General features: G+C 39.3%; 1 protein-coding gene across 7 annotated transcripts; it reads right to left on the minus strand.

Moving 5' to 3' along the window:
• Positions 1–10,623: 10,623 nt before the first annotated feature.
• On the minus strand, positions 10,624–76,073 carry Amot (angiomotin). 7 transcript variants are annotated; one of them, XM_071606393.1, is made up of 14 exons: positions 75,674–76,073; positions 67,884–67,952; positions 60,534–60,682; positions 57,520–58,453; positions 50,371–50,866; positions 45,724–45,868; positions 44,710–44,802; positions 38,101–38,246; positions 25,650–25,799; positions 24,353–24,543; positions 15,756–15,878; positions 14,302–14,534; positions 12,413–13,123; positions 10,624–12,094 (listed from the first exon to the last, which is right to left on the minus strand). In XM_071606393.1, exons 4-14 carry the CDS (start codon positions 58,389–58,391, stop codon positions 11,997–11,999), a joined length of 3,258 nt encoding a protein of 1,085 aa, XP_071462494.1. In that variant the 5' UTR covers positions 58,392–58,453; positions 60,534–60,682; positions 67,884–67,952; positions 75,674–76,073; the 3' UTR covers positions 10,624–11,996. The 7 variants fall into 7 exon arrangements, with proteins under 7 accessions (XP_071462494.1, XP_071462496.1, XP_071462495.1 ...); XM_071606395.1 differs by lacking the exons at positions 57,520–58,453; positions 60,534–60,682; positions 67,884–67,952; positions 75,674–76,073 and adding exons at positions 50,968–51,048; positions 54,549–54,573; XM_071606394.1 differs by lacking the exons at positions 57,520–58,453; positions 60,534–60,682; positions 67,884–67,952; positions 75,674–76,073 and adding exons at positions 50,968–51,048; positions 54,494–54,539.
• Positions 76,074–144,179: the final 68,106 nt, after the last annotated feature.

The following is a 144,179-nucleotide window of genomic DNA, read 5'->3' on the forward strand; positions in this document are numbered from 1 at the left end:
ATAGCATTTTTATTCATGTTAGATAAAATTTATAAAAGAACATTGGTTTGGATTGAGCTCCTGAACTGGGCCTCAACAGACCAAAAGAAAATGGAATCACTCATGTTAAAGTTCTACACCAACAAACCAAATGAGAAACCAGGAATCAGAGGGAGAACGGCTAAATTCCCAAACAGGCTAGTTTTAGTAAACATGATAAGGACGTCTCCTGTGCTTTAACCTTTACAAAGAAAGTAACTTTTGGAATACTAGTCCACTTTCTGTTCCCTGTTCTTGCCTTCTTTGGTCTTTATCAATCTGTAGATACCTACTGCCCATGTTGCACAGTGGTGTTCTCCGAACCTCTTCTGGTTCCAATTGCTGCTCAATTTATGGGTTGTTTTTGCTACATTAAGTTGTTGAATTTATTTTGTCTAAAGTTTTTAATCAGGTTGTGAAGCATGGAAGTCTATCCTCGCCCATTTTCCATCACTGACACTTCCTACAAATAGCTGTGCCAGGACAAAACCAAATCATTCAAAGATGGATACTTAAAAAGGAACTGGCACAGTACTGATAAAAAGTGTACTATTTTTGAATAGATGGAAAAACACAACAAAAACCAAACACTAAAATCATTTTGTCCCTGAGTAGATGAAAAATGTGTCCAAACATTCCTCTATAAAATTAAAAATAATGAAGTATTCAACACTTCAAGTAAAGAACACAAAGCAAAGATTAATGGATCGTGGGGAATATGGTGATGCAACAGAAGAAAGTAAAATTTGAGCTGGTAGAACTGAGTAAAAATGGACGGACTCTTGGGGCTGGGGTTGTGGCTCAGTGGGCCTCTCATGTGCAATGCCCTGGGTTTGATCCTCAACACCGCATTAAAAATAAATAAATAAAAAATAAAGGTATTGTGTCCAACTACAACTAAAAAATCAATTTAAAAAAATGGACGGACTCTTGTTATATTTTGAAGGTGGAATGGATGAAATTTGCTGGTAGATTGGATGTGTGATGTGAATTTCATAGGACCATCTTGATGTTTGGGAGGCTCCGTAAGAATAAGTTCAGATCGTTGTATGTTATTGTAAAATTGGAAAAAACAGGAGAACTCAATTTATTGGTTATAATTGGTTAAGATGACTGATTATTAACTTTATGTGCCAAATTTGCTAAACCATGATACTCAGTCGTTTGATCTGATAGCAGTCCATATGTTTTTATGAAGTTATTTTAGATGTGATTAACATTTAAATCAGTAAACTTTGTATAAAGAAGATCCTCCTTCATAATCTAGGTGGGGTCTGTGTGATTAGTTAAAGGCCCTAAGAGCAAAGACTAAGGTTTTCAAAAGGAAACTCCATTCTGTCTCAAGGTTGCAAGACCAACTTGCCTAAATTTCTAGCCTGTCAGCCTACTCTGGACTTACCAGCCACACCATCATGAGAGCCAGTTCCTTAAAATAAGTCAATCTCCCTCTCTCCCCCTGTCAACCCTGACATTCATTTTGATTTCCCTCCATAACATTTTCTCTCATGTTAGAGACCCAGCAAAGGACAACTCTAATTGGAGATGTATTTAGTTTGTATTTAATGAAATATATTTATGTGATTTTCTGTCAGCCCTGTGTATAGATAAATCATTACTGAATCATGCTGGTAAAGGAATGGATTCCAGAAATACCCCCACTGCTTAACTCTGCTGACTTATCCGGCATGGCAATACAAAGGTGTAAAGCCAGAGGTCTTAACACTATATGAATGTGTCTTATGGCACTTGGCACTGAAAGCATGTGGTACTGGAGGACAAACAAAATTTGAAATATACTGATTAAGATGCTAGTTTGTAGAAAATTCCTTCACTCACCTAATGTGCAAAATGGTATGAAAAGTGTCAGTTATTAATGCTTAGTCACAGAAGAAGCTTTCATCTGTTTGAAATATACTTGATAATACAATATACACAAATGTGCACTGTACTTTTATATATTCTGGGTAAGAATTATATAAAACATAATTTATCAGAATTCTTATGCTGTTAGACAATAAACCTAAATCAGTTCTACAAGCATTAAGAACATCAATACGTGAATTTGCAAATTTATTGTTCCAACTATCAACAATAATAATAAATTTGATCAATCACACAAAGTTTTCTTTCTGTTCTCTTAGTAGAAAATGATATTGTAAAATCACTATGACATGAAGCATCAAATCATACAAAGCTGAAACTTTAGGGGAAAAGTGCTAAGGATATGTGTTTGGTAGTTCACTAAAATACTGTTAGTTGTTATTGTGATGTTAGAGGGATTTTAAAAATTTTGTCAACTTTTAAAAATTTGTGCTTAGTTGTGATTTCTCATTCTAAAGAAATATTTTAGTGTTTGGCTGTATGTTCATGATTTTTAAAAATTATTTTTCCAGAGAGGCTTTCCAAATCATATAAACTTCAGGATTCAAAAAATGTGCATCTATCCCAGGGGTGTGAAAGAAAAAAATAGTATTGAAAGATGTGTACCCTTCTTTTCTTTTTCTTTTGGATCTTATAACTGTTGGGAAGAATACATAAGTTATGTTTATCACACAACTACTTTCTAATATCTGAGAGATCACAAAAGAGTTATTTCCCTTTCCTCTTTCCCCCTCTTGCTAGTATCATGGGTATCATGGTGGCTCAGCATCTGCCATACTTCTCTTGGTCATCTACTGCAACATATCACATGCCTTGCATACTTTTCTTTTATTCTCCTTTGTTTGTTCCACTTTTCTCCTATAACTAGACAAATGCGAATTACATTACATTCACGTGTTCAAAGAAGTGTTAACTATCCTGTCTTCCCTCTGGTTTGAAGTCTCAGTTGCTTCTAGAAAATTTATTCTTGTGGATTTTTCTTCTTTGAAGAAATGACATGCATAGTGGGAGAATGGAGTAGGTATAGCCAAGATGGGAGAAGTGTGGACAGAACCTGAAGGAAGAAATTGAGATTTGGTAGATAGATGTGAAGGTCTGTAGAATTTTTCAGCATATGCACATTTAAAATGTCTTTTATCTGTGCCTCACAGTCAATTTTGGATCCATGTGAAAGAATGTATGATCTCAGAAGCAGTATTTAGTCTCATGGAATCATGGAGTATAAGAGCCAGAAGGGGCATTAGAGATCATAATCCAGTGACCTCATATTACAGAATGGTCATTGGAGCTAAGTGAACTGGCCAAAATCACAAATGTGGTGGTGTTGTTTCAAGGACTATAAACCAAAAACAAAAGTAACTAACAACATTCTGTGTTTGATCATAGCAGTAAATCCAAACACTTAGAGTCTTATCTGGTGAGAACAGGCAACCATTTCACCATAGGTACTAAAAGTGAAAGAAAATAAAATGGCTGACCACTGAAGTAAGGTATGTTAATACTCACAGTGGATTTATTCATTTGACCATATGCAACTGGGAGTCTATTATGTTACAGGGGAACTATTGAAGGGAAGCGAAGTAAGACAAATGTCAGGAAATCTTTGACCAGTGTTTCTCCAACTATGTAGTCTCAGGAGGAGCTAAAATGCAAATTAACGGGCCTGATTTTACTCTAGAACTACAGGATAAGCATCTTTAGGGACAAGGACAGGGACTGTGCATTGAATAAACACCTGAGGTGATTTTGAGACAGATGCTTAGAGAGGACTTCAAAATGCTGCTCTTGATCTCACTCATGTGGAATCATAAAATGATATCACAGAAGTTGAGAGTAGAATGGTAGCTTTCAGAGGCTATGGAGAGTAGCAGAGATGGAGGGATAGGGAAAGTTTGATCAATGGGTACCAAGTTACAGTTAGGAGTAAGAAGCTCTAGTGTATTATTGCACAAGAGGGTGACTACAGAAAACAACAATGTACTGTGTAACTAAAAAATCTGGTAGAAAAAATATAGAATGTTTTCACTGTGAAATATAATTGATGATAGAGGAGATAGATATGTTTATACTGTATCAAAATATCACATTCATATGTACCCCATTAATCTGTATAAGTAATATGTTGGTTTTTATATTTTTGTGTACCAGTTTTAAAACATTTGAATTTTATTAAAAAAATAAAAAAAAAAATTGTGGTACTTGGGATTTAATCCAAGGGCACTTTAGCACTGAGATACATCCCTAGCCATTTTATAAAAATTTATTTTATGATAGAGTATTGCCAAGTTGCTGAGGCTGGTCTTGAACTTGGGGTCCTCCTGCCTCAACCTCCCAAGTTGCTGGGATAACAGGTGTTTACTACTGTGTATGCTTTAAATAAATAAAATTTTAAAAACACTTCTCTAGGATATTTTCAGGAAAAAAAAATCATGATGCCATGTTAATTGTGTCCTTCAAGCATGAAAAAAAGAAGATAACTTAGAACAAAGCATAAGAATAGTTCTAATGGCTGGGTGCAGTGGTGCACATCTGTAATCCCAGGGGCTTGGGAGGCTGAGGCAGGAGGGTTGCAAGTTCAAAGACTTAGCAAGACCCTGTCTCCAAAAAGAAAAAGAGCTGGGAATGTGGCTGGATGGTAAAGCACCCCTAGGTTCAATCCCCAGTACAAAAAAAAAAAAAAAAAAAATGATACTAATGGAACAGAGTCCAAGATACCAGTGTCCTAGTTCCAAATCTATCAGCTATAAAACCTTGGCTCAGTTGTTTTGCCTTTTGTAGTCCCATTTTATTTACATTGCAATGGGAAAAAGCAGGGGAATTATATGAAATACATTTTTTTTTTTTTTTTGCTGAATAGACACTAGAATAAAAGAGTGGGTATAGCAGATCAATGGTTACGCTACTGAAATAGTCCAGACTGGTGGCTTTGAACAGGTTGTTGGCAGTAGAGTAGCAAAAAAGTAAATGGATTGGTTTTGATATTTATTTTGATAGAATCAGTAATAGATTAGATATAAGCTATGAGGGAGAGTTTCTGACTTGTAATGAATAGTTGAGGCTTTAGGGGGTATAAATGAATTGAAGGTTTGGGTGATTAAGCATGAGGCCCACATCAGGTAGGTAAGGGCTGAAAGCCTGAAGAGAAACAGAGGTATCAAGGGACTTAATGGACAGATGGAGTAGAAGAACTGGGAGGATGGGACACTGGCCAGAGAGCAGGGCACTGGAGGACATGATGTGCACAGTGGAGCAGCGCTGAGTGATGACCAGCTCTGGGTTGGCTACGAACACAGAGGACTGAAGTGCAGTGGACGTGGAGGTCAGAAGAGATGGAGAGGCCAAGGAACTGGCAGAAAGGCCAGCATGCTGGCTGGGTCGTTTGGGGGTGGAGATATAACTGTGATCCATAGGCCAAAATCATCAGTGCACTTGGGACAGTGACCAAATCAGCAGATGAGTGTAAACAAGGAACAGCTGGATGACAGGAACATTAAAGGAGCCAGAGCTTTTTATATGAGTGGAGGAAGAATAATGACTTAGAAATTACATTGGGGAGCCTTTAAAGAAAATATACTGCCTTTTTGATATATGGATTAAGGGAGAATGAATCCTTGTTTTTGAGACCACTGGTTTTGGTTTAAGGCCTTAAGTTGAGGAATCAAACGAAGCTTTCTAAGTGGCAAACATAAACATGCTGTCAGTTTTGTTTGTTTAGTGAGTTGTTATTTTGATTCCAGGTGTAGTTCTTAACATTTTTTTTTCATTAAAAATGTCACCTTACAAAGAATCCCACTTATGAATTACTATAATGCACCACTAAAATATGGGAAAAATTTCTTCTTTATACATACTAAAATATTTATGGATAAAATGTTTTGATGGGGGCTGGGGTTGTGGCTCAGCAGTAGAACACTTGCCTAGCATGTGTGAGGCCCTGGGTTCGATCCTCAGAACCACATAAAAATAAATAAATAAAATAAATGTATTGTGCCCAACTACAACTAAAAAATAAATATTAAAAAACATGCCTTGATGTCTGGGATGTGCTTCAAAATCATATAAGGTGAGGGGGTAGGGGAAATATATGAAGCAAGATTGGTAATTGTTGAAGCCCAGTAACAGGTTTATGGAGGTGCCCTAGCTATTCTGCTTTTTTATGTTTGTATTTTTCTTAACAAAATATCAAACCACATCTTCTTTATGGATTCAGCCCATTGTTTTGACTGCAATTTTTATATATATTATATACTGTCTCAAAAAGTGAGAGTCTCCTGCCCCCCTCTCCCTGAGGTCCACAGAAATACGTATTTATACCCATTGTACTGATAAACCTCTCTGATTCTGTTAGGGAACTTGTCCACAGGTAAATGTCTGTTAAGTGACTGATACAGGACTAGAACTCCATGCTCTGTTGATTTCTACACTAATACATTCCATAATCTGAATTTATAAGTGTTCATGAGGAGGTTGTTAAAATAAAGACCCTAGGGTGTTTCATCTTAGAACTGACAAAGTAAGATTGCCATTGCACATGCTGTCCCTCCTACATGTAATCTTCATCTCTGGTCCCTAGTTCATTAGATTAACATCTACACATCCTTTAAAGTTCAGGTTTGTTTCTCTTCATTCCCCCATGTGATCACAAAAACCATCCATTTTTCTCTCATGTGCACTGATTCTGTATCTTGTTCAAACTTTTGCCATTTGACAGATTGTAATGAACTCTGTGTGTGTGCGCACATGTGTGTGCAAGCATGCATGCATGTGTGTTTTCTTTAATAAACCAGAATTATGGGCTGTATTTTTAAAGTTTTGTATTCTAGGGATTATTTTCTACAATGGCAACATCTAGTAAGTAGTTATTCAGCAATTCTTGCACATGCTCTAATCCAATGGTAGAAGTGACTAGTAAATGACAAAACATGGGGAGCAAAATCGATATGCTGGGCTTCATTCAGTTGGTTCACCTAAGGAATGAGTACTTTGTGAGATGGTTTGACATTCTGGTATTGTGCATGATATTTTTCTTCTTGGAAAGGAAGTCCTGTCAGTGAAAACTCTTCATTCAAATACCAGTTGATGTAGAAAGTATTCTAAGACCAAACCATTTACATTCTTTTCCTCCAATAAATAGCTTCTTGTAGGGTAAGATGGAGGTGGAGGAGGTGGAAAGCAGGAGGTGATTTTCTGCAATAGTGCATCTCATAGAGGCTATGAACATCATTTTATTTCAATAAGAAAGCCTGCAGAGGGCTGGGGATGTGACTCAAGCGGTAGTGCGCCCGTCTGGCATGCGTGCGGCCCGGGTTCGATCATCAGCACCACATACAAAGATGTTGTGTCTGCCAAAAACTAAAAAATAAAATATTAAAATTCTCTCTCTCTCTCTCCTTACTCTCTCTTAAAAAAAAAAAAAGAAAGCCTGCAGAAAGGGAGGTATAATAGCAGGCATGTACCAGATCAAATTTTCCTACTGAAAAATATTTAGAAATGCTCCTACAGTGTGATGTTGCAATTTTGAAGAAACACTTATTTTTTCTTTTCGCAAGTGACTACTTGTTAATGACTGGACACAAGATGGTTCTGGAAGAAATGCCTTGCAAAGTTTTGTAAGGTGTGGTTCACTTAATACCATTTTCTATGTCCTGAAAAAAGAGGGGTGGGCTTTCATCCATAGTTTCCAAATACCTCACCATAAGTATGGAGGGGATGAAGCCCAACTTAGAAGAAATCAAATTTATAGTTGAATGAATTCTCTAGACCTGCTCCATCACCATCAGACCAACTTCACTATGAAAACATACCATTTCAAAGTCCTTAGAGGTTTTTTTTTTTCCCCCATATAGGGTATTGAACCTATGGCCTTGCACATGCTAGGCAAGTGCTCTATCACTGAGGTATAACCCCAACCTTGTCTTTTGAGATCTTTTCCTCACCAGTCAGGTTTGGAACTCACTGGCAAACAGGAGGCCCAGAAATGGCAGTGTAAAGGCAGCTTCAACATTTTCAGTAAAGAGCCAACTTGTTTGTGGTTTTGATGTGCTTTTAATAACAAGTTCCCTCAACCAAAACTGATGAATTGGCATAAGAACAAGGGTAAAAAAGGGCTATCAGGGGGCCTTCCAAAATGCTAACCAAAAATTGATTCTCTACATTGGGTGGCTATCATTTTATCCTTTGGAACTAGGAGATGAAAAGATGCAAAGCTTTTAATATATACTGCCTGATTATATAAAGAGACCAATTAAAGCATGTGGCCTGTGGTGTTGTCTTAATACTTTATAATCTATAATCATATCCCATCCTTCAAGAAAGTACAAATTCTACTGCATGCTGTCCTTGAAAGGCAATTTCTCTGCAAACTGAATTGAAATTAATCACTTAATATAGCACAAAGAAATTTTCTGTCGGTAAACACCAAAGCATTTTCCACACGGTACTGCATGTTAAAACAGCTAACTTTATTGTCAGTGAAAAGATAGGCACAAAGTGGATTTAAACCTGCTTCACTTTATTGGAACTAGCTCCATTGATTACAGAATGGGATTACAATCATTATGGGATCACATACATTTAAAATCAAAAGCGATTCTTCTCTAGCCATCTGCCAACCCCAGCTATCCATTTTACAAACACATGCCATTAATCACAAGGGAGGCCAGAAGGAGGTTTGAGAGCTCCATGTAACCCATCGTTGCTACTGGAAGAAAATAAACAAACTCCCGACACTTGTCCTACTGATGATAGATGGCACTTGGAAGATATATTCCAAGGATCATGGAGGACTGAAATTGTTGGCAATTAGCCCACAGCTGATGCCTTCCCTTGAAAACACTTTCAGTAAGAAGGCACACATCTTAAGTAACATTCCATATATGAATGAGCATTTGAGATAACAGGAGATTGTATGGCTTATGGATGTGAGAATTAAATTTATCCAAGTTAGTATATATGCATAATATACTTCAAGCAGTCGCATGATTTAGGCTCTTCAGAAAAAGTAGTTTGCACAATCAATTTGTTCATTTCCTAATTGTTATACCCACCCAACAGTGTAACAACAAAAGGAAATCAGGATGGGTCTCTTGGTATATTTCCTATGCCAGATATTTCATGTTCCTGCTCTCCTGTCACCCTGAAGCTCAAAAGCAGCACTGGGATTAAATCCTTCATTAAGACAATAATCAAGATACATGAATTTAAAAGAAAGTTCAAGCTACTTTTCATTCCAGAACATTGTTAATAGGAATTTTAGATCAAGTAAGACTTGTTCTAATGAAGTTTTCCTGGACATGGGACATTGATGTACAATTGAAATCAAAGGTCCCTATAGACCACCAGGCAGTACAAGTTAAGACAACAAGGTCACCCTCTTGTTCTATGAGGTGCCAGTAAAATACATAGATCGGTGGATTCCAGAAAGATCCTTCAAATGTTATATCCACACAAGGGTGAAAAGATGGCTAACTTGAGATCTCTCCCATAAACCTGAATTTTTGAAATGACACTTTCAGTAAAGACATTCTGAAAGGGTAGGGTCTATCTTTTGCATAAACAGGATACATCAACATGGTCTTACTTCATCTCTTAGATGTAAAATGTTATTTTAGCAAATTACCTAGGGCTGAAAACTGAGCAAAGAGGGACTGCCTCTATTGTGAAAGGGCAGAAAAGTTCTGGAAAGTTCAAAATAGTACTTAGGCAAGAACTTCCTCCTTTCCCCCAAACACACAAATCTAAAGAGATAGCTGCCACACAGTGTGATATGACATCTGTCACCTTACAGAATGTGACTATAATCATGGCTCCCAGAGCCCCCAAAATTCAAGCAATGTGTTATCACCATGAAAGATTTATTATTTTTTAAATTTATTTGCTTGGATATAAAGTAGCTCTCCTGAAGTTTGTTATCTGCTGCTTCTACTATTTGAGGTTTGGGGCTCTCTTAAATGGGTAGTATGAATGAGAATGGGCACAACTGCTCTTTTAATTTCTATTTGTCATTCACTTTATAATTGAGGACTAATGTGTAGGATGATTACTTTGTTACTGAAAATGTGAAAAGACTGGCTGAAAATCAAAATACCTTCCCTCTTGTCCATCCCTATCACACACACACACAGTAATTCCTTTGGAAGATAATTATGAACTACGAAAGAATACTGGTAAATACACCATTCCTATACTCACAGAGGAACCCTGTAAGATCACCCAAGATACCCAATGTCATAGAGAGAAAAAAAGTGGAGTTGATTTCTTAAGGAGACATTTCACACAACTCAATATTGAAATGGGGATCAGGAAAGGGAAAATCTTATAGAAGGCACTGCAGGAGAGGCAAAAGAAAAATTCAGAACCCTGGACAAACTACTCAAACCAGGGATGCTTTAAAAATACATATATTCTGGACCATGAAGATGCCTTTTCTTAAAATAGGTTCTTCTTTTTTGAATAGGAGTTCCCAAAATAAGCATGGCAATTGGGAGAATGGACAGATGTGCTATCTGATCCTGAAAGAGTCACTGAACCTCTCCAAGTCTCATATTCCTCACCACTAAAATCAGGGGGTAGAGCTACATTGCTACAGTTCCTTCCCACCACTGTGGCTCATGACATAATACATCAGGCTACCCTTCTATTAGTCTGGATTTTAACTAATACATCCCCAAACATCTACCCACCCCTACCCTTACCTAGCACCCTCCCACACCCCCTCACCCTCCCTATACCCTTGAAAACTGATCTTAATGACACTATCTGCAGATCTGTCACCTTAATGAAAGGCAGAAAGGTGACACAGGGCAGGGACCTGTGGAAATTGGCATCCCTCTGTGTCCCTGGAGGCAGCACTATGGCAAGGCCTCCTTTGGTTCCTGCCCACATGCACATTTCCCACTGCTTCCCAAAGGGATTCCAAGATGGAGTCACTGGCACTGAGAAGAGGTAGTTGAAGAGACTGCTGCAATCAGCCTCTCCCCTGACTGCAGCATGGTACTTTGGACTTCTGATGCTATTCCCTTGGAGGTGACAGTCACATATGCCTATGCAGACATATGCTAACAATTTAGGAAAACAAAATGAACTATTCTAAAGTAGTCACCAGAAATTCAAAGCATTCAACCTGTCAACAAAAATGCTCCTAACTTTGCCCATGACTGGCAATTTGGAGACTGGTGACCCAACCAGTGAATCTGTGCTGTAGAAGAAATAAACACTAAGCCAATTGATTGTATGAAAGGTCAGTAAGCACTGTTCATGGCTACACCCAGACCACAGAAGTCTGTGTGCAAAATCTCATGAAACTCTCCATCAAGGCACCTGATATAACTCCCTACAAGACAGGAAGTTGTGCATCACTCAGTTAATTTACTCTCCTAGCATCTGAAAGCAATATATTAATTATCCAAATGCATAAATAACTCCAGAGTACATATATGAATGCATGAACCTCCAGGAGGGAACCAAAAAAATCCACTTCCAAAGCACCACTGAAATGAAGATCAATACAATCTGCTGGGGCAGGGTAGCTGGGCAACTCGGAGAGAGAATTAGCTCTAGCACCCTTTCATACCCCAATACTCCCTACCTTTTCTCCAGCTTACACAGCTACTAAAATTATTCCATTTCATGAGCCTGAAGCGAGAGTTTTCTGTGGCTGCTGTTTAGAGAAGACAGCACACACTCAAGTTCTCTCTGGCTTCCCACTTACAAACTACATGTTCCACACTGTCTTCTACACATACTGTGCTCATCAATAAAAACTGATCTCAAATAGGGACATTTTAAGCAACTTTAAGCACATTGAAAACATGGATGTGTATCTACCTATTAACAGTCCCAATATTTCTATAACTCCAAACAATAAACTTTAGAGCACATTCTGATCAATTTATCTTTTAGAAGTACTTCCTAGAGAATCAAGAATAGACTGGAGTTCATATGGTATGACTAAAGTACTACATTGTTCCAATAAAAAGTCCCTTTAAAAAACATCCCCTCCCCCCAACCCTTGTATTCACCCTCAAAATAAGAACAAACAAAAGAAGAAAATGATTAATTCATTCTTGCTGAGAAACTGCAGCTCTTGATTGGGCTATTTAGATGAGATATTCCACCATCTCTGTATCAGGCTCCTGGGTCAGGATCTGAATGGGAGCTTTTCTTTCCAGAGTATTGGAGTGGAAAGCAGGGCCATCTGTGTGGAAACAAGGGATCAGAGAACATTAGGGACAAGGTAAAAAAAAATTTCTACAAACAGATAGCATTAGAACCTTCATGAAGCGATAGCAAGGAAATTTGTTTGGCAAGTTTCTCATTTACATTACTAGAACACTAGCACCTACTCATGCCTGCTCCCATCTCAAACATTCTTCTTTTCCCTCTTCTGATAAATTCCCTTTGGAACATGAAAAGCTCAATCCAAATGGCTACCTCTACCTACACAGCAGACACCAGCAAATAAATCTGTACTTGGGGACAGAACTCGAAACTATGTGGTATGCAGAATTATTACCTGTCTTGTCTGGATTGCAGGTCAAACTTGTTATAGACAAACGACGTGTTCCAGAACCGGTAGCTGGGCTTGCAGGAGCCTCAGCCTGAGCCAAAGCTGGAGTTGGAGCTGGAGCTGGAGCAGGAGCCGCAGACGGAGCTGGAGTTGGTGCCTGAGCCTGAGCCGGAGCAGAAGCCTGAGCCGCTGATGGAGCTGGAACCGGAGCTGGAGCTGGAACCGGAGCCGAAGCAGCTGGAGCAACCTGAGCAGCAGCAGCAGCAGCAGCAGCAGCAGCAGCAGCAGCAGGAGCAACAGCAGCAGCAGCAGATACAGCAGCTGGAAACTGAGCAGCAGCAGCTGGAGAAACAGCAGCAGAAATAGCAGCAGCAGTTGCTGGAGACTGGGCAGCAGCAACAGCAGCAGCAGATGGAGCAGCAGCAACAGCAACTGGAGCAGCAGCTACCATGGTGGTGGTGTTGGTGGCAGCAGTGGCGGTGTTGGTGGCAGCGGTGGCAGTGATGGCGGCAGCAGCGGTGGCAGCAGCAACTGGAGCAGGAACAGAGATGGGAGCAACAGCTGCAGTTTTGTTCGGTTCGGTTCCACGTTCAGTTTGGGTGCTGCAGTCTCGGCTGCCTGTCTTGGAGTGAGCCGAGAGCAGGGGAGTGGAGGGGGGCACAGGCGAAGGCGTGGATGGGACAGACTCGGCACGGTAGTCTCCACCCAGAAGAATGCCTACAAATGAAAAACAATACAAAAAATATAAACAAATAAGAAACAATTGGTGATTCCAACCCAGATGTTTGATTAGCTATTCTCTCTTGCATGAGTTCAGGAGAAATTCGAATGAGTCTAAATCCTTTATTTTTTTGCCTCCAGTAAAGTCCCAAATTGAGCCACCTCCCACCTTGGTGAAAACTTGTCTTCTGCCTTGGAAGATCCTTTCTGGTCCTCATTATTCAACTCTCAGCACACTATATTAAGTGTCCTGTGAATCTGTTTTGGTTTATTTTTCAATGGTGATTAAGTTCCACCGATTTATCAAAATTTTACTTGGTTCCAGTTTTAACCAACACCACACACTACCAGAGAGCTGAAAAGGATGAGGGAGGGGAGAAGCCTGTAGACACACATGGGAGTGCTAACACTGTGATCTATGGTTCAGACCATGACCATGGTTCCTCAAATGTTTACTCTAGCCAAAGGACACTTCAAGGGTCAGAGGACCAAGGAAGATATTAAAAACAACAAGGAAAGATCAAATAAAATATATATATATTAAGCATATATATAAAGTATATATATAAAATATATATTTACTATATTGTGTATAATACATATTATATGTATTATTTATAATATTATAGATCACAATATATTGCATATATATCAGCAGTTGCTGCTGCTCCAGATGCTGCTACTATTGCCCAGGAATCTAATGAAAAAGTACATTCTGTTCTCATATCAGAACATTCTGCTAACAAAAATCCTGTCACCCAGCTCCATTTAGCTTAATAAGGAGTCTGGATCTTCCAAGAAACACAGAAATGCTAAAATTTTTTGAAATTTTAAATGACACAAAGGCCACATGGGCTTTGGTTAAAGACAAAGGTCCCATGCAGCAAAGGCCAAATCTGAGAAACTTTAAGATGAACTCCAAATTATCTTCCTTCCTATCCAGATGAACTCAGGATTCATGTTTGCTAGGCTTTGGTCTCAATGTTTTCACTGTGAGAATTCAGAGTGTGGAGGAACTCCTGATACAGCTAGCCCCTCGGGAGGAGAAAACCCCAACCTACATCATCTTCCCCTCTAGAATGTGGATAGTGGCCCCTTTTCCTTGCTATGTGGGTCACTTAGTCAGGACTCTCTTGAAATGTGTCACTATTATCTTCCTTATTTGCTGTCTTTACCTAGGCTCCCCTTCCAGCTCTTATCATCCCGCTTTTCTTCCATGATGGGTGTACCAGTCAGGGTGGATGAGTGGGAGAGCAAGCCTGACCCAGCATTGGAAATAGACATCAGAGACTTTGCTGGCCGCATGGATGACAGCTGTTCTGTCTTACTCGGCTCCTTCCGGGAGCGCTGCTGGAGTACCTTGATCATGGCATCCTTCTCAATAATCTGGGCATGGAGGGTTTTGATCCTAGAAGTCCAAGATAAAGAATGTATAAAATACATTGGAATGAATCTGACATAGGTTTCCATGACATAGTTTTTCCATGTACATATATGAAAACAACACAGTGAATACCTACCATGTGCATCCATAAGAATGGGACTCTAACTAGAATAAAATATATTTCATGCTTCTATAATTATATCAAAACAGATTCTGCTGTCATATGGAACTAAAAGGAACAAATAAAAAAAAACAACCTTGTTGCTACCTCTGGGCTCTGATCTTGCTACCTATGTGTATTTGAGTTCCCATTATCTTTCTGACTAAGGGATAGCCTAGTCTGAGTTCTAAGTTAGAAGACAAGGAATGGTGTGCCATAGGGTTTTCTAAAAAAGTCCTTCTGCACATCCAACTGGATACAACAGAATATTCAGGAACTATCTCTTACACCTTATAATCAAAGTAGAGTCTTGGCAAAAAAAAAGCGGGATATGAGAAAAGCCATGTATTTGATGCTGTCTCAAAGAAGTTGAGTCAATGGAAACGTGTTCAGTGAGAAGTTGAAGACCTCTATGAATGAGCCACCATCTCAGGTAATAAGTAAATAACCCTGAAACAAGGCGTGGTGGTGTATGCCTGTAATCCCAGTGGCTTGGGAGGCTCAGGCAGGGGTATCATGAATTCAAGGCCAGCCACTACAACTTAGCGAGGCTCTAATAAAATTAGGGAGACCCTGTCTAAAAATAAAATATAAAAAAGGGCTGGGTATGTGGCTCAGTGGTTAAACACCTGTGGGTTCAATCCCTGGTACCAAAAAAAAAAAAAAAAGTAAATGGAAGTGCTGGAAGTTTTTCAAGCCAAAAAATAGAGGATTTAAGAGGCATCAGGTGGCCTACATGACAGTTTGAATGGATATTCTTTTGCTGAGTAGTCTGCTATGTAACAGGGTTGGGTTGTGGTGCTAGAAGAATAGCTCAGAGTGAAAATGTCAATAATTCAACTCTGGCAGAAGGCAGATGGCAAGCAATTAGGAAGGCCAGGGGCCAGTTAGTGGGAATGGTCAGGGTCATCACATCTCAAACTCTAAGTAACAAGCTGTCAGGGAAGATAGCAGTATAGCAGGGTGGGTAAGGCTGCATAATCATCTTCTCCAGCCATGAATAAAGATGCTTACCATTCCCTACTGACCTATCTGGTCTCTACACCAACTTCTCAGATGCATTAGGGTCCAGATCAATATTTTACCTGCCCTCCATGTCCAGGCAACGCTTGTTGGCCATCAAGATTTCTTCCTCTTCCTTCTGGATACGAGCTTCTAGAGCTGTGTCATAGCTAGTGTTAGGAGAGTGGTTGATGACTGTTGTATCCCTAGGGAGGAAAATGGCAATAATTAAGACAAGCAGGCAACAAAACCAACAGATGTTATTTCCCTCCTAAGTTGAAGGAGGCTTTCCTAGAAAGCCTGAGTTGGAAATCAATCACATTAGGAACGGTTGGGTTCCCTGAGTGAGTTATTGTGTTAAGAGTCTCCAAAATAGGAAGCTTCAGCTTCAGAGTAGAAGAAGAGGTTGTTATTATGGACATGGCTGCAAGAGTTAGTGAGGAACTCTATGAAATGTGCACATGCTTGCTTCCAGAACCGGAAAAGATGTCCTCCCCAAACCTAGCAGATAGCCCATTCAAGTTTTTAGATCATGACCAAGTAACAGGAATTTGTACATATTCTACTTTAGTCTCATGACAGCCAAGAAAAGGGAAGAGTTAGAGTATAAAGGAAATCGGAGGGTTACTAAGTGGCTTATTTTTGCTGATGAATATCAGTAAATACACCTGAATGAGTGCTAGAAACAAATAATAGGCACGTCAACAGCTAAGATCAGGTAGGACGTGTGAGTGGACTAAGAGGGCCTTTGACTCACTGCCACCCAGTTCCTTATCTAATCTACATCTGGAACATGCTAGCACCAAATCAATGACTCTACCCCATCAATGTGACTGTTCTCTTGCCAGAATTCCAACTGCATAAGGGACCATCATGTTCCATCTGAAAGTGTCTCAGCCATTTACTCAAAACCAATTAATGATGAAAAATGGATGCATTTGAGAGGGAAATAGAGAGGGACAGAGACCCAGAGACAGGGAAAAGGGAATGGGAGAGAGTGGGGAGAGGAAGAGAGGGGGAGAGAGAGAGAGTCCTGCATCACTACATTTCCCACAACAATGAACAGTGGTTGGGAGAACTCTGGGCACATTTTCTGCTGGCAGCTAGCTATGTTCTCTTAACTTCCAGATTGTGACCAGTGCAGATGGGGGTGAAGTGGCAAGAGAATGAACAAGCAGAAAATTGACAAAAAGGTTGGGGAATTTTGACAAGCCTCTGCAAAGCAACTGCTTGCATCTTATATATGAGACTGAAACCACTTATTGGAATGGAGAGCAAAAAATAGGAGGAATGCAATGGCTCTCTCAACATTTGCTAAATTCAAAATATTTTAGCACCTCAGAATTCTATGCTTCCTCTGGTGCGATTCACCTGCTTGTAGCCCTACTGGATAGATAGAGGAAACAATGTTGGGTAGTGTTTGAGAACAGGATTCTGACTACAGATGACACTGGGATCAAGTCCCAGCTTCCCCAAGTACCCGACCACTGACAAGCCTAATGAGTTCAGAAAGTCAGTTACCAGTTCCATGTCCCAATCTCCTCATAGGCAAAATGGAAACCATAATTGTATCTTCATGTCACAGGGGATAAAATAAAACTATGCATGTAAAATCATAAAGCATCATTCACTGTAAAGGCACTCAACAAAGCAATTTATTATTAAGTGAGAAGTGCAAAGGTAAAAAAATAACATACAGGAGAGTATGGCTTGAAAAACTTCCAGCACTTGGTAAAATCCCAGAGGCTATTCCTGCACTGCAGAGTGCCAATGTGAACTGATGGCTGAGGCTTTAGAGCCAGGCCTCTCGAAAAGAGCATGGTGTCTACGGACACTGGGGACTTGAACGTATGGTTTGTCACTGCGGGAACTAGTGCTGGCCTACTGCCACTTTCATTGCATAAAAGACCATTTTGGGTACACAGAGCCCTGCCAGCTAATTGACATGGACACTGTGAACTCCTCAGGAATGGAGACTGAAAATGTGGGGCACTTAAATGAATTCCTACAGGGCTGCCAGGACAGCCCTCAGCATCAATCTTCCTTCTAGAAGACTAGGACTAGTAAGCCAATGGCCCAGGAAAAAGCAGGCAAGCATAGTGTTTGAAGTAGCTACTTACAATACTTTGAGAACATCCTTAAAAACATCAGGACAGAGATGCTGACTACTTTCTCAAAACACAACCTGCAAACACATATCCCTGAACTTTATATAACCCATCTCAAATTCTTAAGTAAACAGTTCTTGTGAATACCCCATCCTAGTCATCTTCTCTCTCTTTCCTTTCTTCAAAGAAGTAATCCCAATCACATTACTCAAATTCCTCTCTAGAATGACACCTATGACCTCATGATTAAAATACTTAGTGATCGTTTAAACTTCAAGTCCATCTTGCCCTATGGGCAGGATCCTTTTATTTACTTAATACATGGACTCTACCATAAGCAGATCAGTGTTTGAAGTTACTGGGAGGCTGCTGAGGGGAGAAATGTGGAAAAGACTAGGCTCTGACTTCAGGAAATTTTCAAGGCAAGACAAAGTAAATAATTAACCGCTCTAGGAATGAACTTGGACTTTATTCCAAGAAGCATTGAAAATTATTACAGCTTTTCTAAGGGAATGAACTGATGTGTGCCAAGCTTTAGGACACTAACATTATCTCTTGCTGAAGTGTGATGGAGGGATTAGAGGAGAGAGACACTGGAATCAGACAGACAATTTGTGAAGGTGATTGCAATAATCCCATTGAGAGATAAGGAAAACATGAACTGGTGAAGTGGGAAGGGAAATGGAAATGGGCTATAGGAGGTAGAATTGGAAGAACTGTGAGACCATTTGGATGTGGGTGTTAGGGAGAGGGAAGAATGAATGAAAATTTTATTTCTAATTACAATATCTAGGAAAGATGACATACCATTTGCTGTCATAGGAAACTGAGAAGATGATGTCTGGAAAGTGCTGTGACAGCTTGCAATTTTAGGGACATTGGAGTGTAAATGTCTTGAGACTCTAACTTGAATCCTGGAGATGCCAGGGTTAGTCTTACAGAGTTAATACCACTGTTATTATTAGAGAGAAGCCACAGTTAAAAACAGGGATGACTAAGATAGAAGGTAGAATGAGAAGAAAGCAGAGGATGGTATCTGAGAGATGCTGACAAGAAGGAATAGGTCGCCATGTGGGACGTGTATGAGGAGCTTCTACCTCTGCTCTTCCTGCCCTTATTTCTTCCTTTCCTGAATTTACTTTACCCAAAATACAAATGAAACACTGTAAGTTTAGAGAAAGGTAATGACCAGATTCAGTAAATGCATACTAAAATATTATATGGTCAATCAGGTATGTTATCTTGTTGCCATTTTTGCTGCTCTTTAGAAATAAATTCACTGCCTAGTGCAGTGGCACATGCCTGTAATCCCAGTGGCTCTGGAGGCTGAGGCAGGAGGATAGAGAGTTCAAAGCCTCGGCCTCAGCTAAAGCAACATGCTAAGCAACTCAGTGAGACCCTGTCTCTAAGTAAACTACAAAATAGGGCTGGGATGTGGCTCAATGGTCGACTGCCCTTGAGTTCAATCACCAAAAGGAAAGAAATTCGCCATTTGTGAGCTGAAACTCAAAATCTGCATAATTGGGCTGGGGTTGTAGCTCAGTGGCAGAGCACTTGCCTAGCACATGTGAGCCACTGGATTGGATCCTCAGCACCGCATATAAAAATTAAGCAAATAAAATAAAGGCATGCTGTCCATCGACAACTACAAAAAACATTTTAAAAATTTGCATAGTCAAATAGGTCTTCTGGGGATGAAGAGAGAATTTTACTCGATCATAATTTCCCTTATCTATGTTAAGCATCTAGAGAGGAGCCTTGATATAGGCATTATTTTGATTGTTTATAATATTTCCAAGGGAAATAATAAATCTCAAGCCAGGCATGAGAGCAAACACCTGTAATGCCAGTGACTCAAGAGGCTGAGGAAGGAGGATTCCAACTTCAAGACCAACCTCAGCAACTTAGTGAGACCCTGCCTCAAAATAAGAAAATAAAAAGGACTTGGAATTTACCTACGTAGTAAAGCACCTTGGAGTTCAGTCCCTAGTACCAAATAATAAGTCTCAAACTGTATTACTGAAGAGCTAATGATCCCAATTTCACCATCTTTGAGCTATACCCATATCTAGGAGGCAGTAGAGTACAGCAGCTAAGATAACAAAAATATAAATTTAAATTCTGGTTCTTGCACCTGTTAGTAGCTGTGTGTGATCTTGGGTAAGTTATTTAACCCCTTACTCTGTGCCTCAGTTTCCTCCTTTTGTACAATGGACAATAGCACTTTCCCTAAAAGTATTCTGAGGATAAGAAATAAGAGTAAAATGCTCAGAAGAGCACCTTGTATAATAAGCATTAGACATTTTTATAAATAATATAAATCACCATTACTCATTTGAAGAAAAAAAATATTTAAGTATCAAATACTAATTTTAAATAAGCAAAAAATCATTGATTTACTCTTTTCTCCCCCCTCACTAGCCATCTTAACTTTTCATCAAGTAAAATTCACCTACTCATATGACTGTCCAATATCACAGAGTTGGTAAATCTGGTATCTAGATACATCTCAGGATAAAGGGCAATACCAACACTCTCCATATGGGTTAAATGCCTTCTCCTGGACCCTTTAAGGCTAAACTTAGCTTTCATACCCTGGTCCTGCCTGAAATCATTTCATTGACAGCTTTCCCTTTGACAAAAGGTATTCTACAGAATCAAAGTGCTGGGAAGGATATAAAAAGACTACCTAATATATGTCTTCTCATTTGAGAAAAGATCAATTTGTCTTTTCTTTATGTTAAAATGTCTTTTATTGGGACTGAGGCTGGGGCTGGGGCTGGGGCTCAGTGGTAGATGCTCGCGTAGCATGGGCAAGGCGCTGGGTTTGATGATCCCCAGCACCATATAAAAATAAATAAATAAAATAAAGATATTTTTTAAATGTCTTTTATTATTCACAATATCTCCAAACTGGAAACAATCCAAATGTCCATCATCAAGTGAATAAATAAATAAGCTCTGGTACCATGACACGCTATTCAACAATAAAAAAGAATGAACTATTAATACATGCATCAACCTGGAAGGGCCTCAAAATAATTAATGCTGATCACAAAAATTCAAAAAGAAAGGGTAAACACAATGTAACTCCTTTTATATGACACTCTAGGAAAGAAAATTGCAAATTTATGACAAAAAGAAGATCAGTCATTGTCTGGAGAAAAGGGGATCAAATTCAAGGGGCACAAGGTCATTTCAGAATGTGTCCTGGTGGCAGCTACACTGTTGTATTCAATTACCAACATGAACCAAAATGTACAACTAAATGAGATTTTTTTTAATGTGTAACTAATAATCTATTGAAAAAATATTCTATCTTCTACCACTACCACTGACACCATCTAAGTAAGATTTCCTAATTGTGAAACTCTTCATTTACCTATGAGTTATTAGGTTTGGAATATATTAAGTTTGAGACATTAGTAGCAAAAACAGAAACTAAGCAGTACACTAAAACAAGGACTTAAATTTATGGATATAAATTATACATTTAGAAATCATTTCCTTCACTTCCTTTCTCTTATTTTCTGTTTGTCTTTCTTTCCCTCCTTAAACAAATTTGGAGCACTTTCCATCTGCAACCAATATCATAGGCACTTAAAAATTATTTTGAAAGAAAGCAAATACAAGCTTTTACCACAGAAAGGGGCAGAAAGCAGAACCTTGCTGAGTACCTACATTTAGGTTGGGAGGAAGAAAAGGGAAACGAATGGAAAAGGAATGGGAAGAGATCTTGGCAAGACAGGCAGAGGAGCCCACAGGTTCAGAAATAAAGTTTTTGAATGTTCCTCCCAAATTTTTTTTTAGATATGAAAAATTGTGCTGTATATGTAAAATATGAATTATAATGCATTCTGCTGTCATACATAACAAATTAGAATTAAAGTAATAAAAAATTAGTTTATCTTTATTACAGTCTCAGTTAATTTTTCTTCTTTACAATATCTTTATTTTTTTATTTTTGTTTCATTATTAGTTGTTCAAAACATTAAAAAGCTCTTGACATATCATATTTCATACATTTGATTCAAGCAGATTATGAACTCCCATTTTTACCCTGTATACATATTGCAGATTCACATCGGTTACACATCTACTTTTTACATACTGCCATACTAGTGTCTGTTGTATTCTGCTGCCTTTCCTATCATGAAAAACAAAAGAGGAAAAGGAGACCAATTTCCACAGCAAAGCAGAAGAGGTACTACCTTTAGAAAAACAGTTTTTGGGCTGGGGCTATAGCTCAGTGGTAAAGCACTTGCCTCACACATGTGAGGTACTAGGTTCCATCCTAAGCACCACATAAAAATAAATACATAAAATGGCATTGTGTCCATTTACAACTAAAAAAAAGAAATATAGTTTAGTCCTAGAAATAGAAGGGTCTGGAGGAATCACCTCGTTCAATTCTCTCATTTCATAGGAATCTGAATACAATCTCAATCTTTCAGTCTCTCCCATGGCATGAAGGCCTGGTGTGGTGGTGCATGTTTTCGAGTCCAGAGACTCGGAAAGTTGAAGCAGGAGAACCTTAAGTTTGAGGCCAGCCTCAGAAACTTAGTGAGACTGATTCAAAAGTTTTTAAAAAGGGTTGAGGGTACAGCTCAGTGGTAGGGCACTTGCTTTCACAAAGCCCTGGGTTCATGGGTTCAATCTTCAGCACCACTGGGAAAAGAAGAAAGAAAAAAAAAGAAAAGAAAAAGAAAGCACCGTTCAAATCTGGAATGTTTGCCTGTGCAACTATCAGAAAATGTTCCTATTAAATGGGAACTGGCTGTGTTTTCTCATGCTAAATGATAAGCACATATTTTTCCAAAAACATTGATTACATGAAAACTTTCTACCTGATAATTTAAAGGAATTCAATTTTAATTAATTCTACCTTTTATGGGAGCCAACAAATCCTGGTCATCCATCTGAAAGGCAGTTCCCTTAATAATCAATGCTTTAAAAGGAGAAAGGAGGGTAGTGTTTATATATATATATATATATATATATATATATATATACCCCACCCCCCTGTGATAAGCCCCATCCAGCTTTCCTGTTTTTTTTGACCTGGAATCAGCACCCTGCTTTCTAGTATTTTCTCACACTACACACACTTAGGAGTTGAATCTTTCTAAGATTCTGTCCAACCATGACAAAATTACCCTATGTTTCCCTACCTCCCAATAATAACTGTTTTCAGTGTCATGGTTTCATGAATAACCTCTGAACAAGTGCTGGGCACCGGTTTCATTGGTTTCATTGGAAGCTAGAGGTAAAATGATACTTAATTGTTCTTTGAATCTGCCTACAAACCTTACGACCATCTTCTGGCACAGCTGGGGTACCTGGAATGTACTGAGCATGTCTTTCTCAAGAAACAAAGCCAGGGAATGTTAAAATCAAGCCTTTGGTAGCTTCTATCTATTAAAGGTCTATATAGGGACTATCTGAAAGCAAGCTGGTTACATTAGAGAGACATAAGGTATTTTCCTAGAGAATAAGGAGTGAGTTTGACAAAGCACCAGTACAATTCCTTAAGCACTGATGCCCTATCCCATCTGATCAGGCATGAGAAGTACTCAAAAATAAATGTATTCATTTTCCCATTCCACACATATATTGCAGCCCAAAGTCTGGTGGGCATTTTTCTAGGCTCTATTGGCTTACCACATACTGAAGTGTTAAGAACACTGTGGCTTTTAAAAACTTTCTGGATAGAAATCTATCTAGGAGCAATATGCCATAGCACACCTTTGATACCCAACTCCAAATCAGGAGCTATTATCAACATGACCAAAATCATCACCTGAACTGAACCTGAACTGAGTTTTTGTTGTTCTTTCCTTCTTTTTCAACTGATGATAATGAAGAACAGCAAGACAAACTATAAGTTGTTTATAAGAACAACTGTTTCCTCCAAAGGCCAATAATTTAGTTTTTATAATATATAAGAAGGACAAATAAAAAATTGAAACCAAAATACTCCCGCCACTTTCTCCCTGGTACCAGATGGAATGGGACTGCTCACATGTGATGATCTTAAGCACACAGAGAATGTGGCCTTCAAATATAGACCTTCTCAAAGGGCAGGGATGGATTCATGTTCAGCACAGCCTTTAACATACCCAGGACGAACCAGAGCTATCAAATGGCAGCAGCCACTACTGAGTGACATTTAGCTTCTGAGTGGCATTTCTCTGAAGGGGGATTTCATTCCAGCCCTAGGGCTAAACAGTGTGCACATGTGGCTGAGAGAAAGTGGCTCTGGGGAGGGAGGTGTACAAATATTTAGCCGATCCCATCTGTAATTTTCCTGGCTTCTGAGGCAAGTGCTACTATTATTCTAGTAAGTCCATAAAACTTTGATTTTCAAATTCCTGACCCTCTGTCCCCGAAGCCATTCAGTCCCTGCATAACCCCAGATGAAAAAAAAAAAAAAATCACACACTTCAGAAGAAAACTGGAGGAAAGACTAGAGTATCAGAGAAATCATATACTGGAAAATGTATGAATTAATTATCTGTCAGTTCTTAGCAATCACCCACTTCAAGCAGTGGCCCTCTCAACCACCTCCTCACCTCTGAGCAGCCACGGTTGCTGCTGCATCCAGAGCAAAATGTCTCATCACATTCTCCTCCAAATACTTCTGTTCCCACTTTGTCATATCAGCTTCCAGGGCCAGAATTCTCTCCTCCTTTTCCCGAAGGAGCTCCATCAGGGCAGTGGCATTGTATTCTGAAACGTTGGTAGGCTGAGAGTTGCCCTGGCGCTGTTGAGGGAGATACCAAGACCCCTCAGATTAACAAGAGAAAGAAACACAGTGTCCAAGTTCCACTTGAAGAAAGGCTACTTCAAGCAACTTCAGCTTGAATTTCTTTTTCCTTTGGTTGTACAGGGGATTGAACCCAGGGCCTCGTGCATGCCAAGGAAGTGTTCTTACCCTGAGCTACATTCTCAGTTTCTAGTTTGGATTCTGATTCAGAAAGAAGAAAGGGGAATTCAGATCTTCTCTTCAGACCGTGGGATTTGGACTTGAATGTGAGACTCCTTTGGTCAGAAAAAGAGCCTGCCATGTATAAATGTCACGATACTCAAAAAGTGGATCAATAGGGTGAAAACTGCCATCCCAGCCAGTTAGTTGGCAGGAATAGGGATTTCAAAAATCTAGGATTTAGTTGCTAACTTGCCCCTAACTTCTGTGATCTTTTGTGAGTCATACAATCTTTTCTGGATATTGATTTTTCTCTCCTCTAAAGTTGAGGCCAGGTGATTTCTGAAGACCATTTCTAATTCTAAAATGTCTCAGAGTCTATTTGTATAGTAGTTTCACTTCTTACAGGGCCTACTGTTTTGGTTCCTATGAAAAATAAAAGGTGCAAGATCATAAGAAGCATTAAGAATTTTGCTGGAGCCAGGCACGGTGGCTCATCCATGCAATCCCAGAGACTTGGGAGGCTGAGACAGAAGGATCACAAGCCTGAGGCCAACTTCAGCAACTTAGTGAGGACCTCAACAATTTAGCAAGTCCCTGCCCCAAAATTAAAAAAAAAAAAAAATGAGAAGGTCTGAGGATGAAGCCCAGTGGAAAAGCACTTAAGTAGCATGCATGGGGTCCTGGATTCAATCCCTACTACTGGAGATGGTGGGGGATTGCTGGAATAGGAATAGGAAGCTAAGGAAGCAGGCATTCTATTTATAATGGGGAGGTAGCCTTCAGCGAGGTATGTGGGGCAAAAAACGTAAAGATGAGCAAATATTTGCTTTTTTGTTCATGCCAAATGCCAACTGAAAAATAACCACAAATCATCTATTTCCTTCTCCCTTTCTCCCTTTTCCCTCTCCCCCTGCACCCCATCTTTATTAGATTCTTCATACCTGCTGAATTCGGAGGGATTCCAGTTCCCTTTCCAGTCGTGTCCGGAGTCGGTGCTCCAGCTGCTCACGTTTCTCACATGCTGCCTGGAGCTGTACAAGGGCCTGCTGCATCTTCTCCACTTTATCTACATACACTTGCTTCTTTTTCAGCTGGAAATCCCAGATGGGGAGATTTGCAAGATGGAAGTAAAGAAGGCAACAAAGTCAGTTATGCAGATCCCTGCAGTGTTTAGCTCCCTTCCTGTCCTAGAATCCAGCTCTAAAAAGAAATGAATGACAAAGTCCTTTGTGATGTGCAGCAGGCTGATTTATATTTCTCATACAGAGAATACAAAAAGGGAATGGAATCAGGGGCCCCTCTTTAATCTCCTTCTCCTTCCCCATCTCTATGTCTTCCCTAAGTCTACTCCCTTAAGCACAGCATGTCTTGGCAAGTTTTTCAGGTACCCACTTAATGGATGTTCTTGCCTCTGCTCTTCTTCTTCACTCTCAACCAGAATGTTCTTGAGGAAGGTATAGCTTATTTTAGTTGTTAGTGTAAAGAAGTGCTAAAAAGGGAGTAGGGGGACTCTTTGGGAAGAAAGGTTTAATTTGGTATGAAAAGGAAACCCATCTCATTTTATACTGCTGTTCCATTTCTAGGTAAGAAAGTCTGCAACTATAAGGAGGCCAGAATTATCTTTTTGAAGTCTGTCTCTGATAAGTTCTCAATGTAAGTTCTCATCACCACTTTCCTAGAAAGTTTCTTCTGCTTCTCAAAAGGAAGCTACGAACCAATGGTTCAAGTTTTTAGTATCCCCATTGACCAGGACTACTCATTCTTTATTAAAGACCAAGATTATTTGAGATTTCTATCTCATGAGCCTGAATTGATGACTCTGTACTATAGCCTCTCAACTTTTTATTCTGGGACCTTCAAAGATTCCTAAAGATTCAAATCAATCAATCAAACTATGCCCAAGTCAAACACAGTTCTTCATTTTTGCAAGCCTATATTTCATATACAAAAGTAAAAGTAGAAACAAACTGGGAATAATAAAGTGAATTATTTGTACCCATGTAACTCATAAGTCAAATCATGGCTCCACAGGAATGAAGGAATGAGGAGGGCCTCACAGTTCTTTAAAAAGAACTCGACACCCAAGAAGATAGAGGAAAGAACAGCTTTGCCACCTTGTTTGCATAAGAACAGATTATACTTCTCAGAATACCTTTGTGATACCCCTCAATGCTAATAAATCAACTAGTAGATTCTTTCTAAAGAGGAAATTCTTCCAAGTGGGGCATCTCTGTCACCACTCTCATGGAAGCTAAAGTTAGGGAGATAGACCGTCACTGTTAAGACTTCAGTTGAAAATGTTATCAATAACCTGAATTAAATTCAGGAATTTAATTCTGACTTTTCAACAAGTTCCCCCAAGCCCTTGAGCTACCTAGGTAGATAATTGCAATGTAAGAAATTACCCACCCAACCAGCATTACCCGTGTCCATTTAGCTGGGGCCAAGGCAAAGGACCAATCTGAATCCCCCACTGCAGAGACCAGACAACTCCTTTGTGGTCATGATTCCAAACTGCCACTCCCTAGAATTTCCATTCAGACAATATTGATGTGGACTGGTGAGGACATGCTCCTTGTGTTATACCTGTCCCTTCCCCAAATTAGAATTGCTGAACTTTCTGCAGGTGAAAAGAAACTTATCTTATATTTTCCTACCAGACCTGTGCTATGCTTTGCCCAGGTAACTGGAAAACAAAATTAATTTATTTTCCAGACTTTCTTGACATTCCCTTTGATTCTAGGCCTTGTTAAATCTAATCTTATATACCAGTTGAAACAAATTCTAAGCCTAGATATTTTTTTATCCATTAGATTTTTTCCTAGGAAATAAAATAAACAAAATCATCATGCTCTTTCTCTCAATAAGTTTAAACTTTTCTTTCTTGGGATACGTGACTACTTGTAACAACACTGACCAGGGCAACCAAAATTTTAAGGTCATGGATGCCTCTGCCTTCCTATTTGCTAAGCTTTGAATAATTGGACAGCAGGAAACATTCTCTATCCTTCACCTTTGGGGTTCTATAATCCTCGCGAGCTATTTAAAGTTGAATGCATTTATTTGTGAATCACTCTGAAAACCCTAAGGGAGCAGTGCAACATTAATGTGGAGAATGTTAACCATAATTATGAAGGCTTACAGCAGTTATACTTAAAGGCAATTAAACTTAGATAGCATGCAGTTCTTGCCTTGATGGCAAAGTACTGCAATGTAAGCTAAGAAAACTGAAAAACAAGCAATCTAGAGCCATGTGGATTTCTCATGTTCTTCCTTTCTTGAAAAAGGAAACCTAAATATTGTAACAAAAAAAAAAAAAAAACAACCTTAATAAGAGAAGTCACTGAGCCAACCACATGGAAGGGTAAATCAATTAAGGCCCAGGGAGTTCTCTGAGTGCCCTGAAGATGGTCATGCAGGTCAGACAAATTCCATAGAACAGGCTAAGAAAAATCCCATTACAGTTTACCACTGGGATTATTCTTCACAAGGTACCAGGACCATTGTTACCAGCATAATTCTTACACCTCCTCTTTAGAAAAAGAAAAAATATAGCTCACCCAAAAACTCCATGATCACCTCAGAAATACTTAATGCCTAGATATGTCAGGATAGAAAAGGACAATTCTATCTGGGTGTAATGGTGCATGCCTGTAATCCCAGCAGCTCAGGAGGCTGAGGCAGGAGAATTACAGGTTTGATACCAGCCTCAGCAACTTAGTGAGACTATAAGCATCTTAGTAAGATTCTACCTCAAAAATAAATTAAAAGGGCTGGGGATGTGGCTCACTGGTTAGGCACCCTTGGGTTCAATCTGTGGAACCAAAAAAACAAAACAAAAAAGGACAACTCTTAGATTTACCAATGCAAGACCTTATAGATATATCCAACAAAGATCTATACTGTTTAACTCCGCTGCTATCCTCAACAACTTAGTGAGGCCCTAAGCAACTTAGCAAGACCCTGTCTAAATAAAATATAAAAAAGGCCTGGGGATGTGGCTCAGTGGTTAAGTGTCCCTGAGTTCAATCCCCGGTACCAAAAAGTAAATAAAATAACACACACACACACACACACACACACACACACACACACCATATTCTTTCCAAAATAGCATTATGTGGGAGAAATACTTCCACTTCATGACAAAGAAAGTATTTAACTGTGGTCCATATAGACATACATAACAAAAATTTCTATTTGACAGCACAATGAAAGGAAAAGGTAACAAGATGGCTCTCAGGTGACTTGGATTCTAGTCTTAGTTCTGCAATTAACAAAACTTGCTTCCCTGTTCTCAGCTTCAGAGTATCCACTTGTTAAAAGGAATGTAGGGGGTTTCAGGAGTCAGCAAACCAAAACAGCAAGCCAATTGAAGCTCTGGAGAATTGTAGGTTCGATACCAGCAAAATGAGTTACATTTTGTTGATGGCTGTCTTCCAGAAACAATGGCTGAACTGAGCAGTTGCAATTGAACAGAAACTGCATGGTCCATTAAATTGAAACTATTTACTATCTAGTTCTTTACAGAAAAATTTGCCACTTCGTAGAAAGGTTTTCAAACTGTATTTCAGAGTTTTAGTGTTTTGCTGAGGTGCTTAAGGGGCTACCATGGCAGATGGGTTGCATTCACTGGCTCCTCTATTATGCGTTGTATGTATTAGGTATTAGGGTTCTACCAACTTCATTTGAAAAGGACTGCCACAGCTGTGTGTGTATTCATGTTGATTCTTCTTGTGTGTTATCTGTCTTCCCTAGCGAATGGTCTTCCTACCTTACCTCGCTTCATCATCTTTTCATAATTGATACATCAGTGTGGTTCCCAAATAACTTTTGCTGTTTCACCCCTCACTGCTTTGGGACATAATATTCTCTCCTTCAACCCCATGAGGTTTCAAGAAGTTAAAAAAATAAAAATAAAACATAGCTTGATGAAGCATTATGAGGAATGGTGATGATCTCTGTTCAAACTATTGTCATCATACTTTCCCCGTAAGCATTTCTCAATAACACTTTCTCTCTCTCTCTCTCTCTCTCTCTCTCTCTCTCTCTCTCTCTCTCTCTCAAACACACACACACACACACACACACACACACAGGGTTACACAGATAATTCAACCCTCTAAAGGTCTTTGAACTCCTAAATGTTTTGTGTATCTAGGAGTCCCTTTGACACCCTCAACACTTACCACTATCCAAGAGGACAAGGCAAACAGCATCCTAGAATTCTGTATAAGAACATTCTTGGAGGTAAAAACATAAGTTGTGCTTTAGTTTGTGTGTGTGTGTGTGTGTGTGTGTGTGTGTACACACACAAGACTCAGACCGTGTAATATGTATACTCTCCATAGAATCTTAGATGATTGATTTTTCTGTCTTCAGTGTTCAAGGAAGTAAAGGTTCATGTGAAAATTCCCAAAGCCATGGTAATGTCTCAGGCCTTCATGTGGAAAATGAGTTTTCAAAACCACAGATCAGTCACTCTGGGTTTCTAATCAAGACTTGTAACCATGAGCCCCTAGGAAAATTCCAAGTAAATCCATCATTTCAACCAAATTCCCCCATGGATATTCAGTGAGTGGTGGAAATCATTTATCCATTCAATTTTTTTTAACCAAATGCCAATTTTCAAAAACTTGTTAAAAAGACTCCCTTCCCTTCCTTTCCCTAAATCTATGTTCTCTAAATATGATTCCTCAAACTATTCTTACTCTTTGTCTTGATTTTTAGATCCACCTTCTCCCCCAACCCACTGGCCCTACTCTTACTGTACTTCAAAGATCCAATCTAAGATAGTTTACTTTTTGTGTCTCTATACCAATGATTCTCAACTAGGGGTTGAGAATTTGTATAGTAGACATGGTAGAATTTTAAGGCAGTATGAACCTAGAGCATCAACAAAGGCATTTTAAATGGCCATACCAAAGCTGGAAATGGGATAGTGTGACAGTAGACTGGGTAATGAATGTCCCCATTTGCAGGGGACATTAAGCAATGTATGGAGACATTTATGGTGGCCATAGCCATTTATGGTTGCTACTCATGGATAAAAACCGGGAGTGTTGATAAATATATTATAATACTAAATAGTCCCTGCCTCTCGCTATCATCAAAGATTTATCCAGTCCCAAATGACGTTAATGCCAAGGTTGAGAAAATTTGCTCAACACTTTAGCACTACAGGACAGCTCCTTTATACCACACTTTTAACAAGAGATTATATTCATACTTTAATGTTCTCATAGTGTCTTTAGTCACAGATCCCTACCTGACTGCAAGAAGTCTCACTGTGAAAATTTAACATGCCCTAGGACTGCTTTCAACTTTCCCCCAAATATTATCCTTTTGATGGTTCAGTCAACATCATCACTTTACCCATTTTCCAGTTTCAGAATCTTAGAATTATTATTCTTCCCACTTTCTTTGACCACCATATCCAACTATCACTATGTCTTAATTCTAATCAACATCTCTTTTATTCTCATTTCCATAGCCAATATGAATAATTTAAATCTTTATTTCACAACTAAATTATTACAATACCAACTTAACAGTTCTTTCAGTTGCTCTCCCCATCTATACACTCATGTTTTGCACATTCAGTCAATGCATCTTATATATAGGTGCTATAAAAGACTTCCAGAAGTAGGATATCATGGTACTATCTTATTTAAGAATAAAAGCAATTACTGTTAGCACTTCCATTCCATTAGTATTAGGTATTTCCAATATCCAAAGTAACTTTACACCACGTCCTATACTTTTTAGACCAAAGCTGCTCTTTCTCTTTTATTTCTCAAATTGCTTAATGCATTTTGATTCATTACCCAGTCTACTGTCACACTATCCCATTTCAAGCTTTGGTATGGCCATTTAAAATGCTTTTGTTGATGCTCTAGGTTCTTACTGCCTTAAAATTGTACCGTGTCTACTATACAAATTATCAAACCTTATATTAGTCTGATCATTTCCTTATTCTTCCTCACAAAATCACTAAACTCTCCAAGAGTTCTTTGAAATAATCTTTCCTGACCTTGATTGCTGCTTTTCATGAAAGCTTTTCATCATGAATATACTTTCAGTCATTTTAAAATTTTTTATTCATGTGTGGATTCATTTATTCACCAGAAATTTACCTGATGTTTATTATGTATCAGTCCCTATTCTACCTTTGAGAGCAAAAGTAATGTAGTGGGAAGTAAGACAAAGTCCCTGCTACATTGGAGATCAGTATCCCTTCAATCATATAAGGGCAGGTCCCTACCATTTCCTTTGATAGCTCTCTTCTAGTTCTAGTTCACTGGTCTACATTCTTGGTGACCAGATAATATTAAATAACTGTTATAGACAAGAACAAAAATGAGCATAGTCTAGATTAGCCACAACACTGCAAATATACAAATAATAAACACACACCTTCACAAATGTATTTACTTTGCTTGGCCAAGTCAAGATAAGTGTTTTAAATCTTTCCTATTCAGAGATAAGTTTTCAAAAGGAAATCGTAAAAAAGGAGAAAGAGCAGCTGGAAGGCAACCTATTAAAGAATAAGGCAAATAGTCTTGAGCTCAATCAATCATATTTTTCCATCACACTTCTGTAATAATTTGAACCTGTTCCCAAGCATTTGGCAGATTCCTTAACCTGCTTCTGACTCAGGAAAATCTGATCCCTGCAACGAATACCACGTGATGACATCCCTTTCCTCCTTCCAACAACTGTGGGTGTCTTTCAAACTTATTTTTTAAAGGATAGCTATATACAAAATCATGTCTAGGGCTCCTAAAGAGAACCATTTGTCTCAGCCATTTCCAAAGAAGTGACTTAATCATTAACTCTATCATTTATTCACTGGTGGACAAAGAACAGGATTAAGTATCTTGAGTTTTCCCCTAGGTTTATCGCTAACTGTATGGTCTAATCTGTTTGTACTTTAATTTCCTAATCTGCTGAAAGATAACACTTGCAAGGTTCCTAGAGATATAAAGTAAAATATCTGTAAATATTTTTAAAGATTAAAAAATACAGATGGGCAAGTAGAGGGGACAAACTATTAATACTAGTTGGATAAACACCCACATAAACAAACACTCCATCTGAAGGGCAGTGAGGCTAATAACACAGAACTAAATCCAGTGCCTTCATTATGGCTGATTTGCCTCTTCCCTTCTACTGCCTAATATTTACAGTTTCACCAGCATAACTGTACTTTCTATGTTACTCCACGACAGCCTTTGGTGATTTTAGTTTGATCTGATTTAGTCTTACCCTGGAGCCTTTGGCTCCAAGTAAGTTTTTACACTTAAGCAATTTGGTAACACTACCCTGTTGTTAGTATGCTGCCTCTGTTCATTGCCAAGAGGCTGTGGTCCTCGGGTGGATATTAAAAGAATTGAAGAGCAAAATGCCACCTCTAAAAACTTGTTCTATGAGGAACAGAACTCATGTTATAAAGAAGACTAAAGAAAATTCCATAAGATTTCCAACTTGGGAATTTAAAAAGCCAGAATCATAAGACTGAAAGAATTGATCTCAGAGAGGTCACTCCATCTCTATTGAAGATGGGGACATGATTTCTTGCTTGCTTATTTGCTAGCATATTAGATGAAGTCATACCTACTACAAAACAAATACACTGTCATAAATATGAGACGTGACATCCTTCGATGAAGTGCCCATCAAATAAATCCACGATTCATCAGCAGAACACCCTGGAAGATGCCAGGGTGAATACAAACTTCATCTGAATCCTATCAATACTCTAAATGCACATAGAATTCACACCGGCAGAACTTCCATCCAAATCTATAAGCCATTATGACCACTTGTAAATTTTACCTTCACCAACAATATCCTATTGTTTGAAAATTATTTTTTAGCATTAGACGTATAAATGTCTATGCTTAAGACATGTTTCCCTATTGGGAAGAAGACTAGGTATGGTACTAATAGGTAAGTCCAGTAGCAGAAACTTATGCATCTTTAATACTCCCACTCCCCAAAAGGAGAGGAAAAACACATAAAGTAGAATGGGACCTAGAAATAAGGAAGAAATATCAGCCTTAAGAATGGTGGAAATGGAGTAAAACAAGATTAGGAAGTTTGGGAGAACAGGGTGGAATGGCAAAGGGCTCTGGAAAATGTTCTCAGTACTCCAGCAAGAGCTACTGATGGGATGATCAAATCATCCAGCAGCTACTGGATGAAAAGGTTAACACTTGGGCCCCTTCTTCCTGAATCTCTATGGCTTTCATTCTAGTGTAAATCCAAAGAACAAGGCTCACTAGATTTTTCTGCCAGCCCTCCCACATTCTGCTGTATCCTTTCCTGTGCACTCTCTGCTCAGTAACCACCCTCCCCCAGCATCTTCCCTCTTTGATCTTGCCAAGGCCTTTTTCCCACCATCCCCAAAACAATTACCCAAGCGATGGCTTCAATTCTGGATTCTCATAAGACAGCAGCCAGCCAGAAGCCTGGGCTGCCTTTAGCCTTGTGAGAGTATATGCCAGGCATCCGTTGAAACTCTCCAGTGAGGTTAAATTGGTAGGGGGTGGGGAGACTCTCTTTGAATGAGAGAATACCGTGGTTGCTGTAGGACACAGAGCTCTTTTGACTTGGAGTTTAATGAGCCTCCACTTCAATAGGACCTACGTGTTCCGAAAGATAAGGGTGAAGACGGAAAGGCACCATTTACCTCGTTTGGCAGCCTGCTGTACAGACTGTAGAATGGTGTCAAGGCCTGGTCACAGTGATGCACCAAAAAACAGGTATATCCCCTCCCCAGCAAAATACCTCCCTGGGTATCAGCAGAGCTGCATCCATGAAAGAATCTACACTGAACTCTGAAGAGAATGGAAGTTGTGTTTCCAAGAGAAAGGTTCTCTGTGAGCCTGAGACCACATTTCTGTATAGGGCTCGGTGATTGCAGAGAACCCCAGGCAAGTGACTTAATGGGATTAGAAGGATGGAATGAATTTCAGGGAAGGCATCTAAATGTGGTCTTTCTAGAGAGGAAAACATATATGAACACAAGGACCCTTGAACCACTGAAGTAGCTATAATCTTTCCCTGACCATCTTGATGCAATGAGAACTAGTTATCTGAGTGACCCTGAGCTTGGAAAGCTGAGAAAACATCCCTCACACAAAAGGCCTATTTTGAGAAATTTTCAATAATTATGATTTACTAAGTGGACTGAAGACATTCTCACTGGAAGAACTTTGAAGGCCTAAGAATAAAGGAGAATTTGTGGTTGCCATTTGTGAGCCATAACTAAGTTGTGTGTTTACACTGGATATAGGCAGATCATCTAGCATATCTTTCTGCCTCCAAACATGGTTTTTCTTGAGCCATCTCCATCAGACAGAGAGATAAGTCTTGTACTCATGAATACCTTTCTTGTTTTAGAAATGTTCACTGATATTTTGTACAGGAACCACAATGAAGAACCCTTACCAGTTCTGTTCCAGAATACATACCTTAAATACCTCCCTAATATTCCATAGCTGGAAATTTTAACTCATAATGACTGAGACCTAAAGGTGATTGAGTCACAGAACAAAAGCAATACTTTGCTTAGCAGTTCGTACATTTGAGGATGATAGAAAGGAAAATTTTCCTTTGAATATATGGGAAACACAGGACAAACACCACCCAGGAGCAAATTCAGCTCTGATAGGCTGCTAGAACAAAGCAAAAACACAAGAACTAGTCTAATTTTCTGAAACATGATTTTGAAAGCTTAGAGATATGATCTGGCTTTGTTTTGGAAGATGTTATGTGGCCTCTGAGATTCCACTGGATAGAAACAGGGCTGTGAGCCTACTCTTCCAGTCAAAAGTTCCACCTCCTTTAGCAACAGCAACTCAGAATTCCCCAACAATTAGACTCTATAGGAAAGTACAAGTTGGATGAAGACTAAAAAATTAACAATAATTAATGGGCTCATTTGAGGTATCTAGCCATTAGACAACATTCATTCAATCCCAGCCAATATTTAGAACTTAATTAAATTGTAAAACTACATATTTTGGGGCAAGTCCCTGAAAAACTACTAGAAATCTTTGGAACAAATGCCCAGAAAAGCCTCAGAAGTCTGAAGCCAGATATATATTTCAGGCAACTGTTTCCGCGAGGGCTGCTCAGTGAGAACTACAGATGAACATCTTCTTCCTACACACATATTATTTCCATGATTAACAACCAGTTCCCACTGTATCCTCAAACAATGAAAACCAAGAAGGTTGCAGTATTTTGTTCATTTATCTCCAACTGGATAAGTACCCTTCCCAGAAGGGTAGCAATGCTATATATATATATATATATATATATATATATATATATATATATATATATATATATATATATACCATAATGTCAAAGCAGTTTGGACAAATTCTGATGGTAAAATGGTAGAGGCCAGGGAGGGTACTGGAGAGGCAGGGATAGGGTTAATGGGTACAAGGCCATAATCAGGAAAAATAAATTCTGATGGTCCTTCACACAGAGGGTGAGTACAGTTAACAATAATGTATTGTATTGGTCTTATAACAAGGAAATGCTATGGGATCGAGATGATGGATAAGCTAAGCATCCTGAGCCAGTCAATACACAATGCATAAAATGGTTCAAAACATCACACTTTACCTCCATAAAGATATACTATTATCTGTCAATAAAAAGGTAATTTTAAAAAGATGCAGAGGTTACTAAATCTGAACAAGTACCCACATTTTCTTTTTGGGAGTTGAACCAAAAGATGATTCAGACAGGGAGAGAGGCAGCAGGGTCTATGGAAGGAAGAGTCATGAGATACCAGTTTTATTCCTGGCTCTACCCAAGACCTGCCATGTGATCATTAGCAAGCTACTTCTCAGCAGGTCTCTTAGTTTGTCCTTCTCTAAAAGAATACAGTCTTACTCTGGCCTGTAACTTTCTCTGGAAATCCCTTGCAAAAAAAAAAAAAAAGAGGAAAGGGAATATATGAGGTGTACTGAGGGCCAAAGGGTGTGTTAAGCTCCTTACACACAGACATTTGGCAAATGCAAGACTTCCTCACTTTTCATGAAGCAACTTAGCATATTTCTGAGCATATATTATATACTGATGGAGAAAGAATTCAACTTTATTTTATTTTATTTTATCCTGAAGTTAACACTTAATCAATCAAATTAAAGGATATAATGGATTAGATGGCATTACCTTCTGGTAAAGTATGAGCCCATATCCCAATTGCAGCAAGCATTTTAATACCCAAAAAGGAAAGCAGAGGAAATCTGTAAGTCAGGAGATCTCCAGTAACTAGAACCATTCTTACTGGGGGACAGGAAGCAAACAATGAATGAAGGCAGGAAAGATACCTCACATACAATAGCCAGAATGGTATTTGGTCCCTAACACTTTAATTTTGTATCAAGTTTATAAAGCTTCCAGCTTATTATAATGAAGGCATTTTCCACTTAAAACAACATAAATTTTAGAATAGAATTGAGATATAAAATTTGTTTAACTAAGTTACTCTTTAGCATCAATGTTCACTGAAATATATCCATTCCCATAAGCGCAAAGCATCTGGGAGTTAGTAGTACTTTAGTGCAATGTCAACTGACATTTAAGATTAATCAATGGACAATCCAGCAGCAAAGTTCCCTCTATTTGACATGAACAGTTTAATGTCGCAGGCAAGTAACATTTCCATCAAGACTGATCAGATACATGAATTGTATGCGTTATAGTTTTGGGGATCCATCCTGATAGCTGACAGATTCACCCCCATCACATAACTATGTGCTAAAAACTAATCATTAAGCCACAGCAAAGATCATGGTCAGTACTCCTGACATAAATTTAGTCTTATCCTATCCCAGATTTCCCAAGGCGGCTACTTTTGCCAAACCAATGTGCTAAGTCCAAAAGGTACAGCCACAAAGATATATTTTTGACCTAAGAGGGGGACTTAGGACTAAGAGGGGACTTATTTCCCATTAAATGTGAATAGATGAGGACCATTCTAATTTCAAGATCCATGGAATGCTTTAAAATATCTGGAATCAATTTCTGGTTCTTCCAAAATAAAGCTTTAAAGCACTCTAATATATATCTCACAAGCAGGGTTGAGTATATAGAACTTGGAGTAGGAGGGCAGTTTGGTTATTATATAAATGAGTAAATAGAAATTGCCCCCTGACTCTAGTGATTTCCTATTCTGTAGAAAAAGGGGAACTTGCAATAAAGAAAAGAATTCAAAGTCCACTTACATCAGCACAACTATAACTAGAAGCAGCACATTCCTGTTGGAAGACTGCTCAAGCTACCACTAAGATGGAAGCCCAGTGTTCTTGTTTTGCCATTTCTCCCACCCTCAGGCTCACATGCTACCTGAGCAAAACATACCTCTTCTTCCAGCTTCACCACCTTGGCCTGGGCATTGCTCAGAGCCTGGTCTCGGATTTCAATATGTCGCCTTTGGTCTTCATTGGTAGAACGGGCAGTGGCCAGCTCTGCTTCCAGCTTCTCCTTCTCCCGCTGGCTTTCTTTATCTGTCAGGACATGAAATATCATGACTTCCATCCCAGAGTTGGCTCAAAGCCTTATGTAAGCAAAATTGACAAACTGGGCACATTACTTGACATGCTACTATTCTAGCACAGAGCTTCAAGAACCAGGATACCCAAGATGTAGACTATAACACTGGCTCTATCAGAAACTTTCTGTGTAAATTTAGAAAAGTCACCTAATGGTCTTTGTGCAGAAACAGTGAGAAAGTAGATATAAAATGTCATGAAAAATATGAAGCATTATATAAAGAAGGATAAATACATACACACATATATCAGAAGAGAAAATTAGTCATCTTTTCAATTTTATTTCTTCAAAATTTTTTTTGAGAGAGAGAGAGAATTTTAATATTTATTTTTTTAGTTTTCGGCAGACACAACATCTTTATTTGTATGTAGTGCTGAGGATCAAACCCAGGCCACACGCATGCCAGGCGAGCACACTACCGCTTGAGCCACATCCCCAGCCCTATTTCTTCAAAATTTTCTTGCACTGAAAAATGATCAATTGAGCCCAACAAAATTGTTCCCATTGTTTCCTCATCACAGTGTATCAAGTAGATCTTAAAATGATATTCCATAGCCAGGTATGGTGGTACATGCGTGTAATCCCAGCAGCTTGGGAGACTGAGGCAGGAGGATTGCAAGTTCAAAACCAGCTTCAGCAATTTAGCAAGGCCCTAAGCTACTCAGCAAGATCCTGTCTCTAAATAAAATACAAAAAAGGTCTGGGGATGTGGCTCAGTGGTTGAGTGTCCCTGGGTTAAGTCCCCAGTAGCAAAAAAAAAAAAAAACTGATATTTCATAACACGGATAAAATCTCAATCCTACCCTTTACACACTAACATTTTTTCTAACTGAGATGAAGTTTATTTGACAACATGTCCTCTCCAGGGAACTCCTAATCCAAAATCATCCCTAACATAGCTCACTTTATCTCAGAATCTGCTTCTCTTGGGAAGTCAATGTCTTTAAACAGTAAGATAAAACTAGAAGCCATGCTATGCTCTTTCCCATTCTTTCTCCTGCAGCATAGACTGGGTGTGGAGGGACTGTCAGAACCAACAGGGAAAAGTTAGAGGGAAAACATTGGGATCAGAAACGTGAGGATCAGAGGAATACAGGCAGACATTTCACCCCCTAAAAATCCTCTACTTGAGACTCTCCCTTTCTGATAAATTAGCAGAATTAAGTCTACCTATCAGAGTTTGAAAGTTTAGATTTCTTTAAAAATAAGATGATATACCTGTGTATTTATAATATATAGACACACACCATGTATATATATGTATATACATATATATGTGTGTGTATGGTATGTGTATGTATGTGTAGACACGATCTTTGACTTTAGAATGAAAGACTTTAAGATTATGGCTACTTTCATATAAATGGATGGAAATAGGGACTACCATGCTAAGTGAAATAAACCAAACTCAGAAATTCATAGGTTGAATGTTTTCTCTCATATATAGAAGCCAGAGTAAAATAAAGAAAATGGGGCAGGAAAGATAGGATAACTAAAGAACCAATCAAATACAAATTAATAGATGAGTAAAAGGAGAGGCAGGAGAATGGGAGAGGGGAGGGAGGATAGGAGGGAAAAGCAGGAACGAAAGGGGGGGATCAGGAACTGAAATTGGTTTCCAAGCATGTATGTGTTTGTCAGGGTGAGCCCACTACTATGTATAACTATAAAGCTCTAACAAAAATAACATTGAAAAAAAGAATGAAAGAGTTTAGTGGACCCATCATGATCCTTTTGGCTTGGAGGATGAATACAAGTTAGCATTCTAATAAATTTATATAGGTTTATATGTAGTCTCTAAACAAAATTCATACTTTGGTCCATATATTATTCTTATCTCAATCTGCCTTCTTATATTGGATGTTCCTTGTTCTAGTATCCATAGCTGATCAGAACTACTTCAATATTCCCCTGGAATTTACTCTCACTGAATCTCAATGAGGTAATTCTTTTTTAAAAATTAATTTATTCAATGAAGTAATTCTTTTTTTAAAGAGAGAGAAAGAATTTTTAATATTTATTTTTTAGTTTTCGGCGGACACATCTTTGTTTGTATGTGGTGCTGAGGATCAAACCCGGGCCGCACGCATGCCAGGCGAGCGCGCTACCGCTTGAGCCACATCCCCAGCCCAATGAAGTAATTCTTATTCCTCCCAATAATCAGTTAAAGATTCCATTGTTTGGTCCTAATTTTAGATGTCTTATTCAGACGGGCTCCTGAAAATGTCAATGCTATTTGTTCAATTGTTAGTCACATTCAGGAGCAGATTAGTATACATAATATGCAACAGGTAAACCACTAAAGAGTCTCATCAAGAAGGATAAGTGAAAGATATGAGAATTGAATGGGATAAAGAGTCACAGAAGTAGAGAAAATTAAAAAAAACCCTAAGAATATTCTTTGCAAAACTGCCCAAATAAAATTGAATATCTGGCTGAAGTGGTATGCTTTTTTACTGAGAATAAATAATCTGCCAAAATTTGTACCAGGGAATGATGTAACAAAATGAAATGGTGTTTATCTTGGTCATGCAAGGATGGTTCAATAAATATCTCAGTCCTGAAAGTGTTCTGAGAAGTTTAAACAGGACCAAGATTCTAGCCCTTACCATTCCTTAACTTTATTGACTTGAACATGTCAGTTAATCGAACTGTCAACCATGTCCTGATTTCCCTTCTTTTAAAACAGAATAACAAGACCTCAGGTCTCTGTTGTGGTATAAAAGGAACTTAGAAGTCACCACTCCATCCTAACAATAATCAAAAAGCTCAACAAACTGAAATATCAATAACTTTACTTAGATCCTTCAGAGAAGTGAATTCACAGGGCAAACTCTTGTCAAAATTGGAGACACAGACAGGTAGACACAGAGAATCACAAGTTGCCAGATTAGAATCACAGGATTAGAAACCTCTGGAGGAACCAGTAGAGATTTAGGAAAATCTGAACTATAATTGATGAATTGCTGGAGGCTCAGTGTGAACAAACCTGAGAGACAACTCCAGGGATGCAGTCATAATAGAACTTCTGTGCTTTTGTGAGCTCTTACCTCCAGGAGATTGACCAGGTCACAGTGAAGATCAGAGAAAAATCCTCTTGTTTTATCAGCAGAGTGAGGGGAAGCAACCATTATGAAATATGGCACAGTATTCTGTTTTTCTTAACCAGGCTTACCCTTGAGAGAAACAATTTAGCCTTGCCTAACCTACTGGATTTTTTTTTCCAGATTCAAATCAACCTAGGATAAGATAATACCCAACTCCAGCCTGTTCAAGCCTTCTGCATGAGAGAAGGAAATACCCAACTCTAACCTCTCTGGCCATCCTGCAACCTTCTTAGGGAGGGAACAACTAAGAAGCACTCATGAGGTTCACATTTCAGAGGTATAGGCCTACTAAAAGACTGATACCTAATCATAGGACTAGAGAACATTTACCTTCCCCCTCCAACTTACCACCACATCAGAGAGGTGTACTGCCCTCAGAACAATCTTATAAGGCAGGTGTTATTCAAGCATCTATTTACCACAGTTCCTCTTATACCATACAGCCTCTTATACCATGCAGCATGTCTGCCATTCAATAATGACAACAAAAATGACAAGACGTGTTAAAAGGGAAAAGAGTTTGAAAGCATCAAAACCAGAGCCAGATAGGCAAGAATACTAGAATTATCAGATCCTGAATTTAAAACAACTACGATTCATATGCTAAGGGTTCTAATGGAAAAGTAGACAGAATGTAAGTAGACAGAATGTAAGAATAGATGAGTAATGTAAGTAGAAAAATGAAAATTCTAAGAAAGAATAAAAATTCTAGAGATTAAAACAGAGATAACAATGCCATCTTATTTAACCTCATGATATTTGTTAAGGATCAAAAGAGATAAGTTTATTTAAATGAAACAAGCATCCAAAGGCAAAAAAGAAACACCAGAGGAACTTCTTCTTCTATAAAGATAATCATCATGATCTCACAATGCTTCATAATGAAAGGAAATCTGCAGTTTCAAAATATACCCTTTGCCAGGAACAATGGCACATGCCTGCAATCCCAGCAACTGAGGATGCTGAGGCAGGAAGAGTGCAGGTTCAAAGCCAGCCCCAGCAACTTAGCAAGGCCCTAAGTAACTTAGCAAGACTCTGTCTCAAAATAAAAAATAAAAAGAGCTAGGGATGTGTCACCGTGATTAAGTGCCACTCGGTTCAAGTCCCAGTATATATCTTTCTATATATATATATATATATATATATATATATATATATATATATATATATATATATATATATATAAATAAATAAAATGAAAGGCATATATATGTATATATGTTTTTCATTGAGATGTGACAGATGCATTATACTAGTTTTCAGGTTGAGAAGGTTGACATTTGTCTGATCTACATTTCTGAATCTAGGATTATATTATAGTTACATAATGACATATACATAAACTACTTATGATATAAGTAGTTATGCATTTCTAGGTCCCTCTCCTCGTAACTAGAACAGACCTCTCACCAAAAACTCAAATAAGTAGTTGGATTTGGATTTGGAGGTTGAATATTCTCTTCTCAAGACTTTGAACCTTAAAAGAAACTTCCACAGGACAGCCTCACTCTACCTTCCCACTGTGACTTTACATACATCTGTGTGAGCAGATGTACCTTGGAAAGAAATGTACATTGGTTGCTTACCAGGTATTGTACTGACTTAATCCTCAGAACAACCATACAAGACAGGTATTATTCTCTTCTCTATTTTGCATATAAGGAAACAGAGATTTGGAGAGCATGACTAACTAGCACAAGGACCCACAATTGGTAAACAAGGAGTGGAGCTCTTATTTAAGCCCAAGTTATTCTATTCTTTCTACTATGCCGGACTGCCTTCTGGATTGAGTTGGTTTGAACTCTGGGATTGCTGGAGTGCACACCCCAGGGAGGCTTTTCAAAAGGCCTTTCTTTCTTTCTGCCATAGTTCCAACCATGCAGGGCCCTCTTGGTATCCAAAGGCAAAAGAAATAAAGGAGGCCAAGAGTCATGCTCTCTTCCCTGTCTAGTTCTAGAGCTATCTGACAGTTTTTCACCCTGCTGTTAAGGTAGTTTGATCTAGTAAATTGTCACATTTTATAAAACTGTAGCAGAGCTCCTAGGACACCTGAAATACCATCTCTACACAGAGAGGAGTACGAACTATCAGATCCAGGGCAAGAATCTATACGTTTTGTTTTGTTTTGCTTTGTTCTGGGAGGCTGCCACCCTCTCTCTGTCACTGAACTAGCTTCCAGGGCAACTGTGACACCACAAAAGCAACTTCACAACAATTCACACTGGGCATCAATGACACCAGAAAAACGATATTCCTTGATCTAAGACTACTTACAAAGGAACAGGGGGCAGAAAGAAAAAGAGGAAGAAATACTCTGTTCTGAAGCCAGAGCACAACAGAGCAACCCAGGCAGGGAGGGGAACTTTGTAAGTGAAGATCAAACAAACTTGTAAAAGCTGACTGGAAGCTGCATAGAATGACTTGAAAGGGTCATTGGGAGGCCCAGCAAAGATGGAAGATTGACAAGTCCCTACCAAGCACAAGTACAGCAGGGGCTGCACTGAGGGGGGCTGGGGAGGGGGGAAACCAAGTTTGGGCATCTGCAGAAATGAGGGCAGTTCATCTGTTTCCTCCCAGTTTACTCTCCCTGTGGACTCAATCTATTATGAAGTTTTTATTGCTGCCTTTATTATAGCAATTGGAAAGAATTAGGCATTGTGTAGCTGGGTGGAGTTCATTAGAGAACGATAAAGAAGAGGATTAATTCATCGTTAGGGTCCTAGGAGTATTTTCAGACAAAGGAAACACTATTCTAAGGAAGATGGAGTTCTGCCTGCCCTACACCCTTCAATTCTGCAACCGGAGTCACTAGTTCAGGCCATGGCCTCTAGCTACCCTTGCAAACTGTCAAAGTGTGATAGGATATGATACTAAGTGTTTAACTAAGGGAGTCCCAGCAGCAGGTTAGCTATTTCAGACACTAATCATCAATCTTTCATGTTAATACCATCCCTACCAGAGACAGCATATAGAACTTTCTAAGAACATCCCTTCAACATTAAGGGACCCCATGCTCATTGAGGTCCTCTCTTCAGCTAGCCATAACAATGGCAGGGATTCCAAGAAGTTCCTATGGTTTAATACAGAGGAAGCCATTTGATATGATTAGATGTTGTGTCAAGCTGACTTCTTGGCCTAGAAGGAATAGAATAGAATCTTCCAATTTCATGCTTCACCAGGAAAAAGAATCCCTAGATGACATTCGCTGTATCCTGGCTGTTCTTGAAAGCTAAGGAGAACCAGGCAACCATTTCACACACCTTGCTCCCATCCACCCACTCACACCGGCTTCTGAAGCTTTCAGACTTACTTTTTGCGAAGAGCTGAGAGATGGTTTTCCTGGTATCCTCGGATCCCTCATACTCCTTTTCCGCAAGTTGCTTGTTGGCTGTCTCTAGACGCTCTGTGGAATTTGGAGATAATCAACAGGGCCCCAAATATAAATTACCAAGCACATGTTGTTTGCCCTCTTAACTACTGACCTTCGGCAAAACAAGTTTGCATCTTCTCATCACGTAGTAGGAATGGATGACACGCACAGAGATTAACAAACAGGAATTCCAAAACAATAGCAGGGAAGAAGGGAATAAGGACTTAACTCTTTCACTCCTCATGACCTTTTGGTATAGATGCAGAATTGTACATTTCAATGAAATACTCCATCCTCAAATTTATAAAGATGACTTTCATTAACCAGAAAAAAAGAACATCACAGTTCTTGTGAAGTTCTCAAAATCATATAATGTTAAAGCTAGAAATGGCCCATGACAACATCTAGTTGAGTCCCTTGATTTTACAGATAACTGAAATCCAAAGACAGAAAACAACATCCCCAAGGGCAGCAGTTTTAAAGGTGTTGATGGTGATTTAAAGTAGAAACATTTGCCAGCATCTTCAATATCATCAGGTGAAGATAAAAATAAAAGAAAGGAGTGAGCCCCTAGCAAACAGCAAAGGGAATCACTATTTCAAGCTTGTACAGCCCAAAGACATACCTGTGCAAGACCTACAAAGGAAGAGAGGCTGTACCAATCGTAGGGGTGAGCTAGGTGGGTCTAGAATATCAGGAAGAATTGTTGCCCGATTAATTGACCGGAAGGCCAGTCAGATATTATCTCCCCACTAAGCAAGCTTGAGACCAAATACTTTTCCAGATACACACACACACACACCTTTAGCCTGGCAGAGTCTCTGCAACTTACCATTGACCACACCAAGAGGTTGGATGATCCTGAAGAGCTTGATCAGATCCTTGTCAGCCCTTCCCAGCATCACCTTGCAGCTGCCCCCACAAACACAAAAGTAGGCCCACCGGTTTGCTCACCTCTCAGATCCCTGTTGAAGTCATGCATCCTCCGAATCTCGCCCTCCAACTTGTTCCTCATGGCTTTCTCCAGAGCCTCTCTTTTGGAGGATGACTTCACTAGGTTCTCATATGCCTCTGAGACCCGCTGGATTTCTGTCTCCACCTTAACATAAAAAGCAAGAAAGGTGGTAATGATAAGAGGTTGATGGGGAAGATGGTCTGAAAACACATATGCAAAACCTCAGTGACAGTTTCTCCCAGATGGCCATGAGGCAATAAGAACACAGCCACAAGAGAAAATTTTCAAGGAAAACATTCCAAGTTCAATGGTAAGTTTGGTAAGTATATATTTCAAAAGACTTCCTGAGGTTATAAACAATATATGTATATATGACTTCTACCTTCATAAAAGGTGATAGGATAGAATGAACTTCATAAAAAGGGTTATAAATTTCAATTTCTGAATAAATATTTCCTTGATTTTGAAAATATTAATAATAAAGTATATAATATGAGGATATCTTAATTTCATAGCATATAAAGGGCTTTCACATGTTTACTTCAATTTATCCTGTTATCTACCTAGTGGAATAAACAGGCCCTAAAAATCTGAAACTTCAGTATTATTTTTAACAAACATTTAAGCAAGGGTCAAACAGTAATCAGAACTGGTTAAAGCACTGTGGTGTGTGAATATGAATGAGAACATTCTCTTTGTCCTCAAGGAGCTTCCAATCTAATCAAGTCAAAGAATATAGGGCAACATCCACTTTTAGGAAAAAGGTGGCACACTCTTTAATCCCAGAGACTCAGGAGGCTGGAGCAGGAGGATTACATATTTGAGGTCAGCTTGAGCAACTTTGGTGAGACCCTGTACCAAAATAAAAAGGGCTAGGGATGTGGCCCAGTGGTAGATTGCTTGTCTGGCATGCACAAGGCCCTAGCACCAGAGAGAGAGGAGAAAAAGAGAAGTGCTATAAAATACAGAGAAGGAAGAAATAAATTATTCCTGGTGGGGGGAGAACAATTTCAGGGAGTAGGTGGCATTTAGAGTCAGATCCTCAAAGCTGGGTCAGATTTCAATGGGCAGAGGTGAGGGGAAGGGTATTCTATTCTGAGTGAGCAAATGCATTCCCAGAATGACCAGTAGCCTCATTTGGCTGGACACTGTGGGGTACACAGAGGGAAGCTGGCAAGATATGGCTGTGAAGATAGATTGTTGTCAGATCATAAAAGGCTTTTAATGCCAGGCATTTGGACTTTATCCCATAGTCAGTGGGAAACCAGTACAGATTTTTGAACAGAAATTCATGATTAGAGTTGTATTTTATGACACCCCTGCAAATCTCGTAAAATGAAAGAAAAAAAGGGAAAAAAAAAAAGCCCACAAAGACAAAAGGTCTTGTCCTGAATCCACCAGAATCAGGAAGAAAACAAGAAATTAGACTCCAGAGTCTTTCTTTAACCAGGATAGCTCCACTGCACATGTAATAACCACAGAAATTATTTGCATATGATTTGTATAAGACAAATAAACCCCACGGCCTATTAGTCAATTTTCAAATTAAGTCTAATTCCTGAAACCATTCTGTGTTCCTTCTCAGTTTTCCACTAAACTCCTTAACAAAGCTCAGGGTGCTTTATGGGGAGAAATATCAGGGCCCCAGTGGGAGAGTGGGGAGAAAGGTAGGGCTACCAAACAACTCAATTCAACCTGCCCCCATCTCCAAAATCCTGCCTGAGACAGGACTGCCTACAAACAAATGAGGCTTATACCACTGAAAAGAGCAGACTTGAAAGTGCTTTTCTCCTTGCAGATGGCACCGAGATAGCAGCACAGAAGGTGAAAGCTGGTGAATGGCATTTAGAGACAAGATCTGTAAGGCCTGTGTATGATGAAGCTTTTGCATGAAATTCAAGTGCTGGGTACAGAAAATAAACATTTCCATTTGAAAGACCAGGCTTGGTACTGGCCTGCTCTGGACAGTCTGGAGGGAGGGAGGGAGGCTTCCAGGTTCTCACAGTATGCAACACTTGGAAGGCATTGGTAACTTCACTCAAGGTGTTTAGACTGCTGTTGCTGGTTCTGGTACTAATCCCTCCCCCAAGCCCTGTGGAGATATTGTACTCTTCATGCATTAATCATCTTTTCATTCCTGTGACCAAAATACCCCCAAAAGGCAACTTAGAAAACGAAAAGTTTATTTGGGGCTCAGTTTCATAGATTTATTCCATGGTGGGCCAACTCCATTGCTCTGGGCCTAAGGGAGGCAGCAGATCATGAGAGAAGGGCCCAGGAAAGGAAAGTTCCTCAGCTCCTGGCAGGGTCAGGAAGCAGAAAGAGAGCTCTGCTCACCAAGGAGATATACACCCCAATGTCACACCCCCAGTAACCCATCTCCTCTAGCCTTAACCCACCTGCCTACAGTTACCACTCCTCAGTCCATTCAAACTAGAATGGACTGATTAGGCTATAGCTCTCAGAGTCCATTAATTTCACCTCTGAATATTCCTACACCAACACACGAACTTACGGGGGTTTTCTCATATCCAAATCATAACACTTCACAAGGGCAAGGCAAGTTTCCCATCAGTCAATAGGGTCTTCCATGACACAATTCACAGAAGGGCACATCCACTGACATGGTCAGGGGGATAGTGGGGACAGGGGGAAGTGAGGGTGATAGTGAGTTTCCAGACTTTGTCTACTTATTACCCTCATAAGCTTCTGCTTTCTTATTTTTTCCAGCACCATCTGGTATCTACCTTATTTCCCCCACTTTCCTTTTCCTCTTCTCCCCCCTCTTGTCCCTGTCCTTCACCTTAGTACTAGTTTGGCCTCCATTTCTCCTGATACTCAGGCTATGCCAATTACACTTATTTGAAATATATTTTCATATCCAGAGAAGCAAACAATAAAAACCAACAAAAATTCTTCTTTCTTGTCATCCAACCCAACCCCCCCCCCAAATTACCATAAATCCTGTGGCAAGAGGGCTTATAGAAGATATGGGTTCATCTTTTAGTGATGGGGCTGGGGTCACCTTGAATGGAGAGTGTGGGGAGGGGTGTCAACTATTAACCTAATCATCCAAACTGTGTATCTAGTGTATGATAGAATTAATTTATTGCATCAAAGTGATGGAGGAAGAGACACAGTTAAAATGAGAAGAGGGAAAAAGTACAAAACCAGGGACAAGTCAGAGAGAAAGAGGTCTCACTCCACTTTTCAGCAGGCCCCATTCAGGTTTAAGGAAACTGGAGGAGGGAGAGCTTTTTTAGCTGCATAAAAATGCTTAGCTGAAGATAAGCCTTCCTCTACTTTAGGACCCAGACCTGTTTGCAAATTCTCAGCCTCATCCAGGCCCCTGAAATTTCCACCTGGTGTCTCCTAAGGACAGAGTTGCTCAACAATACAAGACAATGTCCCCTCCCTCCCTCCCTCCCTCACCTTTAGTTTCACCTCCCTCAAAAGTGCAGAAGATAGGGAAATCAAGCCACAAAGAGCTCCACAATGACAAAACTGCAAGTGGCTGCCAAGGACATAAAACTCTATTCACCAACAGCCACTGGAAGCCAAGAACTAAGATTCCTAGCTTGGAGCACTCAAGAGCTAAAGTCCTGGCTGCAGGAGATAGGAGGAGCCCAGGGAAGAATGTGAACTGGGGACACACACTCCTTTTTCTAGTTCCTCAGCCTAGAGCTGTCACCTGTCACCCAGCTGTGGTGCTAAGCCCCTCCTGCCCCCCCCCCCCACACACACACCAGACAAAGAGAGCAGATGTTGAATCTGAGTTCAGGGAAGAACCAAAGCAAAACAGGGGAGGGGGGTCAGTGTTGAAAAAAAATGATTAGGAGAACTCCCACTAGGAAGAATACTCTCAACCTTTTCCAGAACAAGGCAGGGCAGGCTTTAATTTCAGCTGGTGAGAATTTTTTGAGGAACTGTGAACTATGGTTTTATATTTAAGATTCAAATCCATATTGGCAAAAATAATCAAGACCAAAAGCCTTCAAGTGCTGGCAAGTTCTCTACTGACACAGGGATCCTGGCCTTATGAAGAGGTATCCCTGTTCACTTTGGAATTCTAGAGCAATTAAGTTTTCTTTAGGGCCATGACATCTGGAAAAATTATATACTTTTTTTCCTCCTAGTATAAATGTAAACTGTTACTTCTCTGACATAGAGAGGCAAAAGGCTTATGCCAAAGTTTGACCCATATCTGACCTTCAGACACAAAAATTCTGAACACTTGCCTGTCTTCAGACACCCACAAGTAGAAACTTTTAAGATTTTTGGGGGGGATACAAGGGACTGAACGCTGGGGTGCTTTACCACCCCTACATTCCCATTTATTTATTTGTTGTAGATGTACACATACCTTTATTTTATTTATTTATTTTTATGCAGTGATGTGGATCGAAACCAGCACCTCACACATGCTAGGCAAGTGCTCTACCACTGAGCTACAACCCCAGCCCCCTTTTTATTTCTTTTTTTATATTGACACAGGGTCTCACTAAGTTGCCAAAGCTGGCCTCAAACTTGAGATCCTCCTGCCTCAGCCTCCTGAGTTGCTGGGAATACAAGTATGTACCATCACAATGGCTTCCTACTAGTAAGATTAAAATGGAGACCCTAATATCCCCCAATGGGAACCTTACCTTCTGCAACCTGGCCACCTTTTCATAGCACCCTTCCAACTCCTGCCGCAAGTTCCGGTTCTCATCCGAGAGGATCTCAACCATCTGCTGGGCTCTGGAAACAATGGCAAAAGGATCGGCTGGCATAGGCTGATAAGAAGCTGACTGCTGAGCACGAGGCATAGCTGAATAGGCTTCTCCTGACTGCTGCTGCTGCTGCTGTTGCTGCTGCTGATGGTGATGCTGCTGCTGCTGTTGCTGCTGACTCAGCCCAGGTTGGGAGAGACGGTAATGATCGCCCTGGTGAACCTGATTAGGAAGGAAATGCTGCTGTGGCCTAGGAAGGTGAGTTGAGTGGTCACCTTGGTTTGGAACCAAGGGATGTTGGGCTGGAGACAATCTGGTAGATGGTGGAGACTGCAGCAAGGGCAAGGAACCTCCAGATGTCAGGGAAGAAGTAGGGCTGTGAGGCTGAGAGTTCCTGGCCGACAATGGCAAGGAGATGTCCTGCGTTGGCCTGGAAAACACAAAAGGGAGCCTGTGGTTAAGTTCTCTCCGGAAGCACTGAAGAAAAAGGGAACAAGAAAGTAACATGAGGTGGGGTGCAGTGGCACACACCTGTAATCCCAGCAACCCAGGAGGCTGAAGCAAGACGATCTCAAATTCAAGGCCAGCCTGGGAAACTTAGCAAGACCTTGTCTTAAAATAAAACAATAAAAAGGGTTGGGGATATAACTCAGTAGTAGAGCACCCCTGAGTTAAATCCCCAGTAGGGCAAAAAAAAAGTGATAGGAGGAGGCTTCTGGAGCCCCCAAGACACCTGCAAAATGAGAAGCAGGCAGAGTCAGACTATAGGATCCCTGCAGAAACCTCTACAGTTCTTTCGTGGCTCAACCTGTGAGCCAGACAGATACAGGTAAGATCACATGGATAATAGAACCAGATGACCTCCAAAGTCATTTTGTGAAAATCTAAGGAATGTACAAGTCTGATAAGTATTTTAAATGATCTTCTACAAGGTGATTTTTAAGTTATTATTTTAAACTAAACCTAATGTTAGAAATAACATTATGTATGTGGTCTAGCACACATAAAGATTCAAATTTAGAAAACATGTCTCACTTGTTTTGGAGACAACAGCCACCAAAACTTCCCTTCATCTTCCTACCTGGACCTGGCTTAGAGAATTCATACTTATCAAAAAAAAAAAAAAAACACTCAAAAATATGTAGAATTTTACACTAAAAACACCAAATAATTCTTATTTATTCATTTCAGTTGTTGATAACTTAATGATGTCCATTAGTAGTAACAGTACCAAGACTTGGAGGAGGTTTCAGGCAACATCATCATACTATTTTTGATGTACTGAATCACAAAATATAAGAGCCAGAAATGTCTTAAAGCAATTATTTCATGCAGCTCCATCCCTGGACACATGAAAAACAAGAGACGTGCTAAGTTGAGAGTGAGTTAGTGGTAGTGTCAAGGCAGAGCACTTCTTTCCTTATTCATATTTCCTGGCTATTTCTACTGCCATAATGCATTGATATGTATGTACTGATGTTCAGATCTACAGCTTATTGCTTATAGAGTTTCAGAAAGACAATTTTGGTACATTGTTTAATGTGGCTTTCCCAACTTTTGCATCTAATTACTAGGTACAGAATACTAATACCCAGGTACAAATAATTTGTACCTAATGACTATTAGCACTAAGAAAAACAATCAAGAGTTTGTAGATGGAACACTTCCAACCAAACACCACTACCAGAAATATCTGTTGGTGTGCACCAAAGACAAAAAGCTTGTTCACCCTCCTTGCAGCACATGCCCAACTAACCTCATATGCTCCCACGTCCTGGGGACGCTTGTCCTACAGTTGATACTTGTCAATCCAAGGAAGACAGATGGCTAAGAGCATGGAATTTGGATCCCAACAGGAAGAGTTTAGAGACCTTGCCTACTCCTTGTTTAAATTACTTTTTTTTCAAATTACTTAATCTGTCTGAGTCCATTTCTTTCCTGAGATTCCAAATGAACTGCAAAAATACTGAGGAATTCATATTTTTTAGCTCAATAGAAATGACAGTCTCTTATCCAGCTCCCAATTTTGATGGGGTGACCTTGTTAACATAGCACTTATAAGCTACCCATTTAATCTTTGCATTACTATGCATAAAATTTATGATGGAACTGAGCCATTAACTTTTATTTCTTTTTTTCTTTCCAGTACTGAGGATCTAACCCAGGGCCTAATGCATGCTAGGCAAGTGCTCTACCACTGAGCCACATCCCAGCCCAGCAATTAACTTTTAACTGGCATTCCAGATGCTAAAGCACATGCCTCCCACACACACTCCAGTTACCACTATTGTTCATTTATCTATCCCTACAAGAGCTCCTCACTATAAGAGTTTTTTACAGCTACCAAATCATTCCAAACACTTGCTTGTGGATGTCAAATAATCTTGATGTTCACAAAAGCCCTCAAAACTGCTCAAACCCTGGTTCTTTCCCTTAGCTCCATATGCATCTGGTACATCCATATTCTTCCAATTTCATGTGTGTGTGCGCGTGTGTGTGTGTGTGTGTGTGTGTGTGTCACTATACTTGCTGAATATTAAAGAGGGCACACAATATACTTGGGCACAAACAACTGATATGATTGGTACTCAAGATCACAACTAGAAAGTTGATGCCAAACAGAATCTTTCTCTCCAAGAGCTGAAGATACTCTTTTCAACAAAAGCCTGGGCACCATTTATAAACTTATTTGGCAAAGAGTTTCCATTTTCTATTCTATGGACTTTCAGTTTCAACATAGGTAAAATGAACAATGTCCTCTCTTTCTTCTTTGAGTAAGTGATGTTATAATGTGTATGTGTTCCTAGAGTTAAGATATAATGTCCTAGGATTTGCTGGGGGCCTTTGCATCTCTTGGGCAGAAGAGAGGGACTAAAATTTTACAATTTTAATTTCATAATTTTTGAAATTTAAGGGAAAAATCACTACATTAACTTTTGTCCTGGTTTCCAGGATTTGAAAGCCTGACGCCTGGGAGGTGTTCTCTTTTAAAGACTTACTGCCTAGTTCTGAACTGGGTTTACTCCCCACAGCTCCCCTGGGCACCATCAAGCAAATCAGGCCTTTATTTCAAATAGACTCAGCCATCGGCCTCCCTTCTGCCTGGAGGCTAGAAGGCTCTTCCAGGCCCTAGACAGTACACAGCCACCACCGGGAGCTCGGAAAGGAGGAGGCCACAAGGTTTCCTGGAAGGAGGTCTCCAGGGTCAGATAAGCCCAGGATGAAGATAAACAGAGAAAGGTAGCTGCCCCTCAGTTCCCCCTGGCTGGGAAAGGAAACAGATCTCAGCACACTGTGATGGTGGGAAAACTAAGGTAGTCCGTCATTGGCAAACAAGCAAAGTCTTGGACAGTCTCAAAGGATCTGAGAAAGCCCTCCAGCAAAAAAATTCCATCTGGGCACCAGCAGTCCACCCACCACCAAAAAGCATGACAGTATTAATATGGGGATGAGAAGAGGAAAAGTCGGGGGTGGAGGAGAAATATGGGCAATGTCATAGGAAGCAAAATACACTGAAGATTAAATAATAATAAGAGCAATAATGATAATAATAATAATAATAAAAGTGGCAACCACATGAGAGACACACTCTCCAGGTCCTTCCACCCCACAGCAGCTGGAATTGCTCCCTGCTGACACATTAACCAGGAACAACAAGCCACCCAGCAGACAATAGAATCACATGACCCCGTGGAAGACCTGGCCTGCCTCCCTGCCACTTCCCTCCTCCTTCATCCTGCTCCTTCCTAAAACTATCTGGGACTCTGGGCTCTACAGAAAAGGGGACACAGCCATTCAAGCAGGACAGAGGCCACCAACTAAAACTAGAATCCTCCCCAAAGCCAGGAGCTGGGAGTGGTTCACCCGCTCCCCCCACCCCAAGAAACAGCTTGTGAGGACACAAAGGAAAAGTAAAAGACATTCCACCCATCTGACATAGTACCTTCCACCCTGCCACCTCCATGACTGAAGAGTCCCCACCCTTCCCAGACACACAAGTATGCATGTCCACACACACCTGCCCACACATCAAGCCCATCCCCCCCCACACACACACCCAGTTATCAGAGCAGGTGCCACCAACAGCCTGCAGTACAACTTATCCTCACCACCTGAATGATGCCTCTCCTGGGCTCTGTAATGGTGAATCTGTGAATCCTGGAGCAGGCTGAGAATTCCGGATGGTTCTGCTTGCACAACCAGCTCTACTCTGAACTACAGTGTTAGGTCACCCTGAGATTCCACTCAACAAAGATTTCAAGAAACATCAGATCTGGGCATGATTTCAACAATTGAAAGGAGGTGGCTACTTTTGTAAACAGAAATGATTTAATTTTTAAAAGCAGTTGATAAATATAGAAACCCAGGATGTAGAAAAGGCTCAGAGCACTTAGAAACAAAAAGATTCAAAAATTGTAAAATGCTTCAGATGGCTTGGCCTTGTTTCCCATCTGGAGATTTGGGCATTCAAGATATTTATTTTCTAAGTAGGGAGGAGGGCATAGGGAAGATGAAGTAATCAAAAGATTGTTTATAACATTTTGTTCATTTTTACAGCAAATCTTCAGCATTTCATTGCACCTCTAAAGGCAAACAAAAAAGTTTTGGGTTTTTTTAACAGCAATTTGTTCAAAAAGCTTTGCATACTGATCTCTAATTTGTGGATTAAGAACTAAGAATTTAGTCCTCTAAGGTTTGGTGCTAGCAGCAATTACTTGGAAAGGTACTCACAAACAATAAAGCTAGCTGGTTAAAGGAAATAAAGGAGGAAAAATATGTCACCACCTAACAGCAGTGTGCTTCTGGAAAGCCATTCAACTACCTCCTCTTGCCAGGAATCTGTCAATAAGTGCCACTCCCTCACACAGGGTCAGTATAGAGCTTGCAGCCAGAACTTGCCTGATGCCCAACCAAATATCACACAGGGGATCCTCTGACTTGGGTTGTTTTAGGTTTGATTATTCACCAAGCATATTAATCACTCTGCCCCTGTGCCATTGAGAAATGAATGTTAGAAAAACACTGCTCACGATGGGCTGTATATTGGGGATGTGACTAAATGATAGCATGCTTAGTGTGAAGGCTTTGAGTTTCATCCCCAGGCCATAAGAAAGAGGAAAAGAAAGGGAAGAAAAGAAAAGAGAGGACATGTCAGCGTGGTATTTTTTGCTTGGGGGATAGTGAGAGTCACAGTCAATTTAGGAGGTAGGAGAAAAGATAGGCATCATTCTATAAGATCCATGGAGCTAAATTTCTCTGGTGGTTTAATCAGTATGGAAAGGAAAAAAAAAAACTTCTTTGTCTCATTATTTATTTAGGCAGATCAAAGGGCTTTTCCATCTAGCTTCAAACACTGTGGGAGTCATTTCAGATCACAAACAATACTGGTGAATGAGTTCTGAAAATAGCTTTCCTGGGAAGGCGGGCCATGTGCTGAGTGGGGCTTTGGCTTCTGCTCCACACCTACAACGCAGCGTCAGCCCATCCACAGACTGGAGGGAGTCCCACAGACTCTTCCATACTGATGGGAACAGCAAAACAAAAACTGCCAGCTTCATTGACATTTTTCTGGCTTGAATGGGTTTCCACCAAGCTCTGCAGTCCAACAGAACAGTCCCTCCCTGGGTCTTATGTTTCACTGGGCAGGTGAGAATTGGGTTCTTGCTTTGGTTTCAAGATGAATGGACTTGTCCTTACCCCATTTCCTGTTCTAAGACACTTATCAGAACTTAGGCCTCTACCCTTTGAAAGCTACAAAGGCTTTAGGAAATCAACCAGGGTTAATGGGGGGAATATCCTAAACTGGAAAAGTTAGGGGTGGAGCTCAAAGTAAATTGCCTCTGGTTAAAAAAAAAAAAAAAAAAAAAAAACAGGATGCAGAGGGGGAGAAAAGGAAATATCAAGAAATGCCAGGTACCTTCTTCTTTCTTCTACTCTATTCTACCCCCTGAGTGAGTGTCTTCTCTCCTGAGTCACCCAGTGAACTTCAAGCCAAGAGGGTTTTAGGAGGGAAAGAGGTAGACATGAGAGAAATCACAGATCTAGTCTGTGGGTCACCTATGGAAGAGGGTCAACCTAGGGTCAGGACTTTTAACTTATGGCCACCCATCATTACCCATGTTCCTGCCCTGTGCAGGAATAGCACACAGAACTGCCAATATTGTTGCCCACCACTTAAACTTTTGCCTGCTGCATATACTGAAATATGGATATCAATATCAGCAACATGGCCCAAAGAGTAACAATAAGAACAATGAAGAAAACCACGAAATCATAAAATCTGGTGGATAAAGACATGGGGCAACTGGCTGGATATATAAGGAGAACATTTAGGGAGAACCAAATTTATAAAACAGAAATCATAGGAACATTTCTCTTTGTGCATTTTAGCATCTGGCAAACTTCTACAAGATATGATGTGAATTTAACTTAGATGTTTAAAAACACAACAAGCAACTAACAAACACTCTACAGAAAAAAAAATACAAAGCAGACAAAACTTCATGAGCTACAAATTATATTCTGAACCTGAACATGTATATAGCTCCCCTCGCCATAATATCTGACTGTTTATTCAATGTCCAAAAGAATCATAGCAATTCTATGGAAAATGTACAACTAATGGAAAACAGATTTGTTCACAAAAATAAATGATGAGAGTTTTACGGATGGGAATGTGTGAAAGTGATAGGATGTTGCAAAGTAAAGTCCAAGACCATTTGCTTCTGCTTCTCAAAGAAGAGCTTAATAATGCACAAGAAGAGAAACATTGACCCTTCCTTCAGGATCCTAGGAGATAGGGCAGCAAAGAGCTACTGAAATCAAGACTTGTGCTCCTCTTCATCCACTATGCGGTCAAGTCCATGCCCAACCTATAAGTCAAGGAAATGTCAATACAGTGCTAATTATGGTTCAAGAGACTAAAATTCTGGTTGACAGGCAATTTACTGAGCCACAGGTAAGCCATGCATTGCTATTGGAGTTCCTTACACCTGCCCATTCCTTCCCTTAATATTCCCAACACTCAGCAGAAGGGCTGGCTAGGGATGAGGTCAGGAAATGACAGAAAGGGAACTCTCTTACCTGGCTGCTCCATACTCAGGGGGATGCTGATACCTCATCAGTTGCCCCTCTGTTCTCCCTGGCTGGTTCAGGCGATGCTCACTATAGAAGTGCCCTGGCTCTTGGGGCTTGCACACTACAGACTGGGGTGGCATGCCCTTGAAAGGATATTCTGGTGGGGGGCCTCGGTGTTCCATGCCCTTCAGACTATGCTGGTTGGGAGGTGGCCCTTGGGCCTTGTAGAATTCACTGGAAGTTGTGGGATTCTTGTAGAGTTCATTGGGTTGTGGTGGGGAGAGGGGAGCACTGGTAACAGGTGGATGTGCCTTAACCCCACTGGTGGCTAGTGACATCTGCATTAGTCGTTCACTCAAGGAGCGGACATGTCCTTGCTTGAGGTCTCTTAGTCCTTCATCTTGGTGCATCTTCCCAGGATTGAGCCGCTGGACTGATGGACGTCCCTCGGTTCTCATCTTCTGGTTAGTGACTCCAGTGACATAGAAGGCAGCTCCAACACTGGCATGCTGTTGGCCTCGAAAGTATTGGGACTGGACCTTGGCCTCTTCATAGGTCGGGAGTTCTTCATTATTCTGCATTCGAGGAGATAACTGCTTCTCCATGATAATATTTTCTGATTGGATTTCCTGGCCCTGGGGCTCCTGCCGAGCGGCATGTGCCACAAGCTGTTGGTGGTGGTCTTGGGGACTCAACACATCATTCTGAGGGCCTGGGTTCCCACTGCCAGTGGGGAAAGGAGGGCCATTCCCTGTGGCTTGCTGATGTATGGCAAGCAGATTGCGATTCTCATTAGGATTGCCATAGCGAAGCTGCTCTTGTAGCAGACGCTGCAATACTGTGGTTCCTCCGCTTGGCTGTTCCTCAGAATTTCTCATCTCTATCGCTGGTGGTGCCTTGTGAAGAGAGAGAGAAATTGGGCACCTGGGCTGCCCTTGACCTGGGAAGGGGAAACAGGAAGCTTAACACCCAGTTGTTGGATAAATCAGTCCGCTAAAGGGGAAGAACATGGATATTTGGGGGTGAGGATTCCATTGCAGAAATAAAGTAGAAAAATTGAATTTAGAAATAACAACGTAATTGCTGGGTTTCCTGGCTCTAGCACTGATATGATGAGGGACGTGGAGGCAAAAGAGCTCTGTTTCCACTTTCACATCTAGCATGATTTAAGTATTCAATCTTGTCTTAATTCCTGAAAGACGGGGGTGACCTGGAGTAGTCAAGCAGGGTGATGAGAGGGGGCAATTTTCCAAGGCCCTCATTCACAGGCTTCATCTCTCTGTGCTCTATTTAAATTAAAAATCCAAGTCTTATGGCTGTGGAGGTGGAGACAGAAGAATGGGAAGAGCTATCCCATAGCTGGGATTTGTAAAGCAGTTCAATGTGTGACAGGAGCTATAATATGCTAAATAAGAACTAAAATAAATTAAAGGTTAAGAGATCTTGGCTCGCAGACAGGTATGATCTCTGCCTTGATGCAAATCTTTTTTTCTCAATCTCTAAGACTTTGCAATGTATCTTTTTAAAAAAATACTTTTTTATAGTAAGCTGTATTTGTTTTGCATATTTCTTTTTTTAAAGATGATCATTCGGATTTTTATTTTTTAATTGATGTATTATACATAAAAGTGGAGTTCATTGTGATATGTTAATGCACGGACATGACATAGTTTAGTTAACTTCATTCTGCTGTTCTGCCCCTTTCCCATCTCTCCCCTCCACCTCCCATTCATTCCCATTTCTCTACTCCAAAAAAAATATCTTTTCCTGTATTGTCCACTTTGGATGCTCCATGGTGTAAAGAATGACTTGGTAAAATCATTACTGACAAAGTTTGTCTTTTACCCATCCAGGAATTGTCACTGAGATTTTTGTTGTTGAGCTGGAGTGTAAAAGAGAAGCACCTCTTTGATTTAAGTGAGCCTCTGTCAACATTAAAGACTTAAAAAATGAAAAGGTCATCCTTCTGGAAAGGATAAGATTACCGTCTCCCTCTCTACCACCACCAGTTCTTCTAAGGAATTATTATGGGTTGAGTAAAATGGGTAACCATAATAACACAACTTGAGATTCAAATTCTAATCATATTATTGGTCTAGAGGGGAACCTAAGTAAGTGATTTCTTATTTCTTTTGCCATTCGTTTCCTCATCTGAAAAACGAGTGGCAGGTGACACACAGCCCTTCTTTTCTTTTTCTCAGCACTATATAGTGTATACAAATGCATTACTTCAAAATTCTTTGGAGAAAATTAGTCTGTCATATTAAATATTGTAGTTAAATACTGATGCTAAGTAATGAAACTTTCATTCTAAAGATCTGAAATAATTTGTAACAATGGACACAATGTCACATGGAAAGTCATAATAAAGGTCAGCCTCAGGTTTCTGGATAAAAATTCTGAAATCCTGATTCCTAGGCCTTTTATTATAGCAGATTAAGCAACTTCCAGTATCTCTGGAAACATCAACCCCTTCCCTTAGTTGGTGGAGGGAATGATCCAGAATATATGTCTGGCAATGGACATGGCATCTCTCCCTTACTTCCTAATGATTATCATTACTTGATTTCTAATTTTTCTACACAGCAATTTGCTCCAACCCCCCCCTTTAAGTCCCATTTATCATTTTCTTTTGGGAAGTGCACACCAATCACCAACAGGCTTAGAACCTTGCTCTCTAGTCCTTTCCTTACCTCCCAGTGACCGTCTAGGACTCTCATGTTTGAATTATCAAATTGGGATTTTTCTAATAGGCTGGCAAGCATAACATAAAATAAATTTCTTTTGGTGCCTGAAACTGGAGAGATGACTACTGAACTATTTTTCTTCTTGCAAGGAAAAAGAAAAAAGGAATCAAGGCTGGGGTGTAGCTCTGCACAGTAGAGAAATGTAGACATTGCATTGTCCCAGACCCAGAAGAGTATGCCACCCCCTCCCATGCAACACCCACCCCAACCTGCACAAACACGTAGGCACATGCCTGCACATATACACACATATACACACACCAATGTCCATACCTATTTCTGCTTTCTTTTAGGCTTAAAGCCTTGATCAGGATAGGGAATTCTTGCTTATGAGCAGCTCCAGAAACCGCACCGGCAGATTCCCTCTCCCCTAAAACTCAGGTTCAGGGTAAGCGCCGCCAAGAGTCCAACCACTGGTCACTCTGAAATGTTCAGGAGGGGAAGGGAGGGAGAAATAAAAATGTCGTTTCTATATTGCCACCAACAGCCAGCAGTTAACTAAACCACTCCTTCCAAGGGAATGACTTGTCTTCCCATGGTGCTTGGCTTTTAAATGAGTGGCCAAAATCCATCTCCACTAGGAAAAGCAACCTCACTGTCCAGCAGCTGTTATCGAGGTCATGCTTGTCTCCAAGTGACAGAAATGTTCAGGTCTGACATTGAAAAGTATTGCCCCATCCTAACCTCATGGCCTAGGAAAGTCATCCCAGTTGGGATGCTGGATGACGACAAAAACCATAACCACTTTCACCCTAAGGTACAAGGTGAAATTGCTGTCAGTACAGCGGGGCAGGTTCATGAAGTTCATGGCCCCATATCCCAGAAAGGAAGATGGTCATCATAAGGCAGATTTGGGATCAAAAGAAAGAACATTTGTCATGTTCCCAATTTGACTTTCTCAGCCTCAGATGGGCAGAAGGAAAATGAAAACTTCTTTTCAGCCAAGTCATTTAGTATTTATTGCATATTGACCATTCCAGATATTTGTCAGCCTGCCCTCGTGGAGCTTACAATCTTTTTTTGTCTGGTTGGTACTGGAGATCTAACTCAGGTCCTTGCACATACTAGGCAGTGCTGAGCTATACCCGCAGATGCTCATGAAGTTCATAATCAGATCACCTGATCAATGGCTCATCCCTTCTTCTTCTTGTTCTTCTTCTTCTCTTTTGATGTTGTGGTGGTGGTGCTGGTTCTAGGAATTGAACCCAGGGGTGCTGTACCACTGAGTTATACCCCAGCCCTTTTTTTAATTTTTATTTTGAGACAGGGTCTCACTAAGTTGTGGAGGTTGGCCTCAAACTTATGATCCTCCTGCCTCAGCCTCCCCAGTAGCTGGGATTACAGGCACACACCAACATGCCTGGAGGCCCATTCATTCTTGTTCCAGTAGGAGAGATGATGGCCCTTCTAAACCTAGTACAGCAACTCTTCTCCAAGCAGAATGTTTTTTCAACACTTTCTCTGCCCCAGTGTCTCAGCAAATGGAGTCTACCAGACTCGTCTTATAGAGATGAGATGCAAACATCCCGCAGATGTGGATTTGAGACAATCCTCATTTATAATTTCTGCTTTGACCTTCTGAAGATACCACCAGGTCCACTCAAAATGGTTATAAGCCTTAGGAGTTTGTGTTTAGGTGAGAGGCACATAAACCACATGCTGATCTAGCCATGATTCATTCATATCACTTAAAGGAAAAGCTTTAATTCATACCACAGGTTCTGTTTGCAAAGCAAAGCAATTCAAGGAAAGCACAAGAGCATCTCTGTATTTTGGGAACATGTCCAAAATGTAAATTTTCTTTCTAAAAATCCACAAAAACCACACAGTGATTAATTTAACATTATTTCCTTGCAATATTGCCAAAAATAAAGTAAGCAGATATAGAGTGAACAAACATGGAAATTTGTCTTTCCATCTTGTTTTGGCCCAATGTATAATCACAGTTGAAAGAAAAATCATCTCCAATCTTCAAAATAATTATTTTAGGGTATCTCCCCAAATTTCAAAGCAGAGAAACAACCTTTAATTGGAATCAAAGCTGGACTGTTAACAGAGCTATGGTAAATAACCACCGAGATTCTATTGTCAGATTTTGAACAAAACATTTGTCTTTTTTTCAACGGAAACATCAGAAAACAGCCCAAGGCTTTTAAACTTGAGCCCCTGGAGAGAAACCAGCATACAATTCTTTTCCAGAACTACTTAGGTTCCTCATGCCCATTGTGACTGGCTTTCTTCTGACTCTCAGCTCCTCAGTGGGAAAACTACACTTGTCCAAAATCTCACTTTCTTCCCTTAATTTTGTCCTCTCTCCTCCACACCCTTTTCAAAACCCAAATCACTTTCTGTGAACTGGACACAGATTTTTCCCCCACCCACATCCCAGGCCTTTTTGGTTTGTGTTTAACAGAAAAAGAAATCAGCCTGACAGCAAAACTTTGCAGAGTCCTCTCCAGTTTATCAATTTTTTTAAAAAAGAATTTATGTTCATCTATATTTCAAGAGTCACATAGTCTCACAAGAAGAAAAACACTACACCATTTATTTATTAGAGAAAAGAAAAAGCAAGATTTCTTGTCCCGTGCACAAAACTAAAATAGTATGAACTCTGCAACTTTTAATTTGCCCACAGCTTTCATCATGCCACTGCCAGGGTCTGACATCATCTTCAATCAATAAAATAACCTTGTTCCTTCTGGACACAGACTGTCCCTGAGGATACTGGAAAGGAGAAGAAAGCATATTCATAGTTCTTTTTTTCAAAAAGTGTAAGATCAATCTTTACATCCACTTCTTCTATAACATGATAGCAAAGCAAACTAAATTCTTACTTCATTTGCATTCACTGGCCCCTCCCAGTATATCTGGGAGACTGAGCCAAAACACCTTAGTGAGAGCCCAGATGTTTTTCAAGCCAAGTCACAGAAAAATCAACATTACAAGGTGGCCAGGATAAACCTAATTTTCCCCCTTCACAAACATTTTGCAATATGCCTATAAGAACTTCCTCTCTATCCCTTGTTCTGCCTCCGTTACTCGTTCCGGCCCCTCACTCCACCAACCAGGATGGTGAATCTAAATCCAGAAAACCTGTTTCTCTGTAAAATCATAGTTAACCTGTTTTATACAATTATACTCCCAGCCAAATGGAAATAAGCCAGTTCAAAGTTTTCCCTGAAACAATGTCCATATATTTGATCATAAAATATACACTACAGACATACACACACACTCTACAACCTCTCACAGAAAGCAAGAGGCACCAGTGAATTCTCATATCCTTTCAGATTGGTCCATATTGAGTACCAAAATGTCCTACAGAAAATACCTTTCCCAATGATCTTGAAACCCAGGATACAAATTCATTTCCTTTGGGAGATAAGAAAGAATAGCCTTTTTGCAGGTTATCCCTAAAGGTTCAACAGGCAGTAGAAGCACTATGGTTAAGTGGTCTAGAGTCATACTGCCCACGTTCAAATCCTGGATCTCTGGCTCACTAACTACCTCTTGACATCCCCATGTCCAATTTCATCATCTGCAAAACAGGGATAATAGTTCTCATACCTCATAGGGAATCTATGTGTCTAGAACACAGTAATGCCTCAACAAAAGTTAGCTATTTCCTGTAATTATTATTACAAAATAGCCTTTTCTAAAATGCAGTAGCAATTTTCTGAAGTTAAAAAAAAAGCCTTTACTTGCAACTCAGTCTTTGGTGCAGCAGTCCCTAGATCATCAAAGTCATGGAAAGACTCTTAGGAGATCACTTAATGGCCCACCTACCTCTTTCTATGAAATGACGATGCTAAAGAGGTCAGAACCAAAACCAGAAAGCAGTTTTTTATTTGTTTTTTCTTTTGTTTGGGAGAGGGTACTGGGGACTGAACTCAGAGGCACTCGACCACTGAGCCACATCCCCGGCCCTATTTTGTATTTTTTATTTAGAAACAGGGTCTCAATGGGTTGCTAAGCATCTCACTTTTGCTGAGGCTGGCTTTGAACTTGCAATCTTCTTGTCAAGGCCTCCCAAGCAGTTAGGACAAAATGCTAAGGTAAGAGCCCTTTCACTACAATATATTATCTGGTATTATTAGCTAGTACAGAGAAGATTCCTAATAAATATTTATTAAATTGAATATACTCTGGTTTAAGAGATTATAAATCTGGCTTAACATCACCACTAATTTTCCCAGTTCTGTGGGAAGTAAAACATTAATAACAAGAGAAGAAATTAAGAGGAAAGTGTTTAGCTAGAATTATGGCAGAAGTTCCTTGCAAAATCTCTCTTCTTGAGACTTAGATATGTACATAAATCCCCACTGATCAATGCTCCCAGGTTCTTGTTCTAGATCTTGTAACCATAATACTATATTGGCATTTGCTCTTACTTAACTCTGCATTAGCTTAAGAAAAGGTTTAAGGAAAGAGTTGGCCCCAACTCTTTGCTCCTATCTCTACCTTTTCCTAGATTAGGCTGAAAAATTATCTTTAAACCACAGCTAGGGCTCGATATTTCCAAATCTTACTGAGGATCAGTGTGAGAGATCTGTTTCTAAGATGGTAACTCAAAAGCTTGGTCAATTTGGGGTCCTGGTTATACTTTACTGTGCTCTGAAGCAGTTAACTTGAACAAGTTAATAGGCAATGAAGGTGATCAACCCTAAAGTGGAAATGAGCCATGAAATACTGGGTTGCAGGGAGAATCCTGTTGCCACTCCCCCTCCATCCCCAACACCCACATCCATTTCAGAGGACTCAACCATGCTATCACATCCCATTCCTTATCACCTCAGAAAAAGTGTAAGGGGCCCAAAAAATCAAATTGAACATAAAATGAGAAAAGTTCAGGAATACACCTAGAAAATGCCTTCTTTACCAATCTCTTGCCTCTGATGGCATACTACACACTTTTATTCTTATTTATACTTTCTTTTACAAGTAAAAGAAGCACAGTATGTAAATATTATAATAGAGAAAATAAATCATTTATTAATCCCAGCACCTCAATCCAAGCATAACATCATAGAATATTCCCTTCAGTTCTTCTTATATAGTTTTTAATTTTTTTTTAGTTGTTGATGGACCTTATTTTATTCATTCATTTATATGTGCTTCTGAGAATTGAACCCAGTGCCTCACATGTGCAAGGCAAGAGCTCTACCACTGAGCCACAACCCATGAATCTATGAAATACTAATGTACACAATATCTTGGATCCTTCGTTTCACTTTATCATAAGCATTGTAGCATAGACTTCATAACAAACATTGTAATGGCTGTGTAATAATTCATTAAATGAGTGCATCAAGATTCACTTACCCATTCTCCAATTATTAAGACATAAATGGCTTCCAGTCTTGTGTGATAGTCTAAATAATGTTACAAAAACAACTTTGTGATTTGTCTTTTTTGATATTTTGGATTGTTCCCTAACAATAGAATCCCAGAAGTGAAATTAATAGGTCAAGATGTATGAATGTTTTAGACAACCCACTAAAAAAACTACAACCAGTATATACCAAAGCCCCATAAAATCTCTAGCTCACTTAATGAAAAGTTCTCCTGCTCCCATTTCTCCAAAAGGGCAGAGCAGGGCTCTGTGGAGGGAGAGAGGCCAAGAGAAGCAGTGTAGTATCCCAGCAGCTTGCGAAATGGCAGAGTGGAATGCGGGCTCCCCTGGGAATCCAGCTTGCATGCACTTGCCCCAAATTGCCACTCGGCCAAGAAGCTAATTAGTAAAAGCATCAGGTGGGTGAGAACAGGTTCATGGCCTGTAATGGCTTATATCATCTTTCATTTTTGCCCTTGGAAAGATCTGACAGTCAGCTTGAAGACATTCAGTTCTAGTGAGACAGCCTGCTACATTCTGAAAATGGAATTTGTTAGTTTTTAGATCCCAATTTTCAATATATCCTAAAGGACATTTTACTGGATAGAACTAAACATACATGAGCCAGGCACCATGGCCCACACCTGTAATCCCAGCGACTCAGGAGACTGATGCAGGAGGATCACAACATCAAGACCACCCTGGGCCTGGCTACTTAATGAGAATCTGTCTCAAAATGAAATATTAAAAGGGATGAGGGTGTAGCTCACGAGTAGAGCACCCTGGGTTCAATTTTCAGTGCCAACAAAAAAAAAAAAAAAAAGAAGAAACTAAACATATAATGACCAATAAGTCTATTCACAGCCTCAGTTAAGGTAGTACTTTTAAGGTCAGCTCTATTTAATATTAAATGACTAAATGGCACCTGTATTAAATAGTCAATATGTTTTAGACAGAGGTTTATTTGTAGACTCAATCATAAAATTTATCCAGTACTAAGGCAGAGGAGGCAACAGGCCAGAGATGGCCCTGGCTTAGGGAGAGCAGCCATAACAGGCATTTTTTTTTCTTTCACTTCTTTGCCAGAACTCTCAGAAAAGGGTATTTTGCTTTCTACCATCTCTGTGTACCCCCTGTCCCAATTCTGCTCAATATGGAAAACTGATTCCCTCTTCTCTAGGATCCTACTGGCTTTTGTATACATGATCATTACAGTACTGATCACAGTGTTATTTTCCATAGGCATTGAGGGAGCACTTAACTATAGCCATACCTGGTGTTATATAGGCCCCAGGGTGGGAAAAAAAGAGAAAGAAAACGGAACCCAGTCCTCAAGGAGCTCCCAGCAAGAAGAGGAGTCATAATGCAATGGAAAACAGAGGTATGAACAAACAGCTCTGACAATGTGGAGGACTCTGCACTCCCTTGAAAGCTTCCCTGAGGGGAAAACTTCCATGAACTGAGTACAAGACATGGAATGTGGGGACTAACTAGATTTCAAAGACAAGCTGAGATATATCTTTGGGAGTCATTAGCATATGAGTAATAGCTAAGATCCTAAGAAAAGGTTTGGACCATACAGAGTAGAAATGGAAGAGACTCAAAGATGAAACTGAGGATGGACCCTAGAAAAAATTATCATTCGAGGATTATACACTTTGCAAATGTGCAAGTGAGAGAAATTCCTTTATTTACTCCATGTTTCCCCCCTCCATATACCTTATTCTTTTTTTTATTTTTGGCAGTCCTGGTTTGCACACACTAGGTGAAAAGCCATTAAGCTACATCCCCACCCCTTTTATGTTATTTTGAATGGGGTCTTGCTAAGATGCCCAGGCTGGTCTCAAACTTGTGATCCTCCTGCCTCAGCCTCCAAAATAGCTGGGATTATGGGACTGAGTCACCAAGCCTAGCCACCATATACTTTCAATCTAAACATTGAAATAACACATTGCTCTAAGGATGGAAGCCCTCGGCTTCACACAGAGAGAAAAATAAAAGTTAATTCTCTCCATTTCTGCTTCTAAGTGTCCAGGCAGAAATCACAGCAATGTATTGAGCTGGAAATGGAAATGAAAATGGATGGACTGGACTGTGAGATATTAGAGGACACAGACTAGGTGTGTGATTTTTTTCACTGTATGTGCACAAACACCTAAAACTATATATATATATATATATTCCTTAATAATTGCATATTGAGTGAATAACAACTTCCTTCCTGAAGATTTTGCTAGAGGCAACAGCAAGAGAAGAAAATATATGAAAGACATGGAATATATTATTATTACCTTTAGTTCTTCAGTCTTCCTTCTAAGAAGTCAAACACTCTTTCACTTCTGTTATCCTTCTCAGCAGCTCTGTGCAGAAATAAAGGCATATACAATTAATTCCATTTTACAGCTGGAGAAACTCAAGTTCAGAACAAATAGCTAATGATAACTAATTTGGCCAGGATGAGAAGCCAGGTCTGACTTTCGGCCCTATGTTCAATTATAAGACAAAATCCTCCACAGACTGCTTTCTGGTTCTTAAGAGGAGAGTTCACAAGAAAAATCCACTCAAAAAGCAAACTCCTTTAGCACTCCAACAATATCTTGAGCAAGTGAGTGAGCTGCACCCAGCAGAAAATATATAAGATGTCTGTGCAAACCAACACTGGGATGGCTAAATGTAATTCCCAGGGGAGCTCCCTGTTTTGCTGAACCTTTTCGAAGGGAGTCCCCTCCTCCTATGGTCTGGTTTTTGTGTCTGAGTGGGTCTCAGGTGTGTAGTGCAGGTGTGGCATCCAGCAGGTGCATGGACAGGGGCCAGCATTTCGTATCTTCATGCCAAAGGGCCTGAGTCACTCTCCCAAGGCAGGAGCAGCCCCTCCTCCTGCTACTGGCCTGCAAGCACTAGCAACCTGGTTTGACTGAGCTGCCACCGCAAAACTAAATCTAGACTCTTCCTTCCCAAGGAGGACTATGGAGTGATGAGTTAAATGACAAATCACATAACCCAGACAACTTGCCCACTTGCAAACACTAGTGCAAACATATACCCTGGGGATAGCATCAGGGAACATATGTACAGAATGACTGGCCCCTACAAGTTATGGGACAAAGGAAAACCACAGCAGACCCAAATTATATATTCTACTATAGAGCATCTACTGTACTGCAAATGGCCCTGAAACCTGAGAGGCCAGTACTCATTCCCCTAAAAAAGATGGAGTATAGTAGAAAGAATTTGCTAGGCTGGGCTGGGGATGTAACTTAGTGGTAGAGCACTAGCTTATCATGGGAGAAGCCCTGGGTTCCATCACTAGAATGGCGAGGGTAGGGGACTGCTAGCAATCTTGCCTTCCTATTGTCACCATAACCCCTCTCCTTCAGGCTACCAAGAGAGAAGTGCTTAGTCTGGTCCCAGAAAGCACCAGGTCAGAAAACTCATCACATTCCCCTAACCAAAGCCTAACTGGCAGCCTGAGGCAGACAGAATGCTCTTGGGGGTAAAGGGGGTCATCAATATTTTCTTAGCTCCCAAAATTGTTTGCTTTTAAAAAACAATCTGCCTCCCCCAGTCCCTCCCTCCCTTCTCCCTCTCTCTCTCAACACACACACAGAGCAGAGAGAAAGTAATTGTAGAAGGAAAGAAAATCAAATATTACCTTAATAAAATGGTTTATTATGATTAGTTGTCTTTCTCCAATTCACATGGGAAACTCAAATGAATACACTTTGGTTTACAGCCCATGATCCAGAAAGTTAAACTGGCTACTAAACTAAAATGTGATCACTGCGTATAAACAGAGTAAAACAAAAATCTAAACTGAAAACCTAAATGTAATAAAGAGGAAATTCAATTTCTTTAAAATAGGCAATTTAAATAATTTTCCCCATCTGTGATTTTTATCTTAGTTTGCTATCACATGGAAAAAAGTCACTAACTCAATGTAAATCCATGCCCCTTAAAAAGAACCAAAATGAGTAAGGGATGCACTAATTAGCTTCCTAATGGGGAAGGTTTTAATTGAACTATTCTATAACAACCTTCATCAAAGTTTCCAGGACAACTTCGTAAAAGGATGTCAAACCTGGCCCATATTTCTATACCCTTAAAAATAATTCTCAATACACAGAAACACAGAAAGCTGATTTCTCTTCAATGCTGTTAACACTCAGGCCACTACATTTTCTGATGTCAGCAATCCCCTTCCCACAAATATTCCAAGTATGCACCACCGTCATTCTCCTTTCAATTATGTGGTTTCTCTGCTCCTTTACTGATTGAGTCCAGGCCTCTTGGATAATGAGAAGCATGTGCAGTGGGGGGGGGGGGGGGGGGGAGAAATATGCTCTTAAAAAACACATACATCAGTTTCATCTGCATTATAAAGGGGGGAGCAAATCATTTGTCCATATCAAAAGGATCACAATGTGAAGTTTGTTATTGGATATTATAAGGGAAAAATTAATCAGTATCCATGCCTAACGGGGGGGGGGGGGGGAGTTGGTGCAATCTGTCCAACACCATTAAAAATAAGGGAGAGCCCCCCAAATTCACCCTTTCTAGCTTAGCCACATTTATATTTAATGTTATCTTAATGTTGCCTTGGGGGGTATTTAAGTTCTGACATACACATGGAAATGAGCCACGAATTGTACAGCAAGCATAAATATTCCATCATTAATAAAAACCAGCTGTACAAAAAACACTACAATGGCTGGATTTCAGTTACTGGCTATCGTCAGTATTTGTCACAAGCAAATATTACTCAAAACTTTCTCCCTTAAAGCACAGACATGAAGAGATTTGCTTTACTCTAACATTTTGGAGGAGCTTTGAAGAACTCACTGATCACTATGGCACATTCCAACAAATGTCTCTTTTTGAAGCTATTCTTCATCAATCCAGCAGTGGCTGGAGTTCTTATTGGGTCCTCAATTTACCTCAGAGTCTGAAAATGTTTCATTGTTTTTCAAAAAGCTGAGAAGGTCAATAATACAAATGTAGGGTCAATCTTAATTATAGTCAGTAAGGCAATGGGGCACCAACACTGTATGTTATAAGAGAGCAAAGCTCATTAAAAGTGAACACCTGCTCAGGACCCTATAATAAGCCTGCTCTGCCACCATCATGCAAACACCTTTCATCCAATGACCTCAAAGCATGCACCCAATATGAAGCATGCCTAAACACCTCTGTGAAGTATTAATATCCCTGCTTCCCAGAAGGGTAACTGAAGCTTAGAGCAGCTAATTCATCTACCCTTGGTCACATGGCAAGTCAGAAAGGACTGGGCAGAGAAACCCAGATCCTGGCTTCAAGTCACACAGGCTAATGCCATTTCATGGAGTTGGGGCAAGAGTGAAAGTGACTTTACAAATGTCAAGCAAGCCCACGGAGTTTTTTTTTTTTTTTTTTTTTTTTTTTTAAGTAGATTTTTTTTAAGAGTTGCTTTAGGAAATATTAGCAAATAGATCCATCTGAATTTTTCCCCGTGAGCACATATTACAAAAAATATTCTTGTACTTCACTTGGTACCTCATAAATATGAAAGATCCATACCTTGTTTTTCTATTTTAGAGAAAGTTCATTATTGACCCCATCAAAAATTGGAGATTTCATGTTGGCTATAACTTTGTTATCAAAGGAAAATTAAAGGTCCACAGAACTGAACTTTCACTACATGGTGAAGAACCCATTGTGTGTGAGCCACTTCATTGCACCTACATATCTTTTATTTAAATGCCTTTAGTCCTTAGTTTCCTTGCTATTTTTTCAGGCTGATTTAAACATATTTTTTTCAAAGCTATAAAACTAGCTTATCTGTGCTGGCCAGCTTCTTTCTCATTCCAGAGATTTCATAGTCTACCCAAATTTGTACCGTTTTAACGGGATATCATAATACAGTGCTTTAAGAATCATTGTCAATGATTTAGATAAAATAAAATGTGGTTCCTGGTTTTTGTTTGTGAGTTTTGTTTGTGTCTGTTTTGTTACTTTAAAAGAATGGGGGAAGGTAACAGGCAGTCATAAGAATAGAAGTAAAAGCCTTGTTAGATTTATCAACAACCCCCAAATCACAGAAAATTGTTTAGTGATTACTTATTAAAACAGAAACAAAACGTATGTGATGCTTCATGTGTACTCGGTCAGGTTCCAACTTCATTCCTCTACACAGGTTTACAAAGCAAGGACTTAGGACTTAGGTAAACTCTTATTTTAAAACAACATTGTCTATTTCTATGACTTATAATTATGTAAAATTCGCTTTAGTACAGGCATAAGGACTTGAAAAGAACCAGGAAAAATGAATGCAGGTGATCTGTTAGGATGCTGGGATTTCTGATAAAGTTTTGCACAGCATCTTAGCTTTTCAATTTGATGTTGTTAAACTATAAAACAATGAATTTATATTGATACATCTTTACAAGCTCTTTAAAAAAAACAGGATGACTGCATGATTGAATTTCTAACAAAGCACCTCATGTATTTCTAGAAAGCACCTCATTCTAGTAGCAATCATTCACATTTGCATCCAATAATGAAGGCTAGAGAGAGAACCAAAAATTTCTGAGAACTGGCTCTCAAAATCACACAGCCTGACCTCCGCAATTTACAGTGGAGGATGATTGCCAAGGGTGGTAAACCAAGTTATAGTTGGGCCTACAGCCCAGGTCATTCACAGCAATAGGCTCACAGGAGAACTTACCATAGATTCTCAGATTTAAAATGGCATCAGTTACCATTAGTTACTAGAAATGTTTTTCTGGATCCTTGTGTTAGTCAAATACAATAATTAGGAATAAAATCTATTACCGAAATGAAGTAGACATCCCATCCTTAGACTTGTTCAAAATCCATGAAATACAATTTATTTCCAGAAAGTAATCTTAGCTCCCTTCTCCAAACAGTTGTGGGCCGGAGCTAATATGGCCAGCATTATTACAAGTCAGAATGATTTAGACAATTAACTCCAACCAACATAACAAAAAAAAAAAAAAAAAAAAAAAAAACTTTCAAAGCCAAATAATGACCTCGTTTAATTCAAGCAATAATCATTACAACAATTTCTAATGTATTTCTTTATGCAATAAATATGTTCCTGAGAAGATCCAGTTATAGTAATTTTTATGTATATATCAAGTTACCGTTTAAAGGCACTAAGTACGAAAGTTAGTTCTTTCAAAGAAAGCTGTTGGATTATTCTATAAAGAAAAAGACCTATTTTCTTTCTTTCTTTTTTTTAAGATTATGTGTTGTGTGTATGGAAGGGGCAACTTCTCTCCTTTCCCCGGCCTAAAAAGGGTCAGAAGCCCAGTATAGGGGAGGTAATGCAGTATGGCCAGCATGTTTAATGCCCCCTTAGTTCCTTGGACCAAATTGTAACCTCTGACTTGGGGGTGGGACCCTCAATTTTGGACCAAAGTCCACAAAAGGCAGCAAGGAATGAAAAGTAAGAAAGACTAAAGACAACACATCATAGTAAAACACCAACAAAAATTCCTGGGGACAGGAAATCAATGGATCACAATTCTAAACAAATTGGTTTAGTCTCCAGCTAATTAACTTGTCAAGCAGATCTCTAAATCCACTGAATCCATGGGATAAAGAGGTGATGTAATAGGAGATTTGGAAACATCTACCCATTTACCATCCTAAAAGGCTCTGCCATGACCACACACACCTCTCTCCACTCCTTTCAGTGGGTTTAAGCTGGGCTTAATGGGTGCAAAGGACAATTTCTACCAGACAGTCCCTAAGAATAGACTGTTCTCATGCATTCCAAATGCTCAGTCTCCATGGAGGAGACTACCTGGCCACAAGCATTTTCCAAGAGGGAATATATCCTCTGTTCTTCTTCATTGGTAACATCCCCCACACCCTGCTGCCCCAAACAAAACAATTTCAAACCATCCTGAGAACTTCAGGGGACTTTTCTGGGGTAAAGGAAAAGAAAACTTAAGAGGGGAGCAGGAGAGTGTGAGAAACTCCTCTTGTCTTCAAATGGGGAAAAAAGGCCTTAAAAAGCTGGATCAAAGGAAGAAAGGGGGATGGGGGAGAATGGCTGCTTAATTACAAAGACACCCTTTTAAAGAAGGCACAGGCCCTGGGAGAGGGCTCTTAGGAGAGGCCCAGAAGCAGATGTACCCACTTAGGATTCTGGCACTCAATGGGACCTCAAAGTCAGAGCATCCATCCCTCTGCCGTCCCATTAGAAGGTTCTTAAAACATTCTAGAAAGAATCTGCTTCATTCTTTATAAAACTTCAGAAAAGGCAACTCCACAGAATGCCCTAGTTATGCATCAGTCTAATAAATCCTACTTCATAAACCAGAAATGAGATTTTAAGTTCCAAATCCCAAACGGTATTGAATATGAATTTTTTTAAATTCCCTTTCTAAAACCTTTTAAAATAGGTAAGCAGCCCCACAACGTTCACGTGAAAGTTACTGTACATACAACTGTGGTCCCACGTTTACTTCTCCTCCAGGCTGTGAAGTTTAAAAAAAAAAAAAAAATTCTTGCAATTTTACAGAGCCACAAACTTTTCCAAAGAAAGAAGTAACCTCAAATGAAGTATGATGTCTTGCCAGAAAGTGTCTGTAAATGACACCGGATAAACCCATAGAGAATAGCTGGAACCTGAGTTATCCTCTGTAAATAGATGCAACTACTCTACAACCACCTGGCTATTAAAATGTCCCAGGCCAGTTACAAAATGTAGTTTGGTCAGGCCAACTTTTCCCTCCCAGCTGATCCGAAACCTGATAGCCTTTAAAACTGTCGCCATGTAACTTTCCTTCTCTACCTTCCTGCTTTCCTTTCCCCCACTAAAATCAACCAAAGGAATTATTTTAAATATAATAGCTTGCTCCCAAATAAGCAACAGGCCACGGATATCTCAGTAACAGGTTTTTAAACACCACCATTCTTAAGACCTTAATGTCCTTGTCCATTTGAAGATAGGTGGAAGATAGGTGAAAATTTATCCCATGTCCAAAACAGCATTACAGACTATTCATAGTTACTAAATGGGGGTACTGAAAGGTCTAACTGAGAAGGCTTCACAAAAGCTGGCCTGAGAAAGAACTTTTCACAAAGCCTAGCTCAAGGACACTTAAATATCCTTAGCCCTTCATCATTGAAGATTATGGTGACTAATTATCTTCCTTTTGAATGGGAGAAGGTTATATTCATAAAAGTTTTAAATCACCTCCCAATGTCCACTCCTTGTGGTAGGAAGAGGGAGAACTGAACAAATCAACTCAAGGTGTGGGAAAACTTTTGCTAAATGATACTAGAGACTGAAAAACACTCTCACATAAGCTTTCCCTTTTCCTCTACCATTAATTTGTAATGAGTCACTTAATTTATCAGGGACCCCTCACAGTTTATAAAGACTGTCATTTTCCCTCTCACTTTTCCTACTCATCATTTTCATATACCAAGAAGTCCATTTTACTGTTGAAGCACCAGGCTTGGAAACTCAAGGCACCTGCTTGACAGTGCAAAATTATTTACTGCCATCTTCAGATCTTATAAAGCTGGGAAAGGCAACCCCCTCCTTACCATGAACACCAACACCAAAACCCACAAGCACACACACAAGATGTAGCTCTGTTGTAGATTACTCCCAGCCTTTAAAACTTCAAGAATTCACAGCCCGGGGGTCAGGGAGGGTGTGCCCCCACCCCAAACCTAGAAAGCCCTCTAGTTATCTGAGATAAGCACGAATATTCATGCTGGATGTTAAGGTAGACCTCAGCTTCCCTTAGGTCTTTAGTTCCTTAAACGATTAATTACCTAGAGACCTACAAGATACACAGGAGGCAAGGAAGTAAAAGTACCATCAAGTAGTGGTACCCTCTAGCATCTCCTCGCCAAAGTAGGACGGGAGAGGAGCGCGCACTCTTCAATTTAACTCGCTGTACATCCCAGAAAACTCATGGCCAGCTGCAAAAAAAGTAGAACATTCGGGTGTCCCCACACACAACTAGACCAACTCACTCACGCCGAGGGCACAATCAAGTTCACGCCACCATGGATTTCGGTCCCAGTTCCCCGCGAAAAGTAACCACGCGTCTCCTACCCCTGAAGGCAATGAAGATGACGACTCTCTGCTAGCTGAAGTGGCTTCGGTCCCGGGCCAGAGGCCAGGGATGGGCAGGGGGGAAGCCCCAACTCCTGGCTGCTCCCCTCCTCGCTGCTCCGTCCGGGATCTCCTTGGCGGCAGTGGACAGGCAGGATACCGGGCCGGAGGGTGGAGCAGCGGATGGTGGGAAGCTAGACAGACTGGAGGTGGTGGCAGTGTGGGGGAGGCGGTAGGAACTAGGAGGAGAGGAGGCAAAAGAGAAGAGATGGAGGAGTAATTCAGGGGTCTACCAGTTTAGGCAGCCAGAAAGCTCCTCGGAAGGAAGGGGCGTGACTGCGATGAAGGCAGCTCCTGGGCAAAGGATGGGAGGTTAGGGGAGGGGGAGGAATGGGTGGCTTTTCTTCTTTCGGTGAGCGGCTAGGACCGCCCAGGAGCGAGGGGGGTGGACTATGGAGGAGGGCGGAGTAGAGGGCGGGGAAATAAGGGCCGGAGCCTGCCCGGACCCTGGAAGGCGGGGGGACGGGCACGCAAGAGAGGCGGGGCCGGGGGGCGGGGAAGTTTCAAACAATTGAACGGCGGGGTCCTGGAGCTCGGGTGAAAGCAGGGGTCCTTCGCTTTCCTCTCACCAGCGGGACACGACTTGGTTACGGAAACCCTATGTGTGTACACGCAGGGACTAACCAGGAGGAAGGAAAGGGGTTTGAGGAGACTACAGTAAAAATCCGCAGCAACAGCGCATCAGAGTCGCGTGGGAGAGTCAGTGCAGCTCCCCGCCTCGCAGCGGGAGGAAGAAAAACAACAGAAATGCTGAAAAGCAGCTTCTACCAAACCTATTTAAAATAATGCAGGAAGGAGCAATACTCCTTCGTTTTCCTTTCCCTATTGCTTCTTATTACCAGCAGGCTCCCACCCAGATCACAGCTCTGAGAGACACCCTCCTTTCTTCCTTCACTACCCACGGCCTCCCACTCCCCGCCCCCCCTCTCCCGGCTGCGGTTCCTTGGCAGGCGGGGGCCCTAACCCCCCTCCTGGTGGCAGGCCTAGCGGGCAGGTTGGGGGGAGGCGTGGGCGGGCCTTTGCAGAGGCTCCACCTGTGGGGCGGGCTGGGAGCACAGGCCTGGGCGGAGCAAGCCCTATGTGTAAGTTCCACCCACCATTCTTTTGCAGCTACCTATTGGCCAGTTCTGGACTGGGATTGCTTGTGATTGGTCTTTTCAATCGCCAATCCGATTCTTTCGTCCCACCCGCCCTCAAAATTAATAAAACTACACAAGAGGCTATTGTCTGGCTCTGTGTTCTCTCCCAGTTACTGCTGGGAATAGAAAGATGAGACGTTTGTTTCTTAGTCTCATAAAAGAGTGTGACAGTGTGTCGGCTGACTCCAGTACACTTTTATGTTTATGGCACTGTCCAACCCTTTGGGAATAGGTAACTTTCCCTCTTAATTCATTAAGAGAGTAAATTAAGTGTCAATGTGGTGTTCAAAAACTGAGGAAAATTGATATTGCCTAAGAATACAAAGGGTTAAGTGCAATAGCATCCTGGGAGATGGAAAATCTACCATTTTACATCTGGGAAAACGAAAGCACGAAGAAACAGTTTAGGGATAGCAAAATAACATGGAATTTAGAACCAAAGGAAGAATTCATCGTGGGCTCTAGCGTTTATTAGCTAGTTGTATGACTTTTAAGTGGCTTAGCTTCTGAACCTTAATTTTCCTATCTAAATAAATGCTATAAGATATGCCCTATTAATTTAATGGCACTGGTGTAAAAATAAAATGAAATGTATGTGAAAACTCTGTACACCACAAAGCATTCCACACATGTATGTGTTCTACTTGGAGAGTCTCACGTGTGCTTGAGATTCAAGTATTCTGCTCATCTGTTTTAAGTGTTTATTCCAAGATTGTGTAGGTTTTATGGCTTAAAAAGTAAATTCTTTTCCTACAATTTTGGGAGTGGGTATTAAGTTGACTCCTTGCAGTTAGAATAATAAATTATGCATTTTCTAACCAGGGTGGGTGAGATTTCTTTCTTAAACAATTCTGGAATTGTGATACAACCTAAATCTATTGCGGTGCTGGTACTGCACTGAAAGAGGAAATCATGCTGTGTATCTCTGAATTGAACTTGAGAAAATAAATATGAGGGAACATTTGCCATGGAAACCACCATTCTTTACACATCCATATTTCCTAGAAAATGTTTCAAGTAGGAAGCAAATCTAAATGTAAAGGCCTTGAAAACACAGAGTCATGGTAATGAACTCATACCAATGAAAGAGTGGCATCCAATTCAAGTCTGCCTAATGGGAGCCTTCTGAAAGACCATGGATCAAGGCATGCAAGAGAAGTGAGCTCAAGGTAAACACTATCTCACCATGAACACCGTCTCAGAATATCCTTCTGAGTACAGGAAGAGTTGTGAGCAGATGGCATGTCATGGAGTGTGCGGTCAGGCTTGTGCTAGGAATTGTTGATATTGACTCCGAAGCAGGAAAACTGGCAAAGTGGGTAAGTGGGTGCTTGGTATGATTCAGTTTGTGTGTGAAAGGAGGTTATTTGGATGATTTTTCATGAAGAAGGTGATTTTTGAGTATTTAAAACATGGAGACATCTGGTTTTTGAGGCAAGATTATTCTAACTTGTTACTTAAAGGTGTGGACAAGAAAACTAGATAGGGAGGGAATATGCTGGAAGACCACTACTGATCACAATGGCAACAGAATACCTGTTAAAATTGCTGACTCTGCTGGGTGTGATGGTACACACCTTTAATTCCAGTGACTTGGGAGACTGAGAAAGGAGGATTGCAAATTTAAAGCCAACCTCAGCAACATATCTAGGCCCTAAGCAACTTAGCAAGACCCTGTCTCTAAACAAAAATATAAAAGATGAACTGGGGTTGTGGCTCAGGGGTTGAGCGCTTCTGTGTTCAATTCTGGGTTCCAAAACAAATTCCTATGCTGTTAAAGTGGAAAAAATAAAATTTGCACATGGCAAAATGAAAGTAAAACCACCCTGAAGGAGCACAGTGAAAAGTTCCTCTCTATCACTTTGCTTTCCATTGTATCCCTTGAAAGTGGGATCAGCACTTGAAACATACCTTGAGTATCATCAGCAATGTATCATCTTGAATACCCTTCCATCTCAGAATAGCTACCTTTACTTCATTCTGTTTCATGATAACTCAGTATTTTATTACAAATTGTACAAAAATTATTTTACCCACTACCTATTAAGATGGGATTTAGACCATTTTCCATCTTGTCACTAGAGAAGTTGCTAGGGGAAAAAAAAAAAAAAAAGTTCTGGTAGCAAAGGCCTGACAGCCAAATTTGTAATATGCCTGCCCCAAACCTTTAAGTTGCCCTGAAAAGACTTTTCCAACATGCCTTCCCCACAGCTACTGAAGCTTTCATACATTGGAAACCCCTAAAATATGACTATTTCAACATCCCCTTTTCAACACTGCCTTGAGCATGACTCTTCTTCAAATTCCAATTTTGATGGAGTAGAGTTAGCAGAGCTCTGAACTTAAAGGTGAATCAGGCCCTGTGTGAGTCACTTCTAGCCTGTGGCAAACAACAGGTTTTTGGGTACCTCTGCTTTACCCGGGTCTTCCAAGGGTCTTAGGTGTTCCTTCTCTCCTGCACGCAAGAGTTCCTTTGTGTTTTTACCATGAAAACATTTCAGTTTGTTTAAACTGAGTTTGAATTTAAAGCTATGGGTTGTCTGCTCTACTTAAAAGGGGGTGGGGGGAGGCCAACATCAACAAACATCAATTGAACTGCTATTATGGACAGGACTGTAAAAACAAAGAGGTATGAGACTTGGCTCCTGCCTTCCAGGATATATACATAAAAAGACAACTAACAAGCATATGCTAAGTGCTAAATGAATGGTATTGACAGTAAAAGCTGTGGAAGTTAAGAGCAGGGAGTAAAAACTAGTTCCAGAAAGTGAGTTTATACAGCAAACTGTGCCACACACATTTAACTAATCCCCACAGCATCCCTATGTCTTCATATCCTGACTGTAAAATATGGAAAGCCCTCTGGGGGATACCAGGAGAATTAACCACTAGCTGTAAAACACCTGTGTAAAGACACTGAGTTGCTTGAGTACTACATGTTACAAAATCCATATAGTAATATGGAAAAAAGGAGAATCATTTTAATCTCAAAATTCATGATTTTCCATCCCAAACTATTTGCCCTGTTTGACCTTCTTTTTTTTTTTTTTTTTTGGTCCACAAAATGCAGCTCCTCTATTGTGCAATAAAACACAATATCTATGCTCTAATCATTAACATCTATACTTTGAAAAACTAAAGTCTGCCTTGAAAACATTAGGTGAGTTCAAATCAACCAGGCACAAAGGACAAATGTTTGCTTTCACTTATATGAGGAACTTAGAATAGCAAATTCACAGAAACAAAGTCTAGTAGAGATGATCAGAGTCTGGGAGAAGGGAAATGAGAGAATGGTGTCTGATGCAGACCATTTCTGTCTGGGATGATGAAGAGGATTGGGCATAGTGTGCCAGGTGTGGTGGTGCACACCTGTAATCACAGTGACAGGGAAGGCTGAGGTGGGAGGATTGCAAGTTCAAAGCCAGCCTCAGCAACTTAGTGAGACCCTTTCTCAAAATAAAACATTAAAAAAGGGGCTGGGGATGTGGCTCCATGGTAAAGTGACACTGGATTAAATCCCCAGTTCCTCCCCTCTCAGAAAGGAAGGAAGGAAGGAAGGAAGGAAGGAAAGAAAGAAAGGAAATACTAGTGATAGGGACTGCCAAGAAACCAAAAGTAGGACTCATATGAAGAGGTAGCCTAATCGCCACTACAGGGCAATGCAGGTCCACATAGCCAGGAATTATGGTTTTCAAAAGGAAACCAGAAGTCAAAAGCATATAAAGTAAAATATCCCTATTTTTTTTTTCATTCTGGCAAAATAAGTATCTTAACAAAAAAAAATCTCTACCTTTTGCATTCAAAATTTTTGCCCAATATAAGTAAGGAGAATGTGGCTTACAGTCTATTCTCCAATCCCTGACTAGATTCTTCTTGAAGGAAAGACCATAAAACCATAGCGCTTTGCATTGCATGACATTCTCCCTCACCCACCAGGTCCATTGTGAGTGTGAAATGAGCACATCTTCCTCTAATTGCCTGGTGAACAACTAAATCATTTAAATGCATTTAGGACCAAAAGCAGAAGCAAGCACATACACTAGGGAAAATAAATCCCAAGGATTTATGTCTCTACACATAACTGTCCCCTTCTCCCCCCCCCCCAAATAAAACACCGTGCAGATATATCAGACAAACACTGAAAAGCTGCCTTCTCCCAGACACCTCCTAAAATCAGGCTCCTATTTATTCCTAGCCCTGTACATGCAGAAGCAGCTAATCAGAAAAGAACAGCTTTATATGAACAGAAAAAGAACAACGGGACACATGCAATATAAGCATTGAGTTAAATGTTCTTCCTTTTGGATCCCCTTCCTTCCCTATCTACCCTTTCCAAGCACACAAACACACGCACATGCACAATCCAGACACAGAAGTTTGAAGCTTGATTCATGTGTGAAAAACAGTAATGTGGGAATTCAGGAAACAGCATCAGAATTGTGCTCCGAGGCCAAGACCTGATCCAGCATTTGGGAGCCAAGTTACTCGTGGGGTACTTGTGGGCTCTAGCATTTGGGAAGTAAATCGGCTGTAGAAAAATAAAGCTGCTTGCAAGTCTATTCCCCAAGCATCTCTCAGGGTCCTGTTTAAGTAACCTGGGTTTGTCTTTTTATGATTTATGCAGGGTTTCACTTTAGCTTAACTAAATACCATATCTCCTTCAGCAGCTTGAGTTTCTGGAAAGGCCCAGGCTGGTGATACTTCTCGGTAGGTTTGTTTGCAAAGTCCTAGTTTAGCTGGACCAAAAAGGTAGGGGAGGCTGAGGAACACACATCAAAGTCTGTGCTCTGAAAGGTGATGAGCTGAGAGGGAGAATATAATTTAATCAATGATACAAACAAATCTTCTAAGGCAAGTCAGAGAAAAATCAAATTCCTAAGCCTGTAAGCACGCTAAATGTACAGAGTTAGCAGGATTTAAAGGAAGTTCATCCCCTGACATTACCCTTTGCAAATAAACCCTTGATTGATTCCCCGCTCTCTTTGTTTCTGTAGTTGCCTGAGTGTCTGAGAGTTGTTATCCCAGTTGGAGGAGAAGAAGGCTGTGACTGGAGTAGAGATTTATCTTCCCTGGCTCACTGCCCCACTTTCAGAACTCTAGGGAGAAGGCAGGTCAATGCCATTCTGGTGTGATTTAAGGCAGGCTCACCTTGCAGACCCCTTCTGTTCAGGTCCACCACTGTCCTGTGAAATATGCATAGGAAAGACCCTCACTAAAGGGCAAATACCTAATCTGGGTAGGGTTAAATAGTAAGCCATCATTAGTGTGCTCTAGTGGGAATGGTATGGGCTTCTGGAGATGCTCAAGCCTGGATTCCAGTCGCAACTCCACAATTTACCAACAAGGTAAATTACTTCAGCATCCTGGACAGTAGTTCCCTCATCTGTAAAATGGGGAGAATTTCTGCACCATAAAGGGTTGCTGTGAAGATTAAGTGAAATAACATTGTTGGAGGTCTTATCATGATGCTTGGCATATAGTAGTCACTTGGCACCATTTATTTCTTTATCTCCCTGCCCCAATCTTAGGGTATATCAGGAGATAGGATGCTGGGTTTGCTTAGTGGCTCACAGAGATTTAAAGTACCAAGAAGTAAGGCCTTCCTAGTCACTCTTTTTTTCTGACTCTGATCAGCAAGGCAGTGTGGTGCTGAACATATCAACTTTAGCACCTGAAGGACCTAGATCTCCAATTTTTGTTTTGTTCCTTGCTATCAGACGAGATCGGGCGCGTTCAGGGTGGTATGGCCATAGACTTGTTCCTCACTATCTATGTGACTTTAGGCAAATCTTGAGTCTCAGTTTCCTTGTTTGTAAAATAAGAATCATAATAGCACCTAGAGCTAAAATGACAACCATATACAGATATCAGCTGGTAATATTGTTTGTAATATTCTGTACCTCAGGCTGGCTAGAGTTTACTTTTTCTACCAAGTAGTTTCTAATCTAAAGCAGTGAATGGTTTCAGTAACTGTTGAAAATCCTTAAGCAAATGCTGGATGTGTGTTCCTGGCTTCCTGATTTTAGCTATGAAATTTGGAGTGGTGCTGGGACAGCTGTAGAGATCTCTGTTCCCATTGTTACACCTCCCGCCCCCCCCCCCCCATTCTCACAGTGTTTTGGCAGGATACAAGTGGATTGGTGGACACATAGGAGGTGCTGCAAGAGATACTCTCAAAATAGAACATATATAGAACATAACAGAGCATTGGCCTGGGACACTTGGACCTCTGACTTTGAATTCTATACTTTTTCCCTGCCTCAGAACCTCTATTCTTTCTGCCTATGGCACTGCCCATGAACCTCTCCTTTAGCCTTCCCAATCCTCTCACTCTTTTTTTTCCCCTTGTATTGGAGATTGAACCCAGAGGTGCTTAACCACTTAGCTACACCACCAGCCCTTTTGTTTTTTAATTTTGAGACACAATCTCCTTAAGTTGCTTAGAGCCTCACTAAGTTGCTGAGACTAGTCATGAACTTGTAATACTCCTGCCTCAGCCTCCCTAGCTGCTGGGATTATAGATGTGTGCCTGGCTTTCCACATTTTTTTCTTTTTTTTTTTTTGTACCAGGAATTGAACCTAGGGGTGCTTAATCACTGAGCCACATTCCCTGCCCTTTTCATTTTGTATTTTGATATAGCATCTCACTAGGTTGCTTAAAGACTTGTTATCTTCCCACTCTTCATGTCACTAACTCAATCACATTTCTCAGGTCTCAGGTGTTTTTTTTTCTTTGGTGGGGGGGAGGGTTGTACTGAGGATAAATCCAGGGCCTCACCCATGCTAGGTAAGCACTTTACCACTAAGGTACATTCTCAGCCCTTTTAAAATTTTATTTTGAGACAGGGTCTTGCTGAGTTGCCCAAGCTGGCCTCAAATTACTACTACTTCCACCTCTTCCTCCCTCCTCTTCCTCCTCCTCTTCTTCTCTTTCTCCTATTCCTCTTCTTCCTCCTCCTCCTCTTCCTCCTCCTCCTCCTCTTCTTCTTCTTCATATTGGGGATTGAATCCAGGGATGTTTTACCACTGAGTCACATCTCCAGCTTTTTTTTAATTTTAAATTTTGAGACAGGTTCTTGCTAAGTTGCTGAGCCTGGCTTTGAAGTTGCAATCCTCCTGACTCAGCCTCCCAAGCTGCTAGAAATGCAGGCATGCACCACCACACCTGGCTGACCTCGAACTTTTGATCCATACCTTAACCTCCTAAGTAGCTGGGATTACAGTAGTGTGGCATCTCGCCTGGCTCAGGTCTCAGTTTAAATATCATTTTTTAGGAAATTACTCCCTAAAAAGTAACTGCCCTGCCTACCCTCATCTCCAGTTCCTCTTTAAACATTCATGTGAGTTATATATTCCAATAAAGCATATTAGAAGAGGTTGTAATATAAAATAACATTTAAAACACTTAAAGGGAAATTATTTGTCTCCTGTAGCTTTGCGCACACTCTGGCATCCTCTTGCCCACCCTTTAGAGATGCCTGTAAGCTGATCCAATTTAGTGACTTTTTAAGAGTTATTCCTGCAACACTAGGTGGGAGTTTTGGACTATAGGATCTTTAAGGTTCCTTGCAACTGTTAACTACTGATGCTTGTCAGAAAGTTGACAAATCTTCTGAATACTGGAATAAAAAGTTACATCAAAATTATCATCCATATCCTAATTCTTTGATCTTGGTGTATAATGGAGAGTTTTTGTTTTTTGGTTGGTTGGTTTTGGTAGCAGGGATTGAACTCAGGGGTGTTTAACCACTGAGCCACATCACCAGCTGTTTTTTACTTTTTATTTTGAGTCAGGGTCACACTGAGTTGCTCAGGGCCTTGCTAAGAAAGTTTTGAAGTATACCTAGAAAATATTGGCATTACCTCCTGAAGCAGAAGGTAAAATGAGTGCTAGGGATGAGAGTGTGACTGGCTATTCAATGTCTTTGATGGCAAGAAGACAATTTCAGATGACTTAATGGGTAGTGTCCCTTCCTGTACCACCATGGGAACTGTATACAAGAAATAGAGAAAAATTTAAAAAGCAAGAAATAGAGCTTCCAAGAAGCAGCCTAATATAGTTGAAGAAACAAAGAGATTTTGAACCAGATAGAACTGGATTGAAATCCCCATATTTGACCGGTTGTGTGACCTTGAATAAGTTGCTTAACATCTCAAGTCTCCATTTGTTAACCTATTTGTTGAATGAATGTATACTGAGAATCCACTGGGTGTTAAACACTATTCTAAGCACTTAGAACACCTTTGTAGAAAACAATATGCAAAATCCCTGCCTTTATGGAATTTATATTTTAGATATATATGGGAATTTGGGGTAGTACTTAAGGATATTTGAGGATTCATGTTGTCCTTATAGTATTATAACACAGTACATACTCAATAAATAGTAGTTATTATGAGGAGGAGGAGGAGTGTATTTTAGTAAAGCAATCACCACCTTGTTAAAACTTAGTTGACAAAGCCTGGTAATCTCTAGAGTTTGGGGATGTAGCTCTGTGGTAGAGCACTTCCCTAGCATGTGGCAGGCCTTGGGTTTGATCTCCAGCCCTGCGCCCTCCCCCCACAAAAAAACAAGCCACGTACAAAGGACAATAAGTGGCTTAAACAAAGTACTTAAGATTCTTGCAGTGTAGCAATAAGGGGGGGGAGGGGGTTGTGTGGATTTTTCCATCCTGAAGGATAATGTTGTTTTTTCTACTATAGCTTCCTCAGTAGCAGTTCCTTCTATGGTAAAATTTAGCCCAGGGTGGCCCTGAGCTGTAGGTTTATCCACCTCTGTTTGGATAAACTTTCCTCCTTTATTATCTCTAGATCAAAGAGCATGAATGTGGAATCCTGACATTCCCCTAAAATGGCTCCTGTTATGTGCTTAGCCAGGTGACATGAACCAACAGAACATTTAACAAAAGTTGAATGCCCCATCCCTTTAGTTTCATAGTCTTTTTTTCCAGAAGCATAGTTATATCCAAATGGGAAGAGAGAGAGATGCCGTTCCTAGTTTTTCACAATTCATAGTTTCTAGTTTGATTTTTTTTCATTGTGATTTTTACTTTATTGCAGAACAACAGAACTCTGACTTTCATTTCACATGTTGTGTGGTTAATTTCACCAAGAATCATATTTCATGTACTATCACATTGCTAGCATTTCAGTTACCTCAAGGGTAAAGCAGGCATTAGGTCAGGGTGTTCAGTATGGCAGGGTACGCTGTGGGCCCTGCACACCTCCTCCCAAGCTTCCTCCCTTTCTCTAAGCTTCAGTTCTCCTTCTAGTCCCTGTCTCTGTCAAATTCCTTATCATGTTGTTTTGTAGCAATCTATTTTCTGTATTGCCAACTAGACTGTAGGTTCCCTGGAGTTTGTGGACAGTGTCTAACCACTACTATACCCCTGCACCAAACTGTAGCTGGAATGTAGTAAATGCTCAGTAGATGCTTGTTGGGTAAAGCAAAAGTATTTCATGAAGACGCTGTGTGTGTAAATGAGTCCTTTATAATCCTTTTGGATGCTCCCATCATACTTTGCATCTAAATCCAAAATCAAAGCTATTTTTATCGGCATCTACAGTCAACTGAGTAGGCAAGGTCATTGCTCCAGAGTATTCCTCTATCTTAAAGGAAACCCCTTTGAAGCCATTCTAACTCTACTTCAGTGGCTTTCCTAGGTTATCCTCAAAGCTGGTTTTTAAACTCAGCTCCCTGTTTCCCTGCAACATTTAACTGTTTCAATTAAAAAGTCTTTTTGACTCACAGACCTCCAGAATTATTAAGTTTTCCCTAATATCATGATCCTTATCTTCCAATTTTTCATTTGGATTCCACCCCTCCCAGCCCTCAACTGGGTCACCTCTGCAAAGAATGTTTTTTGTTAGCAGTCATTTCCCACCTTGGTAAAATAGTATAGGATTTGTAGTCTGGGGAGAGGATATTCAACAGGTACAAAGTTACAGTCAGATAAGAAGAATAAATTCAGGTATTCTTTTGCACAGTAGGGTGATGATATTCAGTATTGCATTGAATATTGCAAAACAGAACAGATTTTAAATGTTCTCACCACATGAAATGATAAATATATGAGATACAAATATACTAAATATTCTCATGGGATTATTACACAATATATGTATAGAAACATCATATCACATAAACATGTACAATTATTATGTGTCAATTAAAAACAAAACTGAAGCTGGGCACGTTGGCGAATGCCTGTAATCCCGGTGGCTCTGGAGGCTGAGGTAGGAGGATTGAAAGTTCAAAGCTAGCCTCAGCAATCTGCCTCAAAATAAAAAATAAGGGTTGGGGTTGTGGCTCAGTTGTAGAGCACTTGCCTTACACATGTGAGGCGCTGGGTTCGATCCTCAGCACCACATAAAAAAAAAATCAACAAAAAATAAAATTATACAAAAATCAAATTAAAAAGGGCTGGGGATGTGTCTGGGTGGTTAAACACCCCTGGGTTCAATCCCTGGTGCCAAACAAAACAAAAGTAAAAGGAGAGGTTTGACTGAGGTGCTACTACTTACAAGCTATACAAACTTGGGTAAGTAGCTTAACCCTTAAAAATGGAGAGACTAATCACTGTCACATCTTGGTCCCACACAGGCTGGAGGGGAGCTTCAGATTAAACAATGGTTATGAAAACACCTTGGAAATTGAAATATATGGATGTTTTTAGGACACCTAGGGTTACCACCCAAAGTAACCCTCTCCCCCTCCCAATTAGGCACCAAGCATTGATTCAGTCTTAAACCCTCTAGCCCTGGGCCATTGCTGGGTGGGGGAAGCATTGTTCTTCCTATCTTGACAGGTTGATCTTGGCTTAAGACTTGTTGCCCTGGGGTCTTTTCAGTCAGCATCTGGGGGTGGGAGGAGCACCTCCCTTGGTTTCTCAAAAGCTTATTATCAAGTGCTGTTTAGATATTATGTAGCTTCTACCTTCCAGCTAGCTTTGTGGCCCCCCTCCCTAGTTCAACAAGTTTCTTGTGGGGGAAGGGGAAAGGGCACTTTTCCAACCTTTTCCTCCTCCAGTACCAGAACTCCCAGAGTCCCTAGACTCCAATTTTTCAGGCATAATTTCTTGACATCCATCAGGGTCGGCCCTATGAGGTATTTTAGATGGATCCCAGGCAGGTAAGTTACATTTTGCAGAGATTTCATTTATTCCCAAAGTACAGTCTCAGCTCGTAGGTAATTACAAAACCCATGACTTCCCTTGCCTTTGTGGTCAAAAAACACCCTCAGCGTTTGCCTCTCCTTGACCCCAGCTTCCAGCCTGTATTTGGGTCTGCTCTCAACGCTCCTGAGGGAGTTACCCAGCTTTAATTTGGCCAGATGCTCAGTGTCCTGCTCAGATCCCATGCCCCGTTTTTCCTCTCCACTTTGAATAGCTTTTGCACAAACCTTTAGATTCACTGAAGCTTGCCGCCCTCTCCAGCAAGTTTTTCCTGCTGAGAGTAATTGCCTTTTGGTAGCCCTGCTTAGTTAGTGCCAAGGTTAGCCTTTTCTTCACTCTGAATCCTTTTAACTTTTGCTTTTGCATAATTGAACTCACCACAGTAGGCATTCAACCTTTTCTTTTTAGCAGTGCTAAGGATCTGAACCTAGAATCTTATGCATAGTAGGCAAGTGCTCTACCACTGAACCATATCCTGAGCCCCTAATACCTAAGTTCAGTAAATCTTCTTCAGCTTGCAAGTGAATTGAAATTGACACACTTCTTAAGCAAAGGTGAACAAAGGATTGTCTACCAGTGGCTAGTTTTCTGCAACCTCAGCTAAGATTGATTTATTTACTTTATGTTTTAGTAAAGTATATGTGACAGAGACTATAGAAACACAACTAACAAACCTAAAATATTGACTGTGGCCCTTCACAGAGAAAGTTGGCTGACTCCTAGAGTTTTTAATATCCAAAATCAGGGTTACTATTTTGACTGTATCACCTTCTGTTCCCAAGGTTACAGGAAATTTCTGACTTATTTATCACCCCATTTTACCGTCTCATCTATCCCTTCCATTCAATTTCTAGTCTAGCCATGAAAAGTTGAAAAGGTTTCTGTTCTGCCTCCTGAACTCACATTTCATTTCTTTCCCAAGGAATAAACTCACTTCCATCTGCAAGACAGCTCCCTGCTCCCTCTCCTTCTGCCTCTAATTAATATCCCTCTGGCTTTGGTGGACACTTTGGAAAGTGAGAGCTCCTTGCTCATTTTCACAGTCTCAGAAAAATGCTCAGGGTAATTTGAAGACAGAGCAGATGGTAAGTATGAGGAGATTTTGTGGAGGGCTAAACCGTGGAGACACTTAAAATCCCCCTGCAAATGGAGACTAACTCTGTTTCACCCACAAGGTGATTTATTTCCATAGTTCTTTGGAAGAAGGTAGGATCAGTTTACTAGGGTTCAGCTTACTCAGCAGAAGGGCTAATCTCCTCTGTTAAAATGTATTTTCTGCTGAATTTAATCTTCTCTCATTGGTTTTCCTTTTGCACTACCTACATACTTCCTGAGGGTGGGCCAAACCTAAAGAATGTAGCCAAACTCAAACAAAGGACATTAGCCCTTAGTCCAAACACAAATACTTACTGAAGGACCATTAGATATCTAGCATGTGATTGGTGCCATGAAGTCTAAACTTGGACCCAGGCTCCCCTAGACTCCAGGGTAGCTAGAGGGACAAAATAACTAAGTACACACAGGTTTTCTGATGCAATTCAGATGAGTGAATAGCCTGGGTTTCAAATATATCTTCTGATTGTCCCACAGCACATATGTATTTTTCAAACTGTCATTTTTTTCCTTAAATTAATTCAAGATCACTGTAACTGTGCTTCCTATACTAAGAAAGAGAAGGGAAATATCTGTATGAACTTTTATTAGCAAAGAATGTACATAGTCGGTGTTCAATAAAGTTCCTTGGATAACTATAGATGCAATGGTTAGAGGAAGGCATTCCCAGAACTTGGAAATGATACCCCACAAAATATGGCACTTTGGTATGCTGAGTACTTTGAAATGAAGGAGGCTAGACGCCAAACTTCTTCCTGACCTTCTCTTGTCCTCCTGTCTCCCCAACCTCTTTCTCTCCCTAAAGTGAGTCATGCAAACTAGACCCCCTCTCCTCCAAAGCAAGCCAAAAATCCTAGAAAGGTTGCTTTCTCCCTTCTCCCTTCTCCTTTTTCCCTTGAAGACTCTCATTCCAGAAACGTCAAGACCTATCCCAGAAGGAAGGAATGCTATACAGAGAGGCCATGAGGAATCTAAACACACTGGCCTTGGCTGGCTTTCCCAATTACTTTTCAATCACATACTTTCTTGCAATTGCATTTCTACAGGTATGCCCATTCTTCATTTAACTGAAGCATAAAAATAGTTTTCTCTGAGTATTTGTGTGTGTGTGTATGGGGAGGTACCAGGTATTAAACCCAGGGACCCTTTACCACTGAGCCATATCCCCATCCCTTTTTTATATTTTATTTTGAGACAGGATCTTGCTGCATTGCTTAGGGTCTCCCTAAATTGCTGAGGCTGGCTTTGAACTCCTGCCTCACAACCTCTCCAGTCACTGGGATTCTAGGCATGAGCCACCATGCCTGGCCTACCTTGGATATTTGAGTCTTCACTTCTGAAGGGTCCTGCTTGCATAAAACTTTGATCCAATTAATTTGTTATGGCTTTCATTCTCTAACCCATCTCGATATAGAAGTGCCAGCTGGGTATGATGGGTGAGGTAAGGTATCACACCTTTCCACTCCTACAAACAATAGCATTAACAAGGCTTTATAACTGAAACAAGTTTGGTTCATCTGCAGTACAACCAAATGGACTAGCCTGATTGGAGAAGTCAGTTTGTGCGGAGGTTTGGAAAAGTCAGGTCTGACTATGTAAGATAAGACGAAATTGGAACTTGTTCTTTTGGAGGTTTTGGAGATGGTGCAGTCCTCCGTGGTACATACGTGTTATTTGGCTAGGGAACAAGACTTACAAATACCAAATTTGACTTTCCTGGATCTTTGGCCTTAACTGCTACCTATATCTCATTTTGCAACCAAAGCCACATACCTATGCTGGTTTAACAGTAGCTAGACTAGACGGAAACAACACATTTAGCCATTGGCCAAGACAAGACTGTGAAAGTGTTTCAAGGGTATCTCACAGTTGTTTCCCCTTAAAACATGCCTCTTGGGCTGGGGATGTGGCTCAAGCAGTAGCGCGCTCGCCTGGCATGCGTGCGGCCCGGGTTCGATCCTCAGCACCACATTCAAACAAAGATGTTGTGTCCGCCGAAAACTAAAAAATAAATAAAATATTAAAATTCTAAAACAAAAACAAAACATGCTTCTTCCAGGCTGAGGTAGGAGCTCAGTGGTAGAGCACTTGCCTAGCATGTGTGAGACACTGGGTTCAATTCTCTGCACCAAATATAAATAAATAAATTAAACAAAGGCCTATAAACTACTAAAAAACATATTTTAAAAAGATATGCTTCTTCCAGCTGTTCTGGAAAATTCCAAAGCCAAAGATTTTTTATTGATCTAAAGAATGACAAGTAAGGGCTGGTGTTGTGACTCAGTGGTAGAGCATTTGCGTGGCATATGTGAGGCCCTGGGTTCGATCCTCAGCACCACATATAAATAAATAAATAAATTAAATAAAAGATCCACTGATGACTAAAATGCATATATGTGTGTGTGTGTATATATATATATAAAATGACAAGCGAGCACATTGAATGATGATTCCAAAATCTACCCTTTGCAAGATCTTTTATAAGCTCCATGTATCAAATTGCCTGCTAGAACTCCCTGCTGGAACACTAGAATTAATAACACAAAATATCATCAGCCTTCATGTCTACCCATTGTTCTCATCTACCTTTGCCCTTATCCCCCATCTCCACGAATGACAATACCATCTACCCAACTGCATAATTAGCCAAGCCAGAATCACAGGGTATCTACAAAGATCTTCCCTCTCCCTCACCACCCATATACAACCATTAAAATATCTCTAGTTCCTGGTCCATTCCTACTGTCACTGTCTAACTCTGAGACCCTCATCAGTTCTGGCTTTCCCTATTCTGCATCTTTGTTCCGTCCCACCCTCATGACCCTCATGCACACTACTGAAAGCACGATCTTGTTAAAAATCTGATCTTGCAACTGTAGGGGTGGAAAAGAGTGGTAGCTTTCCTCACCCATCATAAAGGTCACTGCAGGACAGGTTAAGGAGAGAAAGGCATAACAGATTGATTGAATCAAATTTATATGCGACATAAGAACTTTCAGATACGAAGACCCCAATATCTAGGGAAAATTTTGGGCTTAGTTTTGATGAAGAATGAGCAGCTCTGTGTAAATGTGACTTGATAAGGGGATAAGATCTATGGTAATAGACAAGGGAAGCCAGCAAGGCCTGTCTTTTCAGATTCCTCTTGGCCTTTCTGTGTAGCACTCTTTTCTCCTGGTTATAGAGCACGACCCCTCTGGAATGAGCCTTTAAGGGAGAATAGATAAAATGACCTTCTTAGCTTTTGTGTCTTGCTTTGAGGGAGAAGGGTTTTAGTTCCTATGACCCATCCTGAGGGAGAGGAATTCTGATTTCTGTGACTCACTTTGGGGAAAAAAGAAAGGAAGAAAACTGGAGGATAGAAAGAGGTCAGAGAGAGAACTGAATTTTGAAGCTCTTTCAATCTCCTTTAATTGAAAGTACTCAGTGTGCTAGAGTACCATACTTTTGGTGTATCATTTTTCTGAACTCCAACACCACTGTTCTATTTGCAAGTCTTCAGTAGTGCCCCATATTCCTTTCAAGATAAAACCCAAACTTAGGTTGACCCCAAAACCTAGCTTATCTCACTCTCCTCCCCAACTCATTTCTTGTGTTCTGTTCACACAGAATTTTCTTTCCTTAAATGCCTGTTTATGCCCCAGTATCTTTGCACGAATTAGACTCTCACTCTCTGGAAATCCTTCTTCTTTTTCTGCTTCTTTATTTTCTACTTGTCATTCAAGATAGCTTAGCCATTACCTCTGAAAAACACTTCAAGTCTCCTAATGTGAATTAGATTTTCCTCTGTGATCCGTATGGTACTCTGCTCATAGTTTGAAAACAAAGCAAATCATTTTCTACAATATTGTAATGTTATGGTCTATCCATGTGTATCTCAATAGACAATGAACTCCTTGAGGGAAAGAGCTGATGTCTCTTTTCAATAAACAATATCTACATGCACTAGATCCTTCAAAGTGTGTGAATGAAATGGATAGATAGAGTATAGTCACAGTGAAGTATAAAGGGCTAATATATAATCCTTTCTGGAGAGTCTGTTGTTTTTGTTTGTTTTTTGGCAGTAGTGAGATTGAACCTAGGAACATTCTACCATTGAGCTACATCCCCAGCCCTTTTTATTTTAATTTCTACAAGGATCTTACTAAGTTGCTGAGGCTGACCTTGAGCCTGTGATCCTTCTGCTTCAGCATCCCCAGATGCTAGGATTATAGGCATGTGTCATCATGCCCAGTTGGAGAGCCTGTTTGATAGATACAGAACAAGGAAAATATGAAAGTTGCAGAGGATCTAAAGTATGAGGAAGATACTGCTATGTAAAACGTTAGGGGATGATATGACCAGAGTAAAAGTCACAGTGAAGTTCCTACAGAAACTGTCCATCATTGAAGAAAGCAAGCCCTGGCAATACAAGAATGTGTATTTCAACAGAGAAATAGTTCACTCGAATGAAGAGAAGCAGCTCAGTTTCTGAGAAACCAGGTAAAAAAGGTAATGAAGATTAATGAGAAGCTATTACTTACCCAGGGAAAAATAGAAATTATTTACTGAAGGAAAAAGATTTTCAGATTTTTCAGTCACAAGAAAACATCTAAATAAAAAGATCATCAAGCTCCTTCCCCTTCTAGCCAGCTTTGTGTGACCTTCCAACTCAGACCTCCCTGAGACCTGAGACCTGAGTAAAATAGCCTATGTGATAGTTTGGTGATGCAGGCTGGCCTTGAGGCACTGGCTGCATGATATGATTTGATAGGAACGGATATTAAGTTCCTAGAGGGTATCCACATGCTATATGTTAGTTGTCGCTTACCTGTAATTTTGCTTTCCATGATTTCGGTCACTCATGGTTAAATGAGGTCCAAAAATATTAATGTAAATTTTCATTAATAAAAATTGATGTTTTAAATTGTGCAATTTTGAGTAATGTGATTCAATTTCATGTTGTTATATGTTGTACTGCCTGGGACATGAATCCCATGCCTTTGGCCCATGTATCCATGCTGTATATGCTACCCACTTATTAGTAACTTTGTGGTCATCTTGGTTATTGGATCAACTGTTGCAGCATCACGGTGCTTGTGTCCAATTCGCCTGTATTTTATTTAATAATGGCACCAAAGTGTACAAACGGTTATGTTAGGTATTTTATATTATTTAGTATATTGCTATAATTCTTCTATTTTATTGATAATTACTCCTGTTAGTGTCTTAGTATGCCTAATTTATAAGTTAAACTTTATTACATATGTATATATAAAAGAAAACATAGAACAGATAGGGTTTGGTACTATTTGTGCTTTCAGGCAACCACTGGAGATATTGGAATGTATCCCTGAGGGTAAGAGGGAACTACTAACTTCTGCATCATCTGTCTCAAGGCAGAATCTTGCACACAGGAGGCATTCCTTGTATCTGTAATATGTCATATGAGGCAGTGTGATGTGGAAGAATGAGTATTCAACTGGGAATCCAAAAAACCTAAGACTTTGACACATTCCTGCTGTCTGCCCAGGGATAAGTCATTATAGTTCTCTGGGCCTCAGTTTCCTTTACCTTAAAATTAAGATTTAAATATCTACTTTGCAATATCGTGGAGAACACAATGAACTGTGTGAAAGAAAATGTGTGACAGATTGGTTAATGAGTACATGGTCAACATGTGTCATTTGGAACTGAATAAGTGAACATGAAAGGGCTCAGTACCCCTGCCCCAAATGATTCACCCACTATATGACAGTCCATCATCAGAGCTAGATACTACTTGGTTTTGAAGTTGCTTTGAGCTCTAATGTATTTATTCCCACTTTTTTTGCAGTTCTGGGGATTAAACCCAGGGGTTTGCAAGGCAAGCACTCCACCACTGACATCCCTAGCTTTTTTTTAAATTAGAGTTTTATAGTTATATATAGAAGTTGGGATTCCTAAGCCAAAGACATTTTATTGACCAAAGAATGACAAGTGAACACATTGAATGATGATTCCAAAATCTATCCTCTGCCAGATCTCTTATAAGATCCATGTATCAAATTGCCTGCTGGAACCCCTGCTGGAACATTAGAATGAATAGCATGAAACACCATCTGCCTCCATGTCTACCCATCATTCTCATCTACCTTTGCCCTTATCCTCCATCTCCATGAATGATACCATCATTTATCCAATTGCATAACTAGTCAAGCCAGAATCAGCCCTTTTTATTTTTTTATTTTGAGACAGGGTCTCTAAACTGCCCAGACTGACCTGGAATTTGCAATCCTGCTGCCTCAGCCTCCCAAGTAGCTGGGATAACAGGTGTGGACCATCACACGTAGTCAATATACCCCCCTTTAAATAGAACAAACTACTATTCTGAGGAGTTGTACCTCAAGCTGACTTCTTGTTATTAGTCAGTACCTTGGTAGGCTGTTATCATGGATAGTCAAACAAGAATGTGACAATATCTGAAGGTAAGAAGCAGCTTACTGCGGGTGGGAAGGTGGAAGAAGATAAAGCATGATAGAAAATAGGATATTGGGCTGGGGGTGAGCTTGCCTAGCATGTATGAGGCCCTGGGTTCTATCCCTAACACTGAGGCAAAAAAGAAGAAAGTAAGAAAGTGGGCTTTTTTAAAAAAAAAAAAATTGTACTGAGGATTGAACTCAGGGGCACTTGACCACTGAGCCACATCCCCAGCTCTATTTTGTAATTTATGTAGAGACAGAGTCTCACTGAGTTGCTTAGCACCTCACTTTTTACTGAGGCTGGCTTTGAACTTGGGATCATTCTGCCTCAGCTGGGGTTAAAGGCTTGTGCCATCATGCCTGGCAAAAGTGGGATCTTTAAACATGACTATAAGCATAAAATAAAGACAAATACATCCTACTTCATCAATTTAGCAAGGGCTTACCATAATGGCAACAAGGACCTAAGATATGAGACCTAGGCTCTGTTATGTGGTTGACTTTGTGTGTGGGGGCGTGGGGGCTACTAGGGGTGAACTTGGGCATTTGTGCATATTAGGCCAGTGTTCTGCCACTAAGTTACATCCCCAGCCCTGAGTTAACGTTAAATTGACCTTCCATAGGCTTCCCGTACACACACCAGAACTGATGAAGTGAAGGTCTCTTATTGTGACATAAAATGATCTGTGCATTTTATTCAATTCTAGGAATGAAACAGTGCCACAGTGTGGTTCCTGCATAGAGTTTCATAAAGTGTATGAGGAGCTCCTCATTTTAGAGCAGGGAAGATGTTGTCAGGAATACAAATTAATTCATCAGAAAAGATAAGGGCAGAAAAGAGTGAAAGCCACACAAGATCCTTTCTCCTTTCCCTTCCTGCTCCCCCTCCTTTGGCCATCCTAGAGAAGAAAGAACTATGTGAATGTCTACGTTTTTGAATAAATGGAATACTCAGAAATGCCAGAAGAAATCTGGTCTCCAGAGCATCTGTATACTCTACACACATGAGCTAACAGGACAAAAAACTGATGAGGTTTCTAGGTGACAGGGGAGGGAAAGTATTTGCAGTGGTGTAATCCATCATAGAAAACTGAAATATTCTTTAAACTAAGGAGATAATCTGTCTTATCCTGTATTTTCCTGGGGCCTTGCATAGTGCCTGATACATAGTGGTTGCTCTGTAAACTTCTTGTAGATACCAAATAGAGGCCTGCATTTGCTTTCCAGGGCTGCCATAACAATGTAATGGAAACAAGTGGCTTAAAATAATAGAAATCTATTCTCTTATGGTTTTGGAAACCAGAAGTCTGAAGTCAAGGAGTTGGCAGGACCAGACTCCCTTCATAACTTCCAGGGGAGGATCTTTCTTTCCTCTTCTGGCTTCCGGTAATCCCAGGTGTTCTTTGACTTATGACACCATACCACCAATTTCTGCCTCTATGTTCACAGGACTGTCTTCCTTCTGTGTGCTGTAGGCCTCTGTGTCTTCACATGGTATTATCTTCTCTATGTCTCTTTTTTTAAGTACTGGGGATTGAACCCAGAGACATTTTACCACTGAGCTGTATCCCCAGCTCCTTATTTTTGGTAGGGGCTGGAGGCGGGGTTACCAGGGATTGAACTCAGGGGCACTAGACCACTGAGCCACATCCCCAGCCCTATTTTGTATTTTCTTTAGAGACAGGGTCTCACTGAGTTGCTTAGTGCCACGCTAAATTGCTGAAGCTGGCTTTGAACTCAGATCCTCTTGCCTCAGCCTCTCCAGCTGCTGGGATTAGAGGTCTGTGCCACAAGCCCAGCCCCCAGCTCTTTTTATTTTTTTATTTTGAGACAGGATCTCACTAAGTTGCCCAGGCTGTCCTTGAGCTTGTGATCCTCCTGCCTCTGCTTCCCAAATGGGTGAGATTACAGTCATGTGCCATTGTACCTGGTTTCTCTCTGCCCCTTCTTTGAAGGACACCAGCCTTATTTAGATTAGGGCTCATTCCAATTACCTCACCTTAATTCTACTTTATTGGCAAAGACCCAAATAAGGTCACATCACAGGTACTGGGGATTAGGATTCAATGTATCTTTTTAGAGACACAACATGAACCTTACACCATTTCCTGGATTTTAAGTTTGAGGAGCATAAGCTTTCTGCAGACATAGTTTCAGGCTTGATCTCTACATGGTCTTGCTCTCACTTTTTCTTCTTCTTTATTTTTTTTTAGGCAGGAAAAGATGTTTGTACAATCATTTTTTTGAACGATCATGTTTTCAATCACTTAATTGACTTGGACAAATGGTATGCCCACCCCCATTGTGTAAGGTCTGCTTACTTTCATTTTTAAAGTGCTTTTTGTTCAAATTCTTTCAGTGTGACTATGTTTATTTTCACTAGTTTGCAAATATCAGGGGTGGGAAGAAGGAGGGCTCTTGAGAAGGCAGGAGGGACTGACTTGCAGATGGAGTATAGGGGAAAGTTTCAGCCTAGTACCTTGACTTGCTAGGCCCAGCTAATATGGCTGTGTTTATTGTGATTCAGCTGTATCTCAGCCTATGCTAGGGTCTTTTGGGTTGCCACGATTTGCCCTCCCACCCCCAATTCATTACCTAGCTGTGGGTCAACCTGAATCTCTGGCTCCTGCTAAGTAAATGATGAAATTGGATAAAAGTACATTTTTCTCAACCTGGAATTTGCAGACTGAAATCTACAACATTGTGAGTGAACATGTTTGTTTGTATTTGCTTACTGTGGCTCCTATAACAATTTACTACCAAGTTGGTGACTTAAAACAACAGATATATATTCTCTGACAGGTCTGGATGCAAGGAATCCTAAATGGTATAAACAGGGTCAGGCTTCTCCTGGGGGGCTCCAGGGATGCTCTGGTCTGTTCCTTGCCCCTTCTACCTTCTGGTGGCTTCCAGCATTTATTGACTTGTACTCTAATTTCTTCTTTCATCTTCATTGCCTCCTTCTTTTCTGCCTGTGATTTTTTGCTTTCTTTTCTTTTTTTTTTTTCTTTTTGGTACCAAGGATTGAACCCTGGGGTACTCTATCACTGAGCTGCATCCCCAGGCCTTATTTTTTTATTTTGAAACAGGGTCTCACTAAGTTGCTGAGGCCTTTAATTTGAGATTCTCTTTTCTTAGCCTCCCTAGTCACTGAAATTATAGACATGTGCTTCTACAGCTAGCCAGCTACTCTATTTCTTATAAAAATACTTGCCATTTATTTAGGGCCTACCTACATAATCCAAGATGATCTATTCATCTCAAGGTCTTGAATTTAGTCACATCTGCAAAGAATTTTTTTTTTTTTAATTAAGGTCATGTTCATAGGTTGTGAGGATTAGGACATGAAAATAACTTTTGGGGAAGTACCACTCATATTTTTATTTGTGCATTATAATTATGCATAAATGGTGGGATTCATTGTTACATATTCATCCATGAACACGGTATAAAAATATAATTTGTCCAATATCATCCCCCAGTATTTACTTTTCCTCCCCTCCATCTTCCTCCTGGTCCGTTTCTTCTACTCTATTGGTCTCTCTTAAATTTTCATTAGATTCCCACTCTCTTTCTTTTCCTTTTTAGCTTCCATATATGAGAGAAAACAGATGATCCTTAATTTTCTGAGTTTGAGTTATTTTACTTAACGTTCTCAAGTTCCATTCATTTTCCTGAAAATGCCATAATGTCATTCTTCTTTAAGACTGAATAAAGAAAAACTCCATTGTGTATATATACACCACATTTTCTTTATCCATTCATCCATTGATGGAAACATAGATTGATTCCATAACTTGGCTATTGTGAATTATGCTGCTGTAAACATGGGTAGACATGTATCACTCTAGTACGCTGACTTTAGTTCTTCAGGATAAATATTGAGGAATGTTATAGCTGGGTCACCTGGTGGAGAATCAATGATCTTTAATCCCTTTTTAAGTCTAAAATTCTATGACTCTCGTCTTGATAAATATACTTGGTACATAAAAGGCAGTCAGTAAATTTTGTTCTTTTAATTTGACATTGGGATTATAATTATAACAGTATTAATGTCTAATATTATTGAGCTCTTACCATATACTAAATATTGTTTCAAATGTTTTGTGTATCAATACATTTCATCCTTACAACAATCTTATGAAATAGGATTATCAATCCTATTTTGTGTGGGAAAGCTAAGACACAGAGACTTTAAGTAACTCCACTAAAATCACACAGTTAATTAGTGGCAGAGCTAGGATTCTAATACAGCCAGTCTGGCTTCAGAGCCTATGTTCTTCACTGCTATATTTTGCAAAAGAATCTTTTCCCAATTTTAAAATTGAAGGGACATCTATTATCATAAGAAACAAAGAACTGCTGTGGAAATGTTCCAGATTGAATGAGCTAAAGAGACATGGCAATTAAATGAACTACCTCATCCTAGCCTGGATCCTGAATGGGAAGGAGACAATATGCTATTGGGCCAATTGACAAAACTAGAAAACAGATGGTAGCTTAGATAAAATATTGTACCGATGTTGGCATTATTGAAGTTAACTGTACTGAGGTATGTAAGGGAATATTCTTCTAGCTAAGAAATACACACCGATGCATTTAGGGACAATGGACCATGTGCATACAACTTACTCTCAAATCGTTTAAGAATTTAGATAGATGGGTTAAAATGGTAAAGCAAACGGGTTATAATGTTAATAACAGGATCTGGTTAAAGAGCATGTGGGCATTTTTTTGTGCAGCTTTATTCTTGTAATTATTCTAAGTTTGAAATTATTTCCAGATAAAAAAACTAATTTTTAATTTCATTCTTTTATGGTTCTGGGGATTGAACACAGGACTTTGTGTGTCTTAAGTACATGCTCGACCACTGACCAACACTCCCAACTCTTAAAAAGCTAATTTTTTCTCTTTCTTACCCTGCCTTCAACCTTTTTTGGAAAGTACTGGAGATTGTACTATTGGGGCACTAGACCACTGAGCCACATCCCAGCCCTATTTTGTATTTTATTTAGAGACAGGACCTCACTGAATTGCTTAGTGCCTCGCCTTGTTCTCCTGAGCCACTGGGCACCTTTTTTTTTTTTTTTTTTTTTTCAGTACTGGAGATCAAACCCAAGACCTTGAGCATGATGGGCAAGTGCTCCCCAGACCAAAACATTAATTTTTAAAAAAATGTCTGAAACATTCTTTTAGAAGCTGGATGGTGGCCTTTTGTTTAAAGTTTTGCATTTTGTGCTAAATATGCAAATAATATTTTAACATTGTTATTCAAACCTGCTACCATTTGTTGTCTGCTATGTGTTAGAGACCATCACATATACATCTTACCTAATAATCTTCCAAACACCATACTGTTTATTACTGATCCCATTTTACTGGTGAAGAAACAGATCCAAAGAGGCTCAGTGACTTGCTTAATGTTAAAGGGCTATGTAGTGACAGAACCCAGCTCCTCTGACTCCTAGGTCTATTGCTCTTTAGACAACTCCACAGCTGCCTCCAGTTATAAATGGCCTATTTCAACATTTCTGAACATAGAAATCTTTATTAGAAGCCTGACTTTCTGACCAGTGGGCAGAAGGTCAGTGGAAGGTTTTTTCCCCTTCTCTGGTTCCTCTAGTGATTACAGTCCTGAGCCCTGAGGAGGCTGAAAGGGAAGATCAGACTAAAGGGATAATGTTTCTATCTTTGATACATGGAATTAGCATTCACACGAACAGAAAAGGTGGGAATGTTAATAACCTCCCTTGTGTTTATTTTTTTAGTTTTTACTCTTGGTAGTGGGGATTGATCCCAGGGTGCTTAACCACTAAGCCACATCTGAAGACCTTTTCATATTTTATTTTAAGACAGGGTCTTGCTAAGTTGCTTTGGGCCTTGCTAAGTTTCTGAGACTGGCTTCAAACTTTCAATCTCCTGCCACAGCCTCCCAGCGAATTACAGGCATATAGCACTGTGCCTGGCCCTTGTGTTTATTGTATACAGTATATGTACTTGCCTTGGCTACACTGAAAAGGTATTCAAGACAAGCAGCCTTATCTGAAAATGGTGTCTCATTTTCTGTCAATCAGCCTCCTGACAAGAGTAGAGAAGATTAAGCATATTGAATAATTTTATTATAACACGAAAAACTTATAAAGTTTGTTACATGTCGATTGAAATCTCCTTTTTGATAGGATGGACAGCAATTAATCAATATATTTATTGGATTTTTTTTTCTTTGAAGAGATGGTGTCTTACTATGTTGCCTGGTCTGGCCTTGAACTCCTGGGCTCAAGCAATCATCTTGCCTCGGCTTCCTGAAGCAGCATGTGCTGCCATATCAGGCCCTGAATGTCTTTAATGTTCATAGAACTCTAATAGGTACAGTGGGGCATATATTAGATATAGAGTAGGTCCCCAAGGACATACAAACTTATTTGGAAAATATGAAATATTAATTTGGGAAATGACATAGACTTAAGAGCAGAAAATATTACTACAATACAAGGCAGTTGTTAGGAAATGATATATATGCAAAAAGGGCTATTGATGCACAGATGGTAGAAAATCACTATGGTTTATACTCCTTAGGGAAAGCTTCCTAAATGAACTGGAACTTGAAGAATGAGTAAGATTTGGATAGGCAGGAGAAAGGCATTCTAGCAGATGGTAATGGAAGCGGGAAGGCACAGGTTTCATGAGGCACTATTGAATCAGATTGTAAAGAGTCTTGAAGTTGCTCAGTAGAAGGATATTAAAGGTTTTTGAGCCAATAAGTTACATAATGCAGGGAGTGTCTGTAGATGTCCCAGTAGCAGTGAGTGGATGGAATAAACATGGGTTGGTTCTCAAACTTGCCTGCACATTAAAATCATCTGGGCAACTTTACAAAATGTTGATGTCTGTCTCCTAACTCTGGACATTCTTATTTAGTGGTGTGGGATAAAGCCTGAGCCTTAAGATTTTAAAAGATCCCCAAATATTCCTAATATGAAAGTTTGAGAACCACCGCAAGGGAAGAAGGAGAAATAAGTAGCCTGGGGACCAGCTCAGAGGCTATACTAACATAAGCCCAAGATTTCCAATCCTGGGACTGTTGGAGTGATTGGCAGAGGGAATAGAGAAGATGGTTTTAATGTTTCAAAGGAAGAACTTACTGAACTTCAGGATGTACTGAGCACAGAAAATGAGAGGGGAGATTTATCAATGATAGCAAAATTTGTGAACTCAATATCTCATTCATGGCAAACACCCAATCAACATTTTATGAAATAAACTGAACTAATAATATCAATTTGGAGACTTGTCCTACATTGGTAGAAATCTTGATTTCAGGGAGGAAAAATCAGTTTGGGAATTAGAGGAGGATTTTGTTCTTATGTCAAGTATGAGATGGCAGCAAAATATGCAAGTGGTTAGTCAGTTATGAGAAGTGGGACTGAGATTCAGAAGCAAAATCAGCACTGGAGGCTATCTTTACAGTTGATGGTTGAAATCCTTTTTTTTTTTTTTTTTTTTTTGGTACTGGAGATTGAACTCAAGGGCACTTAACCACTGAGCCACATTCTAACTCCACAGCTGCCTCCAATTACAAATGGCCTATTTCAACATTATTCTATTTTTTATTTGAGACAGAATTTCACTAAGTTGCTTATAGCCTTGCTAAGTCGCTAAGGCTGGCTTTGAACTTGTGATCCTCCTGCCTTAGTCTTCGGAGCCGCTGGGATTATAGGCATGCACCACCGCACTCAGCTGATGGGTGAAATCTTGAGAGTAGATGATACCACCTAGGAAAAGGAACATAGTAATAGGAAGGTTAATGATGAAACCTTAGCGAAGGCAGAATTATGATTTTGTTGTTATGATTTTTACCTGTCAGAAGGTCCTGAGAGAATTGAAACATCAAGCAGGAGCAGGAAAAGAAGGGATGCTCAGATAACCCAAGAAATAAAGGACAAAGCTGGGTGTGGTGATGCAGTTTATAATCCCTGCTACCCTGGAGGCTGAGGCAAGAGAATGGCAAGTTAGAGGCCAACCTAGGAAATTTGTCAAGACCCTGTGTCAAAACAAAAACTAGGGTTGGGGATATAGCTCAGTTGGTAGAGTGCTTGCCTCGCATGCACAAGGTCCTGGGTTCAATATCCCCCCGAACAAATCTAAAAATGACTCTCCAGTAATTCAATGATGCAGTGACCTGGGTTCAATTCCCAGAAATAAGAAAAGAAAAAAAAAATAGAGAACAAGGTCTTTCTTCAAGTAAACTATAATCCAGTTGGACAGATAAATTGTGATACTAGCTGTGTCAGTCTGTAGAACTGCATCCATGCTAAATGTGACAATAAGTGTTCAAAATGTTCATAGAAATGACAGCAAGGTTGAGATTGGTCAGTAAGTGGACAGTCTTGTTTTGATATTGGAGGGAAGGATGAAAGAATGGATTAAGAGGTAGGACAAATTTAGCCCATCTTTAAAAAGCAGGGCTCAAGCCTTAGGTCTTCTCAGTGACCTTCTCTGAACACCTTAGCCATTACCCACTCCTACTCTCCATAGACCCCTTAATGTATGGCTTCCTTTGAATCCAGTCCTGCTCCGAGTCATCAAACAATTTCCAAACAAGAGCAATCCCCTTAAATGGCCAATAACCTAAGAAACTCATGGGGTAACACTTAAGAAAATATTACTGACATTTGAGTGGTTGATTGTTTTAAATTAGGGTAAATAAGATGGTTAAAATAGGAAAAAGGTGAATTTATTCCATCTCAGAAAGACCTGAGAGTCTGTCTTTAGGTTTCATTCATTTAAATATTTAGCAAATGAATGTGTTCAGCATGTTCTATATGGTTTACTGAGATTAGATGTGGGATGGTGGCTCAGACAGTTCTTCAGCATCCTGGTGGTGCCATGGGGCAGGTTTCGCTGTGTCTTTCAGAACAATTTCAAGTTACTAAGCTATGGTGTAGGCACAACCTATGACATGCCACAGCTTACTGAATCAGCTCATTATTTGTTTAGTGCCCTACCATTTGTTTGACATTATGTAGTCACAAGGCTCTATTGAGTTTGGGGAGAGTGTGTTAGCTGGTAGGGTCATAACTGGGGCCTTGGAATTACAATCCAAACAACCTGTCACACATTTCAGTCACACATAACAGCAATATAATTCTGTTGCTTTAGAAATAGTTAAAAGCTAGTTTTACAATAAGAAGACAAGCTCTTGAAAACAGGGAGGGCTGGGTTTGGGGTGTGATTGACAAACTGTCATTAGTATTTGACAGATATTCATGATTGTTTTTCTAACAGGAAAATGGGTGATTCTTAAAAGCAATTTTAGATTCTTCTACTTCTATTTTTTTTTTTAAAGAAAGCCTCTTTCTTCAGCTTCTCTGGGTAGTGTCAGTAAATGAACTGTTGCCTCTGAAATCATGCATATGGCCTTGCAGCCTTCAACTGCAGTAGTAATATATCACAACCATTTGAATGTGGGAAGGAGAATGACCAGAAATAATCATTTAGGTCATATGGGTTTTCAGATGCATCTGTTTATATGTAGAGGGTCCTGCAGAAGACTGTTTTATTTCAAGGACTATTTTATTCTGATGACAAATTGTAAGCCAGTGAGTCATTTTCATAGTCTGACATTTTGCTGTAAAACTGCTTGAGAGAGGATGCGTCACTTTAACAGGCTGCTTGTGTCCTGAAGCAAGTTGCAGGCATCTTGTGTGACCCATCATAGGGTATATTGGATGATGGACCTTTATGAGACTAGCTTAAAATGGAAACTTGCATTTTTCAACTTCACTTTAATTGCTTGTTATAAAATTTAATGCTAGTCCCAATAATGGGTAATTTGAGCATTGCAGAATGAGATTGCTATAATCTAATCATAATGCCTGTAAGAGCTAAATATTGCCATAGTCAATTTCTCCTAATCAAAACTTGTTTTTATAAACCTTTAGATACCCATGGATAATACTTGATATACTTTCAAAAAGAGTTAGGGAAGTTCTCAAGTTAAATTCCAAAGTTTTTTTTTTTTTTTTAACTCAGAAACAATTTTCCCATATAAACAATGTTATAAATAATGGGCATATTCCCAAACAAGTCCACCCAAGGCTATTTAACCCACAATGTGCTTTAAGTAAAGTATTGCACATCATATATAACATTAGCATGAAAACCAAAGTTCAGGTTTTTTTAACTTTCTTTTTTTATATCTTTATTTTGTTTATTTATTGTTATGTGGTGCTGAGGATCAAACCCAGGGCCTTGCACATGCTAGACGAGCACTCTACCGCTGAGCCACAATCCCATCCCACAAAGTTCAGTTTTAATATGGGACTATCCGAAAAAATTCCCCTTTCCTGTATGACTTTCTTCCAGTACTGCCTCATGCTCAAACACTCAATTTTTTAAGACAGTGTGTTAGGTTTCAAGACAGAAGTCTTCAGGGACAGGAAAAGGAAGGAAGTCAAAGACTTTTAGGCATTTAGTCCTGGCCACCTCCTTTCCCCCAACACGATTAGGTAGTGGTCTGCTTGCTTCTCTGGCAACATGGAGCTTCTTTAAGGATCTTTTCTTCTTCTTCTTTTTTTTTTTTTTTGCATCTTTTAAAGTAATCATTTTAACTCATATTAATTGTACAGATTAATGGGTTTCTCTGTGATATTTCCTTACATGCAAATCTACCTTCTCTTGCCCCCTCATATCCCCTTCTCTTTCCCTGCTAGTCTCTCTCTTATTTTCAGGTCTTTTTTTATGTTGTTTTTCTTTTTTTTTTGGATTTCATATATGACAGAAAATATGGGATGCTTGTGTTTCTAGGTCTGGCTTATTTTGCTTAACATTATTTCATCTATTTTCCTGCAAATTATATGATTTCTTCCTTCTTTATGGCCAAATAATATGCCATTGTGTGTATATATCATATGTTCTTTATACCTTCATCTGTTTTATGGGCACTGGGGCTACTACCATATCTTGGCAATCATGAATATTGTCACAATAAACATGAGTATGCAGGTATATCTCTTTTGTATGCTGACTTTGTTTCCTTTGAGTATATACCCCAGAGTGGTAAGTTTTAAAAAAAATCAGAACTTTTATTGATAGCAGCAGTAGAGATAGGGATAAAATTCTCTGGTCTGTGCTTCTACTACCACCACTACTACTACTACAACTACTTCTCCTCTTCCTCTTCATTCTCTTCTTCTTCCTCTTCCTCTTCTTCTCTTTCTTCTTCTTTTTTGGTACTGAAGACCTCTGAGCTATATCCTCAGCCATTTTTATTTTTCAAAACAGGGTCTCACTAAGTTTCTGAGGCTGGCTTTGAACTTGTGATCCTCTTACCTCAGCTTCCTGAGTTTCTGAGATTACAGGCATGTGCCACTGTGCCCAGCTGCACTTCCACATCTATATGTTCATTCACTCATTCAACAAACACACACTGATCAATTCCTAGGTAGTAGGCACTGAACCCTGGAGATATAAACATTATTGAGGCCTTGAGGTCCTCCAAGTCTACTGAGGGACACAGACATAAAACAATCATTGCAATGCAGCATGCTACCTGCAGTAATAAGACTGTTCTACCCAGTAGAGTGGTCAGACTAAAGAGCAGTGTTCTGCATGGCCAAGAAAGCTCCACAGAGCAGATAGTAAGCCTAGTCCTGAAGGATAATGTGTTCAGCAGGCAGACAAGGTACTCTGAGAGAGCATTTAGACAGGGACAAGAATCATGAAATAGCATATTTTGAAAACATAAGAACTGGGCTGGGATTGTGGTTCAGTGGCAGAGTGCATGCCTAGCACATGTGAGGCACTAGGTTCTATCCTCAGCACCACAAAATAAATAAAGATATTGTGCCCACATACAACTAAAAGAAATATTTAAAAAATAAGAGCAATTTAGTATGAGTTGCAAAGGTAGGCTATGGGTCAGTGTTAGGAGGTGGGTGTAGGAGGGGATTTACGTGAAGACCCTTGCATATCAGGCTGAAGGATTTGCATTTTATCCTCCAGTAATTAATAGGAAATGCTGTGTTCAGAATCACCAGTCTCCTTGAAGTATGGAAAATAGATTTAAAGGAAGACAAAGGGAGGCAGAGATTTTTCAGAAGGACAAGAGAAAAATGTTTTCATTTTGTTCTTTTAATTAAACAAAATATGTTTTTTTCTGGTTCTGGGAATTGAACCCAGGAGCACTTAACCACTAAGCCATATCCCCAGATCTTTTTATTTAGAAACAGGGTCTCACTAAATTGTTTAGGACTATAAATTGTGCTAAACTACATATACCACCAAATTTGCCATTTTAAGAATTTTTAAGTATGCAGTTCAATAAAGTTAGGTATATTTACATTGTTGTGCAACCAACCTCCAGAACACTTTTCATCTTGCAAAGCTGAAACTCTGTACCTATTAAATGCTGACTTCCCACTTCCTCCTCTCCACTTCGCCTGGCAACCACCATTCTACTTCCTGTCTCTATGCCTATCTAGGTACCTCATATGAGTGGAAGTACTGGTTTCTTTGTGGCTGGCTGATTTAGTTACTTTCACTTTTACAATAAAGGCAATTCATGTTTGTGGTTTAAAAAAAAAAACTCCAAATAACACTAAAATGAAAAGTAAAAGCATAGAATGATGGCAGATTTTGTTAAAGAAGTTTTTTTAATTTTTATTGTTGGTTGTTCAAAACATTACATAGTTCTTGACATATCATATTTCACACTTTGATTCAAGTGGGTTATGAACTCCCATTTTTACCCTGTATACAGATTGCAGCATCACATCGGTTACACATCCACTGTTTTACATACTGCCATACTAGTGTCTGCTGTATTCTGCTGCCTTTCCTATCCTCTACTATCCCCCCTCCCCTCCCCTCCCCTCCCATCTTCTCTCTCTACCCCATCTACTGTAATTCATTTCTCCCCCTTGTTTTTTTCCCTTTCCCCTCACTTCCTCTTGTATGTAATTTTGTATAACAATGAGGGTCTCCTTCCATTTCCATGCAATTTCCCTTCTCTCTCCCTTTCCCTCCCACCTCTCCTTCCTGTTTAATGTTAATCTTCTTCTCATGCTCTTCCTCCCTACTCTGTTCTTAGTTGCTCTCCTTATATCAAAGAAAACATTTGGCATTTGTTTTTTAAGGATTGGCTAGCTTCACTTAGCATAATCTGCTCTAATGCCATCCATTTCCCTGCAAATTCCATGATTTTGTCATTTTTTAATGCAGAGTAATACTCCATTGTGTATAAATGCCACATTTTTTTTTTATCCATTCATCTATTGAAGGGCATCTAGGTTGGTTCCACAGTCTAGCTATTGTGAATTGTGTTGCTATGATAAAGAAGTTTTTGATATCTAATTGGGACTAACATTTGCCAAGTGTATGCCAAAGACACTGAATCATGTGTACTCTACAAATTTAATTTATTGCTTAAAAGATAAATGTGTCCATTAACTCATCACATTTTATCATTTAATCATTGATGGTCCCCAGGGAGAGGGATATGATAAAAATTAGAAAAGAGGTCAGGGTTAATGCCTTAACACTAGAATATAAAGAAGAGTTCCAGAGTCAGTGAAAGGATAGGCGTGTACTCCAGGAACCAAGGAAGCCCAGCCTCAGCCACTAGAAGAGGCAGAGCAAAGCAGTGGGAGGGTAGGTAGCCCACATGGACCCAGAGATCACAGAACCCTGCTCAGACACCCTGCTTCTTGAGCTTGAAAGGCTTTGTCAGACATGCTCCCTGGAGAGGAAAAGAACTCTTCTCAAGCTTTCTGTGGTTAATTTAGGAATGTGTGAGTTGACTGCCAGAAACTTCTGACAGTGCCTTGGTTCTCCAGTATGGATACCAATTGACTCGTGTCATACCTATTCCTGTGCTAACCCAGACCAATGTTCTCTGGTTTTCTATACTGGTTTTCATACTAGTTTTCTATAAGAAACTGGTATGTAGTCATCAAAAAGAAACAATAAAGAATCCCCGGTCAAATGGATTTGGATCCAGTTCATTCTACAGGCTTCTCCTAAAGATTCATAGCACAGCTGGGCAGTGGTGCATGCTTATAATTCCAGTGAGTCAGGGGGCTGAGGCAGGAGAATCACAGGTCGCAGGACAGCCTATGCAACTTAGTGAGGTTCTGTATCAAAATGAAATATAAAGAGCAGGAGATACAGCTCAATGGCTCAGTGGGAAAGCATCCCTGGGTCCCCAGATTCAATCCTCAGTACACCCCCCCCCAAAGATTCATAGCACATATGAGCTTAAAAAAAAAACTCTAGGAGGTTCATCATAAATAATAACTGTTGAACATTCAAACCACTTTTCCCCAGATATTTTGAACATTATATATATGTATATATTTTTTTTCTCCCTAGCAATATTTATGTATGTGTACTGGGACCCAAGTGTTCTATGGAGCACAGAAGTGCCATGAATAGGCATCCTGTCTATATCAACCATCTAGGAATCAACAAAAATTGCCTGGGAGGCAGCAACCCAGCAATGCAACATTCAAAACTGGACTTTAATAAGCATAAAGTCAAGGAGATGTCCTCATCTTTAAGTGCAGTTAGACTATCTCCAAGATGCCTGGAGTGGTGATTTTTATCAAAAGATTTAATGAAATTCAAGTTCTTCAAGACCACCTACACAGAACCAGTTCCGTAATTATTATTGAGAATTCAGTTCCATCACTGTCCAGGATCAACAACCGATACCCCTCCCCTCTTATTGAGGAGGAGTGCTGGGGATTGAACCCAGATGTGCTTTACCACTGAGCTACATTCCCAGCCATTTCTTTTTTCAATTTTGAGACAGGGTCTAGCTAAGTTGCTTAGGTCCTAACTAAATTGCTGAGGCTATCCTCAAACTTGCAATCTTCCTTGCCTCAGCCTCCCAAGTGCACCACCACACCCATGGATAACTGATACCTCTTATTCAAAACTTCCTAAACCATGTTTTCTCTTGCCTGAGTCTCTGAAAGATATACAAATGATATAAATTTGGAAGAAAGAAGAGTAGAATAATACCTTTCAGACTGAGAAGACACAATGGGAACACCAATTCAAACACTTAACTGTTTCTAACAACCCTGAATTCTTTCATAGATTTATTGTATTTCATGAAGGACTGGAACAGCGTGGGATTACCAGTCTACTTAGAAATAATGTGATGTACTGCAATGTTTTTGCTTGGTTGAATAGAACACTTCATTCTGTACAGATCGAAGGTCAGCATCAATTCAATTCAGAAATATCAATTTGAACTTCTGAAAGTCAGATTTCTAATATTGTAAAGAATCTGGATGTTCACTATGAAGGGTCACAGCACGATCACCAAAAACATACCATATATTGCCTACTCTTTTTAGGCTTCATAGGACATCATCAACATTCAGTATGAAGCCTCAGCCCTAATGGTAAGAACACAAACTTCAGAATCAGATAAACCTAGGTTTAAATTCCATCTCTGGGCTTGACAGTTTCTGTTATCTTAGCAAATTATTTAAGATAGGTTGTTAATATCTACCTAAATATGTTAGTGTCACATGTGTATGAAATACCTGGAATTATATGATGTACATAGTAATATTAACGATAGAGCCATTAACTGGATATTTAATATGTGCTCATTGTGTTAAGCTCTTGATAGGCATTAGATAATTCAATATATCCATCATTGTTTTGTGCATGAAGCATCATAATTCTATATTTGATCATAAATCTGTCACAGATTTGGAGCTTGAAACTGGATTCTCTAAAAAATTGATTATGCAAATATGCATTCTTAGGCAAATGTCTTGCTTACTATATTTCCTTGACTATTAAATCTTCAATTGTGCCCCAAATTCATCTCCTGGATGTGGAAAGTCTATATTTGGCATTTTACTGATTACTTCTCTTCTGCACATGATTTACAGAGTTTTGAGCCATTACTCCATTTCTATACCTGCTATAGCAAAATATGCAAATAGCCTTACTGCTATCATTGGATATTTCTTACATGGATACGTACTAAACATCATTCAAAATACTCCATTCTATATCAAATGTGTTTTTTTTTTTTTTTTTTTTTGCTTTTGTATCTTCCAATCCCAACTATGCCTATTGCTGTCTTTGTTTAGATGACTGTGTAACAAAGGTTCTAACAACATAAATACCCTTCAATAAGCAATATCCCAGAATAAGCTTAGTTTCAATTTATAGCAATCCCTGAAGAACATCTGAAAATATGTCTGAATCTGTACCTTTTTGCTCAGAAAATAAGATCACAAGTGCATGGATCCTATAGTTGATAACATCTTGGTTTTTCTGCTCAGCACTCTGATTTCTTCTGGGAACTTCTCCTTCTATTTAGTCATGATTCTGGTGAAACAGTTGCAAATCAAAGTGCCCCACCTCACTGGCCCAGGGCTTCTGATCCAGGGCCCTCTAAATATAAAACTTTATTCCTCTAACTACACTGATTATTCTGGATTAATCATGTGAGCAAGTTTAGCCAATCACAGTCCTCTTTTGAGAATTTTAATTTTGAGTTAGAGAAAAATGCCTTGCTTATTAGGTCATAAACCTAGAAGAAGAATTAGAGTGCTGGTGCATGCCTACAATCTCGGTGACTTGAGAGGCTGAGGCAGGAGGATTGCAAGTTGAAGGCTAGCTTTAGCAACTTAGCAAGGCCCAAAGCAACTTAGAGAGACCCTGTCTCCAAATAAAATAAAAAGTGCTGGGGATGTGGCTCAGTGGTAAATTGCCCCTGGGTTTAATCCCAGTACCAAAAATAAATAAATAATAAATAAATCTAGAAGAAGAAAGGAAGCCACAGGAAATCATCATTCATGCCATATGAAAAATAAACGGCCTTAGAAGAGAATGAGGCCAACAACAAAGAAAAGTGAAGGCAAAAGAGGTACAGAGATATTATTTTGAAATTTTTATTCATTTATTTATTTTTATTGTGGTGCTGGGGAGGGAACCCAGGACCTTGTGCAGGCTAGATAAGCAATCTACTACTGAGTCATACATTCATCCCTGGACACAGATATTTTTAATAGTATTATTTGAATGTCTGGTATAGATTTTCCAGATTGACCTTGGAGTTCCTAGTTACATAATCCAATAATTGCCTTTTTTTTTCTTCAAGTGATTTTTATTTGGGTTTCTGTCATTTGCAAATGTGTTTTTCATAACTGCCATTGTCAAGCTGGTCACCTTCCATCTGGTTACCTGGATCGCTCTATAACTCAGAGATAGTCTGTGTTCCAGTAACTTCTACTTTTGTGTAAACAGGACCCTACTGCTGGTTATTTGTGGCCCACTAACCACTGAGCACCAATCTAGCAGTATTAGTTCCCAAGTGATATTGGAGCAGAAATTTTGAAAATAGGCACCCAGTGAAGGAATTGGTCTTCAACATGAGAGTAATGTGAAGTAAGAACAGAGAGGGTTTACAATGAAATAAAGGGGCACTTTGAGACATATAAGGAGGTCCAGAGGTGGGTGTTGTTGGCAAAATGAGAATAAAGAATTAAAGTTGAGAGGAAAGCATTTTTCAGCCTCTGGGTTTCCTTTAACTTTTTAAGCTATCTATTTCCTTTAACTTTTAAAGTTAACTATTTGCCAGTTTACCACCAGTATGGTTAGTTATTTAAATGAGAAATAAGACACTAGTATTAAGGAATATGTGATTCTAATTTTTTAGGCTAACTCCTATTATTCTAATTGTCTCTAGTAATCTAGCTATCGGTTAGCTTGATATTAGTTAACTAGTTATATAATGTTTTTCATTTTCTATAGTCCTCATTTGCTATTCTAACAATAAATAAGAAGTTAAAATTGAAGTCAGCACTCTGGCACAAATCTGTAATACTAGTTATTAGGAGGATTGCAATTTCAACTTCCAGGCTAGTCTCAGCAACTTAGAAAGACTCTGTCTCAAAACAAAAATAAAAATAAGGCTAGGGCCCAGCATGGGGTTGTGCACACCTGTAATCCCAGTGACTCAGGATGCTGCCGTAGGAGGATCCCAAGTTAGAGTCCAGTTTTAGCAATTTAGTAAGACCCTGTCTCAAAAATAAAATTAAAAATGCCTGGGATTGCAGCTCAGTGGTAAGGGGTCCTTGGGTTCAGTATCCTGTACCAAAAAAAGAAAAAGAAAAAACAAAAATGCACACACATAAAACAGAAAAAAAATAAGCAAAAAAAAAAAAAAAAAAAAAAACAAAAACAACAAAACAAAACCTAGGACTGGGGATGTAATTCATTGGTAGAACAATTACTTAGCATGTGCCATACCCTGGGCTCAAACAAGTTAGATTTGACAGAAATGAAATTTTTAGTGGTTTAGTTTATTCTAGCTTATATCTAGTTAACTAGTTATCTAATCACCACCAGCTATATCTAGTTATCAATAGTTATTAAAGTGAGAAATGAAAATTTAGAGTTGAAATACAAATGTTCTGATCCTTTTGGCTTATGCCAGTTATTCTAATTATCTAGTTAGCTGGTTATGTATTAACTGTATCCTCTATTTTTTTCTACTTTTCCATAGTTGTCACCCATGATTCTAACATAAACTAAGTAAAATTTGACAGAATTTTAACAATTTGATTCTTGGCTTTCTCTACTTATCTCTAGTTACCTAGTTACCACAGGTTACATATAACTAGCAATAGTTGTTTACAGAGTCTGTTTTTTTTTTCTTAGGGACGCACGCTGAACTATGTTTTCCAGTTTTCCTTTACTTAAGTGGGGTCATCTGACTGGTTCTCCCTTATAGAATGTGAGCAGAAGTAATGAGTCTCTTTGGGTTGAGGTAGGTAAGAGTGGCTGTTTTTCCTCCACATACTTTCCCCTCCATAATGATTTTAGAGATCATGAATTAAAGTCTGTGGCATTATAAGAATGAAGGAATTTGGGTTCCTGAATGACTGGCTTGAGCAGAGGTGCCTCTGACTCCTCTTGACCACATTGGACTTTGACTTGAGTGAAAAACACAAAAAATTTTACTGGCTTCAGGCACTGAAATCTTGAGGTTTGTTACAGCATTTAGCCTGTCCTGACAAACACACCCTATCCTAGTACTTATCATAATCTGTTGTACATTGCATGTTTATTTCTCTGTCTCTTTCATTTGACTATGACTTTCTTGAGGGTAAGTTTAGTGTACAATTTATCTGTCCCTAGCAGTTAGCACAGTGTTTGGCACACAGCCATTATAGTAATGGATATTTTTGCATGAAGACTATAAATGGATTCATGTGCACTAAAAGAATCCTCCTTATTGTTTCACCAGTAAGGGCCACCCTTCATTAAAGAGAAGACCTTCATTCTTCACTAATGGAGACTTCCTTGTTGCTTCTTCCTTCAGTTTTGATGTAGGTAGGGAGAAGAGTTTTGTTATGATTTTGACTTAAGTGATAAGGTTCAAAGATCAACTAGTAGCTCACACATAATAGATCAAGGGACTCTAAGTCTACATAGTTGAGATGCATTTTAAGTTGCTTATAAGCAGCCAAAACAATTTTTTCTAAAAAACTGAATTTCTCTTATGGAGTCCATAGATGTCAGTATAACATAGAACAAATATACTGAAAACTAGCTCCATGTTGATACAAAGTGTGCATAGCAAAGATGTTTTGAAATTCATATATATGCGATCTATGAAATGGCGCTTTGATTAGTCATTTGGGATGAAAGTCCAACCAACCAAATAAATACAATTAGCCAAACTAGCATTTGGCAATATATGGCCAAAAACTAATCTGGTTATTCAAGAAAATTCTTTACTTTAGCAGGTTGAGCAATCACATATACAAATGAGCCGGAGTTTTAAAAATGAGTGTTTATAATCATCAAGCAAATTTAACAAAAATCTCAATGGCTTCTAGCATGCATTTTAAAATGCAGCAGGCTTGTTTCTAAGCTGGTGGGAAGGAGAAACTTGCAGTGTTAGATGAAAACATTTTTCAATGAATCTCAGAAAAGGTCACTGAAGAGATTTCTAGAAACTTCTAGAACATTCAGACTATGCCACTTCCTGAATTGGTTTGTCCAGTTCAAAAAGAAGCTGAATTCAACAACAACAACAAAATCCTTGAGGTTTTCTCAAAGTCTACTTGGTGCCAAATAACCATTTTGGTTTTGTTTGTCATTTTTCAACTGTCCTCTTGGCTTTGTTGATGAAACCTGCGTATCTGCAATATTACAGAGTGCTACAGGGCTCTAACAGACTCTGCTGTAATTCAATACACTGAATATACTTGTTTTTACTACTGTACACATACTCCTATAACAGATCTTCTAAGGAAAGTACAGAGTGACAGGCAGTTATTGTGCTACAAAAAGACAATGAGATAAGGTTGCAATTTTCAAAATGAAAGTTTTTAGTTATAATTGCACGTGGTGCACTCCTTAACCCACTTACATAGGAGACATTCCCAATTACCTCTTAGAGTCAAAAAGGGACAATTAAGTTCATATTCATATGCTAATAAGCATTGCATTATTTAAACCTGTTTTTCTTTTTAAGCTGTGAAAATGAGAATTGAGCAGTGGCGATGGAAACATATAAAAGTAGTAATTACCTTCTTCAGGGTGCAGCTTTTCACATAAACACATTTCAGCTAGCAGGTTTAGTAGCTATTTTTCAATAATAAAATTTCGTGAATAGATCTTTTCCCCATAGAAATAGCCTTTAAAATACTGAATATTAAATTACCTTAAAATATCTCTAAGGAATGCAAAGTTTTGCTAAAAATGCTGTGAACTTCCCGTTTCCTTTTTTTGAAAGACCACCTTCATGGAATATGTTCTGACCTCCATTTCTGTTTTTCTTTTTTTGCTTTTAAAACAATTCTGTAGGAAGGGGATCTGGAAGCATCCCTGTGCTCTTGATAATTGGTATTGTTAGACATCAGGGAAACTGGAGAACATGGCTATTTCAGATCCTGGAAATTATTCCTAATAGATATTGCAGGATATCTAATGTTTGAGATTTAGCTCTCACATAAGAATATTCAATAACGGGCTACTCTTCAATATTTTTTAGGTGGTCTGGTTGATGGTTAATAAAAAGCTGTAAGAAAATTATTCCCCGAGTTACTTAAGGGGCAGATTTTTATTTCATTTTTTATTTTACTTATTGTTTTGAGACAGGGTTTTGCAACACTTGTTCAGGCTGGCCTCAAACTTGTGATCCTTCTGCTTAAGTCTCTTGAGCAGCTGGGACTACATACGCACAGCACCAGGTCTGGCTTAAGGGGCAGGTTTTAATTTACTAAATTGATCAGGAAAAATCATGAAATCCAAGTGAATTCACACTGTGTCCTTTGTGGTTCTTGGGTCACACTGCACATTGATTATGTGGCAGATCATGCCGAGCATTAGTTCATTATTGAACATTACCTGTTACATTTGTATCTTGCCAGTTGCACTGAGCAACCCGCATGTGTGTTGCTTCTGCAAACACTAGTTGAAATAAAGATGAGAATCCTCCACACTGCTGTGAGATTTTCTTCACAATGAGGACTCATAGAGGACAGAATCATGAGCTCTTTAGATATCACCATTCCTCATTTATCTGGTACAAAAGTCAACTGATTCTTATGCATACCAAGTCACAGTATATCCTGGGGTAAGTCACTTAACATTTCTGTGCCAAGAATTTCTGCATTTGTCAAATGCCTATATTAAGGCTATCCCACAGGGTTGGTGGCAGTGGCAAATGAGATAATGGTTGTAAAAAGACATTGTAAAATATAAGGTGCTATACAAGTATGATGTGTTATAATCACAGTAACAATCTGTTTAAAAAAATGGATGTGGTTTTTGTTTTTGCTGCTGCCTTTTTACATCCCAAGCTAAACATTTACCCTTTGAAAAACATCAGAGATTCTGAATCAGTCTATCTTCCTATTCTGTGTTTATGAAATTTTTCTAAAGTGAATTGCTGTTTAGCAAATTGCACAAGCAGTAACCTCTGGTTCAGACCAGAAATAAGCTGGAAGGTATGTTGTGCTCCGCAGCATTTGAAGTCTGTTAAAAGTTCTCTCTGTACAAGACAGGATAACATGGTCAGAGAACTACACACACAGGTTCTGTTTAATGGTGTCATATAAGCAGTAAACCAAACAAAGAAACAATCACATTTTGAACATAATAAACAGTGCAAGTAAATGGAAGAGGGCTACTTTTCATCTGTGATTTTCCCCATGACATAATTCTGAATATTTATAATTGTGTAATGAAACCCAGAGCTAGGATATAAATCCTTTCTGGGCTGGACACAGTAGCATGAACTGATAGTTCCATCCACTTGGGAGGCTGAGGTAGGAGGACTGGAAATTTGGGGTCAGCCTGGGCAACTTTAGAGCTTATCTCAGAAAAAGAAAAACAGAACAAACAAACAAACAAACAAACAAAAAACAAAACAAACAAAGGAACAAAAAAAATTTAAAAAAAAAAAAGAAAGAAAAAGAAATTCCTGATGAAGGAAAGGGTGAACAATAGCATATAAATAGCTTTGTAAACCCCAAAACCTCAACATAAAATATATTATCAGGTCTCATGAAAATATGCTTTGGAAAACTGATCTTATGATTGATCTAAATGCTATGATTTCACAAGTGTCAGGTGAGCTTGCTGCCCTTGGCAATGTATGTCTCTGTGAATTGATTGCAATCGGAATGTTCACTTTTAGTTGCAGCTTTGTTACAGAATCTTAAAATATGTATGCTGCATGCAGTGGTGCATGCCTGTAATCCCCACAATTCAGGGGGCCAAGGCAAGAGGATTGGAAGTTCAAGACAGGCCTGGACAAATTAGTGAGACTCTGTCTCAGAAAATAAAAAGGGCTGGGGATGTAGGTCAGTTATAAAGCACCCTAGAGTTCAAACCTTAGTACAAAAAAAAAAAAAAAAAAAAAAAAGAATTTTCTTCTTCTTCTCATTAACATATTCCAAATATTTGTGTGTTATTTATGTTATTTACAATTATAACAAAACAGACCTGTTGTTATTTACAACTGAAAGTATAAAAATAATTGAGATGATTCCTTGATTCCTAAGAAGTAATTCTTTAGATTGTTAAAGGGCTTTGTATCCATCTTTAGAACAGAGTTTGGAAGTGAAAAAACTTATGGGGAATGGGAGCCTGAGGTTAGTGAGTCCCCTGGGAAGGGGATTAAAGTTGGGGAACTTTGGGAGAGGCCTCACCTGCTTCAGCCTTTTCCCTTTGGAGACATTCAAAAGGGACATTTTAGGACTGCAGTGACCTTGGAAAATCAGGATTGCACCACAGACACACACCTGCTACAGTGGCAGTCTTTAGAAGTTGGCTTCTATCTGGCATCTGGCTAGCTTGAATGAATTTTAATCAGGAAGAGGCTTATGAAGTAACATCACTCAGGCTCAGTCCTCTCTGAAGTCCTTTTCCTACCAAGCACAGGGTGTTCAGTCAATCAGTTGCTTATCAGACCTATCTTAATTAGGTCTCGGAAATCAGTATGCAAAGTAAATTGTCCTTAAGCGGTTACTACACTCTCTTAGCAAGTGTGCACTCTGTTCATTTCTGAAAGGAGATTTTCTTCATTTTGAGAGTCACAGCTGGAGTAGAACTAAAACCTAACACCAGCCAGGAAGCCTCCTGCTGGGGGCAGTTTCCTAGCTTTCAGCATAATTATGCAAATCCATCTTTGACATTAGAGAAAGGCCAATGACAATGTCAAGCAAATGTTATCCAATTTTCACTTAGTCCCATTTTAGGTATTCACAGAGCTGATGTTCAAGCACTGAAATATGTGAGTCATTTAAATGTCTAAGGGAATTGCAGTTTGGTTCCTGTTACTGGAGTGGTTTAATTCAAAGAAGAAAATCACAGACTACACAGAGGCCTCTGCTTCTAGCTTCTCAACAGCAATGGTGCTTTCAGCTTACCTGTGATTCTTACAGTATTCACAGGCCGTTTCCATGACACTGACTCCTGTCAATCTGCTTTTTTTTTTTTTTTGAAATTAGCTGTGTCTGAATGTAAAACACAAGCACCTGCAGCCAGCCTTTTATTCTGTTTGGTTTCATCTATCTGTTTGTTTTCAAATAGCTCTACCTAGCACTGTCACAGTATTTAGGAAACCAAAAATATTATATGAATGTTCAAGTCGAATAAAATGGGTACAGAAATCTAATTAGTTACAGAGGCTACAGAGATGGACTTGTGGACCCTGTGAGCTGGAAACAACCAGAGCATGGCCTAAAATGGCCTGTACATGTGTATGAGTTACCTGAAGCCTATTGGAAATGACTTGTCCGGAGTCTATAAGTAAATCAACAGCATAGCAAGGGGGGCAATCCAGTGTTTCTCTTACTACATTTCATTGTTTCCATCCAGGACATGTTTGAGGATCTGGAAGCAGTCTTCCACAGAGGCAATGTGGGCATCTTCTTATGCTGTGAAATTTGAGAGGTTTTCAAATCCTCTTTGTGAGGACCAGAAACTGAAGCCTTATACCTCCCAAAGCAGGAAGCTTGAATGTTTGTTCAAAAACAGTGGCAATCCTGAAGAACAAATGACCCAGAAAATGATGTTTTTAGAAAGCTACTGAAGAAAATTCCTACATTCCAGAGAAGATGAGTGGCTTTGGGAGACTCTGATGACAGCAGGTTTCTCTGGTTTTGCAAGCTGGGCTCTCTGATAGCTGCAATAGCTTTGGGATCCAGGAAATATGGAAAATGTGCACAGTTCATTAAGTGTACTATGGGAATGATAAAATTTAAAAAAGGAAAATAAATATATTATAGATATTGGGGTTGAGGCTCAGTGGTACAGTGCTTGTCTTGTATGTGTGAGGCCCTGGCTTCATCTTTAGCACTGCAAAAAATGTATTATGTGTCTTATTGTAGAATGACTTTGGAGATTACCAGTGGGGATTACCAGGGTTTTAAAGGATATGGCTAATGGACAAAGAAGGGAGCCAAGGGAGAGATGGAATGGGAAAATGAAAGCAATATGGAAGAGAGAATAATAGGATAAAAGAGAAAGCTATAAGGGCAGGAATTCAAAGAAAGGAGGCAAGGATCCTATCTTAGTTTCCATAATGGGACTGTGGTCCAGTTGTACTCTTACTGTTGAGGTAGAAATAACAAAGCCAGATGGGCATGACCTGTGACTATTATATACAGGAAATAGCATGCCAAAGATGGAATATATTGTCAAATTAGAGTTATTGATGAACTAAGCTCTGACAGCCAATTCAAGAAACTGTATTTCCAAGTCTGAGAAATAGAAAAAAAAAAAAAACAGAGATGAAAGGACAAATCTGATATTAAAAACTAATAAAGTGGAGCCAGCACACTTATCTCCTGACCAGTCTGTAGTGTTCTGTGTGATTGTGATAGACTGAATGTTTGTGTGCCCTCCCCGCAAATTCTTCTGTTGAAATTCTACCACCCAGTGTGTTGGTATTAAGAGGTGGGGCCTTCAGGAGGTAGTTGGATAATGAAGTTGGTGTCCTCATGATGGGTTTAGTATTCCAGTAAGAAGACACACAAGAGCTTGCTTGCTTTATATCTCTCTCTCCTTTGTGAGCATACAATGAGGAAAAGATGGTTACTTATAATCCAGTGCATATGGTCACGGCTTTCGGTAGAATTTGGCTATGCTGGAACTTTATTTTTTCTGATGCTATAGAACCAGGGCCTTGGACATGCTAGGCAAGCACTCTGCCACTGATTTCTACCTCCCCCCACCCAAGGCCCCATGATTGACTTTGACCTTGGACTTCCAGACTCCATAATTGTGAAAAATAAGCACTTGTTGTTGAAACCACCCAACCTATGGCATTCTGCTATACGAAACCCAAACTGGTGAAGATAGTGGTGGAGCAAGCCCCAATTAAAGAATGCACTTTATGTTTTTGCAAACAATTGTATATCCAACACCTAACACAGTGCCTAGCACATATTAGGGGTTTAATAAATGCTTTTTAAATGAATGGATGAATGATTATGATAGACACACTTTAAAAAACTTTCTGCATTGGGTGATTGGCCATAAGTACAGAAAGAAATATACATCTAAAGGATACAGAGAATGAGAAGAAAATGACAAAAGGATGTAGGGGTGGCATTTAAGGATATAAGTTGGGTGGCCTGGCTGGATGCCTAAAGGACAGACTTCTCTTGCCAAAAGCAAGCTTTGTTTTTCATTTTGTATAAAATGAAATGATGTCTCTGTGAACATACTTTGAAGTCTGGAGTGTCAATGTAATATGAATTATCATCATTGTACACCTCAGTTGAGCCAAGATGGGTTTTTTCCCTCCCTGATCTGTTCCCTTGGGGCTTTTGTTGGTACAGAATGGGTGTGGTATATACACAGATTGTGTAAATCTCAATGTATTTCTTCTCTTCCCCATACGAAAGGGACTAACGTGTTCACATTTCTTGTTAGGCTCATATATCACTACATGTATAGACATAAAAAGTGAGACTTTAATGCCCTTATGATCAAAGAGTACAAGCAGAGTTAGTGAATTGCCATGCCGAAGTATTTACTGGCCGTGGAAATGCAAAAGCTCCCATGGAGAGTTCATAAAAGAGTCCCCCAACCCCCCAATTGTTTGTTTCTGTGTGTGTGTGTGTGTGTGTGTGTATGTGTGTGTGGTGCTGGGGACTGAACCCAGGGCCTTGTGCATGCGATGCAAGCACTCTACCAACTGAGCTATATCCCCAGCCCCTTTTCTCTATATTTTTTTGGCAAAATGCAGAATGACCTCAAATTTAGGCTCATAGTAACAACTTGAACAAATGGAAAGTAAACAATTGAATGAATGGAGATGTTTAGATGTCTCATTGGTACCCATTAAAGAAAGAAAATAAGTATAACTTTCCTTCCCCTACTCAACTTCCTATAACCCCAGCTGCTGGATCATGATGTCCTTGGCATTTAGTAGAAAGGACAGTTGGAAAAATGAATCATTACAAAGCATTAATATTTGAAAATTTCAAATTTCTGCTGCTTGGATGAGTAGGCCTTAACAGTTTAACCTAGTGTGTTTCAGTTTGAAGCCTGCCCCCCCTCATTTACTTGATGTTAACTTTGTTTATTTTCATGTCTCAGTTTCCTGTTCTGTAAAATTTGGATAATAATGATGTCCCTTTTGGAAGGTCATTATGAGGTATTGTGACATTAACTGCAAGTAATTTTGTAATAGTACTTGGTACATAGAAAGTACTCAATGATTGCTTTTGTTACTACTCTTTTTAAAAAGTTTATTAGTGAATAAATTGAAGTCTGAGAAAAGAGCTGCTGCTTTGTTGTGTCTTTTTTTTGTATTTTTTAATTGCTGGTGGATCTTTATTTTATTTATTAATTTATTTGTATGTGGTGCTGAGAATCAAACCCAGTGCCTCACACATGCTAGACAAGCACTCTACCACTGAGCCACTGTTATTTTCTTTTATTATTTATTGTTGGGTCGTTTTTTGACAGGTCAAGTTTATGATCAAGAAACATCCTATGATGTTATCTCACAATTTGATTTTAAATTTTTTATTGAGACATAATATTTGTATATCTTTATGGGGTATATTATAATAATTCTATACATGTATACAATGTGCAATAATCAAATCAAGGCAATAAGCATTTCCATTTCTTCCACCATTAATCATTTTTACATGTTGGTTATTTTGTACTTTTCTCTCTAGTCATTTTGAAATACATCATAGATTGTTTTAACCAATAATTACCCTACTGTGCTATTACAAAAAACAGAACTAATTTCTCCTCTCTAATTGTGTTTTGGTGTCCCTTACCAGCAATTTGTTTTAAATGTATGATGGTCTCTTAGGATGGTAATTGAATTGTAGAGAAGAGGCTAAGGAGAAAGCTGAAGCTAAAACAGGAACGAGACCACTGTGGGAGAGAGTTCAGAAAGCGAAAAGAATTGTAGGCCTGAACTTTGGAGAAAACTCACATTATAGAGTTAGAGGAGGAGTTAGAAATGCCATAGAGGGTCGGAGAAGTAGAACTGGAGTATCTCTAAAAGAGGAAAGGAAGGAGACATCTTTTAGCTTGAGATGTGTATTCATTTTTGTCAAATTGCGGCTTTATGGTAGAGACTTAATTTTATCGATGTTGTTCTCATATTCTCAGCATAGTGCCTGACTCATGGAAGGTGGTCAATATATATTTGTTCAATGAATGAACAAAAAGTATATCGGAAAGAGGAATTTCCATGGACTTTTTGTGACAAAAATCAGATTGCAAAAGGTAAAGATGAGAAGAAGATGGAGGTACCAGTTGATAAATGTTCATGCAGAGGTGGAAGAATTAGGATGGCAAATGAAGGAAGATACAGGGTAAACAATAGGAGTTTTTAAAATGTGAGAGTGAAGGAAGAACTGGGCATGTCTATATGTGGAGAGAAAAGAAATTGAAGATGATTTAAGAGAATGAGTGAATAATAGAACAGGGATGGGTAGTTAAACAACATGGTAAGATGCTGGGACCTCATTCTATGAGAGGCAGGAAGAGAGGATGAATAGTGTTGAGCTGAAATTAATTGGTTCAAACCAGCATGTTCACTTGTAACATGGGTTTGGCCCAAAGGGGAATTCTTGTGTAGTAAACTATAACCCAGCTTAATATGTGAGAAGGTTGTAGTCTAATCAAGGTATATATTTATAACTAAGCAATTCAGCCTCAACCAATCACAGTAGCCAATTCCTAGCTGAAGGCTCCCAAATTATGTCCACATAAGGCAAAGTCCAAGTTTTACTAAATAGGTTCTTTCTGTATGACACTTCCTTTTCTGTGACTATAAATATAACCTGTACATGTAATGGAGTGGGTCATTCAATTCAAAACAATCTTTGGTCTGGAATACTACCTGGTTCCAGAATTTAATTTTTTTTTCTTTTGCTCAAGTAGACTTTATTATATTGAACTGGTCCCAATTTTTCTTTTAATAATGGCAATATGAAAATACTATGGTTTAAGAAGGGAAGATATGGCAAAAGTGAAGTTTAGAGATAGAGATAAGTGGAATATGAAAGAGCTTACTTCAGGTGTTTGAAAAGAACAAGAGAATTGCCATGGGCAGGGAGGGGCATTTGAACAGGAAACCTTGGGACCAATTCTAGAGTGCTCTATCCCTGATCTATAGGGTGGAGGGATTTCCCAATTGATAGTGCCCCTTGCATTCTAAAATGATTTTCTAGGATCATTTCATATAATTTTAGTAAGTATATTTAAGTTATTAATATTAAAACTTGAGGAAGTGTAGATAAGTGTTTTAGGATCTAAGCAGCACTTTTAAAAGTAGATGTAAAGACTGTATTCTCATAATTCTTTCCTGCCCTTAGTGAAGTTATAACTGATCAAGCTTTGTTCTTCATTTTCATCAGTGGATAGCTTTAAATAAAATCCTAAGCACATTTATGTATGACCGTAAGTATACACTTATAGTCACTGATCTTATTGTTTCTCATTTGCTGTTTCTTTAAAGTACTTGCTTTTACCTTTTAAATATGAGCTTATAACCTCAAGTTGTTTTGTTGATAAGTAAATACATGTAACTGGTGCCCCTACCATTATACTTCCAATTTTTTTGATGACACTTTGAGAAATGTATTATCCCTCCTATGACCACTACGTCTACAGATGTGAATGTTTTCTGGGTCACTTCCTAAGAGGTTACTATACCACACTCTTACTGTTAAAAGTGCAAACACCTCTGTGGAGGAGTCACACTGCATGTACTAGTGAAGCTCTTCAGCCACATGAACTCTGTTATTTTTACTGCTGAAGGCGCAAGAAGCTTGGAGGATGGTCCTTTGAAAGAGCTGTGCAATGTGTCTTAACAAGGTAAGGCATGTCACCTTACACTCAAATGCTGAGAGCCATGGCCAAGTCTGTATGGCCCCTGGCATTTTGCCAACAGTATTGATTGACAGGCGAGGGATTACTATCCGCCTTGGCTGCTACTTTTGAGTTCTTGCGCTACTTTGGAGTTCTCATGGGGATTCCTGGGGATTCCCCAGGAGTTCCCATTGGTTGGAGAAGTGCAGGAGGAGGGATTTCAGGAGGAGATATTTCCGGTGGCTGGTTCCTGGACTAGCCCCGTGGCGTTCGGGAGGAGTTGCTGGTGGAGTTCAAAAATAAAGTTTGTTCCTGCTTCAGTGGCTCGTGATTTGTGCCCAGCCAGACTGTGGCACTCAAAACCACTGTTTCATGCTGCTGTTAAATACTGCAGCATTTAGAAGCCTCTTGCTGTCTACTCTCTGAATATGCTACAACTCTCTCTCTATTACCTTGAAGTACAAATGCTTATATAAAGAAAAGTAATGTAGGATAATGTGATACTGCTAGGACATTTTTTAAAATGGATTTTTGATGGCAAACTCTCTAAACATGGTCCTTTCTTTTAGATGAGCTGTATTCTATGAACATGAGTCAGTTAACACAATGCTAAAATATCCTTCCAAAGTCATAATGGGTATTTGACCTATAGAGTTTGGGGGAAGTGCCACTTGTATTCTGTTGAATTGGTCAGGATGGTTTCTCTGCATATTTTGGGTAGAATTAATATTGGCATCTGCTCTTTTGATTTAGTAAACATTGATCCATACTGTTTCAGCATTCAGAATCCTTTCTTGGAGGGGGCATTAAAAATGTCAGAGTTGGAAGAGGTGGTGCACACCTGTATCCCAGCAACTTGGGAGGCTGACACAGAAAGATTGCAGCCTCAGCCTGCCGCAGTCCGGCTGCAGCAAAATGGGGGGGGGGGGGGTGATGAGCAACTTGTGTACATTGATACAGCAGGAGTGGGAGCCGTTCATTTTAGGACAGGAGGGGTATTTATACATTCCACACAGCTTATCTTAATTAACATAAACTAGATACAGCAGTCAACCAATAAGAAATCTCCACACTTAATGGCTCACTGGTGCCACCTCACAAACCACTCCCCCTGGCAAAATGCCAGGTGCCATCCTGACTTGTTTACAGACTCTAACATCAGCCTTAGTAAGATCCTCAGCAAATTAGTGAGACCCTGTCTTAAAATAAGTAAAACTCAGAAGTACAGGGGATGTAATTCAGTGGTAAATTGCCACTAAGTCCAATCGTTAGAACCACCACCACGACCACCACCACCACCAATAATAATAATAATAAATAATAATAATAATAATAAGGCTAGAAAAAGAAATAATGTCAGAATACAGTCAAGAGTTTCATTATAACCAGGTGCGATGGTGCTTAAGCATCCCTGTGTTCAATCTCCCATACCAAAAAAAAAAAAAGTTTCATCATATCTTCCATATATATACAATATATAATGTGAGAAACCATTGAACAATATTGACTCTACTGGTGTACCTTGAAGTTGAAAGCACTGACTGAGAGGTGTAGATTAGGATTTTAATACTTTCATCTCTGAACTAAGGATAGAAATGTGCATTTTTAGTGGTTTGAAAATTTAGCTCGGGATGTCTGTTAGCCTTTTATTGCTGTGACAAAAATACCTGAGAAAATCAATTTAATAGAAGAAAGGTTTATTTTGGCTTATGGGTTCAGAGATTTTAGTCCATGGTCACTTGTTGTTAATGCTGAGGGCCTGTGGGGAGGCAGAATACTATGGTGGTAGTATATGGTAGAGGAAAACTGCTCACTACATTGTGGGCAGGAAGCAGGGAAGGGGGTACTGGGGACAAGATAATAGCTTTCAAGGGCATGCCCCCAGTGACCTGCTTTCTCTCACTAGGCCTTACTTCCTACAGTTTCTACCATCTCCCAATAGCCCATTAAATTTTGACTCCATCAATGTATCAATCCATTGATGAGGTTAAAGTCTTCATGATCCAATCACTTCTCCAAAGCCCCACCTCTAAAAACTGCTCCCTTGGGGACAAAGCTTTCAATATATGAGTTTTGAGAGGACATTTTAAACTCAAACCATAACAATGATGATCTTAGGAGAAGTTAATAAGGCAAGAGAGATTAAAATGGCATATGTTTAGGACCCACATATGGTCAAAAACACTCACTGCCTTAGTCTATCTGGCACTTAAAATCTCTATTTCCAGATCAAATGAAATATCTTGGTACACTAACCTAGCATCAGAGTGTCATCCATACATCGTCTCCCGGCCCCTAATTATACAAAACACTGCCTTGCTTACTGTAAGAGGAAAATTTAGTAGACCCTGAAGCTAGAAGTTTCTTTTTAGCCAGTAGTCTAGATTTGATGCTATTAAGGCCCAAGTGACGGAGTAGGCTCATGGGGAAAAAAGTGTTAATCTGGGCTGGACTGATAAAGATTGGGTACTAGGTGTCAGCAAAATTTGAAATTTCTTCTGGGGTTAGGGTGGATCTCTCACATCATATGCTGTTTTAGACTGTGATTCTGACCTCTCTTTACTAATTTTTTGGGGGAGATGGGTACCAGGGATTGAACTCAGGGGCACTCAACTACTGAGCCACATACCCAGTCCTATTTTGTATTTTATTTAGAGACAGGGTCTCACTGAGTTGCTTAGTGCCTTGCCATTGCTGAGGCTGGCTTTGAACTCACAATCCTCCTGCCTCAGCCTCCTGAGCTGCTGGGATTACAGGCATGCATCACCGTGCCCAGGGTCTCTTCACATTCTTAATTGTTGGTTATGCAAACAATTTTTAATTTGATACCATCCCATTTATTAACACTTGGCATTATTTCCTGAGCTTTAGGTGTCCTATTGAGAAAGTTGTTATCTGTGCTTATGTGCTGGTGTGTTGAACCTACATTTTCTTCTAGGAGTCACAGTTTCTGGTTTAATACCTAGGTCTGATTCATTTTGAGTGACTTTTATGCACTGTAAGAAAACATGTTTAAAGTGAAAATATTCCTAAGAGAGATATTAAAAATATTTAACAACCAGAAGACAGTGAACACCAGTAGTTGAAGGTGACTTAGCAACCCCTGAATCTTGGAAGGCTGAAACTGCATATCAATTGAGTATTGGTATTGACACCTCTGTCAGATGATTTCTAAAGCAGATTGTAATCACAGCCCTTTATTCATTCATTTGTTCATTCTTCCAATATTTATTGTAAACCTACTATGTGCTACACATTGTGAAAAATATTGGTTATATAAAGACCTATGACTTAAAGGGATTTAAAATTAAGTCCTAAAATTGCATAAGATTTGGAAACTACCTTCAATTTCTCCTTCAATCTAGAAAGATAACTACTCTGTTCTGATAAGAAACCCTGATCTTAATGATTTGGACAATATAAAAAATGGTAAGCACTGGGTTGTGCTTTGTATAAAATCATCAGGAGAAGGACTTAGGAACCATTTACTTTATTCTGGAGCCCCAAAGAAGAGAACAGAAAGAACTGAATAAAAAAAAGAAAAGAGCAAATATCATTTGCCTCACCACAAGGAAGAGAAGCCTTCATACCATCTGTGGATTTGTGTATTTTTCTTAAATTATGGAACACTTATTTCAAATGACATTATGTTGAATGTCTTTACATGCTTTGGTAGTCAGTAAGCAGCTGAAACTAAAGATAGCAGGTGAGACAGAAAGGAGAAGAGACATCCAAGGTGAGCTCTGAGATGATTTTGCATCCTAATGATCAACAATTATCCAGGAATCTGTGTGTGTGTGTGTGTGTGTGTGTGTGTGTGTGTGGAGAGGGGGGTGAGGTGGCTCCCACCAGGCTGGGGCCAATTATCCAGATGTTTTGGATGGACTGGATGTGGGAGGTTTGCTCTGCAGGAAATGAGCTTGATGAATGTTACTTTTCTTCAACATGTGGCACACTGAACACATAGTCCTCTTAGGATTTTATTTTTACAGCAAAGCCAAAAAGAAGTATGAGTCTAATGCCTTTTTTCCCCTTCAAATTAGCATTTACTTTGGATGTCTTCTGAATAAATGAAACGTACTAAAATCTCAGGCACTAAGGAACTCTTGTGGAAAAAATTACTTCTAAAAACTTTCCGGTTGTTATAAGGTCTTTGAATATCTTAGAGAACCTGAAATTTTCTGCATTCTGATTTGTCTCCAAACCATCTCAAGATCCCAGTTGAAATAGCAGGCAAATAGGAAGCTTCTCAAACATGATGCTGGCTGCCTGAGACAACATGTGCGTGGGTTGCAGTAATGCAGAAGTACATGGGAGTGGGTAGGGATGTTGCCAACTTTGTTTTTGGTTCCCCTTAAAGACAGAAAATTTGAGAACTGCTGTTTTTATCATCATGTTCTACATAGACACTAAACTCCATTAAGTTTTCAGACATTTAACAAGTCATCACTTTTTAATTGAAGGCAGAAACAATTTTGGTCATTATATTTTTGTCATAAAATTCTCTTTCCCTTTAACCTCTCCTCTTCAGTGATGGAGAAAAGTATATGAATTATTTTGTCTGGTTTCTTCCCTGGGTAGGCACCATATTTATCAGTGGTAACCCCACTGAAGGCTAGGTCAGTGTATAAGAGAAGGTACAAACAACTCTGCCAATGCAAAGGGAATGTTACTTCATAATTGCTTAGACCACTTTAGTTGCCTTGATCATGCCTTTAAAAGCTTATCCATGAGCGTGGTGTCGTGGCCCACACATGTAATCACAGGACCTTGGGAGGCTAAGATAGGAGGATCATGATTTCAAAGCCAGCCTCAGCAAAACGTGAGGCACTAAGCAATTAAGTGAGACCCTATCTCTAAATAAAATACAAAATAGGACTGGGATGTGGCTCAGTGATGGAGTAACCCTGAGTTCAATCCCCAGTAACCCCCCCCCCCCAAAAAAAAATGCTTATCCATGGAGTAAATCATCCTTCTTGGTGTAGCTGTGGTTCCACAATTCAACTATTGAAGTACTTTGTCTTTTTATTTTTTATTAGTACTTTTTATTTTTATTTACCATGGAGCCACATCCCCAGGCCTTTTTTTTTTTTTAATTTTGAGACACAGTCTTGTTAAATTAATGAGGCTGGGCTTGAATTTGCAATCCTCCTGCCTCAGTTTCCTAAGATGTTGGGATTATAGTTATGTGCCACCACACCCAGCTATTGAAGTACTTTGTCTTTATAGTCTCTTCTATCATGAATTAAAAGCTTCCTCAAAGAAAGAAAAATTTTAGCAAATACTTTAATTATGAATTATGTGCTTAGTTTACTGGTAGAAAAATCCCTTCAGACATTTAATCAAGAAAAATACAATAAATTGAAGCATATCTCATTGTTAACAATTGCATTAATACTTTTGATGAGCTTTATGAATGATAGAAAATTATTTACTTGATAATCATACAGAGAAATACCATAAATTTTAAAAACATAAATGTTCTAAAAAAGACACAAATGCAGTGGTAACCTTTACACTTTTTCTAATTCAAATCATGTCTATACAATGTTAATCCTGAACAAATTATGTGCTTTAGTCCCAGGTGAATCTCCCTGAGAAAACTGAAGCATGAGCCCACCTACATACTCAAACTGTCATACTGTCCAGGGATAATGAATTACATCTTTATATGTTTGGTATCCACAAAATGCTTGCAATGACTGGACCTCATCTGAGCCTGTCTACAAAATTCTCCCTTTTTTTCCTTGAACAAGTATTCAGTTGTGTCTGCTTTGGAACTTATTTTAAATGCCTGGGAAATCAAAGTGGCTAAACTTTCTTGATTGTGAATCTTCAGGGAAGGGATTAAAATTAATTTAATCACTGTTTTTATTTTTTTTCAAGCACCAACTAAATGTTCAGTATTATGCCAGGTACTCCATCTGGAAGGGGGAGATAAATGAAGTAGAGTGCTACTCTGTTTATTTGGCACCTGCAAATGTCTAGAATATTTGCAAACTGAAGTAAATAAAGAAGCCTCCAAGTGAAACCATTCTTTCCCAAAATAACCGAGAAAATGCAATGTGTTTGGCTAATTTCCCAAGCAGAATAAAGGAATGTTCTGTTTGACTGGTAATGATATACACAAGTCAAGTCAAACCCTAATAGTGACAATTTCATAAAATGAAAACTAAAAATTATGAAAATAAAGTTTAAGATGTACCAAAGCTTGGGCAAAACTTAGAGATTTGCATTTTTTTTTTTTTACAATAAAATGTTCAAAGGGCTAAAACACTCAAAGACTTCATTAATTTCTCCAAGGACTTCTTCTAGTCCTTTAATAATCAAACAAATTCCTTTTGATGTATCTATTTCAATACAATTTTTGTTAATTTTCTTTTCTTCATTTGCTAGCTGATTTTTCTCTACAAGATGTTCAGTTTTCAATGACAGTACATGTAATCAGAGTTGTTCTTCAGCATCACTTTCATCAACTTCATGCAGTCCAAAATGTTTTGCAAGATTTGCAATTTCTCTTAGAAACTGGTTTGTTTTGCATTGTCTGACTTTATCAAAATATCAGTCAGATGCACATCATTACCCTAGGTACATTTATGACTGCACATAGGGTGTGACGCTACATCGTGTACAGAGAAATGAAAAGTTGTGCTGCAATTATGCACAATGAATCAAAATGCATTCTGCTGTCATATATACTTAATTAAAATAAATACATAAATTTTAAAAAATCAGTTAGAAACTGGCCAACATGGGCTCATATTAAGCAGGAAGAGATGTTTAAATAGAGGCTAATTTTGAAGTGACGAGTTCATTAGTAAATAATTTGTGCTATGATGACATCTGCTTCCATTCACATCCTCTTAATTTTTGGGACTTGGATAATGGGTACTTGGATAATAAAGACCACCTGTCCTTGTGTTTCCTATAAGCCAAAGCAAATTCAGAGCCTATAAATGAGATCAACACTACTTAAGTGTCCTAAATTCAAACATTTTCCATGTTACTTCATTATTAAAAATAACATACTAATTTATTAAACCTTGAGTAAATACTTTTATTGTACTCACTATTGAATGTGAATAAGTTCTTTCTCCCCTAAATAGTTGTGAACTTCTTGAGGGTAGTTTGTCTAGTGGCAAACCACATAAAATATCCAGCATGATGGGAGAGTATGTTTTGAGGTAGGACTCAGCCTAGAAGTTGTTCTTTTCCTTATCAAAACCCAAACCCCACTCCCCAAAAATATAATCCAAGGCCAACTATAACAGTGTCTCCCAAACTATGCCTTTTGATATTCTTATTTTCCCTGAAATACTGATAAATATTCCAAGGGAAAAAGCTTCCATGTTCTAAATCAATTTGGGAAAGAAATGTAAAATGGCAGAGTCACTATAGAAAGTGGAATAGAGTTTCCTCAAAAAATTAAAATGGAACTGCCAGATAAACCCATAATCTCACTTCTGGGAACCTACCCCAAAGAACTGAAATATATAACAGAATATTTTCAGTCTTCGAAAACAAGGGAATCCTGTCATATGTTATACATGGATGAACTCTGAGAATTTTATGCTAAACAAAATAAACCATTCATAAAAAAGATAAATATTACCTGATTCTACTTATTTGAGGTATCTAAAGTAGTTGTACTCTTACAAATAGAAAGTAGAATGGTGGTTTCCAGGGGTTGGGAGGAGGGGGGAAATGGGGAGTTGTTGGTCAATAAGTATAGATTTTCAGTCATGCAAGATGCAAGTTCTAGATATCTCTTGCACAACGATCTCATGTTATAGTTAACACTATTGTACTTTATGCTTAAAAATGGATAAGACAGTAAATTTTATGTTACATGTGTTATATCCACAATTAAAACATTAATTTGGAAATACTGTATAATACATTTTCTTGTGGCATTCATACTAAATGTTGGCATATTATTAGCACTGAGAGTCACTCCAGTAAGAAATTTTGTTTACCTTTCTTCAGCCTACCATTTCTCAAACACATTTGACCACAGAACATTGGGAATTGCTAGGGAAGAACACTTATAAACATTCTGGAGGGCATCAATATTATGTGGACTACATTTTAGGAAAGACCATCAACAGAGACTTCCCCACCATAGCATAGACAGAAGAAAATATTTGTAGGCAGCTGTAATAGATTCAGTTTTGGAGACAGCATGCTGGAAAACCTCACCACTTTTAATTTTATAAACATTTATAAATACCATGGAAGTAGTAAACACAAAACAAGAGCTGTAGAAATGCACTTGATAAAAACTGTACTTATTCCAATGGTTCCCAAATCCAGCTGAATATCCTGGGTTGCTTTAAAATACAAGTTTAGGCCTCACTACCTAGAGTTTCTGATTTAGTACATTGGGTGATCTTTGATATTTGGGAACCACTGCTTTAAGAGTTTGGATTTTGAATAATTGTATACAGAGAGATTGAAATTTGCATATCAACTCTAAGAAAACCAGGGCACGGATCATGGATGAAGACAGGATAAAGATAAGACAACTTGGGAGTGGTTATGTAGTTAAGTGTTAGGATGTTTGCCTAGCATGCATGATATCCTGGGTCCCAGGATTAGATCTGTTTCATGGAATTCCAATTCAGTCTTAACTTTTTCATGGTTTGAACATATTATTATAGATAAGGTTTATTTTGTGTATATATATATATATATATATATATATATATATATATATATATAATTTTAGATTTCTAAAGATTAGCTCACTTCACCGCATTGGAGTAGGATATCACGCATGCTAGGCAAGCATTCTAACACTACCAAAAAGGAAAAAAAAATGACAACATGGGCTAGAGCCAGGACAGAGCCTTTTGGCTTAAGGTTTCATGAAGGGCCTCAAAGAAAGCACAACCTAATTCCAAGTTAGTGATGCTTGAAATTATTTGCATTATTTGGTGTGTAAACATATTCTTGTTAAAGTAACTTTTAATAGAGCTGGGATGGTAGCCTACTGGTAGAGTACCTGCCTAAGGCCCTGGGTTCAATTGAAGCCCCACAGAAAAATAAATAAAAGAAAAAAGAAAAAAGTAACTTTTTTTTTTAATTTTTTATTGTTGGCTGTTCAAAACATTACATAGTTCTTGATATATCATATTTCACACTTTGATTCAAGTGGGTTATGAGCTCCCATTTTTACCCCATATATAGTTTGCAGAATCACATCAGTTACACATCCATTGATTTACATATTGCCATACTAGTGTCTGTTGTGTTCTGCTGCCTTTCCTATCCTCTACTATCCCCCCTCCCCTCCCCTCCCCTCCCCTCTTCTCTCTCTGCCCCCTCTACTGACATTCATTTGTCCCCCTTGTATTATTTTTCCCTTTCCCCTCACTTCCTCTTGTATGTACTTTTGTATAACTCTGAGGGTCTCCTTCCATTTCCATGCAATTTCCCTTCTCTCTCCCTTTCCCTCCCACCTCTCATCCCTGTTTAATGTTAATCTTCTTCTCATGCTCTTCGACCCTACTCTGTTCTTAGTTACTCTCCTTATATCAAAGAAGACATTTGGCATTTGTTTTTTAGGGATTGGCTAGCTTCACTTAGCATAATCTGCTCTAATGCCATCCATTTCCCTGTAAATTCTATGATTTTGTCATTTTTTAATGCAGAGTAATACTCCATTGTGTATAAATGCCACATTTTTTTTATCCATTCATCTATTGAAGGGCATCTAGGTTGGTTCCACAGTCTTGCTATTGTGAATTGTGCTGCTATGAACATCGATGTAGCAGTGTCCCTGTAGCATGCTCTTTTTAGGTCTTTAGGGAATAGACCGAGAAGGGGAATAGCTGGGTCAAATGGTGGCTCCATTCCCAGCTTTCCAAGAAATCTCCATACTGCTTTCCAAATTGGCTGCACCAATTTGCAGTCCCACCAGCAATGTACAAGTGTACCCTTTTCCCCACATCCTCGCCAGCACTTGTTGTTGTTTGACTTCATAATGGCTGCCAATCTAACTGGAGTGAGATGGTATCTTAGAGTGGTTTTGATTTGCATTTCTCTGACTGCTAGAGATGGTGAGCATTTTTTCATGTACTTGTTGATTGATTGTATGTCCTCCTCTGAGAAGTGTCTGTTCAGGTCCTTGGCCCATTTGTTGATTGGGTTGTTTGTTCTCTTATTGTCTAATTTTTTGAGTTCTTTGTATACTCTGGATATTAGGGCTCTATCTGAAGTGTGAGGAGTAAAGATTTGTTCCCAGGATGTAGGCTCTCTATTTACCTCTCTTATTGTTTCTTTTGCTGAGAAAAAACTTTTTAGTTTGATTAAGTCCCATTTGTTGATTCTAGTTATTAACTTTTGTGCTATGGGTGTCCTATTGAGGAATTTGGAGCCCGACCCCACAGTATGTAGATTGTAGCCAACTTTTTCTTCTATCAGACGACGTGTCTCTGATTTGATATCAAGCTCCTTGATCCATTTTGAATTAACTTTTGTGCATGGCGAGAGAAAGGGATTCAGTTTCATTTTGTTGCATATGGATTTCCACTTTTCCCAGCACCATTTGTTGAAGATGCTATCCTTCCTCCATTGCATGCTTTTAGCCCCTTTATCAAATATAAGGTAGTTGTAGTTTTGTGGATTGGTTTCTGTGTCCTCTATTCTGTACCATTGGTCCACCCGCCTGTTTTGGTACCAGTACCATGCTGTTTTTGTTACTATTGCTCTGTAATATAGTTTGAAGTCTGGTATCGCTATACCGCCTGATTCACACTTCCTGCTTAGCATTGTTTTTGCTATTCTGGGTCTTTTATTTTTCCATATGAATTTCATGATTGCTTTCTCTATTTCTACAAGAAATGCCATTGGGATTTTGATTGGCATTGCATTAAACCTATAGAGAACTTTTGGTAATATCACCATTTTGATGATGTTAGTTCTGCCTTTCCATGAACAGGGTATATTTTTCCATCTTCTAAGATCTTCTTCTATTTCTCTCTTTAGGGTTCTGTAGTTTTCATTGTATAAGTCTTTCACCTCTTTTGTTAGGTTGATTCCCAAGTATTTTATTGAAAAAAGTAACTTTTGAGCTGTAGATCTTGATCTAAGAATTGTTTTTTTATTACTGATGTATTTGAAATGGGTGCTCTTCAAGGAGTATGATCATGATCTTGTCCACAGTTTGGGCAGTTAAACTAAAGGGTATTCCTTACATAGTGGTATTGTAGGAAGATCTGTGTCTTTCTGAGTTATTGTCTACATGTGAGACAAACACAAAGAAAGACAGGCAGGGAATCAAGTTAGAAAAAGAAATTCAAGAAGAATACAAATAAACATGCACATATGAGAATACAGCACAAAAATAACCGTAGGCTACAAACTTGTTAAATCAGCATGAACTCATACTCAATCAACACATAAGCCATTTGATAGGTTGTGTGAGAAGATGGATAACAGCAACATCAACCAAATCAATATAGTTGATTTCAGGAGCTAAGTGATCTTTGGGGGAAAAATTACCTAAAATAATGTCCTTAGTCTGGCAGTGCATATCCAAAATGGATGAAAAGGTATTGAAACATCAAGCCAATTATACCCCTCCCTTGAAAAGTGAAATTCATCCTAAAGGATCTCATTTTTCTTTTCTAAGGTTTTATCTCTGATATTAAAATAAAATAAAATAAATGTATGAGGGATATCATAGGATGGTGGGTAACTTAACAGGTTTCCAGGTGGAACACCTGGTATAATAATTTAGATATGAGGTGTCACCCAAAAGCTCATGGGTAAGACAATGGAAGTTTAGAGGTGAAATGTTTGGGTTATGAGAACCTCAACCCAATCAGTGCATTAATTCCCTGATAGGGACAAATTGAGTTGTGACTGTGAACAAGTAAGGTGTGGCTGAAGGAGGTGGTCATTGGGAGCATGTCTTTGGGGGTGTATAAGCATGCTTGTTTAATGGAGTCTCTCTGCTTTTCTGGTGCCATGTCCCCAGCTGCCTTTGCCACACTCTTCTACTATGATGTTCTGCCTTATCTTCGTCCCTGAGGAATGGAGCCAGCTGTCTATAGACTGAGACCTCTGAAACTGTGAGCTCCCAAATAAACTTTTCCTCCTAAAGTTGTTCTTGTCAGGTCTTTTGGTCACAGCAGTGAAAAAGCTGATTAAAACACTTGGGTTCAAATATAAGCCCTACTGTGTACCAAGTGATATTGAATAAGTTGCATTGCCTCTCACAGTCTTTTATTTCCTCCCCTGTAGAATATGAAATGATCATCACATCTATCTCATAAGATTATATGTATTTTAAAGGGTGATATTTGTAAAGCACTCATAATAGCACCTCACATATGAAAAGTGTTCAGTAAATAACAGCTGTTATTATCAGACATTGATACATTGTTGTGGATGAGTTTCTGACTTTTTCCTGAACCACAATTGCTAGGGAGAAAGAAGGACGATTTGGACTAGAAAGTGGAGTTGGGGGTTAGAGAATGGCAAGGGACAAAATTTACTTGGTGATGATTAGATCTGTTTCATGGAATTCCAGTTCAATCTTAACTTTTTCATGGTTTGAACATCTTATTACTGATGAGGTTTATTTTGTTATTATATCTATGTGTTATTTTATATTTCTAGAGATTAGTTCACTTCACTGCATTGGAGTAGAAAATGACCTTGGTAAGCTAATTTTAATTATTATGAAAGTATTGGCTCCTGATCAGTGATTTTGTCTGTTATACCAGAGCACTCAATGTGGCAACTGCAAAAGAATACCATTAAGGATGTCAGAGCTCAGTTTCCAAGAAATCACTATCAGAAGAGAAGCAACCATTTAACATAGAGAAAGACTTCCTCAAGACAAACATATTTCTTGTTCAGAGGAAAAGTCATTGGGGTGAGGTTTTAGGATCTACTCTGTAGGCTGAAAGACTGATTTAGTCATGTTCCAAATGCTGAGTTCTTTATTTTAATGTTTTCTGGGTTTATAAGGCCACCTAACAATTCTTCTGACCCACAACTTTCTTAATTTGTCAACCAAACATACATTCGATATACTGTAGGTCACCATGTCAAATTCCCTGTTTGATTTTATTGTGATTATAAGATTGGGGCGGAAAAGAAGGGGTAAGGTAAAAGACAAATCTCTCAAGGGACAGCTTCAAATCTGAATCTTCAGCCTGTGCCCTATATTAAGCTCCCACCATTCCTTATTCCATATATTTTTGCTTGTCCCTTATCTGTATAAAATGTTCTGTGCTTTCTTGGTTCCATGTCTTTGCTTATTTATTAAGTCATTTCACAAACATGTATTGAGCACCTGCTATGAGCTGTGAACTGTGCAAGGAACTGGAGCTACAGAAGCAAATAAGACAAATGTGGCCCTGGCTTGAAATACTCTTCCTCTTGCTCTCTATCTTTATAAATGTCTACCATCCTTCAAGAACCAGTTCTAAATCATCCTAGTTTCGATCCCTCACTCTAAAAATCTCAACCTACAGGATCTCTTCTTGCTCTTAACTAGCACTCAATTGGTACAACATTCATTTGACTCTTGTTATATTTTCAAGTTTGCAGTAGTTGTTAAAAATGCTTCTGGTTGCAGATAATAAATTAATTAATAGCAGCTGAATCATACAGAAGTCAAGAAGGAAGTGGCCCCCAGATTGATCTGCATCTCCACAGTGTCATTAAGGAGCCAAATGCTTTGAATTCTGTCTTCTTCTGTGAGACAGTGATAACTTTTCTCATGAACTAAAAATGGCTCCTCTGTATAGTTCCACATACCATGTTGTGACACTATGGTGTCCAAAACAAGATACAAAAAGACAGCAGTGGCACCAAAAGGACCTTTTCCTCCTAAGGCTTTCTCAGAATTTTCAGCTGAGTTTTGCTCATTGGCATAGGGTTACAGGGATGCATTGCTGGATAAAATGATATGTGGTTTATCTTCTAGGTCTGAACATATTGTTGCTTTGAAAACATTGGGATCTGATAGGAGAGAAAGTGAGATATGCCTATTGGCTGGAACACCAATCACATATGTCAGATTATTTATTATTCTGATGTGTATATTAACTATATTATATTGTACAAATTGCCTAACTTTTCTATTTTTAGTTCATGCATCTGAAAAGTTGGAAATAATAACACTTAGCTCACAAAGGGGCTACAAGCATCAAATGAAATGCTGCTTATAAAAATCTCTTGCATGTAGTATATGTTCAACAAGTATTTCCTATATAAACAATTAGACAAAGTTCAGGAAAAGTAAACTTCTAAACACACTCCTAGATTTTGATCTGTAGTATCTGTCTCAGCTTGTGCAAATAATTTTAGTGAAGCTATGCAATATTGGTTCTATGCAGAAGCAGAGTAAGTGATTGCTTATGAATCTAATGTAAGGAGCACTAAAGGAGACTCCCAATTCTAAAAATGCCTTCTTCACAATTCTTGTGGCTCATATTACCTGATATAATTTAATGACCTAAGAAGGATAACATAGTAAACCATTTATCAGATAATAGAGTCTTAGTGTGAATTTTTTTTTATCAGATCCTGCCAATAATATGTTAGAGTAGGTTAAAGGCTGGAGGATAGATCCCAAATAGAGAACCATTAACCATTTTTCCCCTTCAGCTCCTAGAGCTCAGGATATCACAAATTTATTTACAATAAAGTTAATATCTAGGTCTGGGGTTGTGGCTCAGCCATAGAGCACTCGCCTAGCATGTGCGAGACCCTATGTTCGATCCTCAGCACCACATAAAAATAAAATAAATAAAATAAAGGTATTGTGTCCAACTACAACTAAAAAAAAGTTAATATCCATCTCTGATATAATGTGCTAAATTGCTTTGCTGTATTTATATTTCCATATCTAGGTCAGGGTCTAGAATAGATCATATCCTTAATTTAACTTTAATTTTATTTAAAAAAATTTAGTGTTGGGGATCAAACCCAGGGTCTTATGCATGCCAGGACCTTGCACTACCAACACTACCAATGAGTTACACCCGTCCCTGGAAAAGATCAAATCTAAATTTGGATCCCATCTTCCACTTCTATTTGGTCTTGAACAAATGACTTAGCCTCTCTGAGCTGGGTTATCCACCTACAAACTAATTGAAAAGTAGAAGCACCAATGTCATGCAGTTGAAAATATTAGATGATTATAAAAAAGGCTTAGCACATGTATGGCCCATGATAAGTGTGCCCAAATGTTCACTGCTATTGTTGTTACTAACATAATTCCTATCATTGAAATTATCTTATGGTATCAAAATAGCAGGGAAGATGATTCTCTTTGAAGAAATGGTACATAGATTTTAACTGATTTGCATTATGTCATGATAGAGCCAGATTAGGGCATAGGCTTGCAGTACACCGTCAAATGTTCTTCTGTCTGTGGTAAAGAGTGTCTCAAAGATGTACAAGTCAAACAGTGGTGCATGCCTGTAATCCAAGTGGCGCAGGAGGCTGAGGCAGGAGGATTGCAAGTTCAAAGCCAACCTTAGCAACTTAGCGAGGCCTTAAGCAGCTTACTAAGACCCTATATCAAAATATAATATAAAAAGGGTTGGGAATGTATGTGGCTCAGTGGTTAAGCAGCCCTAGGTTCAATCTATATTATCAACAAACAAACAAACAAATCACACACACACACACACACACACACGCACATGCATGAGCGTGCACGCACACACACACACATATATATACCATTGAAGACTTATATGGTCTTCCTCACCAACTCTGATAACTATTGACACAGTCAATTTTTAAAAATATTTATTTATTTATTTTTAGGTGTAAATGGACACAACACAATTTCTTTATTTTTATGTGGTGCTGAGAATCAAACCCAGGTCCTGCTCATGCTAGGCGAGTGTTCTACTGCTGAGCCACAACCCCAGCCCCAAATTTGTGACAGTAATTTTGATAAAAAAACTAGTTAAAATATTACTCTTTATCAACAAACAATGGGTACCACAGACATTCTTGGCATTATTCCATTCACCACCTCATCCTTTTAAACAAGGCTCAAACTCATACGTGGATTGGGAGTCATAAGTTGTGCAAGATGGTTGGCAATGGGACATGACCTTGTTGCTCTTCTTCACTGTTAAATGCTCAGCACTCAGAGCTGAGGTTATTATGTGGCAGGTGCTCAATAAATACTTATAAAATTAACAAATTATTTGATATTTTTAAGAGCTGAAAATTTAATGTATTTTTTTTTTAAGTTTGTGTTAAAATATCATGAACCTGATTATGGCAATCAGATCATCTTGTGCAGTGTGCTTCTTATTCTAAAGACATAAAGTAAGAATGAACCAGGTGGGCTGATATTTCTAATTCCCCCAATACAGGCTTGAATTTTGAACAAACTTTTATTTCATATAAGGTTGGAGTTTTGTGTTAGTTTTCACAAATCACCTCCTGCAGTGAGAGGTAATTTTCTAAAAGAGTCACAAAGCCCAATCCTTGGGAGGCCAAACTCTGCTCAGCCTTTTTTGCTTCTTTAGAAATGAAACAGTTAGAAAATGGGTTTGCTTTTTTTTTCTTAAAAAAAATATAAACCCGAAGATATAGTGCCTTGAAAAGTAAATGAATGCAGTAACATTGGACCAGAAAGATGACAATATCCTTAGTAGTGGGCATTTGGTAGTCATGGCTATTGTTATTTGAGAGATAGTCACCTATTTTTGGAGCCCTTTAGATAAATAGAAGTTTTCTCTTTCATCAATCCATTCTTTTGCCATTTTGTATACAGTTTGTTTTCTGCCAGGTTGGTAAAAGTCTTGAGAAGTCAGGAGACTGAGACCCAGTCATTGTGCTTAAGGAATCTACAATCTCTTGGGGATAGACAGACAAGCAAACAGAAAAATTATAAAGTAACATAGTTAAGTGTTTTTGCCAGGATAAGAGTCAAATACTGTGGAAGTCCCTTTCTCTCTCTCAAGGGTATCTAATTTATCATCTTTATGTCCAACTCTGGAAGGGAATGCAAAGTCCTCATTAAATGATTTTAAGCCTCAGAACAGCCTGGAGAGATATTTTTGGCAAAGGGTGCCTTCCCATTGTCACTGAAATAACACTAGAGGTTGCTTACCCCATCTTTGTGTAAGGCCAGTCTTGCTAATAATAGCATGTCTTCCAGCAAATTAACAATACAGCATCTGGCTCAAAAGGAAGTGCTACCATCAGTTAGTTTGAAGAAAGACATGCCTGCATGTGCTGGGAGTCATCTGAGGCATTTGCAGGGATGAAGGGAGCATGACATGGAGGGTGACCTATTTTCTGGGACTAACTCTGAGGCAATCATCTTGCTTGGTGTGGCAAGTTTAATTGTAAACTAAGCAGCTCAAAAGAACAAAACTGTTTCTAAAAACATTTAGACTCAAAAGTTGTTGGGTATTCTACCAGTCCAAATGGATTCATTCGGAAGCAATATTTTTCATTTTGCAGAAGGAAGATAAGTTTGACAAAGAGTAAACCTTGACTGAGGTCCAGCCATCATCCTGTTCAACAGTATGAAAAGGCTCTTGATAGTAGGCCTGTGCCTCTGGGTCTGAAAAGTTTCATATATGCCCTGCATCATACCCCCAAACATTTACCAATGTTGTCTATTAACAACATTTTTTTAATTTTAATGCTTCTAATTTATGAGAATAATTTCTTACTGGTACATCATTTTTAAAGGAGCAAAAAGTATCTCTGCTTCAGGGGAAATGTATTAGGGAACCTACACATGGTGAATGCTCAATTCATCATGTATTCATGGAATATTTTACTTTTACATGCTGTTTGATTTTCATTTTGTGCTTTCTGAATATTTCAGTCAGCTTTTTCATTGCTGTGATCTAAGGACCTGACAAGAACAATCAGAAGAGAAAAAGTTTATTTGGGGGATCATGGTTTCAGGGGTCTCAGTCTATAGATAGCTGATTCTATTCCTCAGGGCCGGAGGTGAGGCTGAACATCATGACAGAATTATGTGGTGGAGGAGAGCAGCTCAGGACATTACACCAGGAAGGTGGGGAGTCCACTCTCCAGGGACAAAATATATACTCCTAAGGCATGCCCCAATGACCCACCTCCACCAACCATACCCTACCTGCCCACAGTCACCACTCAGTCCCCAACACACTGAATGAGTTAAGGCTCTCATAACACAATAATTCCCCTCTAAATCTTCTTGTATTGTGTCACACATGAGCTTTTGGGGGACACATCATATTTAAACTAAAATATTGAATGACATTATTTTCTTGTGAATGCTGATATTATATGTGGACAAAGCCTTTGCAAAACTATTCATCTCTCAGGAATAGTGTGAAGAAGCAGTAGCATGCTCAATGGATTTTAATATCATGTATTTTAAGGTCTATTAACAAGAGTGATGAAAAATTGAGGACTTATGTAAACCAGTCTTGCACATAAAGGAGTTTTAATGACTCCATCCTAACAAGAAGTAAAAGGCTGAACAAACTAAAAAAATAAATAATAAAGAAAACCCCAGCAACTCTTCTTAGTTCCACCAGAAAAATTAGGTCATAGAACAAATTGTTGCTCCCAATTGGAGAGACAGAAGGGTGGATACAAAGCATCACAATTCACCAAAGCAGAAATCCACTGTTCAACTCTGAGAGTTCAACTCTAGGGGAACTCGTCATGTCAGGGTTATGCTTACACATTTGTGAACTTTGCCGCCAGTAGCACAATTGGGTTCTCACAG

The sequence above is a fragment of the Marmota flaviventris genome, chromosome X (genome assembly GCF_047511675.1).
Source record: "Marmota flaviventris isolate mMarFla1 chromosome X, mMarFla1.hap1, whole genome shotgun sequence".
NCBI lineage: Eukaryota > Metazoa > Chordata > Mammalia > Rodentia > Sciuridae > Marmota > Marmota flaviventris.

Bases quoted from the DNA above. Each gene is read 5' to 3' on its own strand.
- Amot (XM_071606393.1), bottom strand. From the start codon at position 58,391: ATGAGAAATTCTGAGGAACAGCCAAGCGGAGGAACCACAGTATTGCAG. The intron at 50,867-57,519 runs GTAAGAGAGTTC...TGTGTTTTCCAG, and splicing joins CCTGAGTATGGAGCAGCCAG to GCCAACGCAGGACATCTCCT. The intron at 24,544-25,649 runs GTATGAAGAATC...CTCCCTCAACAG, and splicing joins AATCCCTCCGAATTCAGCAG to CGCCAGGGCAACTCTCAGCC.